Source organism: Dicentrarchus labrax, unplaced genomic scaffold (assembly GCF_905237075.1).
Source record: "Dicentrarchus labrax unplaced genomic scaffold, dlabrax2021, whole genome shotgun sequence".
In the NCBI taxonomy this organism is placed as follows: Eukaryota; Metazoa; Chordata; class Actinopteri; family Moronidae; genus Dicentrarchus; species Dicentrarchus labrax.
In genome coordinates this window covers 21348340-21491039 of record NW_026136720.1, presented here as the reverse complement: position 1 = coordinate 21491039, position 142700 = coordinate 21348340, and the positions used below count along the sequence as shown (strand labels likewise).

The following is a 142700-nucleotide window of genomic DNA, read 5'->3' as shown; positions in this document are numbered from 1 at the left end:
TAGAAGGGATACCCGGGGTGAGGTATATGATTGCAGTATCCAGACTGATTCCACATGGTGCTTCTCTTGTTCCACGTGATGACAATTCACAAGTGCCACCGCCAATTCTTTCTGCTTTCTATTTCTAGTGCTGTGGAATCAGACACAGGCTGCTGGGAATCACATTAATCAGCGTTTCTTCTCTTGTCCCTTGACTGGTTCCATGGCGAGAAAAAGAGGTGGTAGTAGGTTTGAGAGCAGGGACTGCGAAGAAGATGAGCTGAGAAAATGAGTTAAGGGGCTGAGCCTAAACAGCGAAGGGATGAGGTCAGGTGAGTCAAGTCTGGTGTGGTTTACACACCTGGAAATGAAGTCCCCCGCCTCCCTCAACAATGCCACAACTACTCAGCAGAGTCTCAGACGACTGCTCCAGGTGAAGTCTGACATCACAGGATACTCCTTTAATCCTGCCTCGAGCCAGTCATTTCCCCCCACGTCTGAGGTGTAATCAGGTATAACAGATGTCTTTGAGGTTAACCTTGCTGAGTTGTATCTCTTTGCCTGTTAAATCATGCGTAATATGTGTCTCCACCTCACATCTCAAAGATTTGGCTTACACTTCCATGGTTTTCAACCTCCCAGATGCAGAGCTACATCAGACAGTGTTCAAGATAAGCAGCAGATTTCCGAGACCTCTGTTTTCCAACAGTCCCTGATGCCAAATATGAGCTGTTTATGTCTTTTACATGTGCGGTGCATTCTCTCCAAAGTTCACAGGCACCACAAATCCATCTCTTCTTGACATGAGCAGGTTAAAATCCATAGCCCCTGCGTCCCTCCGCTGTGTCTAGTTTGTCTCTGAGGGAGCCGGCTCCCGCACAAGCGCTTATTTCCACAATCACAGGCTTCCCACCAGCTCTCCAGCCTCACGAAACAACAGCAGTGCACGGAGCTGAATGACTGAGCATACTCGCAGAGAGAGAAAGAGAGAGAGAGAGAGAGAGAGAGAGAGAGAGAGAGAGAGAGAGAGAGAGAGAGAGAGAGAGAGAGAGAGAGAGAGAGAGAGGAGGGAGGTGGCAGAGAGAGAAAACGAGGAAGAGGTAAACAGAGCGGCGCTACATTCCTTTTCCCGCCTCATGCTCATCTGGCAGGATATACACCGCTGAAAGGAAGAGAGTCAAAGTCTGTGTGTGTGAGTGTGTGTGTGTGAGAGTGTGTGTGTGTGTGTGTGTGTGTGTGTGTGTGTGTGTGTGTGTGTGTGTGTGTGTGAGAGAGAGAGAGAGAGTGAGAGAGAGAGTGAGTGAGTGAGTGAGTGAGTGAGTGAGTGAGTGAGTGAGTGAGTGAGCGAGTGAGTGAGTGAGTGAGAGAGAGAGAGAGAGAGAGAGAGAGAGAGAGAGAGAGAGAGAGAAGGGGACTGTGTATATGTGTGAGAGAGAGAAGGTGCATGTGTGTGTGTGAGAGAGTGAGGAAAGAGGGAGAGAATGTGACAGTGTTTACACGCAAACAAAAAAAGTGATTACAGTCTAATTTAAGACCTGTAAACACCTTCACCTTACCTTTGCCAGGGCAATTATGATTGTAGTCAATTGTGGTTGCATAATCACAGTAAACTATGTAAAGTACTCTGGTTTTGTAAACAGAAGCCAGGAAGAATATTCATTGCATTTCTTCAGGAACTATATGAGCAATCTGTGCATGTGTAGGTGCCGACGTAGAGCATGTTGTATCAGGAAAACGTAGGTCATATGATGATAATAAACTCATGTCACTACGGTTGGCTGTAGTTTTTTGATACTAGTGCCAAGGTGATACCTAACTTAATAGAGTTAGGAACCTAACCGCACATTAGATGCCAGATTTCAGTACTTGAAGTTTTAATAGCTCTGAACTATGCTGCTCTACGAAGTCGAACTGCAGTAACTACAATTTTGGTCAAAATTGAGTTATGACTGAAAATAAACTTTTAAATGTTTTATCTTGTTTCTGAGTTCAGTCTTGCTCTATCTTAGAGAAAATAATTATGTGAAAATTGCATTAACTACAAAATCCAACCAAAAAGCAGAGCTCAGAGCTGCGGCTGCAGGTACTGTGGCTTCAGTGTCTGTAAATCCTATATTCTAGACAATTTCAGGACAATGTAGGAATTAAAACAAAAGTGAATTTTCATGTCCTTCACAGGGAACTCTTACTGATTTCATCTGTGTATTATTAGCTGAGCCCAATTTAGTAGATAGTAATACTAGTTCAGATATGAATGTGCTAGTGCTAGCTAGACCGTACAAGGTACTACTGTGTAAATTAAACCTCACAAAATAAAACTTGAATTCTTAAAGACTCATATATTTCAACTACACAGTAAACAATCAGAAATACAGATTTAATGTAATAAATAAGATTTTGTCAGGAAGAAGACACTCAGACTGTAGTTAGTGCAATGTTCCTTTGCACTACCTATATATCTGTTCTCGCTAATACACAGACAGAGTGCAGTATCTGCAGTTTACGGGTCACAGGTCAAATAACTGGTCATGATTTTTAAGCCATGGATATTACTTTGAGAATACAGATTTAATAAGCACATAACTGCTGTTCTACATTAAACACCTTTGACTGGACAGTCCAAATACCTTGACAGAGAGAGAGCAGGAGCAGCCCATAGTAAGTATTGGATTGGGTTTCGGTATCGGCAGGTAATCAATAAACAACTCAGATTAAATTGGGGGCTAAAAACACTTGATTAGGACATCCCTACTAATGACTATTTCCATTATTGATTAATCTGCAAAGTATTTTCTCAATTAATCAATTGAGTGTTTTGTCTAAGCCCAAGGTAACATCTTACGTTTGCTTGATTTTGTTCAACCAACGGTACAGGTAGTCATTTTACTATCACTAAGGTAAATCCCTACAGCTGAGAGGCTGGAACAAGATAATGTTTGGCATTTTTGTGTTTATGGATTTATCAACTAATCATCTCTGCTTTATTCATAACAGTGGAAATACACATAGGCTATTATTCTTCATACATTAACCATACCCTGGTATATGTATAAAGAATACTAGAATAGAAATGGCTCAATTGCACTGTTCATCTCAATATTGTGTGTGAGAGAAGGTACAGCAAGCTAGCAGCTAACAGCAGACACAGACTGTTTTAGTGAACAGCAGGTTATTCACAGCAGGCCACAGCCTGACTCCAAACCTCCCAATCAGCACATGAAGCCTGCAGGTGAGAGGTCACCTCTGTGCAGCTAAACAGAGATGTGCTGTTTCCCCAGAGAGGTGGACTACTCCAGTGCCCTACTAAGCAGAGCACCACTGTGACCCTGCTGCAAGGACGACTCCGCTGCACCTGGGGAAAGGCTGGTGACACAGCCGCGAAGCTGGCAAACTGACAGCTTCACTCACTGCAGGTCAAAGTCCAGACATGTAATCTGAGGGAGGTAGTGGCTTGAAAAGCTACAACCATGTAGTCACTGGATTAGCTCATGAATAGTTTACTTCTTTTTGTATTAACTACAGGGGGTTTCACTTTGCAAACGTGATAATTTGATGATGAAAGCTGTGTGGCATGAACTCTTAACAGACAATAGACGGAAATGTGTAAGAGGTACTTATTCATTTATTACATCTTACACCCTGTTATGCCACTCTTACTACCATCTTGCATCACTGTCCCATGTAAAGTGAAAATCCCTCAGCCTAATGAGAGTAGGAGCTTGTTTCACAAGCCTGTGGCATTAACATTTGCAAGAGCAACAGTATCCAACCAGTCATGGAAAAACACAGCCAGGGAATGTTTGGTCATGACATTCATCATCCACTGAACAAACTTTTATGAAAAAGCATTATGCAGTGATGTTAAGTGTCCATTCCAGGCAGAATCCAACTAATAAAAAACAGATTAACTGGGGAGGTCCTGTTGCATTTGGAGCCTTCTCTTGAGATATATCACAGTAACTCGAACGGAATAGAAGCTGACGTGACAATAGCAGAATAAGCTTTTATTATGCTGATCAATTTATCAACATCACAAGCAAGAAACAATAAGGAGCAAGAAAAGTGAGTCTCCTCGCACAATGGCTTCTTATTGATGATTATCAGGATAAGAGCCAACGTTAGTCTGACTTTTCTTTAACCGTAGCTTTTTCTTGTGAACAACCGGATAGTTTTATCTCTTCTGGCCTCTGAAAATTATTCACATACTATTTCTGACATTTTTTTAATTCAACGATTAAGTGAGAAATGTATCAACAGATTAATACAATCGTGAGCTGAAGCACTAACTGCGTTGTATAAAAGGGTCATAACCAAGTCTGTTAACATCTAGCTTCTTGTTTTTACACTGTATTTGTATTATAATTATGGACATTTAATTCTGATTTGGTTCTCACTTGTAGGGTAAATGCCTGGCAACTGCACTAAATCAGACACATTTTGTGTCACACATCCCTGTCTGACCTCTGACATCATAGAGACTTGAATTTATTCATACAGCCCGAAGGAACATCATCATCTGTGGCGTAATTGGCTGGTTACATCTGGCCTCTTTGCTGTGGCAAGAGCTTAGAAAGAGAGAAAAAAGGTAGGAAAAGAGGATGGTGGCTGAGAAGCAGAAGCAGGGAGGGGCAGAGACAGAGAGAGGGAGGAGGTGAGGGATTGGGAGGGATGAAAAGAACAGCGGAGGTGGGAGGGAAGGAGGTGGGCCCGCCCGTCTCATGCTGTTTGTTTTTGTTGTGAAATTTAATTCCAGCACAATCTAACCAGGTTTGGGAAACACAGGGGACCCTGCTCTTTCCTTTTCTGTCTATGTCTTTACTCTCCTTGTTTGAAGAAGCAGGTGGACCCCACCTTTGCCCGCCTATCCACCCCCCCACCCCCCCACACCCCCACACCCACACACACACACACACACACACACACACACACACGTGGACAATCTTCTGCACAGCCTCACTCATGCACAGATGTAGGGTACACATAAAAAGATATAGGCACATTCATGCATATATTTACGTGCAAACAGATTGGAGACACACACACACACACACACACACACACACACACACACACACACACACACACACACACACACACACACACACACACACACACACGTACAAATATATATGGATATGGTTATACAGCGCTCATGCACACACAGCACACATACAGTGGTTGTTGTCTTGCAGACAGTTGACAGCTGTGCTGAATCATTATGTCAGTGGGTGAGATGGCAGGAGTGTGATTGGGCCTGTGGTTTGGCTTATCAGGCTTTTACAGCCAAACCCCTTCATAGCTGCTCGCTTTTAAATGCACATAACACACACACACACACACACACCTCCGCCTCCCTTTGCCTGCTGTCAAGGTCACATCTGAGCCCATATTTCTGAGAATCTTTAAAAACAACACTCAGCTGCACCCTTTCCATCCTACTCTGAGTGCAAACTACTGCCCAACAGCACAAACATAATAAACAGAGTTGCTGATCAATACCATTGATTTAGTCATAACTTGAAATTTCCAGCTTTAAAATCTAACTCTGTAGCCCATTCTCTGTTTTGGAATCAAAGCCCTCAGGACCTGACATTTTCAACTCAAGGATGGCGCTGTACATTCAGAAATCGAATCACAAAAGAACTTGTGTACCCACAGGAAGTGACTAATTAAAATACAAAACTGCATAGAGCACTCTCCCCATTAAGACACACCTGAGTAGACCTCATCCCTTCCCGTCCCTTCACCTGCAGCTCAGGTTCTGCAAACTTTATACAATTACTCCCACTACCATCTTAAAATGTTTCCAAGTGCAAGTTTACTTTGTCCTCTCCCACGCACACTTTCTCTTGTTCTGAAATGAGACACATTCTCACAATCGCCAGCGCCCTCAATTCCGCCTCCTCGCCCGAGACACCATATTAGTTTACTCAGGGGGACTTGATCAATCACACAGCTGGTCAGAACTCAGGGACAGTCACCTAACAGCACGAGCTGAATGTCTCTAGATGAAAAATGGACAAATCAGATCAAAAAAATCTGTCAAAACCAAGTCTACTTATGAGTCTCTAGAGGGACTGTGGAAACAGGAGCTCTGTATGCCCGTGTATGTGTGTATGAGGATGGGGTGCTACATGTGCTGTAACTGAGAAAGCTGAATAAACCCCTGTGGTAGATATACTATTATCTGGCTCATATAATTCAAGAATGTGCTCGTCTGTCTCAGGAGAAGCTTTGCTAGCTTGAATGACGCAATTACTTCTGTGTGTGTGTTTGTATTTGTGTGTGTTTGTATTTGTGTGTGTGTGTGTGTGTGTGTGTGTGTGTGTGTGTGTGTGTGTGTGTGTGTGTGTGTGTGTGTGTGTGTGCGTGCGTGTCAATATCCCCGGGGATCTTTTGATCCAGATTCTTCAATCTTCAGTCACACACACACACACACACACACACACACAGTCCTACTATTAATACTCTTCCTCTGAGCTTTTCCTTTTCATCATGCCTTGAGGCCTCGCATCTCTCCATCTCACCAGCTAGAATATGACACCACAATTAGAAGAAATCTTTTACATGCAGGATCAGATCCAGAGTTAAGAGGAAAGCAAAGACACTTTCTTCAAAGGATTTGAATTGACTGGATTTGATCGTCTCCCTGTATCTGATTAGCAAGGCATGCATTGGTTCTAACAACAGTGGTGAAACAGAGATTCACACACCTGAGGCACACAACTTTGCATTATCAAATCAGAAGAATATTAAGATGAATTGAGAAAACTTGTCTGTTGGCAATATTTTAGCTGCTTACCTGAAAGCCACATGTCATATATGGGACCTGGGTCAAGTAGAGCTGAATGGTTTAGGGAAAGGGAAGGCCTACAAGGGAAGGGAAAGTTTGGTCTTTGGTGCAATATAGCATTTTCAGTACTCCAGAAGTGTATTACTGATCTAAATCAGAGGTCTTAAACTGTTTTGAGAGTGGAAAGGGAGAAAATTGTCAAGGGCTGCTCTGTATAGCTGTAAATGCTTTCAATAGAATAACATAGCGATGTGTATTTTCATATACAGGGTTGAACCAGTTTGATTTGGGATTGCAATTGTGGGTGTGGAAGTAATTTTTTTTTTCTGTGACAGTGGTATTAACACTGAAGGATGAGAAATCTACTCATATAAACTGAGAGTCAATTTACTCAGCTCTCCTAATCAATCATTTGAGACAGAGAATTATCGCCAAATGCAGAAGGCAGAATAGGGAAGCATGGTCTCAACTTTGAACATGTTATAGCTAGTCTCAATATCATTTTTAATTAATAAAAAGATTTCAGTAATGTGTGTATTTTTGTATTTTTTGACACAATGGAACTCATTTGTACACTTTGTAGTAGTGTAGTGTAGTAAGTGTTATGGGGAAATGCTCTGTGGGTATCTAATGGGCTACTTGTGGTGTATACCCATCATAATCATTCATTCATCATAATCAAACAATGCAGGGGCACTTTCATGAAAGAAGATTACCAATTCAACACAATATTAGATAAGTCGCATATTCAATACTTTTCAAAAAAACAACATTCATCGCCATGGTAACGGCTGTGCATGTAGAGGCAGCGGTAGCGCCTCCTTGTTTAAATCTGTATTTGTTTCCACTTTATTGCTGAAAACATCATTGAATGATGTCTGATTGGATTTCGTTTTGAAGGGCTAAGCCAAAATTGTTGAGATGAACTGGATCAGAGGATTTTCACTGTGGCAACTTCTGAAAATTCAGATTGAGTTGAAGCGGATGCACACTGTTTCTGTCAATCTTTTTATATGAGGATGAAACCATATTTTCATCACTATCTTGTTACTTCTGTTTACATTTCCCCAGACACAAATTCAAAGAATGCTCTAAAAAGTTTATTTCCTGGGTGTATATGTGTATGTATATAAATAACTATATACTGTTTTAAGGTTTTCTACTACAAATGTAATTATCTTTTTCTGTGTGTAGCATGGAGGAACTGTAAACTTTAGAGGAGGATCAATAGGCAGAAACTGAATATAATATTTATGTTTTCATTAGTGTATCATCACTTGAATATAGGAACTGTTGGGTTTTCATTGCCTTACGACTACAGGTGCTGCTGGTCATCTCCCATGGAGGCCGCCATGTTGAATCGTCATGTTTTCACAGTAGCCCAGAACCACAGACCAAACACTGGCCACTATATTTTCTCCTACACACTTCACAGCCTGTTCTCATTCCCTGGTCACCTAATACAAACAGTGTTCGCTTAGTTGCAATCTGAAACTACTTCACTTCACCACTAGATACCCCTAAATCCTACCCACTGGCCCTTTCATTTTGTTGCACCACCCCATGTTGTATAATGATAAGGTACATTTCCTTGATCGCAGCTACATAGTTGTCCACACACAGTAACAATGGCCTGCTGGTGAAAAAGTTTTGATATCCGACTGATGACCCCAAATGATAAAGTTGACAGCTCTATACTTTCATTGTTTGAGCTAATATTAGTTTCACAGACTGACAGGTCACTTCCAAAGGAATTACAAATGCCAAAATGCCAAATGCCATCTAAAACTTTCACCAGTTTGTTAAAACACATAATTATGTGAGCTGTGATTAAAAAGCTCTTGCATTGTGAATATTTTCCTCTTTCACATTGCAATTCTAATTAAAAAATGTAATTTCTTGTTCAGCTCTAGATTAAAAAGGAAACGTATCTTAGATATTCAGCTTTTTAAAGTTTCATTGTCTCTATGATGTTATTGTCATACTATATTATTTCTTACTGGCAGAATTGACTACAGACTGGCTCTTTACTCACATACACACACTGAAATGCCCTATTAGTATGCTAAGAAGGCATGCATAATCCACAAAGACAGAATGAAACTGTAATGATCCGGTTGAGAAAACTGGGCTGTTACAGCAGTAAATTGTAATGAGATACAACATGAGAAATAGAATATAAACAGCAGCATATCAACCTGTGGGTTGTGTAAACGGTGTCAAAGGACAATTGTACCACTGACATTGCAAATGTAGGCAAGTATGTGTGAATATGTGATAAGATGTGGTTTATTAGGTATGGACAATCATAATGAGATCAGTTGCTGCCACAACTAGTAGGCTAATGTGCATCATATTTACCAGTCCAGCACACAACAAAACACATCTCTCTATGCATTAAGAATCTCATACACAAAAGGAAAGAAGCGACATGACTCTCCCTTTTTGTAAATCAAAAGACATAAGCTCATTCTCCCTCTACAAAGAGGCTCAGGTTCAAAGTCGAGTAGTTCTTAGAGCCACAGACAAACCAGACTTTTTTCAAGACAAAAAAAAAAAACTGCAAAGAATTTTTCATTACACTTAAATTATGCAGGACATCATCAATCGATGACTGAATAATCCCTTTCAGAAGTATTTGTCAGTATTTGCCACTCAAAACTTAAGCGTCTCTGCAAAAGTATGTCTTGATGGATTTTTTTTAGTTGAATGCATTTGAACAAATTTGATTCAGTAAATGGATAAAATACTGAATTAAATAAAATGCAGTCTTGATATTTTATAAATCCAAACCCCACTTACAGGGTTTGGGTGATAGTGATGTGTACTACTGTCTGTCTTTTTTTAATACTTTTTTAAAAATAATTCATTACAAATCCAAATCAAATGATTAAATTTGTAGCGATCAAAACATTGCAAGTTCATGGAGGGATTGGTCAATTACTGATTGTTAACATGGCCAACAACAAGTTAGGGAAATTGCTTAAAACATGCATTCCTTGATAAAACCCCTCTTATTTTGAAAAAAATACAACTTTCCATTGTATTTGAGGCATTGCTGCTTCCATGGAAATAAAGTGGATTTAATTAGAGATTTTTAGAGTTTAAATGCGTTGTGTAACAACAAGGGAGTGATCAATAGTGCAAGGCTAAACAAAAACCAAGAACATCCTAGTCATACAGTGTTTTCTGGTTTGGACTTGTACTATAACCCTGCAGTTCTGCTCAAAATAGTGCAGCAGAGATACTTTGTATCTTCCATCACTCTGCAATCTCAACTCTTAAAGCAATTCACGTCACCCTCTGCTTCCTAAATCACTTTCGTTTCCTCATTTCGTTCCTCTATTATACCTAATATAATCATTTTTTGAAGAAGAAAACATCCCTTCAACCACTTACTCTATTGTAGCACCTATTTATAAAAATTATTTTACCAACACTTCAGAATTCTAGTCATACTGCCAGGGCAATTCAGCTCTATGACTTAATACAACTTTAGTGAAATTACTTAAATTAACCTGAAGTTAATCTCATTCTGTTGCAATATTCTATGGTGCACTGCCCATGAGTGTCAGCTAATAACTGCAATATGAAAAATCATCCTTAACAGGAGGCATTCAAATCAGGCTTTCCAAATTATTAACACCACCGCTGCTTCTCTCAATGCTACCAATAATTGCATAATGATATTGTCTCAGTGAACCAATGGAGTCAAGTAAACAAAAAATGAAGATCCATTAGATCTCTTACAATGCTTACTGACTTTGCAGTGGTATCTAAACCCCAGGCCCTACAGTGTATTTGATCTGCTTGAGATAAGAGCATCTCAAATTGATATTATTCATAATATTAACATAACTTTGCCTCTGAACTAATACTATAAAAAGCTATTATGTTGTGTGCATCTCCTTTATTCTGGTTTCTGAACTGGATTCACTTGGATTCTGATTGAAATGGTAATGACCAGTCCCTTGCTGCTTCTCTGTGACTGAGGAATGAGGCAGCTCAACCTCCCCACCCAAAAGTGACCTCTTTCAGTTAGCCTTCAAAGGGCCTTGACAGTGAATGGCCCGACAGTCACTGCCAGGAACAGAAGAAGAGCTCACTGTCAGTCCATCACCGGTGGTGGTGACACGAAACGAAATTCAAGGTTACACTTTACTGTTTCCGATTAAGTGTGAAAACAAGTCACTGAAGAGGTCAGACAGACAGATATATGAGGGTGTCATCAGTAGAGTAATAAAACAGGACGAATGAAATAGAAACACAAAGCAGAGTGACAAATACATGAAGCAAACAGAGCGGAAGCATTCAAAAATAACTCTAAAAGTGAAAAATGTACACTCGTGTTGACAATTCAGAGATACCTGAGGCAAATGCGTTGCATGTGTCTTAGCCCTTATTTCCTGTTGATTAAAATATACCTAGCATCTGTTAATTGGTCTCATTTACCACTAAGTGTGTGCTATAATGAGCCTTTTTTTGTTTGGTGGCGGGTCTAATGAGGCATTCAAAATTACCCTACTGGAAGAGGGAGCGTAACGCATGAACAAAGGGTAGTAGGAGTGTTTTTAATGGCATTCATGTTCAGCAAAGCCTTTCACTTTGTGAAAAATGGGAAAATTTTCCACATGCTCATCTTTCTGTCATCGCCTCGCCATTGTTTGGAAGTGTCACATGATCATACAGTGAAGGTCAATAGTTAATCACAGGTAAATTGAAAGAGCAGAGCTGCTGAGTGCTGAAGTCTTGTTTCATTGCTTTACAATGTCTCCAACAGTCGCCAAAAGACCAAGAGCAACAAAAAGACATCTGTAGGCCTACTTTTTATTAAAATGCCAAGGACTGGGACAAATGCTTATCTGTAAAACACTATACGTGAATGTATTCTCCTTTTGCTGTATTCAAAGCAGGTCAAATACCTCACATAGCATATGTTAAACAGAAATTGCCAAGAATGAAGGTAAAGCATCTGCACCTTCATTCTTTATAAGCACTCATGCTGTAGGCAAAGTTAACTATGTCATATAGCCAAGGGCGTACGTTCCACTGGGAATGGGATTGTCAAACACCCCCCTCGCTTTTCAAAATCCTTTTGTGCACTTTTATTGTTTCAGGTTGATTTTATAACATTACAAAAATGTTGATATTCATCTCAGTCACCTTAAGTTATTACCATGTGATGAAAGCAATGAGCAGCAGCGAGTACTGCAGTGCAGACTTTTTTACAACATTAGTGGACAGAACCCATGGGTAACCTGCAAAAACATTGTGTAACAGGTTGAAAAACATGTTTACATAAATTCACAGGTACGGACACAGGTAAAAAAAAAAAAAAAAAAGGATTAAATGTGGGCAGAAAGCGGTGGGAACAAAAATGTCAGAAAATGCTATTTTTAGAAGCATCAAAGTCAGTGATTAATTCAGCCAAATAGATGACAGTTAATTATGACAGTTAATATCTGAATTGTGTGTTTCTACATGTTACACTTCTAACTGCGCAAGTAAAAATATGAATGTGTGTAGCACGGGTCAGGTCATAGTAACGGGTCGGGTCCAGATTTGACTTGAGATAATTGCGGGTAACAGGTTGGTTCTAGTACTGAGCTCTGCGGGGGCGGGTGGGTGCAAGTTATGCAAAACTGGACCCATGTAGGACTCACAACATCAGCTGAAAGTGAAAGAGTAAAGCAGCGCTCCCTAAAGAAAAGATGCAAATACATTATCTACATTATCAGAAATCTGAAATATTATCAGGATTCTATAAAAGAAACTAAAAATGATTCAGGTTTATTGCATTAAGCATGCATAGGTTTATATAGTATTGATTTTTTTATACTATAATTATTAAGCACAATGCAGAGAGAGAGAGACAGAAGATAGAGAGTGTATGATGATTCATACCGAAAGATATCCAAATGGCAAGTGCTCTAATGTTGCAGAGTCCAGGTCTCTTTGCATAAATTACTTGCTCACTGCTGGTGGTAAAGTTTTTTATTTCTCTACTACATTTCCAATTCACCACCTTCTGTGGATGAAGAAATGGCTGTAACAGACAAGATAGTTCAATTAAGACAAATAGAATAAAACTCCAGCAGTTCAATCAGGGAAATGGGATGTTAGCCCCAGTTTAGGGTGGAAATAAAAATAAAAAACTTTTTTTTAACTTTATTTAAAATGTCTGTGTAAGATCCACTTAAGACACCACGAACCAGCTAACCCATCTACAAACAGAAAAAAAAATTATGTTAAAAACATCTGCGTTTCCATCAACTTAATTCTTTCTTCTTACCTAATTCATGTGCACCAGTTCAAGCTATTCTGCGCAATTAAATGCTAATGAACATTTGGTCACAAAATAAAACATCTGCGTAAACAATTTGCATTTATGATTATGATTTGCATGTGTAACAGCCAGTTAGGCAGACACATTAGGTCTAGACTCAATACCAGAATAGCTGTGTGGCGATGGCTGCAGTCTTCCAAAGTAAAGAGAAAAGATACCTTGCATGAGAAAAACTGATGACTCAACAGAGTAGTCAAACAACAATCTCGTAAAACAACCTTAGATCCAACTCTGCTTTAGTGATGTGCGATACACCAATGGTTCATTATGTCCATAGTGTCCTGCTGTCCAAAATGTCCAGCTGGGGTGTGCATATGTCATCCGAATGTTAAATGACTAACAGGGTGAACTAGATTTTGTGTCATTGTGTGTCAGTGTTATATATGTGTGTCAGTGTTATATATGTTATGTTATATATGAATAACAAGTTGGATGACTAGAGGAGCAGGCATTGTACTATATGTGAGGATTCACTGCTTTCTATCATTGTGAACTGAATTATTTAGGTTCTGGACTGTTTATCAGATACAACAAGAAATGTGAATACTGTATGTCAACTTGAACTCTGCACATTTTTCTGGCATTATATAGATGAATTGATCCCCCTACATTATACACTGCATTACTTCAACTTAAAAGCTGTTGTGTATGTACTGTACATTATAACGTGCAACACAAAATATTTAACTGGTTATTCATATTGTAACATCTACTGCTTTGATAGCTCTGTGAATATACTCTTCAACACTTCCTATTATCTCTCTGAGGCGTAAAAACTATCCACAAATCAGAACTGTAAAAAAAAAAAAAAAAAAAAAAAGCAGGAGATTTTTCTATTTAACTGCCTCCTGCCACAGTGTGTGGTTTATCGATACAATACCCCAGGGGATTAGACAAAAGCAGTCCTTTTACTAATGGACTGCTTTTTACTGCTAACCTGATTCAGTCAAACACACAGTGCTTGGCGGCGACCAAACAGCCAATTCACTACCTGAATACCAAACAGGCTGGCCAATAAGTAGACAGCCTGTCAGGCAAAAACACTGACAGAAATGTGTGACTGAACGTGTCCCAGTGGCTTGGCAGACTATTTTGAACTATATACATGGATTCAATGGTCTGGGTGTTTTAGACGAGGATACCAAAAAAGTCCACCATTCTTTCTCAATACTGCAAGAATATTAAAACCTCTGCAGATTATTGACAAATATAAACAGATAAAACAGTAATCCGTTCATCTGCAAGAACATTCTCAGACACTTCAGCTAAAAAGGGACATTTTCTTATCTTTTCTTTCTTATTAATGTATGTTGTGTGGTAATAACAAAAAAAAGAAAAAGAAAATTAAATAAATGTGTGTAAATTATATCAAGAAATCTTGGAGTAACAGTGGAATCAGATCTAATCTCTAGGCTGCATAGCTTACTTATCATGATGGGCCACTGAAGCAGTGTTTTTGTTGAGTACTCTATTCAATTTCATCTTGTATTACTTTTTAATCTGATTAATTTGCCTAATTACAGTCCTGAATTTTGAATTCTGACCTTGCATTAAAATAATTCCATTTGATTCTACACAGTGGATACAGATTTTGGTACAATTGTCAGGTATCCTGAACAGAATCAGTACTGGAGAAGAAAAACATTGGTGCATCACTAATAGCACCACTCCAAAATCACAAAAAAACTTTAAAATATGGCTTCAGTTTACAATAGTATTTCTTGGTGTATGAAATAAAATGATAAACCATAATATTGAGGTTTTGTTTTCTGCCAAGTCAGATCTTAAAACATATATCAAAAATGCAGAATCAGAGGATTTGTGTCAGAGCAAGAACTATAAACATATATCCAAACTCCTATTTGTAGTAGGTTAGACTATTATGTCAATCATTTCTTAATGTAGGTCTTCCCAAAAAGCTCTCAGACAACTTCTGAGAGCTTTTCATTTGAATTCTGTTAAGAGTCATAAAAAAAACAAAAGAAGTGAACACAACAGAGCATTGACATCCATATTCCAGTTTATATCTCTGACAGTCTTCTGCCTGAACCTTCTCAGCTCAGGTCATCTAGCAGCACTCTAAAACTTGCTCCCTGAGCCAAAACCAAAACATCAAAAAGCAGCATTTATTTATGAAACACAGAGCTGCTACATCTAGAGGGAAAGACTTGATCACCTTTAACAACAGCTTTAAATATATATGTTTTTCATTAATTTTAACTCGGTCTGAGGCACTTAGACCATTACCCACCCTGTAAATAGGGTATTGGGTCCTTTATTTTATTTAGGTCTTCAAAGTCTCATGTTGTATTTATGCTGTATTTTTTATCAACCGTCTTCCATGCTGTTTGCTAATAACTTAAATGTCTTTATCTATGTTATGTGTTATATAAATACATTTGCTTTTTGTGAAATTAGAAACTAAGCTGGTGAAGTGGATCTTCCACAGGAATTTACCAGCACCCACGCATGAGACAGACTACAGTGGGGACTTTGTTCATACGCTGGAGTGAGTGCATAAACAAATCTGGCATATAAACAGGTTAAACGCTTGAGGGAGACATGGTGACAACCATTTCCCATTTCCGTCATGATTAAATCAATATTATTACTGTCTGTGAGTCAAAAGGCTTTACAAAAGGGCACCATGGGGGGGGGGGGGGAATCGAAAGGCAAGTCCTTCTCATTTTGATTCTGCGGTAATCATCAAGTGTCACATCAAGAGAGCATTAAGTAGCTAAATCTCCCTCCTGAATAACTGACTACATCTCCACATACAAAAGCAACAGCCCTCCACCCATGACAGACATTGAAGCTGACAGAATTAGACGCCTCTAGAGAGCTACTCCTACCACCGGTGCAGGAAGAAACGCACAGAGAACAAAGTGTTTCCAGTGTCAAACACGAAACCATCTTGCTCTGTGGTGTCGGCAATGGCTGTCTTGTAATACACTCAGCACCAATGATTTATACCAATATTTCTGCTTTCACAGATTTTCGCAATACAGAACAAAAGACTCCCGTACACTGTATGAGCAGTACCAGACAGATAGCTGGAGTAGGGCACAATTTTTAGCCAAAATAATATATATTTAAGTATTCAGTCTTGTGTAGTATCTCCTAGTACTCCGTCCTCTGAGTTTCTGTGGATAGGTTCTGTCAGCTGAGAGCCTAGAATGTAAATTGGGTTTGTGTGTGTTTATACAGTACAATATTAAGGCAATCAGTGAGTGTTCTTGAAACACCTGGCCAATGCCTCTCTTCTGCACCACAAGTGTGTTTCTGTATTTCAGGATTTCACTGATACAGGGTGATAAGGGTTAATGGTACATTGGTTAAAAAAAAAAAAAAAAAAAAAACAAAACACAACAGCAGGGAAAACAAAAAAAGGTAGAAAATGTATTTTGAAAAATGCAAACATTTAACAGTAGCTCATTTGTTCTGTTCAATTCTTACAGTAACTCAAATATCACACATCACATATATCTCACATAATATTGTCAATAAGAAAATGAATAACAAATAAATAACACTAATGTCAGTAATGCTCTATCCTCCATCTGTGTAGAGGGGCTGCTGCTGTAAATGACATGTTTAAAATGTTTCCACAGACACACCCGACTTCAGTTGAACAATGTCGGCATACAGTCGGACACTGATCACTATCACTGACTGACAGGCAACAACTGGTGCACTGCCAGAACTTCCCAAGTAAAATTCACGCTGTACAATTCCTGTTCCCCCCTGAGTGCGAGTAGTCGACATAAATAGGCTATTTTGACAGTAAGTGTTTGGGTCAAAGGGAGTACCAAACTAAGGCAGTTACACCCTAACTGATACATTACTTATATACAGAGGCTGAATAAAACAACAGAAACACTTAACAATGCAACAACAATACGCAGCCCTAAAATAATGCTTGATAAAAGTTCAGAATGTTCCATTTCTGTTGACTGTGTGAGAAAGATGTATGAGTGAAATGATGATGGGCTTTTGAAGACCATGCTAACAACTACAAGGTAAAGATATCTCAGTCTGTGCTGCATACATTTTCACCATGCAAGTACAATATTATTTGGCTGGATTTAGGTGTAAATTATGTCCACCTCTTATGTTAGAGTTTAGTTTTTGATAACAGTACATATAAAAATCATAGTAGTTCACAAAAGCTTATTATGCAACATTAAAAATGTGTTGGATTATTAAATGCAGATTGAACAATTGGTGTCATTTTAAGCTCTCAAATGTATTTTTAATTGGCCATTTGGTCATTTGAAAACTGCTTTTGAATAGTGACCCATCATCCACTCCACACCATGTTTTTCATACAGCGAATTTACATGAATCTACCTTTTTATATCTGGATAAAAGTAATACATTTTTTCTCTCTCTACCACACTTTCATTTCCAGCTACTGTGTTTGATTAAGAATAAATAAACCTTACACTCAAGATGGGTCATCAAGCCGGCTGGCATATTTAGCCTCTCGCATAGCCTGCATATTTACCGTACTCAGCTCTCTAAATGTAAAATAGTGGTACTTGGGTTTGTTGCAAATCCCCACACAGGTGTTTTGAAATTCAAATTGTTTCTGGGGGCACATGTGGATATTCAGATATTCAGATTCCATCTGGCCCACGCATTTTACCTACATTGTAGAGCAAATAAAGCATCTATTTCTAAGAAAAGCTTCCATTTGGACATCCAAGCATTGAAAACAGTGCAGTTTAGCTGATGCTTGGGTTTGTGACAAACTGATGCCAGGTTCTGTCTGGATTTAGGAATAAAGTCACAATTGTGTCTGCAAGACAATGGCAGATTAATGTAGCAAAAGTCTATAAGCCACCATGGCGGGTGTTGTGGCCGCCCCATAAGTAGAAGAAAGAGCCGGATAGGAGCCATGCCTGCCTAGCTTTGACTTGAGGCTGCTCCTGGCTAATGTCCGGTTTGGACTAAATGGGATTCAGGCTGGACAAACGACAGGAAATCTGAGACTGTTGTCCCAACATCTTTACAGAGGCTTGCTCCATCAACATCCCGGATCAGACACTCGACGGGCAGGCCGTGTTCCAAGCCTACAGAGCGCGCAGTAGGCGGATTCTGTGTTTACATCGATGATCCTTGATGTTTAAACATGGTGATGGATACTGTTTCTTTTCATGTGAAGATGAAACCATATTATAGACGCTATCTTGTTGCTGTTGTTGCCCCAAAAAATGCACTGCAGAATTATTTCCTGGGTGTATACCTGTATGTGTATATGTATATAAATGAATTGTATGTATCGGTTTACTTATTTTATTTTCTATGTTAATCTATGAATTTAATTATCCTTTTCAGAGAATAGCATGTGTAGCATGAAGGAACTGCAAACGTTCATTTAAAATACATTTCCTTGATTCCTTTGAATCCTTGATTGATTGTTTGATCATTTCTAGGACAATACGTCCTCCTCTTTTATCCTTGTTTCTTCAGCCTTGCCTGTCTCCCACAACAGGAGGCAATCCACCTTCTTTATGGTCTGACCAGTTGAGTGAGGCTAAGGAAAGTGCTGAGCATGCCTGTAAAGCTGTCATACAGCTCTTGTCTAGCTGAATTAATTTTATGTTTGCATTCAGCTGGGGATCAATGTCAGTGTGTGTGTGTGTGTGTGTGTGTGTGTGTGTGTGTTTACAGTAAAAACTTCACCCTGCCAGGCAAAGCTACAACTGGTGCTTAGTGTGTGTGTGTGTGTGTGTGTGTGTGTGTGTGTGTGTGTGTGTGTGTCTATGTTCAGTTGTATATTGGAGTCACATAACATTCGCTAACAGATACACCCACGACATCCATGTGTGTGTGTGCCCACTTTTATGTCTCTTATGTCCTGTTTCATTGCCATAAAACTGACAAACTAACCACACACAACTTGTTTTATTATGTGCCGACAGGGCGATGTACTGTACCGAAGGGAACTGTGTTTCTCCCGGAAACACAGAAGCTAACGAGCTGTAATCCACTTCATGCTCCTCAGGCAAAACAGAGAAAACTCCCACCACCATAAAGACTCGTGGGATATGGGATCAAACTGACATTACGACAGTTAGCAGTGTCAAGATATAGTATTTCATGACGGGCTTACCTTGTGTCACACGTCAGATCCCATGTGGAAAATTCATGATTATCAAGGTTAGTGACCACCTTGGTTGTCTCCGGCCAGGTGGAGTGTCGTTTGATGGGTACCAGCTCGTGACCGGTCTCCCGTGTGGGGTCACGGCTGCAGCAGGTACCCATCCTTCCACAACAAAGGACCTCTTTGCTGAATGATGAGAGACTTTATCTCTCTGAAACCTCACTTGTAGCTGCTGCTCTTGATTTAGCTTCCCTTTGACCAGAGTTTCATCTCCTGTGAATTGAATTCTACTAAAGTATTACCTTCAACCTTTCACTGCTGTCCCTCTCACCACTCTTTTGTCCATCCTCTCAAATAAACATAATCTTTTTGCTTCTTGCTCTTTTCCCAGTCCATTGCTTTCCACTGTCCCAACCAGTGTCACCCCTTCTTCCCCTGTCCTCTCTGTCTCCGACCTCCCCAATGCTCCTCACATGATTTCTCTCTCTCCGAGCTGCATTGCTAATGTTTTGGTGGCCTGGCTCTGGCAGCCTTTCCCTCCTCCTTACGCTAACAGAAGTGTTACTGTCTCCCACGACCAGCCAGACTTTAAGAGCCACAACATTGTATTAACCATCTTGTTTTTTTCTCTCACTCACTATTTGCATCTGTGTCCTTCAATCCTTCCTTTGTATCTGTCCTTCTTTGCTCAGTGTTGGATACAGATGGAACCCACCCCCCCTGCACTTTCCACTCAACCAAGTGTTTCTTTTGGGCCACAGACAACAGTCATGAAGAGAAGAGCGAGGAAGGCTGGTTCTACACTGTGGATATGAGTGGGCTTGTCATGTGGAGAAATTCAACAAGTGTAGCAAGCTTTTGGTGCATGGTTTCATTTGCATATGGAGAATATAGGGATATCGTACACTATTTCACACATCTCAAATAAAAACAGCCTTTTTGCAAATATGGAATTTTAAAGGAAATTTCTGATCTTGAGTTGTATATACAATTTCAAAATGATGTGCTTTTTAAATAGTTTGCATTTGCTTCAAAGCTTTACTTTACTGCAAATTGCTGGTCTTAAGAACTAACGACACTGTGCTGTTTCTTGAAGTGGATTTTTTATTCATTCGTCTTTGATTGCACATATCTTGTTGATTTGTTTACTGCCACACTTCCTTCATGAACTGTGAGCCAGTCTCTTGCTCATTGCTCATAGTGTGACTTGTATTCACAGTGCACAACTGCTATTTTGAGAACAAGACAGGAAAAATTGAACCAGGGAAAAATCAAAGAACAGAGGAAAAACAAAATACAAGGGAGCAGTCAATGGTGTCCTTTAGATAGGTACTAAGTGATTGAGAGGTTGCAACAATTGTTTAAGACCACAGGAAGTAAAACTGAACAGACAGAGGGCACTTGGCTGGAGGAAAAAAACGTGCATATCATAAAATACAGGTAGTCAAAGGATTCTGTGTTTCCTCTATGCTGATTTTGGAGCGGCGGCCCGCCTCTGTTAAATTTCTGCCACCACGGTATCAGAAATGGGGCAGACGCACAATGTAGTCACGGTTGCCTTTTAAATGATCCTGCCGACATAATGCACCCCCGTTGGCTGCCGCTCACATTGCAATTTAACAACAAGTAGAACTATTCAGAGGTTATTGGGGCTGTCCAGTTTAACTCCACATACTGTGTTCGGACGGGCCTGCCTCCACTGCAAAAAAAAATCCTAGAGGAAACACTGGGATTCGCCATTTTTTCCAAATGTACTCCACAGGTAACAGGAACACTGTACACTGGCGTACTCTGAAGCTGATGTACTATACCCTCAAGCAAATCATTTGATCAAAGATGACCCAACCCGAGACCGTGGGCTATATTCTTGTTATTTCTTCTTCAAAGAAACTAATCTGACAAAGCCAATAGACCAACACAGAATATGGCATGGTAGCCCACCAGCACAAAACATATAACTTCTACTAGCTGATAAGCCACAGTTTTAGTGGCAATGGCAGGTAACTACCAACATATAACACTATAGCATATCCAAATAATAGGTTCTGTGCTCCTGTCTTGGTTAGTAGATCAACTTTGCCTTTTCCCAATATCGGCCAGATGAATGCAGCTGGTAAAATCAAAACTTCTTTCCCAGCTGAACTTGACAACAGTCAGAACACAACTTTGTTTAGGTGCAATCATGATGTGTTTAAAGAGGAGGTGTTGTGAAGGAAGACAATCACATCCACAGTAGATAATTATAGTGCTGTCCTGCTAGCCATCATGTGGTTTTGGTTAGTTTTATTTTGTTTCTGTCAAGTTTGAATGAAATGTTTTACAATGAGTTTACAGGGAAACCTCTCAATTCTGCTAGCTCCCTCCCTCTTAGCAAATTAAAAAATGCATCAGAGACCTGGAAAGGACAGTGACTTTAGTGGGCATGGCCATGACACTGTCCAGAGTGAGCAACAGACTGTCCACAGCAGTGTAGCAGGAACAGCAAGCCGGTAGTCAGAGCTAACCAGCCACTCTCTTTGTCCATGCTAGAAACAGAGTTTTTACAGTCACTAGAAGCACATTTATAAAAGTGTGCGTGGGATCGAGGTAAAGATTTCCATCCGGTGGTGCTTCCACAGGTGTCACAGGTTCCAATCATCGTACTAAGTAAATGGTTAGCAAAAACTGGCAGAAATTACTGTAAATGTTGGGTCTTAATCAGCATGTATATGAACATGAACACAGCAGTTTCTCCCACTCAAGACTCCCACTCAAAGCGGAGGCTGTCAGAGGTGGGCTGCCCTCCTCTGATTAAAAAATATATAAATGTCCTGACATAAAGTCCCAAACAGTCGACTCTGTGTCAGCACTGACATTGCTAGAATCAGGGTGATTTACGACAGTAGATGGCGTGTTGAGTGGTTTTCAAACCATGAAGTGCAGATTTTCATGAATTTTGCAAGAATGCCAATATTAACACCAACGTTAAACATATTTAATGGTGTAGTACTTCTTTCAGCCGGACTTAGGTCAGTAAAAGGTAAACTTGAATTCAGAAGGTGTACAGTTGGATTTTTCTGTTTAATAGGGAAAATACGTGTAAAATTATGACATTTTGAAACTTTATTTAGTTTATTTATCATAATGTAGCAAACTCGCTGCTCGCACACATCTCCCAGCTTAAACGCCTGTCTCACAGTGTTGACAACCCATGCATTATTCAACCTCTCTTTGGTCGTAGCCTTTTCTGCTTGTCTTTTTTTTCTTTGTTACTACTTGCTTTGTACAAGCTGTTGTAGGTATACGTGGAACTGGAACTGGAATTTTTGCTGCTCCATCTTTCCCACTGTTGTGCCACTAGCTCAGTAGCTTTAGCAATATCTGCCTAGCCGGTGCGAACAAAGTTATTGGCTGGACTCATTACAGGCCTGTGACTGCTACAGATACTGGATTATTTTCTTTTTTTCAGAGCATGTGATTTATCAGTATTGCTGAACCGCTGGTTATAAAGAGAATTTTAACCAGTATAAGCTTAAAAAATCTTCTTATGCTTCTGTATTGCAGTGAATTTTCATCTGTGAATATCATCTGTTGATATCTGTCTATGTTTGATGTTTCTGTACGCTGTTGCAGTGGGCTTACCCACCATGTTGTACCAAAAGAAAATTCCACCAACTTTGGTTGTGTAGTCATTAATAAATTAATAAATTATTGATTGATTCTGAAATACATTACCTACCGTAGCTTTAAGAAGCTCCCCTTTTGCAAGTGTTTGCTTTATTTCATCCATTATTGACGGCTAGCTCCCCAAGCTAATGCAACTCATTGGCTAATGGCTACACTCTGTCTCTTCCCACTTCCAAGAGGGCATTTCACATTTACTTGTAACATGTCCCATGCATCGACGCAGATGATGGGGGGTGAAATAGAGAGAGAGAGAGAGAGAGAGAGAGAGAGAGAGAGAGAGAATTGTGTCATTACGTTACATTTGAAAAATAATCCAACCCGACCCCGAAGCTTTATGCAATAAAAACGTCCCAAATCCAACCCAACAACAACACCAGGTCAGGTAGACTCATCAGGACTAGACAACAGACAGGTCAGGTTGCTGAGTTCTAATCTGGGTGAGTATGGTTAGTGGACAGAGAAACCAACTTAGTCCAAAATTGTATGAACTGACTTTCCTTCATATCATATTCTTCTTCTGGATGTCAAATTGGTGTTGCACCTACACCTTGATGTATGTGTTGATGTCAGTGTGCTAACTTCTCATCACTGTCTTTTGGACTCTTGTTGAACTTCACGTCCTGTCAGCCCATTATTATCATCATGGTGATTTTGTACACCCTCAAGTGACCAAATGTGTCAGAGATGATGTTGAAGGGAAAGATTATATGCTGTTGGTGTTCAGGTGGGTGTAACCATAGCAACCAAACAGGCAGTAGGGCAGGTATATAGATGGTGGGCAAAACCTGTAAAAAAGAAAAAAAAACTCCATCCTTTCATCCCTGTAGATATTGTGCTCATGAACATAGTAATACGCCTGCTTTTAGTATAAAACTGTACTGTCACAACCATTTTTTTAAATTTTAGATAAAAGATTAAGACTGAGAGTGTGCATGCAGGAAGCAGTGAGTGGTTAATGTTCTCTGAAATGTAAAATTACTGTTGATACAGTAAAAGTACAGTGAGGGAAAATAACATATCCATAACATTACTATGATTTCTCCCTTAACATGCAGGAAACCTGCTGCTATTAAAGAGAAATCTGCATTTTCTTTATGATGTGGTTGACATTTTAATATATGGTATACGTCAGTGAGAAACCTCTTTGTATGAATGTGTAGGAGTGACAGCACAATTTCTCTCGGAAACGTTCAAATATTTAAGTGGTCTACCTTTTTCAATTTTTGATTTAAATGAGAGAAAGGAGCCACTCAGCTTGTGAAATCTGCATACTAATTACACACAGTATGACAAAGAAAAGAAGGACGGGAGAAAGGAGCAAGTGTGTTCAGAACAAGAAAAATATTACTTTATGATGATCATACAGGACGATATCAGTGATCAGACTAGAAGTTCTGCCACATGGCTAAACAAAGGTTCAAAGACTAATATTATGGTATTAATCATTTTACAGTGGTAGGTGTTTCTTGAATTTGTGAATCCTTTTATGTTTCTTTTCAATAATGCATTCATGAGCTCTTGGATGAGGCTGGAAGGCTCTTAATTATTTTCTTATTAGCTTGTGGGATGCGAGTGGCTCTGTGTGTTATACTGAACCTCTTCCTCTGTTCCTTTATTTGTTCATTAAAATAAACAGATAACCACACAGCACTTTCACATGCAGTCTGTCACCTTTCATTGTCTATACTTCTGATCCTTCATATTCCCACAGAGCATCCTGATAAACCCCATATCAGCCTGACAGATCTGTGTTGTACTAAGATCCTCTGTGAGAGTCTGGGGATTAATACTGCAGCCTCAGGGCAAGGTTAAATATTCAAGACATCCATTTTCAGACTAACTTCAAAGATGATATTAAACACACACACACACACACACACACACACACACACACACACGCGGCATACTAAAATGACCCCTAAGAGTAATCTTTGCATCTATAACGGTGTGAGGAGAGAAAGAGGAAGAGCAAGACAAGAGGGAGAGAAAACTCCAAAAATAATGCCTCAGTTTGAAGCAACTAGAAGAACACAGCAATGTGTGATAAAATATCAGAGGTGCTGAGATACTTCTATATCAGCATTCAACATTTCCACTTCCACCACAAACAAAACTGAATCTGCAAACATTAAATAGAAGCATCTGCAACCTACATTGACCACGAATAAACCGAATAATAATACCTAATAATAACACCTATGAGAACTAACTTGAGCTGTCCTACATACAATAACATATGGTTGATTGGGTGGCTGATTAAACCTATATCAGTGTCTGATTAATGCTTTCAATTGGCAGGGTAATCAGTAGTCAAGTGGTTAGATTTCAGGGCTCAAAATGATGAAGAAAATTGTGTTAAACTCTGAGCTTGTTTGACATGTGGCTTAGTAGATCTTAGACATGTTAAAATGTTCCACATCTTTCATACATTATGAGTTTTATTGAACTTTTATACACACATACAGCATTCATATTGCATTTTCTACAGGAAATGCATTTTCTTGTTTTATTTGTTAAATCCTTCAAAAAACAGAAGGGTAAAAAGCATAAGTTGTGGCTTTACAAGAGTAAAATGCTGTAACTATTTCCTGCTTCCACTCTTTAAGCTAAGCTTAGCTAACTGGCTCCCTATAAATGGTTCTGTTGGCAGGAAAGCAGATAAGTGTATTGCCCAAAATATCTAGGTCAAAAACCTATTTCTATTGCATTACAGTGAGTCAGGGGAAAAACATTATTATTTACTTTTTATAACAACATAAATATTACAGTTATGACCCCAAGTAAGTGAAAAACTGAATTCTTCACCTTCAGCTGTATTTCTCCATGAAAACTGATTCCATTCCAGTGTCAGAGTGAGGAGGGTTTAAGAAAAGAGAAATGGGAATCTTGGTGGTTCAAACCACCAGTGACTAAAACACCAGACTGAAGATGAAAGCTTTCACCAAACCAGCTGTCACTAACTACGCTATTAGGCCACAGTCTGGCCATGTGTATCTGCCTATAGCTGTCTCTCTGCAGCACAAGAGAGAGATAAGATATGAGGAGAAACCAGAGGACTTTGTCATTAGGGATGACAAACAATCACACAATTTACTTGATTCCAGACTGATTACTTGCACATGGAAAAAAAATCAATACATTTTGGGGATTCGTCACCATTGGTTGTATATAAGAGCTATGCATGCATGTCAACGCCATTTTTCCATCATAAGGCTTTAATGCTTAGCCTATTGTAAACGAGTAAAAATAGCATCCAATTTGATACAGAGGAATTCATTCTTGTCATTTCTGAGAAACTAGCACAAAATGTGCAGCATTCGGGCTGGTGGTCATAGCAATCTACTATTAAGTTTGATGTGTTTTGCCTTTGATTTTCACTCGTCTACTTTTTTAACAGATTCTTATAGTTTTGTCATCATCACATTTATCGAAAGCATCAACATACTTCAGACCAAATCCCTGTTTATAAAAAAGGTTAAATTTCTTGAATGTTGAAAATGTGAGTCAACATCTGGTAAAATTATGAGTGATTTTGAATTTTGGATAATTGTTGAATAAATAATATTTTTTTAATAAAGCATGGTGTACTTAAGAAGTGTTTTCGTTTTGATGGATTAGCAGCAAATACTCAATTGAAAAGTTGGAACTAGAGAATGTGGGCTTGACTTTAATGATTCAATTGCTGGTAATTTTCTGTTGAATGACTAATCAAGTAATTGTTTCAGCACTAATATCAATACTTTTATTCTTAAATGTTGAAACTGTAATCATGAAAAACAGAGATATGAATTAAAACCTTAGTCATGGCTTTCAGAACAGATTGGACTCTCCAACTGTCTCACTCTGACCTCTCAGAGAGAAACTGAAAAATAAATGAGAGAGTGGAGGTTGGGAGGTGAAGGTGCTGCAAGAGACATAAAACAACAGAGGAAGATTGAAGGAACATTATGGACCGACATCAGGCATCGAGAGAGAGAGAGAGAGAGAGAGAGAGAGAGAGAGAGAGAGAGAGAGAGAGAGAGAAGCAGAGCATGGAGAAAGGAGAGTGTGAAGAGGAGGGAACGTGTACAAGAGAGTAAGTGAGAGAGACGCTGCCTCAGCAGATGCTATCTCTTGGGAAGGTTCCTGGATTTGATGAAAATGTACTCATCGTATTTCCAAAGTCTTTCACCACAAAAAATGTCCTTGTCTTCCAAAAACTTCTACTTTCTCTCACCTTCTGAGGCGAACAAACATGAGCCGGCATTCCTGCAGTGGGTGTTTATTCTTTTGGCTTTATGCAATGTGATGAAACTATTAAACCAGCCAAACCACCAATCTAATCTATAATAGCATCAATACAAAAAAATGTCTGAAGTTTGTTACAATCAGGGATGGGCAAGTTACAGAACAATAGTAATTAGTTACATTAAATAGTTACTTCTTACCAATAACTGCATGTAAAAGTAATGAATTACTAGGGAAATTAAAACTCCCGACCTCCAGCTGAGGTCGAGTGATGTTGTATCATAAACTGAAACATTTGGGGGATACGCACAGATGTATTTAGTTTCTCTAAGTGGGGCTGTATGAGGTGCTCAGGAGTCCCGGCACAGAAGCTAGGCAACGCACTGCTGTGGACAGGGACCACATAAAAAAGGGCCACCTATATAAATCTATACCAGTATACAAGCTACATTTAAAATATTTTCACCAATTTTCAGAATAAAATACAGCAGGCATCGAATTTAATGCTACCTCTGCACTGTAGCACCAGGCCAGAAGTCAATCAATCAGAAGCCAGTCAGAGGTGACTTGAGTAAGAGAAACACACCAAGTAAACAACATTGGGCACGATCTGAAGATGGTTCATTTCTGAAACACTCTTGGTGGGATTTGAAGACGTGCGGATCGCAGAGTCAAACCAACGTCATAAAGTACTGCCTAGTGGAATTTCTATGGTTGAGAAAATGTCGAGCCAAAGAACAGGGCTGTCTGACATCAAGCATTAGCGATGAAAATATTCTAAATGTAGCGTAGACTTTATATTGATTTTTTTTTTTTTTTAAATGCATTTTTCTGCTTAGCCTGTATTCAGCAGTGCATTACTCTGCTTCCCTGCCTGGACTCCGAAGTGGAAGCGCGCTGACCTCCAAAAACTGTAGTCAATACAACGACTTACTCAAGTACCTCATACAACCCCACTTCAAAAATCTGAACTATCCCTTCTACATGATATTTTCAACAATGCAGGTGACACTTTAAACCAAGGTCTATCAAGTTACATTCGATCAGCATACCGTCAAGAATGAAGCTCGCGAAATGAAGCCAGAACAGAGTGGGGAAATTATTTACGTCTGACACCTCTGGAAGTTACTAATTTACCCTCATAATCTAAAGTCTACTGAATGTCAATGAAGCAACAGCATGCTTAAAAAAACTAATATAATCCTGACATGTTGTGGTGAAGGTGAAGTGAGCCTTTTGTAGAAAAGCAGGTGTTGGAAGCAAATATCTGGAGGCCACATCATTAAGTATGGAATACAACTAGTGAAGACAAAATTGGATATGAACGCTGTCCTTGGGCTGACATTTACAAGAAATAATCTTTAACTTTCCTGCTGTTCTGAAAGCAAACACAGAAACTGGTTAGCACCTCCAACCAAAGAAAACAATAGAAAAGCTATTGTTGACAGAGCTTTCTCTTCCAGCCTTTATTTGTCTGCCAGGGAACTGTTGGTTCTTTGGTTTAGCCATGGCTCCACGGCTAAACAAAGCCTCTTTTTCATTTGAGGACAAAGAGCGTTAGACAGCAAGCACAAACCAACGCTATGTTCTTACGCCTTTAGTATGATCCATCTGTTTTATTAGCAGGTTCAAAAAGATTTTATACCCAGATGGAAAACAACTGCTTTTCCAGGGACATTTTTCATTCATGCTGGGCAGTCTGAAAGACTGGATGGTCTCACCGTGAACCTACACTTAACCTGCTCAAAAACATTTCATGGTCTAAAAATTCAAAAAAAGAAAACCCCAGTGGTCTTGGTGGTATCTACAGTCAGTGTAGATCCTTAAACAGTTTAAGTCTTGAACGGCCATACTCCTGACATTATTGTAAGCTGCTTTGAGATAAGCCTCTTTGTCACGGCTTCATGATACTATCATTGTGCTTACGCTGCCAATCATGCAGTGCTCAAATCACTGCACAATCAATGTCGGGTTTCTGCCAAAAGCATCACCTCTGCAAAAGTGCAAAACCTCTTAGTCACTGTGTCACTGTCATTCATTAAAAGCTAATACCAGTTGTATGACTTCTACATTTAAATTTTAATTAAGGCAAGCCAATCTATAGTAGTCTTTTTTTTCCTTTTTTTTTTTTTTTAAACAGTGTTATTTTACCAATTTTACATCATCTTACATCTTCTGTGATCCTTGTTTATTCCATCCATGTTTTAGAAAATTAAATTCACACCCATCATATTTTTTGTAATCTCTAGGTTTTCATATTCTTACACATATATATATACATATATATATATATATATATATATATATATATATATATATATATATATATATATATATATATATATGTGTATATGTGCTCTGACAAACTGTCTTCTGCTACTAACAGGCATCACTGACATCTCTCATTCTTAGGCTGACTCTCTCACTTTGTGCATGCATGCGTGTGTGTGTGTGTGTGTGTGTGTGTGTGTGTGTGTGTGTGTGTGTGTGTGTGTGTGTGTGTGTGTGTGTGTGTGTGTGTCTTTCATTCTCCCTCTCCCTCCTGCCTGCCTTAAATCCCCTTCAGTGAAGCCAGTCATGCAGACGTTCTTGCAGGGGGTTTATCCCTCCTTGGATCTGATCGGCTCTGCTCCCGACCTCCCTGTACCAGGAGCCCCCTGCTGGGAGTGAAGGATAGGGAGGAGGAAGATCCATCTGGAGGCCCCTCAGAGGTAAGAGAGGATGACACATCATGTCTGTTTGCGCAGGTATGAGTGTGAGCATACACAAGACGGAGACAATTCAGAACACTCTTAAACAAACAGACGTCTTACGCACACTAAGAAAGAAAGAAAGAGGTATGTGAAGGTGGGTTTAGCCCGTGGAGGTGGAAGTCATCAAACAAACCAAACTCATACTTACGTACCACTTGTCCACTGGGGGACATAAAGGGGGGGGGTTATTAAAGCAAGCCCAGACAAAGAACATCTCAGTACGAACATTGGGGACGGATAGGAACGAAGTAAGAAAACAGCCAAAGGCAAACAAACAATCCGACTGCTGCTGCTACGTCTACAGTGAGCTCATCTCCAGTTCTGGGAGTCACAGCCACAGAGGTGTACTGAAGTCAATCTCTGTTTTGAGTCTCTGGGCCGAAACTAAACAACACAATTTTTATGCTGTGATTCCCAAATGATAATCACATGGTATTTTAAAGACACCAGTTTATCACGTGCAATGTTTAAGGTTAAAGTGCCCTTAGGATGTACTGATGATTCAACCGTTCAAATCACCTCAGAGGCTTTACCCTATATAGTATATAGTGCAGAAACTAATTGAACAGAAAATTTATCGACCACAATTTTGATAATCGATTAACCATTTAAGTCATTTATTATGTAAAATGTCAAACAAGATGACATAATTAAAAGAGGGCCAATCAAATGTCAAACTGTGGAAAACCATGTGGAAACCATGATGGCAATATTGCATTTATGTTTGTTTCATGTATTAATTTTAATTAAATCTTCCTCATCAAATATTTAAAAAAATTGCAATCCTTGGAAGACAATTAACATGTGCACCATTAAGTGGTCAGCATGTCATCACTTTAAAGATCCAGTGTGTAATATTTAGAAGGATCTATTGGCAGAAATGGAATATATTTATAGGTATGTTTTCATTAGTTTATAATCACCTAAAAATAAGAATCATTGTGTTTTTGTTAGCTTAGAATGAGTATTTTTTTTATCCACGGAGGTCCTCTTCTACGGAGACCGCCATGTTAAACCACCATATTTCTACAGCAGCCCAGAACGGACAAACCAAACACTGACTATACAAAGGGCCTTTCACATTTTCGCAAGTTTCGCCGCCACCATAGTTTCTCCTGCACACTTTGAAATGAAAGGTGAGGCGAGGGCATTGTAATCTACAACTACACCAGTAGATTCCACAACTTCCTGCACAATGGATCATTAACATCATTAAAAACATCTGAGACACCAGCTCCATTCCAATGTAAAATACATCATCATTAACAGACGTTTTAAGAGGTAGGAGAGAAACTGGGCTTCTTTTCTCAGAATAAGCTGATATCAAGAACTCTGTGAGCATACGAAGACAATGAAACACATGCAGAGACACAGAGGGAGCCCTGTTGTTCTTTTTGCTAGTAATAAAAACATGAAAAACATTTTTCGGTCAGAAGAGGCTCCAGAACAGACAGTGGTGGAGTCCTGGGGGGCTGTTATATAAACATGGCCTCTAGATAAATATCCCCCCATCCAATGTGAATAGGATATTGGATTTCAAGGTTGTTATTACTTCACCTTGTTATTTCTGTTCAAGAAATACCATCCATAAGCCAATTAAAAGTTTGGAGAGGGAGACAAAACAGAAGAGTTTTTTGAGTTATTTTTTCACTTCATCAAATAACCTTTTAAACACCTTTAAGCAAATATAATGCCTTAAAAGACAGACACAAGGTGATGTCTTTGAATCGATGGTTTTGTCTTTCCAACAGTTCAAACCAGAGCTACAACAATTAGTCAATTCATTTATTATGTTAATTGTCACCCCCTTAGACTGTGGGAAGTAGGTATTTTTCACGGTTATTACTATTGTCTGACATGTTATAGACAAAACAAGTAATTGGTTAATTTGTTACTTATTAATTGTTATTATTAATTGCCAGATTAATCAACGAGGAAACTAAACATTTGTTGCAATTGAAAGATATTTGATTTCCAGATATATAAAACAGACAAAAGCAGGAAATCATCACATCTGAGGAGCTCAAACCAGTAAATGTTTGGCATTTTTCCTTGATAAATTATTAATCGTCATCAAATCTGGTGACATTCAACTTTCTATCGACTGACAGATCAATTCCTTATTTAAACAGGATTTATGTATTTCATGCTATTACTGGGGTCAGGAATATTAAAGTGGAAAGTGGATTAACAGGATGAACAAATACAATACATTGTATGACATGAGCTTATTGCCAGCGGTTGTTCTACTTTTGAAGCATCAAGGCCAAATATTAGCATACTTTAGGATGAATACAGAAATGCTCCACAGCTTTTGAGGCAAACACAACATTAATTCTGGCAAACAAACAACTGCCTGCTAACAGCTTGATAATTTAACCACTGAATACGTTTGAGTTACATGTAGACACTAAGCAAGATGAAGTGTGGCATAGATGAAAGGTTTTATTTAAAAGGTCCAGTGTGTAGGATTTAGTGGTATCTAGTGTTGTAGTTGCAGACTGCAGCTCCCTCACTTCAAACTATTGTGGCCATGAAAAACATGAACACTGCTCTCTATCTTCCACCAGGAATTCAAAAACACATTAACATTCAGTTTCATGTATTTTTCAATGATTCCATTCAGGATTATTTTTAGAGAGTAGCAGCAAAAAGACACACACACACACACACACACACACACACACACACACACACACACACACACACACACACACACACACACACACACACACACACACACACACACACACTCTGAGTCAGACATCATCGCAAAACACAACAGCATCAGGAGTGATTCAGATGAATTTTAATTAACAACGTCTAACACAACAAGATATTTTGCAATGAAGCTGATTTCCGGCAGCAGTGATTGAAAATCTAAAAAGGCTTTCAACTAAAAATTAAAAAACCCTGCATGTACTGAGTGATTACCATCAACACCAACATGACCTTTGCCCTCGGTTATCTGCAATGACACTTTAATCTCGGTCAGCACAATATCTCAGCACAGAGAAGTCATAAAACATTAAATCCCACAGAGATTGTTTACAGGCAGCTGATTTTGACAAACTGAGTCAACAAATCTAACAGTGAAAATGCAGAACTAATCTGTATATGAATATTCAACAACCGGAGAGACAAACCCACACAGTGAAAAAACATGAAGGCCAAAATGGTATGTCAACACAGTTTGTCCTGAAAAATATTGAAGTGTTTCCTCTATGTTATGAGACATTTCAGTAACATACAGATCATAATTTATGGTTATTTGTTAATATTACCCTAAATATTGATCGAAGAGTGATTTGGCAACCCACATGACGTCTAGCTCCCTGAGTTTTTGGTATAATGCCTCTAGTGGCACATGATAAATACTTATATCATGTTACAGTTTCCAGAAAAAAAAAAAATCTATCCAAAAACATTTGTTCGCAAGTCACAAGTCAGTCACACGTTTTGGGTATGAAGTCCAGAGTTAAGTCTTAAATCAAGATTACTAATTCAAACTAATTTCTCAAGTTCCTGCTCACCATGTTCACACTTCTGCCTATTGCTGTTTGGTGAACAGCAAATGGACCGATTTTACATTTTCAACACACTTAATAAGCACTCTTGTTCTTTGTGCCACTTTTCTCTCCATCCGTACACACTCAGTCTGTTCAGTACACCTCGATATAACCAATGCAATCTGATACAACAACCATACCTCTCAGTATAAGGCAGTACAAATCGACAGCACCACAAACTACAGTGTCCAAAATGACAATTCCCTCAAGATCTCTCTAAAACACTTGAACTGCTATGCCTTATACATTTTGAAATTACACAGTTAGACATAATTAAAAGGTAAAAAAAACAATATTTGAGGCCTGTTGACGTTACATTTGACTATTCTAGGCCAAGACATATGAATAAATCCATAAATAAATACAACAACTACACAGTTACCGCTACTGGCAGAGTGGAAAATAATCTTAGAAAGATGATTTAAGTGCATCATGTTGTTTTAATATGAAAGAGAATGGAAAATATTAAGATTAAGAGAAAGTTTTTTATATCTGGTGATGGAAGAGCTGCACTTATGACCTCAGGATTTCTAAAATACTGTGTATTGTAATGACCACTAAATCATAGGCCGATATCATGAGCCAATATTAGCTAAGCAGGTACAGTACATCAGTATCAGCAGAAACAGGCAGGTGACAAATTAAAGGGAAAACCTGAATAAATGTGTGGAGAAACATTATGTGCAAATGCTTCCACACAAGTGCACTCCATCGCGCAATTAAGCAATTAACATCCAATCATGCTCTGTGGCATGTAGAAAAATTCATGGCATTTATCAAAAGGGGTTCATTGTTGGGGCAGGGACGGAAGGAGCTTCAGTCACAAAGACTGCTCAACTGGAGATTGTTTCAATAGTAACAGTGACTAAAGGGACATCTGCATTTAGATCTATGGGAAAGACACAGAATCAGATAGTGTGGTCGACAGCACACATTTGATGACTGATGCTCGTGCATTAGAGCGATATGTAAGGAAAAACAGAAGAGCTACTCTTTCTCGGGTGACTGAGAATGTCAGTGCAGGATGTGATCAGACTGTCATTGCAGATCAATACAAAGTTGTTTTGAATGATCACCTTTATCCTGTAATGAAACATCTCCATCCTGATGGGTGGGGTCTCTTCCAGGATGACAAGGCCCCCATCCATAGGGCACTGACTGGTTTGATGAGAATGTAAATGAACTATATGCTACAGCCTTTGCCGTCTCCAGATCTCAACCCAACTGAACACCTATGGGAGATTTTGGACCGACGTGTTAAACAGCTCTCTCCACTACCATTATTATGATGTTCATCCGTCCAGTAGATTTCCAGAGCCTCGTATAATCAATGCCACGGCGCACTGAAGTTGTTCTGACAGCATACCTCACTAACACACTTGTATTTTCTTTTGTCACCCATCTATATGTCGGCTGATAGGACACAACAAATTGCCACAAAGAAATATCAGTATCTTTTAAAGTAATCCACCAGAACAAGTTTGCTCACCAGAATAAGCTTGTTTGTGTTTATGTGACGAATAAAGATAATTAATATCAGCACATGTTGTTATCTGATTATTGTTACTGTTGTAAATTATCAAAACAACAGTATCACAAGTAGTAAGGGAGGTGTCATTTTATTTTACTACCATCATTATTATTATTTTATTTTCTATTTAATTGTTTTTATTTATTTAGACGGTTCTGTCATTTTATTTTGATACCACCAATGTGCCTATTACTTGGTTTCCTAATAACTCCAATGCCACATGCACAACTGTAAGGACTATGCAAGTGAGCACTTAAAGTAAAAATGTAATGTATGTGAGACATATCTACTCAATAAACAAGATGTAAACAACAGTAACACCCTGGTACATAAGTATATAAACACAGACTATGGCTGAATGAAACACATTTTTCAAAGTAGTTCAGGGATGTGGAGAAAATAATTAGATAAAAGGTAGAAAGCGAGTTGGGGCAAAGTAGCAACCACATAAACATAAACATACTCAGTATCATTCATATAGTAACTGCTGCATGTAAGAGCACCCAAACAATTAGCGTCAATGCAAGACAACTCACACACATGTGTAGCCTAAATACCAAAAGGCAGAACACGATGTGAGACATATATATACAGCCCACACCTGCATCTCATACACTGCAGCAAATAAAAGCGGTGGGGTCAGGGGAGGGTCAGCAGGTTAGTCCCAGTCACACCCCGGTTAAATCCACACAGCCATGCGGTAATTAGTGGTGCTGGCAGCGGGCAGAGACAGGAGCCATATTAAGCTGCACGGTAACTTTAAGTAATGCGCAGGTGACTGCAGGAATAACGCAGACAGCAGCGGTACTGGTGAGGAAGGCTACTTACTTTATGAAGAAACTGGCCCCTTCGTCTGTAAACCCTTCCTCCCACCCCCGAGGTAGGTCTGAAATAAAATTAAAAAAAACAACATACTTGTTCGTGATACCTGAAAGTTTTCTCCCCCCCCTCGGGCTGGGCCCAGTATGCACACTGAAGTTGGAGGCGAAGAGGAGCGCAGTGAAGTAAACATAAGGACAACATTAACCCAGGTCCAACAACATAACAATGTATAACATAGCTAGCTACCTGAGCGGATCATGTGTCCGGAGTTTACGGGTTCACCGGAGCGGGGATGGAGCCAGGTAGTAGCCTGCGTCTGGTCGCTGCCACACAGAGAGAGAGAGGGAGAGAGAGGGAGAGAGAGAGAGGGGAGAAAAACACCTGTTACACCACACGGGAAGGAAACACCAGCAGACCGCGCCAACTCCCGTAAAACCGGGAAATACGGTGCGATAAGGCGCTCATTATCCAACTCACTTGATGAAGAAGACCCTGCCGTCCCCGCAGACACCGTAAGACCAGTGTTCAGGTAAGGTGTCCCGCCCGAGAGGCGCCGCCATGATCCGGTCTGAAGTCCTATTTCATCTCATTCCCTCTCCATGGAGTCTCCCGGGAGCTCAATGATCACCGCCAGGGCCAGCGCTGCCTTCAGGGACTCCTCTGAAGCACGTACATCCGAGCACCTGATTCTAATATTTTATTGTTTTTAGTCATAGAAAAAATTTAATTATATTTATATATATTATATCAGAATTACACAGGCTCCCTTGTACCAGACTATAATGTTGCAAGATAATATTTACATATATATTTATTTTTAATACTCTAATATTATTATAATATTTTAATACTTTAATATTTTTCCAGTTTGGTTGTGACTTCTCAGTCATTCCTTACAGAGATCAGGTTCTGCTTGGAGAAGTTAGACTTGTGGCTTCAGTATTTTTTAAATCCTGGCAAAAGCCCTACTTATCTGAGGCAAACTTGAATAAGAAGCAATCACATTTGGCAGTACAGGTGCACTGTTGGCCATGTAGCTGTAACTTCCGCAGTTCAAGTCCAGCCAAGGATCTTTGTTCAAGTCATCCCAGTTCTTCACCATCCAGTAAATAATAATTAAAAACACAAAACTGACAAATCAGGTTATATCAGCTCTTATACAGCAGAATTGGAGGGATGGATGGAGTGCAACACAAGGAAACATTGATGCCTACTTGGCTGTGTCTTGTTATACCATTATGTCAGTACAAGGAGTGCCCAAAAGCTACATTTTAATCAAGAACTTTCCTGATATTTAATCAGTTAAAGTAAGTGTCTATGCACATGGAGCAGTAATTTGATAATATGCTCATATTTACCACCAAACCTTCACAAATTGGGGGAAACTCAGGTGGATGAGTAACTTGGCCATCAATAGGGTTGGTAGTTCGACTGCACACTCTTTATGTGCTCAGCTTGTCACACCTGCCTTACCTGTTTTGGACATTTGCATAAGTTGGCATTTTTAGTTAAATTATTTGATGATTGATTTTAAACATAGTTTAAATTTGTTTTTACACACAGTTACATTATAGTAAAATGTACCACCTTATCTTCACTTCTCTGCAACTGGAGACTCCCAGCTATCACACAGGCTTTGTAAATGTGAGTCGGCCATATTTACGACATTTCCTTCAGTACTTGAAGGCATCACACAGCCGGCTTCTACAGTGAGAGGAGGAGTAGAGGAGCTGCTCTGACGGCAGTTATTGGGAAGAGTGAATGAACAATGTGCTAAATTTGGGGCTCTTCAAAGTGTGTGCCACCTTAGTATTTAGGTGATTTAACTGGGAAGGGGCTGAATGTGAGACTAAATACTTCTTTTAACTAATTAGGATCTCATTAAGAAAGGCTTTGATTTTAATTATCCTACAAATACGGTAATTCTCATCCAAATCGGCCTGCATTGTGTTGGGCACTTTAATTAATTGCATTAGTAGTAAGTCCATGCATGCGTGTGTATATCTCACTTTATATATATATATATATAATATAAGAGAGAGAGAGAGAGAGAGAGAGAGAGAAAGAGAGAGAAAGAAAAAGGAGAGAGAGTGTCCAAAGTACATAAAAATGCAGACATACACAAAACTTTTCTAAGACGTTTCCTTGAAAGATACTAATTGCAATCAAAGTGGAGACTTTATAAGCGGATGGTGATTTCTGGAGGAATTTGCCTTAACAGAACTCCATTTTAACCCAAGTAAATATTTATTCATCATTTTTTTATAACTGGAAACTTCTTCAGCTATGAATAATTGTTTATGCTTATTTATTTATAATTATGTTTGGTTTTGCCTGTATAGACAAATAAAGCATGATGGCATGGTACACTGACTTTGGGCATTTCATTGAAATTAATGATTTGGGAGTTTAGCATAACAATATTTTCCCTATAATAGGAGCCCACTCACATAGGCTGGTTCTTTCCAGGAAACATCCTGGGACTTTAAGAGGAAATTACAGACCTGTGAAATAAAGTGTGACCAAAACATTCAAGTACTGTAGTTTCTACTTGAAAACATAAACGGCAATACTAATATGTGTGTGATCAGCCAATATCAAATCATAATATTGGCCTGCTGGTATGTCAGTCAGGCTCTAATGTTTATACACGGCAAACATGTTATTGTTGGTTCTCCTCAGTGGCTCATTAAGGTAAATAAGAGCCTCTGACAGTTTGTCCCGAGTCACTCGTCAGGAACTCTGAGCTCATTGGAATTTCATTTTCCAGTATCCAGGAGACAGGAGACGTGTGGTGGCGTGCTTATGGCAACATCCTGACACGTTTTTTGGTGCAGCCCTATTATTTTGAAATCCCCACTCGGAACAAAAACAGTTACTCTGTGTGTGTGTGTGTGTGTGTGTGTGTGTGTGTGTGTGTGTGTGTGTGTGTGTGTTGGGGAAGGGGTAGCTGACAGTCAGCAGGAATTTCCTCACAAAAACAGTAATTTTCAAAAGGTTGGAACACTATGATATCGATGAGATACATCACACTGTTCTTCAAATACCACTACACCACTGAGCATGGCACTTTAATAAGACACACAAATATGCATTTTTGCCATTCACTTCTTTTGTAATTTCCTCGTTATGTAATCATTTATAATTTCTCAATTTCAGCTCCTGTTTCCAGCAGGCAGGACGGCCAGATTTCCCAACAATCTCGTCATTGGGCTTAATTGGACAATTTGTCCAAAACACTTACCAGAGGTGAGCTTTAGTGTGCATGTGTTTGATTTCCTCTCCCCCTTGTCTGGTTTCAGTTGGCAGCACTTACTTTGGAGGCACCTCAAGGTAAACAAAAGAAAGTCCTGACAAGGCAGAAGGAGCTGAAGGGCAGGTAGAGGTCGGCACACGGCCTCGCCACTGAAAGCCCAGGGGATTTTTCTACCATTTGGAGTGTATTTGTGTGAAAAGATAAAGTGTTCACATAGTGTAATGAACAATGAAAGACTTTCCAGCCAAGTCATGATATCACTGGCTAACACATCAGTAAATCAAAGCTAATAATGTGTGTGTGTGTGTGTGTGTGTGTGTGTGTGTGTGTGTGTGTGTGTGTGTGTGTGTGTGTGTGTGTGTGTGTGTGTGTGTGTGTGTGTGTGTGTGTGTGTGTGTGTGTGTGTGTGTGTGTGTGTGTGTGTGTGTGTGTGTGTGTGTGTTCAGGTGGCGGCTGTCCTAATGCTGAACTTACACACATGCTGCAGATCAAAGAGCAAATCAAAACACACACACACACACACTCACACAAAAATCCATATGTGATTTTCACAATAAAAGACACAACCTTTGATCTAAATTTAAATAGTGACTTAACACAAGACTGAAAAGCAAAAGTTTTAAGGCCGTTTGAGCTCTGACCACACCCAGCATCATTGTTGGTTGTGGTCAGAAATGTTCTCTTTTGCATCTGTAACCACACCCAATCATGATGTCACAGGGTCCTGGAGTACACCTATACATCACCCATTAGATTGTGAAGTTAAACCACTGGCAGTCCGCCAAGACTAGATTTTCAGTTAAGTTACTCTCAAATAGAGGAGTCACCCAGAATTTTGAACCCAGCACTGAAGCTATGACTCTTAACTGACTTAAAATACAGCTAAACATAACATGCATTTTTTATCTTGTTTGTTTCCTTTTTCAGTTTATTGTCAATTATTCAGTTATTACAACTGATAGTGTGAACAAAACAGAAACAAACTGGAAACACGACATTGACATATTATCACCCTATAAAGTTATGGGGTTATTACACGTTGGCTAACAAGTGAGAAAAATAATTACCTATTCACACATCCTCCAGACACAGAGCAACATTATCATCTCATTGGTGTCATATTTGTGTCCATCTGATGAATTTAAGTCCAATATTCACTCCCCTTTAAGCTCTGTTTTGATTTCTACCAACTCCTGAAATATCTTCAGCTGCTGAATGGTCCCCTGTACTCACATGCTTGTCTCTGACTTTGTCTGTTTTATGTTTGGTGCTGGACATGTAGCTTACAGTAGGTTTATTGGGGCTTTTTCACAGAAAACAGCTGCCTGCTGCATCTGGAAACAATGAGAGCAGTGAGAGTGAACCAAAACAAAAAAGATGTGTACTGGAAAACTAAAACAGGGAGCTGAGAGATGCTAAAACGCTCCATAGACCTGAGAAGAAATGCAAAGTTAGGTGTTTTTTCTGAGCTCACCCCAGATCTCACTTACATACAAAGTTATTGGTATAATTACACAGTCAGATATTTTTGAAAGATCGTGATTTTGGTTTATTTGAAACTTACTTCCAAGACCCACTTAAGGCAGTATTGTTCCAGGATGGTATGGTTACGTTGAAGACTGTCTCTGGTTGGACAGAATAAGGTCATCTGCATAAAGCAGGTATCTAATCCCTGTGTCTAAGAGGGTGAGGCCTGTAGCTGCTGAACGGTCCAACAATATTCAGTACTTTTATTGTTCATTTTCACAGCACACTGGTTATGTCTGTACATTTAATAAGATCATATACTATATAAAGAGACAAGCAAATATTTTCCTTCCCTTTTTTTGGAGAACCTGTTTGTTAATTAAAGTGTGTAAAGTGTATATATGGTTGGATGTTCAATATTTTGGAAGAAAGCCAATTTGACATTTACTGAGTCTATTTTTGTTCTTGGATAAAGGCGAATATCCTAGATTTTAGGATACTACAGAATATTTTCCGAAGGCTGCGGCTGACACAGATCCCTCTGTAGTTATTAGGGTCTGATTTGTTGCCATTTTTATAGATTGGGGTGACCATCCCCAGGAAAGCAGCCAGCAGTCAGAACTATGTTGAACAGTGTTTCTCTCTGTTAACTCTCCCTCTCTTTTCAACATAAGAGCACACAATCCCTAATACACAAAGATACAAAAAGTACAGTCTCTAACTGATTACCACACTCACTTCCCCTATGACTCAATTTACCTGATTAGGAATATCTCAGTTATGTTGAACTTTCTTTGTCATTTCATGCATTTTATTGTACTTTGTACGTATTGACATTTCAGCTGTGTTTGTCCTTGTCTTCTTGTGTTCAGTTAGTCAGTATAATTTCTTGTTACTGAACTCTAAAGCATACCAGAAACAGCAGTTTGATTCCAACGTGAAGAATATTTATGGAAGACTGATTTATCTTAGGATAGTCTGGTTTCAGTATTGTTGTCAATCTCTGAGCACAGGCATTGTAGGATAGTTTAAACTGATTTGTATTTGATATACACAGTTCAAACATTTGGAGGGACAAGGCATCCACATGAGGCCAGCCAGCGTCTTTGTTCTCAGAGGGTTTGCCACAGGTGAGCTGGCCGCCTACAAAGACTTTTAGACGCCGTCCATCCATGAAGCATCGAGGCAGGTAGAGGAAGGTTAGAGATTTTCCACATTACGGGTTCTGGCTGAGGCAAACAGTGTTCCACACTATATAGCTGGAGAACTTAAGAAGAAGATATTTGACAAAGCAGAATATCTTCAGTTGTGCGTGTGTGGAGCTGCTTAAAGACACAAAAGAAAACAAAGAGAAAGCAAACACAGAAAAACAGAGATGAGGAACAGGATTCACTTGGAGGATGTAGCCCCCTCATCCACCCATTCTGCAAACACTGTGGGGCCTTTTTTTTTACACAGAACTAACAGACATAGATGTAGGTGTTTGTAAAGGGACCTTAAACAATTTCTATTTCCTGCTTTATGGACTGGTTTTGGCATGAGAAAAATCTGGCTTTTTAACACTCATTGCAGAGACATTCTGGGGTCTCTCTATCTCACAGTGGCAAACGTTATTGTATAAACATATATTTGTTTCATCAAAAAGTTTTTAAAATTTGATAAAAGGAACTGCAGGGCGCCCAGTTAGCTCAGTGGGTAGAGCTGGCGACCCATGTACCGAGGCTGAGTCCTTGCTGCAGTGGCCCAGGGTTCAAATCCGACCTGCAGCCCTTTGCTGCGTGTCATCCTCTCTCTCTTTACCCCCCTTTCCTGTCTATCTTTGGCTGTCCCTATCAGATAAAGGCAATAAAAAGACCCCCCCCAAAAAAAAGGAACTGCAATCTGAAAGCAGACTGCAGAGGCAAATTAAAGTGAGTTTTTCACCCAGAAATTATGCAATGTCACCGCAAAAAAAAAAAAAAAAAAGAAATAGAAAATAATGCTAAAGTTTATCAGCCCAGCTTGTCTTTTATTCTTTTCATGAACAAGGACACATGGGAGCACCTGATGCCAAGCTCAACCAATGTCATTCAGTTGTACAACTTAATTTTGTTTTGGGTAAACAAGGTTAATGTGCAAGGTTTCAGTCAGTGTGGGGATGTTTTCCTATAATTTGTATTTTTATTTAGATGTGCTTTTTACATTTAAATATGCCCAGAGGGCCATGGCTTCATTTCTCATATTATTTATTCTACCATAATTTTTCATTTATTTTTTATGAAGAAATATGATATCTGCATATGTATAACACCGTCAGATCTTCGTCAACAGTGTCAGACGTATGTTTTTGTTAATTTTTTGGGGGAAAAAAATTCTTCCTTCAGTTTATGTTGTTTTTGTAATAAAGGACCATCTGATCTATATCCTCTTGTGTCTTATTTATTTAAGGAATTTGTTTTTACGATATTGATATTAAAAACAAAGTTTGAAAATGCTAATATTTAGAAATCTGGGTTTTCAGAATAGTGTGAAATCACAACTTAAGTTTATATATTGTATTTTATTACATATCAGAGTAACTAAATACTATTACAACATACTTCAGAACTTTAGATTCTTGTTGGATTGGAAGAATTAAAATTGTATACTTTTTAGTGTGTCTGATGGAGTTGACACAAATCCAGTTCTGAAGGGAAACATGTTTATTTGTTAAAAATGTGTTTTTATTCAGAACCTGTTCCTTTACATGGTTAAATAGCTAAGACCTTTATCTGCAGAAACATATAACTCTAATTAATATAGTGTGCATTTAAAAAAAAAGTTTTTTATAACGCGTTTTGTCCCGACTCTCAAGAATCAGTAATACATATATCAGCCATAACATTATGAGCACCTGGGCACCCTGGTGGTCTTAATGTCCTGCAGCCCACTACCAACAAACTGTGATGCACTGTGTGTTCTGACACCTTTCTATCAGAACCAGCATGAACTGTTTCAGCAGTTTGAGCTACAGTAGCTCGTCTTTTGGATCGGACCTCACGGGCCAGCCAATGTAACCAATGTTATGGTTGATTGGTGTAAGTTGGATTTGAAAAATGTATCGTTGAATGACTTTAAACATTCACTTTAAAGGACCAGTGTGTAGAAGAAACTACAGTGACAGTGAAACATAGGGCCTATCTAGAGCCAGTGTTTGGTTTGTTAATTCTGGGCTACTGTAGAAACATAGCTGTTCAACAAACAAACAACACAATGATTCTTATTTGCAGGTAATTATACAATAAAAACATACTCTACTTATGAATACTATATTACATTTCTGACAAAAGTCTACTAACATTGTATTTTAATCTAATTTTGATTAATCTGAGCACCAGATGTCTGTCATTAACCATATGGCCACTGTCAGCTATTATTAAGTTATTACACAAACTCCACCCATCCAACCAAGCAGCACAAAACAATAATTATTTGAAATGATTATTTGCATGTACCATGTATTGTAGGTCTGCTCTGCGCTGAGCAATGTTTCTGTTGAAAGCAGACTGCAAGGCAGTTTACCATTTCTGGTGATATAGTTAAAATGAGTACAAGACAATAACGCTAATAGCAGGACTTTCATCCAGATTCTTGCCAATTCACCAAAAGGGAAGCAATGATTGCAATATATAAATCTTTTTAATCGTTTTGTTGGAGCACCATATTACCCAGAACTATTTCATCATGGTGAAGGAATTCTGAAGTAATTCATGGCTAATCCAACCTGCGTTTATTTAACAATACCACAAAGCCTGTTTTGGCTTCAAGCCCTCAGCAAACAAAGCCTTCAAAAAGAGAGAGAGGTAAAAACAGACAAATGTGCACAGAAACAATATAACTATTGATCCGGCAGTCTTTCTCTCTCTCTCTCTCTCTCTCTCTCTCTCTCTCTCTCTCTCTCTCTCTCTCTCTCTCTCTCTCTCTCGTTGTAATGGGTAACCAAGGCTTTCAAGGATTCAATAAGGAGTTTGAGGGTCTTTGCCCTCGTCCATATTGCGTCAACATCAGTTGGCAGAGCAGCAGAAACCTCAGGTGGCAAAGAAATTCAGAGAAACGCTCCCACACTGTACACTAAATATGCACACACAGCTCAGCCGTACACATTTCTGGCACTGTTCGCCCCATTGTGTCTTATGTAAATGTGGGGTGAATAATGCATGGCTCGGCTCCATACGAGAGATTGCGACTTGTGTAACAGCCGGCAGGCCTGGCGGACCTTGGCCCCTCCTGCTCAGACTTCCTAAATTTAAAAGCTAAATTTATCACCTGAGGGAGCCTGGTGGATTCAGAGCCTAACCTTTAGACTCCAAACAAAAATCAGAGAAACAAAAACACTCTAGTTGATTTTTTTTTTTTGTTCTGTGAGTAATTTAAACTCAGATGGTTAGCTCAATCTCAACCTGTCCAGTCACTTGCAACACCTGGCAACGTGGAAATAGTTTTTACATGACATACATGAGTCATAATATACAAGTATATCAACCTTGTGATATAAACATTAAAAGAAATGGGAGTATAGAGCCAAGCATCAAAGTAGAGTGTTCATTCTTGACCTTGAAACCACATCTGTGGTAGAGTATTATAAACAAGGTTCACTTACTTTTCATACCTTTCTGCCATTTTGTTAGTCCACAACCAAATGTTTGTATAGATCACCTGAGCATGTTATATCGTTATTGACATAGCTCCAGAAAAAGCTTGTTTGACTTAAGTTTAATAATTTTCTATCACAAATGTCAGTGTTTCACTACCAAAATAATACTGACAGGGTTTACTGTATCCAGCAGCTTTGAGTAAACGGCAAACTGTGTCTTAAATGATGTAATTTTAAGTTCCTATTGTACATTTATAAATGAATATACAGAGAGATCATCAAGTTGAGCCTCTTCAGAAGACTCCAGAAAACTTACAAAACCATCTGCAATATTTTCTGTATCACTCTGTCTCCCTCTGGTGGAATTCAGATGTCAAATCTACGGTTCTGGTAGTATACTGATTCATTTTATTTAAATATCTCATAAATCCAATGACATGTCAACAGTATATTGAAAGGCAACACATCTTGAAGAACTTTTCTGATGGGAATCATTATAAAAATTTCCAGCACTTTTGTTGCATCAGATTTCAGTCCAGCTGTTCACCACGGGACAAAAACATCAACGGACCAGGAGACAGAATTCATGAATCACATTGTAAACAAATTATCTAAGAACTACCTTTGCACATCTGCCAACTGTCAATGTCTGAACAGAAAACTCCCTCAAAACCAGGTCTGTGAATTACTAAGAGCATCTGTGCTATTGAGCATTAATCAAGTGTACTGAGCTGAGTCACAGCCAATATCTTCCAGCATTGGCAAATCACAGCACAGACTGCCCTCTGCACTGTGCTTTTGGGTGAACCATTTGGAAAGATGAGATCTGGAGCACACCAGAGCGTTTAATAAGGTGCAGAAGCAATTTTGTCTCCATGTTCAATTGACAAAAAAATAAGATGTGGTTTAAAGGTCAGTCATGAATTCTCATTTCACATCTGTATGGTTCATACAAGAGGTTTCATTCACAGCTGCTGGTAGTAAATCTAATGTAATGAGTGAGGACTGAACAGCTGTCTGCTGGACCTTCAGCTTTCCCATTTACCCCTATGGCATGAGTGCAGCTAACTTTAGCATCAGCAGCCCCACTGACAGTGGAAACTCTGACCAGTCTGAGGGTTGTGCGCCATCGCATCAATCTTTGTTTATTCACGCTGTCTGACAGGTGATGATGATGATGTCACATTGATAACTTTTATTTTGTTTATGAGAAACTTCATCAATGATCATTTTGTCTGATGAAATACTTGAACAACCCCACCAGATAAGGTCCTGAATTAGCCTGTATCACAAATCATCTTCCTTAGTTCCTGAAAATAAACAAGGATTTTGACAAAAAAAAAACAACTGCAGCAGGTTTAATGTCCTGCTGTCCTTTCCCAGATCATCCCAGGAAGTTTATAAACTTAAATGTAAGGCTTTGTGACCATAAGCTCAGTTCTTCACTCAGACAACCGTCGCTGCTGGACAGTCAGAAGCTCTTCCATCAGCCAGATCAGAGCGGGGAATCCCCAAAAAGCAGCTTAGTGGATTGGATTATAGTGTAATTGTTGTTCTGTTTCAATCCGCTGAACTAACATGATTTCCCTGTTTACATGATTCTTATTTGAATATGTTTTTTTTTCCCCTTTTCAGTACAGTAATCTTGCACAAAGAGGAGATCAGTTGCTTTGACACAGAGGCGGGCAGCGTTTACGTCATTACATTTGATGCTTATCATAATATACCCAACACTTCTCAACTGCCTCCACATCACCAGTACAGTCGATCTATGAGTCCTGAAGCCACTGTGCAATTTGTAAAATTATTTAAATTTAAATGTTTTGGGGGAAAATATTAAAATATATTTCTTATATTGAGTCAAAGTCAATTTCTACCCTGTTTATTCTTATTATAGCTGTCTACATATTCAACTGGCTCTAACACATACAGGAGACACAGTTACACCTGATAAATGATCTGCAGGATAAAATGTTTTCCCTGAGCTTCTATCTTTTTTACTATAAAGGTCTGAATTTAAGATAAATGAACTGAAAACCTTTTCTTTCGGCCTTGATGTTATCAGTCTTCCCACATGAGGGCAGCAGAGTTACATAGTTATTGTCTGAGGCACAGACACTGTGTGTCCAAATATGGCAGTCTGAGTATGAAAGGAAGCTCCAAATATGGCACATGCAGTCAAGGGGTATTTTAATGTCATGGTGACTAAACCCAAAGACCTTTCCTTTTTCAAAAGTGACTACAGTCCCAACAAATGTAATTAACCTATTTATATATTTTTGAATGATAGGCTCAGGAGTGGAGTCATGGTGCATTCAAGGGGAATCAGCTCAGTCAGGGTTAGGGCACCATACCACATTTTGTCCACTGGTGGGGCATCTCACAGTGTACTTCATCTTGGTTTTATCTGCCATAGAGGCATCCAACAGGGCACTTGCAGGTTTTTTTTTAGCACTGGGGCGGAGGGTTTGCTGAGTGCATCTGGTGTATCACTGATATCATTGAAATAAAGCGTAAAAGTTATTTCACAACAGTTATTTTGGACGTAACTGCTTGAATGTTAGACAGTGATACCTCTTACTTACATTTCAATTAATATACAATATATCTGACTCAAATACAATCCCCTGCAGTTTGATGGGAAAAAGGCTGACATGTGATCATTGCTCTTTTGTGGCTTCCCCTTGCTGTCATTCCTGAGTAAACATTGTGTGTGTTGTGTCACGTACCAGATAAGAGGTTTGGCCCCCCTAGTGGCTCAAAGGAAACACTACACCCATTCTGCACTGACAAAAAATCCACTGACAGTAAGGGCTCTGTGTGTGGCCTGGGTGGGTGTTGGTCAGACACACTAATCCTCATGACCATGTGTTGGAATAGATAAGTGTTTACCACGTACGTGTGCATGTCTCGCTGTCACATACTAGTCTCACTGTCTCTCTCATAATGAGTGAGTTGGATATATGTGGACATAATAATGTTCAGCATGGTAATGATAGTGTTTATTCTCTTAATGGCTGTTTTCATTATTTCTCTTATAGTGACTGTAAGTCAGTCCTTATTCTGCTGAGGACTTCTGGAGCCTCTGAGCCAGACCAGATGCATATATGTGAAAGTATAAATCCCCTGAGGAGCCTGACTGTGAAATGTACATAAGCATTGGCTATAAGTTAATGTAATTCATAAAGTAAAGTAAAAGTGTTACTGAAATGTTTAAAAAAGAATGTGTTAAAGAAAGAAACAAAATAACACACATAAAAAGACAGATGAGGTGTTGGTTCTGCAGAAGTTTCAGGGGTTTATCCCTGGTATTTCAATGTTGTCTCTACTGTAAAATACACAGGAAGATTAGCTTTGTTGCCTTTTGCATTTCGTGCAGTCTGTCTGTATGAGTCGGTGTGAGAAACAATAGCTGCTGGTAGATTGCATCATCAGCTAATTGTGACCCAGGAGATACCCTTCTCAGGCAGGCGAGTGAGAGGGGCAACCACGTGTGTGTGTGTGTGTGTGTGTGTGTGTGTGTGTGTGTGTGTGTGTGTGTGTGTGTGTGTGTGTGTCTGTGTCTGTGTGTCTGTGTGTGTGTCTGTGTGTGTGTGCAGCTGAAAACCCACTGCCTCTGCTGCTGCTGCCGATTCTACCGCTGCTGCAATCACCTGCAATCCTTTCAACGCCTCGCCACTCCTGCCGGTTGCCTGGAGACGGGGTCGCCTAGGCCACAGAGCTAATGATACTGGAAGAGGATGAGGAGGAAAAAGATGGAGACAAAGATACAAAGAGAGGGGAGTGGGAGCCATAATGGAGGAGCAGGTGGTATATTAATCCTGTAATGAGGGATCACACATTCAGTTGCTTCTGGCAGACATTCTGCGTCCTGCTGAAGTGCCCTTGAGCTGGATACCAAGTCCTCTGCTCTGGATAAAAGCACCTTGTGGTGTTTTCACTAACAGCTAAATCTGAAACATGGATGGCATGCACAGGGAGATCAGACATACAAATGGGACCACCCATTGCCTTGTCCTCACACACAAATATAAAAACAGATATTAGAGTTTGTTTTTTACTTCTAAACTCACAGTTAATGTCATAAGGTCAGCTTCACAAACCCCAGGAACAAAGGCACAGTGTCTAGATAATATACACTCTTGACTAAAATGGTTCATCAGGCTTGCATCATGGAAAAAACCCCTGTTGTGATGGCTGTAAGCAGATTCAAGGTCCATTTACCTCAAAGTGCTTTACAAACTGTACAACATATCACTCTCTCTTCGGGCATCTTTTTAACAATAAATATAATAATACATAATACATAATAATAAAATAATACATTGTTGTGTTTCTTTTAGACACATAACTTTTTATATTCTGGACTGCACTCTGAGCTGATTGGTTTGTTGAATGTCTGGTCAGATGTTGTTGCATCTTGTAAGCTATCCTCAGTCACACTTTTAAATGATTAAAGGCAACTCCTTGAAAATGGTTTCCTTGCTTCATACCCGAGCATCTTCCTGGTGCGGTGAAAAACTGACTAAAGGGTCATCATAGACCCTCCACGATGCTGTGAAATGTATAAAATGCTTCAGGTAATTATTAGTATGAACTCTTTTAACATATTTTAAACAATTAAAGGGATGTTTGAGGTTTTTTTGGCTCAAATTCAAACCACTAATGCGAACAAAGAACCATAATTTGTATGTGTGCAACACCAGCAGGAGATCAATTTACATACACAATATGTGGGAGGGAGGACGGGGGACATCATCAGCAAAAAGACCCACCGCTGGGTTGACACAGCAACAGTGTCAGCGATTGCTCACCTTTGCACCATCTCTGTGTATGTGTGTATGAGTGAGTGTGTGTACAGGAGGTGTGTGGGGAGAGCGTCTGAGACCTGCTAATTGATTTCATCTCTCTGGAAAGTCATTTCATCATCCTTGGTGTTTTTAACCCTTGTCTTACGACAGCCTTACAGCAGTCAGTCTGCACGGAGACTCACAGCCCTCAGGGAAATTATATGCTACTGAGTGTGTGTGTGTGTGTGTGTGTGTGTGTGTGTGTGTGTGGTGAGGAGAGAAAGAGAGAGAGACAAGGCACATGAAAAGGAAGCAATGAGGGAGCCCTAGAAAGAGGCAGGGGTTAGGATGGATGAAGGAAGCAAAAACCCACGTACAGAGTGTGTTTCTACACTGCAGACATTTAACTGGACCTTAAATGCTTCAGGCACAGTAATGAGGAGCAATACACTGCAGACATACTGCACAAGCCAGTGAAGTGAAATAAGTCTAGACCTTTAGTTTAAAACTGGGCTAGGTTATATATAACTGTTGTTTCAATGACTACACTTCAGTGTCCAAAGTACAGGCTGAGCCACTGAAATAATGCTTATATGAGACAAAGACAAAAACTTTTTTGTTTTAACGTAGGACTCCTCATGTCTTTTAACTTGAAAAGCACCAAATCATTGTAGACCATGGAAGGTGCAGCACAGTGTATATAATGCAATAACAAAGGTTATGCACTTACCTTATTGTCACTGCAGGTGGAAGTCGCGAACAGGTGCATACCCTCACACCCCAGGCTGAATGCACTGGGTGTGTCCCAACTGGGTGAGAGGTCAAACTAATTTGTTTGGCCACGGTGAGGCTGAAGGTGCTGCCTATGTTGTGTCACTTCAAATATCCAGACTTTGTCCTGCTTTCCTGTATTCACAGCTGAAACTGCAGACTGTGGATGTGTTTGTGACTGAGGTGTGCAGTATTTTAATCCTCTGAACATCTGAATTGATTTTATCTCACCTTTTCACCTTTTCTGGACATTTTCCAAGCAGAACGTGTCCTTACAAAAGGCTGACACAGCTGATATGTGCACTATTGCATGCATGTTTACTTAAAAAACTAAACAACCCCCTGAGATATTTGACTTAGCATGTGTGTGTGTGTGTGTGTGTGTGTGTTTACGTATTTCTGGGACCTTTTGTACAGTCTCAAGGCAGGAACTGGCAGACTGTCACGTAATTCAAAGTAAGCTGTGTGTTGTTTGCTTTTCTCTTTTAGTTAAATCTATGTTACAGCTTGTGTGCCTCTTGCAACTGAAAAACAAAGAACAATGACAGTGTAACAAATTTTATTGATTTGACAAAGCATTTAATAACAAATTTGCTACAGATGATTTTGATATATTTTTGGCTACAGGATGTTACCATAAGAAGCGGAGTGAGTTACATAGGACAAAGTGTTTAAATCTTTATCTTTCCCGTCAATATAACAAAGATATCTATTTCCACACTGCTATTATGTGCCATCTAATAAGAAAACACAAGACAACAACTAAAATAATTTAACAATAAGACAAAAACTGCACCAGAACTTTATATGTATACATCATGCTTAAACAAAACTCAAAACTCAAAGACACTTTGCACTGTGAAGCTCTGCTTTCTTATGATATCATCATCTACTTTTAACTTCTAGATTTCACTGTGGTTTGTTCACACATATAAAAACACATAAAAACAGTAAAAAATAAAATAAATGACAAGCTCCATAGGGCATAAATAAGTTACATTACTAGGTCATCGGTATATAAGGCATACAAAAACATTCCACACATTAATGCTGAGGTTAATATGAGAAAGTGTCAGTCAGTGCAACAGTCCCACAATGTATAAAACCTTTTGAGGTACAAGGTTGTTCAACTTGACACCAAACATTAAAAGTTGGCCTAACAACAAATTTCTAATTGGCCTAAATCAAAATCACTGTTGCATTGCAACCAATCACAAGTTCTCATCCGAAAAGGAAATAAAACATTCAGTATTCAGGATTTCTATTCAGTTCAAGGCACCGTCCAGATACGCCCGGATCCTCTCTCTGTGGGTCTGGGTGAAGCAGTGGCCAATGGCCTGCTCTGTTTCCCGGATCCGCCTCCTGAAGCGGTCCCGGTCTCGCACCATTTCTTCCCAGTGTCCTTTACGAGATGCCTGTCGAGCAAATGGCCAGGTCCGCATGACATGGACTTGGACTAGAGGAGAAAATCGCACCTGAAATCCAGAAGAGATTAAGACAAAGAGTCAATATATTTTGTCAAAACCATACTGATGGTTAAATGATATGTACTGTGTGTGTGCTGCTATTGGGTTTATTAAGGGATGTATATAAACTTCAAATAAAAGTCACTGAATAGATGATCGTTACCACTCAGAGCTTTATGTCCATAAAATAGAAAATACCCTACAAATAAAAAAAACTACACAGAGAAGACCACGTACTTTCCCCAACAACAGTGACGGGGGTACACAGTGTGTAATCAGAATCAGTCTGATGTAACAGGGCTTTAACTGACACGGTATTCAAAATGGCTGTGCCACTTCATTAAGTCTATGTGGAAGTGAAACTCTCTGCTGATTCATATAAATCACATGACTGGCTTAGTCATGACGACCAGTGGGGTTGCTAACCGACAACAAACAACAACTCAGCTTAACACGTTGTTCAGTACAGTTTGTGTCTACTGAAGCAGGAACTAACCCTGATCCTAGATATTCTGGTTCACAAGAGGTTGTAAAAGCGAGCAGAAGACACTCCTTTGTAATTAAAACATTAACTTAATCACATGCTCTTCTGTATCTACTTGGGCCAATAAGCCTGAGGGGGAAAAACAGTCATCTACCATAAAGCAATGCTGTATTACTCAGCTCTGAATACTCTGACATTTTGAAAGGAATCTGGTTTTCACTTGACATCCGAATACATGTTTATGACACTGGTTATATGACTTCCAATTTAAGCTATTTAGTCTACCATGAAATAAAGTTACGTTTCCTTAACCACTTGTGTTGCTGGCCTATTTCAGTGCTCTGTAGTATTTACAGAGTAGACTATTTTTATTTCAAGCCCCACAGGGGTCTCATTTAATGCATCATCTAATCCTGTCTGCCAGTGTAACTATGAATTGTTATTAGATAATGACCTTTTTCTGGGTGGTGCCGGCCTTGCTTTCCTTCTCCTCTGGCAGTGACTGAGGCGTTTGTCTGGGCTTTTTCCAGGGCACCAGTGTTTTGTCTGGATGGGAGTGATGCTTTAAATGTCTTTCAGGCAGGGAGGGCTTAGCGGCTCTTGGTTTTCGGGGTGTTTTTGCCTCTTCTTCACATTTCTTGCCCTTTGGGGGTACACTTTTTGTGTGGTGGACTTCAAGGGCACCAGAATCTTCTCCAGACTGTAGCGTTGATGTTGTTGTTGTAGTTGTTGGGGAGCTCTGGAGGCAGGCCTGAAAGTTGAGAGGGTGGTACGGGTCGTCCTTTGAGCAGAGAGATTTCCACAGCTGCTCTTCTTCGTCATCCTCAGATGAAGGAGGGAAGCTGCTCTCCCTCTCCTCAGTGTCTGTGTCTGACTTGGAGGGAGGTGCGGGAAGTGCGGCCTGTTGTTTAGAGACTGTGGTGGTGGTTTGAGGCGTTGTACTGCTTACTGTGCATGCAGTGAAACACATGGGATTGTAAGGGTCAGGACTGCTGAAAAACTCCAAGAGCCTCTCGCTCTCCTCGTCGATGTCGGGGCTCGAACCATCAGAACTGGCCCAACTGCTCCAACTGCTCTCGCTGTCAGAGCGACTGACCCAGATATTGAGGCCTCGAGGCCCCAACATCTCCTCGCTGGCCTTGCTCACTGACATGAGGTCAGTATCACTGCTGCCCCTCGCTTCACTTTTACTCTTCCCCATGTTTGTGTTTGTTGAAATGCACGCAGAGAAAAAGAAGGGGTTGTAGGGATCACTAGATTTTGACAGGGACTCCCAAAGAGCCTTACTCTCCTCACTGTCAAATTCTACTACGTTCTGGTCTTCCTCGCTACTCCAGTGACAACTTCTCTCCTCTTCTGAAGTGTCCTGTTTGAAAACGTTCTCCTTTGAAATATCCTGTTTGAAAACTTTCTCACTACTTTTATGGCAGGTGTCGCTTGAACTAGAGCTGTCGCTGCTCGATACAAAGATGTTCCAGTCGCCGGGGAAGCCCATTTTCCAGCTGGATTGGTGTCCTAGAAAGATGCCGTCTTCTTTGCCAGTTGTTCTGGACACAAAATCGTCCACTAGTCCGCAGCACAGGTCGTCAGCTCGCAGACTGGACAGCAGGGCCTCAGCAGTGGATTTCCCAGTGAACGGGTCGCCTACGTCAGCACAGAAGTTAGAGAGGGGATTGGAACCTCCAACCATCACTCCGTTGTCTCCGTCAAACAAGGAGGAGAAGAGGAAGGATTCAGTTGGGTTTGTTGCCGTGCTCATGTGCTGGATGTGCTGACCTGTCTCGTCTGTGATTCTCACGTGAACCTCAAACCTGAACATCTGGAAAACTGGGAAAAAAAACAAAACAGGAGGACAATGTTATGAGTGGATTGAAATTCAAATCACCTTTAGGTCATCATGAAAATCACAATTATTATTGGTCACTGCTTATTTTATATAGGCAAATCATAAACTATAATAAAACATGAGGAAACAGATATTTAAATTACTTTGATATAAATCTAAAAACAGAAGTGTGCTTCATGACAGGGACTTTACAGGAAATATTGTAATAACATTGGAAGTACCATTAAGTGATAATTAATAACTTGATTAGGGTGTAAACACGACATGAAAACTAGCTTATGTTTCTGCCAATGGATAACTGGACATAACAAACACTTAGTTTGGCCGTATATGGTATTCATAAGGGTTGTTACAATGTTGCATTGCTGTTACAGTATTAATAAAACAGTACTCGCGACAGTAAAGAGGGGCGTTAAAGGAAATAATACATTAAAAAACCCATTATTAAACCAACTTTTAATTTTACTTTTGTCTTACCCGATATGAAGGTGTAGTATATGACCTGAACAAGCAGCCGAAGCTGTTCCCACAACACGGTGAGCATCTGTTTGGTCCAAGGCAGAAGCGCCATTCCTCCGCTACCGAACCTCTCCATCGCCGTCCGTTCAGAACCCTTCTCGGGACCAACTATCGTAGCCATTTTTTTTTTTTAGCTCTGTCCTCTCCTCAGATTGTGGCGGTGATGTTGAAAAAAAATCCTCACGTATTCTGGTATTCCTCGTCGAAAACCAAGAGATTTCGCGTATTTGTCAGTGACAGATATGCGTCGATGTGCTGTCGCTTCATTTTCCGGCAAGTCTGTGCCATTTTCTTTAATCTCCTTCGTCAAATGCGCTCATGTATTTTCTCCATGTTTATCAGTTGTGTGTTGTCTTCGTTGAGGTGAATGTCTCGATATTGCAACACGATCTCTTAAAAGAAACAAGCCTGACGTCAGGCGCCGCTGATTGGACAGAACGGGGTTCACTTACCGAACCTCCCGCCTCCTACGTAATAAACACCGCCCACAGGTTACGTAACGTCTGACGCATAGAAAGTGCCCGTAATTTCCTCGGCCACCAGGAAAGCCCTTTCTATTGCCCCTTTACATTCATAACATGATTTAAAACGAAATTAGGTAATTCAGGAAAGGTAAGAAGGACTCCTAGCAAACTTTCCTTTAAATAAGGGTGCAGTTTCACTTTCCCACAAGTATTTATTTTAAGTTTATGTTCCTATATACACACACACACACACAATGTCTGTTAATGAGCTGCTATTACACCAAAAGCAATGTTTTATTATTAAAGCACACATTTTTTACTGGATTCCAGAGTGTAAATACATAATCTGCAAAATACAAGACAACACAAGACAATTTCCAATTTAAATTCTTTTATTAACCCAAAAAGTGTTGTTTATGCCACCAGAGCAGAAGCTGTAGAAGACTCGCTGTAAACAGAAAGAGAAGACAAACCATTAGAGGGAGCTCTCTGCTAAATTACCATCCCAGTATGTAGTGTCAGTTTCTGTAGTCTATGCTATTATAATCAATGTGACCAATAACAATCCTTACATTTAGTTCCAAGTATAATTACCAAAAAACATTTACTCTGAAATAACAGTTAGTCCAATGTCTAAAATGTAATTTAATACAGGAGGAGAGCATCTAACAAAATGCGTAATTTCACTGTGTGAAGGGGACTGGCAGAAGTGGCACCAAGTAGCCACTCTGCTAATTTACCTCCAACTTTTTTCTAGCACAGAAGAAATATCACTACTCTCAATAAGAGGAAGAGCAGGACAATGAATTGTGCATCATTCCATGTATTTATGTAAACGAGGAATAGCTCATTTCTATAGACATGAGTTTAACTTAATACCACCACCAACACCATAATTCATATCAAAAAAATAATCCACTTTTTATGTTTGCCAAATACATACATTTTATCAGCAAGTTCAGGATTAGAAAAGGAGCATCTGACTGATCATACTGTCCGCAGAAAAGAACCTGGCAGGTGGAAAACCACCCAGCCACATACAAAACTGACCAACATTTGACTGGTGACAGATGTTCTTTTTCCAACCTAATTATAAGGAAAGCTTCCCAAAGCAGAACTAATACGTACTACTTCCAGTTGGGGGCCAGTACTCTCTTGGTCTTGTAGTAACGGGCCAGCCTGTGGATCCTGCTTTCGATGAGAATCAGGCGGAACTTGGCATCCTTGTCCTGCAAGTATAGTAACAAAATGTTATTGGGTATCAAGTAATTCAATCAAATACTTTCTGAATATGTGCATCCACCCATGTAATCCTCAATAACTGCCTGTACCTAAGGTATATTCACCATTACCATGGTTTCCTTTGTATCTTCTTTATTAAGTGTGATTTTAATGTAAGGTTTAAAAACAAAGTACATTAAACTGATGCCATATTTCGAAAAAAACAATGAATTTCAGCTGAAACCCATTTTGTAATTGTCATCTCAATTTTAATAAACTCCGAACAGCTTGCTTATCCAAGTCCACATGAAAACTACTGGGTGAGACTTTGTTAATTAAGGGTTTTTATACCTTTCTGTTTCTCTCCAGATGCTTCCTGACTGCCACAGCCTTCTTAATGAGGTGGTAAAGATCCTCGGGCAGGTCAGGGGCCAGACCCTTGGACTTGAGGATCCTCAGGATCTTGTTGCCAGTGACGAAGCGTACCTGGGCCACACCATGGGAGTCCCTCAGAATCACACCTAAACATGGTGACAAACAGGCTTGAATCTTGGGACAATGAATGTTGCTCACAAATAAGTTTCATGCTTCTGTAATGTCAATTTTCTTATGACCAAGGATCAATTTAACGTTCATAAAATGAAAGATAAAATCAGAGTCAACAGCTAAACTTTGAGTATTATGTACTTCCCCCGTCTGAACTAACCCAACTGATGCAGTGTTTCAAAAGCAAAAGGGAAATCCAGTTTGTAGAAAATACCATTGACACCAAATATGAAAACATTAACAGCTTATGTCAATGATGCTGAGTTAGTGCCAAGAAGTTTCTTCAAAACTACAAACAGATGCAAAAAGCTTTGAGCAAAGTATCAATACAGTTGGGAAATTTAAGACATTACATGAATTAATTTTTGTATATCAAAAAGCTTTAGGCTCAATGATTAACATTATCTTGTCCTAAAGCATAAACAGTATGTAGTGTATGCCATTATAATCAATGTGACCAATAACAATCCTTACATTTTGTATGTTTGTCCAATGTCTAAAATTAAATTTGATAGAGGAAAGCTTCACTGTGTGAAGGGGACTGGCAGAGGTGGCACCAAGTAGCCACTCTGCTAATTTACCTCCAACTTTTCTAGCACAAAAGAAATATCACTACTCTCAATAAGAAGAGCAGGACAATGAATTGTGCATCGTTCCATGCACGTATGCTAATGAGGAACAGCTTGTTTTTAATGGACATGAGTTTGTCATAATTTTTCATAACAAAAAATTATTTTATTTTTAAAATGTTAGCCAAATTACATTTTATCATTTTATTTTCTGGATTAGAAAAGGAGCATCCGACTGATCATACTGTCTCCAGAAAAGTACATTGGCAGGTGGAAAACCAGCCAGCCACATACAAAACTGACGAACATTTGACTGGTGACAGAGGTTCTTTTTCCAACTTAAACATAATTTTACTCTTTACTTGACAATATATACTGCAATACATTTGTATAAAATTACAATAATAAAAAGGTTAAAAAAGTAGTCTTCATGAACCCACTTACATTATTACAAGAGAAAATCATTAGACACCCCAAAATTCCACCCTGCACTTTGTTTTAATGCAAGACCAGTGTTGTGTCTAAACTGTGCTTTGTTCTGGCCTGTGATGGTTAACATCCCAGTGGAGCAAGTTCACAAAGCTTACTTGGCAGCTGATGTGCCATTTAGTATTACAGAAAGTAGCATTTCCCTGTGTTAGTTTAATGCAATAGCAAGCAAGCTAGATACCAAAAAATATAATACATATATCTCACTACATGCCCTATCAGATATGGATATACACTGTCTTTAAGTGGTGAATGTTAGTAAGATGTAAAATTATTCAATTTGTATTCATTGAACAATTTGACAGTGTTCACATCTGATCTACCCCTGAGAAGCTACAAACCAGTTTTAAAATGTCTGACTTTTAAAAAAAAAATCTGCCTCGTATCCAGTTTGGTAAAAGCTTTAAAAAAAACTATTAAATGCCACAATTTGGGTAATCTAGAAGAAAACAGTGTAACTATAATGTTGTTGCTAATAAAACAGTTATATTCACACTGTATGATAAAGATATCTAATATGCTAGTTCTGCTACCACACACTTACCAGGCCAATGCTACACAAAATGAAATCTACTTCAAAACAACTGTATGAACTATTAAACTGCTATATAGTTCCTATTCACACTGTCAGTGAGCACGATCACCATTTTGCATACACATACAACTATTAGTCAATTTCTCGTCCTCTAATCTCTCGCAGAAGCACTTACCAATCTGAGAAGGGGTCAGACCCTTTTTGGCCAGCTTGAAGATCTGCTCTTTGACATCATCAGATGTGAGCTTCAGCCACTGCAAGTGATATTTAAAATGATTACCACACGAACGAGACGACCAAGAAATAATGTACTAATGTAACTGTACGAGACTAGACCACACTTATATACACTCACAGTGGGAACACTGCGCCTGTAAGGCAGAGCTGACTGGGACAAGCCCTTTCTGTAAAAAAGACAGACATGGTACTGGTTAAACACTATGGCAGTAAACAGAAAACAACACATTTAAGTTCAACAGCAACGAAGGAAACCAATTTCTAGATGGGCCAGCTAACGCTAGCTTACAAATCATGCCAGTGATAGATATTGTAAACCTTCTCAAGTTCTTGCGTTACAAGGGTTTAATTTCTTAGTCAACAACATGTACAAATCTTGCATTTGGGATGTAATTGTTTAATATATAACTGTCTAACTTTAAAGCCAAAGTCGTGAGGAAAAAATGGTGTTGAGCCGCCAGTGTGGTCGGCTAATGCTAGCTAGCTGGAGATGGATGTCGATCTAAGGGAGCGTGTATTTAAGTGATTTTCTCCTTTCTGGGTCCCAATAAATGGCTCAATTTGGTCCTCGGCCACTCATAACATGTTTAGAAACCATATCGTGCCATCAGAACCGGTCAAACGATATAAAATATTAACTTTAAACGATAAAAAGAGACCTCACCCGGGAGCGTGCATGCGACCCATGATGGCGGTAGAGGAAGAGAGGCCGCACACGCGACAGAAAATGGTATTTTGCGCCTGCGTCGGAAATGACGCAATGACGTAAAGAGTAGCGTTATTGACGCTGCCAACGCACTCAAGACGTAGACCTTGTTATGAACTCAGACCGCTTCTATTACATTACTATTTGTGTTAAATGTTAAAGTGATTTTTTAATATTGAATCCACCGCTCCTAGAGTTATATTTTATTTTTCTTGTCTTTCGGTCTTTTTTTATTCATTCTTTTCTTTTACATATGTCCTTTTGTGTTCCTTTTAGTACACATTCTCATGTTTTATACTTGATTTGTTGTTGTATTATAAGAAATAAAGAGAAAACTAAATCAGGTCTCTTGTAGCGTGTTAAAAAAGACATAAATGATAATATTAGTAATTGCATTATGTCATGTAGGATCAACTGGGTGACATCTAAGTATTAGGAAGTAAACAGCTTTTCTGTTACAAATTTTAGCTATTTGAAATTATTATGAATTTAGTGAAACCTTAGTTCTGATTCTACAGTAACAAAATTATTAGGCAATTATTTCATTGTTATTGCTGAAATTAAGGCTAGATTACTGACTAAACAACGCAGGTTGTAAGGCTATGGGACCCCAAGTTTATTGTGTATAAAAAGTTTTTGTTTGCAGATTTAACATTTTACAATATTGCAATATTGTTTAAGTACAATAATAACTTAAATTGCATGGGTTTTAAGAGTGGCCCTTTGTTTGGTCTTTAAGCAGGATGTGTCAAAATCTATTGTTAAAGTTGTGTTCAAGTGTAAGACTGCTGGATGGCGCCTTTGGCTCTCAGGAAAAAATATACTTTAGGTATTGTCTTAACTGAGTTAGTTCCACATATCAGACAAATGACTTACAATAGCATTGTTTTAATTTCCTGCATGGATGGAGGTGGCTGTTGCTCAGGTGGTAGAGATAGGTTGGTGTTTCAATTTCCCAACTCCACCTGTCCACATGTTGAAATGTCTTTGGGGAAATCACTGAACCCCAAATTGCTCCCAATATGCACAGATAGGAAAAAAATGGAAGTTGCTTTGAACAAAAGTGTCAAATAAATGTACTGTAATGGATGGAAGTGAGTGGTGGGTATCTAGATATGTGTCCCGAGGCCCTGGAGTCATGCTTGAAACTTAATCTGAAATCAACTTTATAAATACACAAACTAAATGCAACAGTAAAAAAAAAAATTCATACTGAAATGATGAAATTGGCTTGTGACTGCAGTGCCATCGAGTTGGTACTAGCTAAATACAGATGGGGAATACAATCAAGGTAAAAAAAGAAACTCACACTTGCATTAATGGAGGTAGTCATCAGCCAGCTGTAGTTATACCATGTAACTGGTTTGATTGAACTATACATTATATTATATGTTACACACTGTTATTCTTTATTTATATTTATCCAAAAAGAGACAATGTATGACATCCAGCGCTGTGTGCCTGTACATGCAATAAAAACAAACATAATGTCACGTCATTTGTTCCAAAAACATTTAATATGCTTTAGGAAAGAAGGATTACAGTACACACTGATCCATCTGGGTTACAGGTCACCAATTAAGAATAAATAACTGGCCATGTTAATACAAACTCTGCTTGTTTTCTTTGTACAGTCACTAAAAGAGTGGATCAAGTCACTAATATTCATAGTGTGAGTGTTGCTCTTAGATCACAAATGTCTTGTAGATTTTCTCTTAAAAAAATTCATAATTAAACATTAACAACAATTTATAGTTAGCGAGTGGAGAGGAAAGCAGCTAATCTCTTGCTCATGATCTTGTTCCCTTTTTGTGAAGATGTTTAAAGATAAAGTCGCCTTTTCAGTGCTGATCTATGTTCAGTCTGTGTGACAGTCCCTCAACATTCAGAATGTTTTCTTACTTAAATATCATAAAACCTGTCTGGATCTAGACTTCACTGGCAGTTTAAGTTATTGATAACCCTTTACCCAGTTACTCATCACGGCGTCATTACACCACTATTAGGCACCAGGAGTGGTTGTGGTATTGCTGCCTGAACTGAAAAAGCCTCACGTCCAGACTCCAGTTTTAACTCGTCCCTAATCTGCATTTTGAAACCTCTAAAATGTGGTTTTAAACCACCTGAAGAAAACACTGAACTGACATTATCAGCGTGGGCAACCACAGTCTCTTCATCCAGAGCACAAACAAGAGTGTGCTCCAAAGCTTATGATACAAAATTCCCCTTTAAGGTGTGCTGTGTGAAATAGTCAAGTAATCAAGAAAGACCTGGTAGTGTGCACTTAGTGGGAGAGTCCACTGTTACAAAAAACCTTAGTGGTGCCGGTCTGGCACCAGACCTGCTCTGGAAGAACTACTGATATAGCTTTACAGAATATAGATTTTTCTTTAATAAGGACATATCAGATTGTTAATAAAATATATGTAGCAATAAGGCCAAGTTGAGCACTGAAGAGATTGTAAGCACAAACAAAGGCACCCTGTTCAGCTCCCTACTCGGGAGAGTGGTTTGATTTGCCATTCATCTCTTTAATTTTGGCACATTCTTGGGGAATCATAAGGTCACTGTTGATTTCCTGGAATCTGGTGCATTGGACTACTCTACCCAGAAGTGTCGGCTGCAAAGCAGGAAACCCTGATGCCTTTTATTTGTCTATATAGAAAATAAACAAGGAAAATGTAAAAATCAGCCTATTCCTTCCTTTCTATTCCTTAAAAAATAAATGTGTCAATCTATATATACTCTTCTGAAAGTAAGCCGTTTTGGTCCTCTAATATCAAAATGTACAAAACATTACAGCTCTTCGTTATAGTTTAGGAAAAAGAGAGGAATAAGTGGCGATTGTTTGTCACAGAAACAATCTTGATTAGTTAAGAGAAAAATAGCGAAGAACAGAGAGCAGGCTCCTCTTTGAGGGTTTTTGAATCAGCCTGTTCAGTTGCCCTTTGAGGGTGCGTCAAAGGAGTTTTTAAGTCTGCATTCATGTCATATGGGAATAACCACAGAAGCAACATGATCATTATTATAAACAAAGAATTGGAGGTGTTCAACCTTGTTTGATGCTGCAAGGATACCATGATGAAATTCTGTACAATCGGGTCGTTACTGATCAGCTGTTCAAAACATTTGCATTTCAGCAACAGGCACAGCTTTATCCTGCCATGACTTCTTAAGAATACTAATTAAAAACACATGAAAGAAATGGTCATCCAAACCAAATGTGGTTCGTTAGATTTGAAATGAAAATATCGCTGGAAATTAAATGGAAATATCACTCATTATACTTTCAATTTGATGATGTCAGAAATCCTCTAAAGAATGAGTCTCCAGAACCTCCCATGTTCTGAAGTATTATGTCAGAAGTAAATAACTGAGGTGACCAAAATTTTCAAGTAAGGCCGCATCTGCTGCCTTTCCCATATGATGTGAATGGAGCTGTTGTCTGGACAGGGGGCGTCGCTCCCAGCTTCAGGAGAGGCAGGTTGGGGTTAGAAGTAGGGGACGGCCGTAAGTTTGTACCACTTGACCGTCTCCTTGCTGAGGTCAAAGTCTTTGAGTCTGAGTGTGATGCCGCCCAGAAAGTAGTTCTCACGCAGCGACTCAGCACTGAGCACGCTCAGTTGAAGCTCCCGCAGGCCCAGGGTTTCCTTGCTGTAGCCACTGTACACCAACTGTGGAGGAAGAGGAGGGACAAGTGGATAAAGTGTCTGTTCTGTTAACAGAATTTATTTATCAAAAAAACAAAAAGAAATTATGTTTATAAAACCAAAACCATGGTTCCTGAGTCCAGGAATACATATATGATATATATAAATGTGGGAAATTATTTTTTAGTATTTGCTAACCATCTCATTGAAAGTAGGGTTCCTGGTTTTCCTCGAGATCTTTGTCTTTCGTTTGGAAGTCTTGTGTGGATCTGGAAGCAGGTAGGTTTTCACATACGGGTTGGGATCTGTTCCATCTTCAGAAACCTGAAAGGGAGCAGATGTATTATTAGCATGAGTGCAGATGCATAAAGAAAATAATAAACAGCATAACTGTCCGTCAAATAAACGTTTCAGGTATTAAATGTGTATTAAATCCTTGCTGTGTTTACCAGATCTCTGATGTGCATGACCATGATGAAGAGTGTGCTGTTCCTGTAGGAGATTGAGAGCTTCACTTCTCCTTCCACTCGACCAGAAGTGGGACTTAGTGGAGGCTCTGCAACAATCAGATACCACACATTACATTCATGAAATTGTTAGCATAAGGATACACACATTCTTAAATGAAACCTCTTGGGTAGACAGTCTTACATACCCAGTAAATAACTACTTAAATAATTACCAACATTAAAGCTTAATTGTTTCCGTAATAGTCTCTCTGTGTCATACTCACTACATCTTGTCATACAGCAAGTATCACAAATACTTGAAGAATGTGATTAAAAAATGCAGGTATTTACCTGGTGCTTTGGGTGTGGCATCTAAACCTTCAGTCTTGTCATCCCGTGCAATCGGATGAAAGAAGGTGTAGATCAGGTCACACTAGAAACAGGGAACATGAGGTTACTTAACTGACAGGTACAGAATACTAAACTTGTCCCACTGATTTCACTGATTACTGACTGTGTGTTTTGTATGTGTGTATGTACCTGCGTGACCTCGGTGGAGCTCCTCATCAGGTTGTGGACGTAGTTGTTCAGCTCCAGCTTCCTCTTGGCTGCCACTTCTTTAATGTGGGTGCGACCAAGCACCATCTTGTTAGGGAAACTAGAGATAAAGAGGAAGATGAGTTAATGTATTATTCCACAGAATCTGATGAACTTTCCTCAGTGTTACTGTACTGAGGTAGAGTGTGCATAGCAACCTCACAAGATCACAGAAGCAAAGTTAAATGGGCCATAGATTAATATCACTGTACTACAAAACACTAAAATTTGAAGGTGGGACACATCAAGTGCTGAATCTTGATGTGTCAATAAAGAAAAGTACCGTATCACATTTTTCTATTAAGGAATTCAGATTAATAATTGAGACATGAAGAGTCTGAGGGTCACAGTGGAGGTGATGCCTTACCCTGGCAGCTTCCAGAGGGGGAACAGGATGGTGAGTTTGTTGTGGAGCTCCTGAAACTCATCAAAAGTGCGGAAAACAAACTGGGGCTCATTCTGACCTTCCCTCAGGATCCTCACCACGTACGTCTGCTCAGAGAGGACAGGGAGAGACACAGACATGCAATCAGGCGTCAGTGCTTTCACATGTTAAATCCAGAGATGTGATGGAACATGGAATAGTAGACATGACACAATGAAACTCACATAGTGCTTGTCGGGATTGTATCTCTTCTGGAAGGAGAAGATGGAGGCGTGGAGGATGCGGCCCTCCTGTTTCAGAGTGTAAGTCTTGGGGGAGAAAGACAGGATGGGCTCGTCGTTGGCTGGTAAACCAGAGAATCGTAGCTGGGCAAGGTTGTGGATGAAGAAGTTGAACTTGGTGGCCACACTGCCCAGACTGGACTCTATCAGCCTGGAGAGGAACAGAAATATAAGGGAGAAAAATGTGAATGTGAAACAATTGTCAATATTCTGTTTCCTCTTTGACATATAGCTGTTACATAAACCTAGTTAAAATGTAACCTTTACAAAAACAAGGTCCACCTGATACTATTTCTAGTGTGTCAGGAGTTCTTGTTGCTGTAATCTGAGACAGCTGTTAATCTGTTATATATGCCTATATCGCCACCTGGTGGAGTTTGAGTTTATAGCAGCAGAATGACAAAAAACAATTTCCCTTCAACTCAAAATAACTGGTCTGGCCAAAGTATCAGTTGTGCACACAGGAAGACTTCAGAAGAGAAGAAAAAACCTCAGAAGAGTGCTTGATTCTCCCTTTCTTGTGATGTTTCCCATTCTGAGGTTGTGTGAGTGTTGGCCAAATTACATTTAACGCTTTGCTAAAGCTGCCAATTTATGTTTATTTTACTAAAACAGGAGTGGAGACAGATTAGTTTAGATCAGCGCTGGGAAAATAGAAGTTAATGTGTTTACCTTGTAAAGAAGATAGTTGCCTCAGCATCTGTGTTGTGAGGCTGCAGGGCATCAAACACATACTTTAGATCCTGCGAGCCGGTCAGCTCTGGGAGGCCTGAGGATGTCATCTACAACACATAGACAGGAAAACAGAAAAGAATACGTTTTTTGGGTTCTTCACTTCCAGACCATTTTTATTACCAATCATTTTGTAGATTATTACGTAAAATCTGTAAATGTAACAATTAGGATTTAATATTTTAAATAGCGTACATCCATATTAAAGAATACTGAAGTGAATTGATTGCACAAACAAGAGCATAACAATACCATAAAAGTGCTGTAATTTCTTTTTTTTAGTTTTTGGGAATTATTATTCCTTTTGTAAAGCCCTCTAAATTGCCTTTGTGTTTGAAAAGTAGTACTAATAAACTTTTAGAAATACAATACACAGCAGCAATCGTTTTGAGAAAGCCATATACTACAATATATACTACAACATATTCTATAAACAGACATTTCCAGGACAACAGTGAAGCACTGATTTATTAAGAAGGCATAACTGCTTTGCTTGCTCTTGTAATTCTGGCTCTTGCAGGTGCTTAAGACAACAGTTAAGCCGCACAAAGAGGACGCTTTAAAAAGGAGGCCAAAACAACTAAAAAGAAAGAAAAAGCAGCTGAAGGTCAAAAGATGCATGAACAAGAATCTGGAGCAACTGCACTACATAAAGCAATTAGTTGATTGATTGAATATCTCTGGGTTTTGTGTGTGCGTGTGTGCGTGTTCTGTCTCACCAGTGACAACAGGTTGAGGAAAAGCCCGGAGTGTTTGCGGATGAGATTGTAGGCCTGGCAACACAAGTCTACAAACAGCTGAAAACGGCTGGTGGGACGCTCGCCTCCGTTGATGACGTACGCCATGTCAGAGGTCAGAACGAATGGAGCTCGGTCCCTGATGGGAAAGATAGAATGACTTAGTAAATAGACTTATTATTGTTATTATTTACACGGCACTTTTCCGGTCAACAGACCACTCAAAGATTTACAACACTTGTCACATTCACATAAGATTCACACAATGATGGCAGAGGCTGCAATGCAAGGTGCCAACCTGCTTATCAGAAGCAATTAAGCGCTTCCTATCCACAGTGCTGATGACACTAAGGTTCAGTGTCTCACTTGGACTGTACTGGGAATCAAACCAGAAACCCTGCCAGACAACCTGTTCTACCATCTGAGCCACAGCCGCCTGAGAGAAGACTTAAATTTAGCTTCTGAAGAAGGTTAGCCTTTATAAGAAGTTATAAAAATGACTTGTGGATCAAAGGTCTCTGGTTTAAATCCTTGGGAACATCTGGATCAGGAAAGTGAATGCACCTACTTCCCTGCAACACTAAAGTACCACAGGGGCACCCTTAAGCAAGTTACTACAAAGCCTCTAAATACTTCAGTGGAGATGCTTAGAAGCCAAAAATAGAAGACAGTTGTGGGGCATCCCACCTGGACACATCCCAGCTGGGATGAGTGCTGTGTGTGCGCCATGAACCAGGTCATGTTTGAAAACATACATTAATCTTACTGTGAACAAATACAGCTACTCCTTCAACTGAATTTCTTAAGACACTGGCCCGCCTCAACTGTCCTTATCATGAGAACAAATTATGACTTTGAATCGTTTTGTTTTATTTGACTGATTTTCTCTGGTAATCAACTGGGACACATTGCTTTTCTATCCCAGAGACCAATATTCTAACAACTTGATGTATTCCTTTACAATTCTGTGAGCATTCCCCACTGAAATCAGCTCGTTCCCGACCTTTCATCTATTATCTGGTAATAAAAACAGAAAGTGAAAGATAAACATCCTGATACACCCACATTGAAAAACCTTTCAACCCTGATAGTGCACCAAAGCACATAAACACACCCTAAACAGAAAATCTGACGTTCACCTTTTGAAGCTGCCAAACATCTGGGCGTGGCCCAGGAACTTGCCAAAGTCGATGTGGAACATGTGACCAGTGGAGCGGAGCATAATGTTGTCATTATGGCGATCACAGATGCCCAGTACGTAGGTTGCCACACAGCATCCTGCACATGAGTAGATGAAGTTCTCTGATGCCTAAAAACAGGAAGAGAATAGAAGGGAAGAACAAATATGAATACTTGGTGTGAAGCACAGGCTTTAGGTATTGTGTTGCTGGCTACAAAGCAAGTACTGCCATGAATTAGTGCAATATTGGTTGATTTTGGTAGGGAGGACAAAAACTTAAATGCTTGAGAGGGAAGTGAAGTTTCTGACCAGTGAGACAAAGGGGCAAACCCATAAATTATAAAATTGTTTTGCAGAAATAAGAACACAGTGTAGTCAGCAGCCTCAGAGCTCCATGTAAGCATATATCTGATGACATGTTTATCCTGTGTCCTGTTGAGGTTTAGGGTCAAACTTGGTGCAGTAGATATTTAGGGTTACAGATTGGCAGATGGGAGTAATGTTTCACATTTATAGGTGTCAAAGGTCATAAAGTTCTACAGCTACTATAAATTTCAAGAGTACATCAACTGTGTGTTTTTAACTCCTACAAACCCAAGTCACTGTGTCAAAGGAAAATTATGGTTTTAATATTTTAGCAACCTACCCAACTAGTTCAAATCATAAGACATTAAAAAGCAGCTCAGTGCATTTTTTATTTTACTTTGTGCAACACATGTCAACAGTTGCTGTGTTGTTGGAGTCAGTTTCCCAGCTGTTTGCCTTTAAATGTGAATGCGCACACATACACTTTGTGTGTTTTTACCTTTTCATACTCATCCTCAGCAGGGTTGTACTTGCGCAGCCACTCTGCCAGCGGTTTGTCCTTGAAGGATCCGGTGACGCCGTATTCCACCTGGATCTTTCTCAGGGTGTCGGAGGACGGCACCAGCTCCACCATGCCTAAACAACACATCACAACTTCTATTAACACAACGCAAGCACACAACAGTACGACTTTTTAAATGGTACTGTATTGCCATGAATGGGCAGATTATGTCTAGTAATCATAACCTGTACTGACAATGTCTTTGTATAGATGGCTGCTTGTGAATTATAATCAAAAGTTAAAGTCAGTTTTGATTACCAGTTCATGACATGACACGACTGACATGATGCAATTATCATTCAGCAACTGAACTTGAACCTGAAGAACTTCCTTTTAAAATTGACACATAAATAAAGATCTTAAAGTATCTGTTCTTTTTTCAGACAAACAAATTTCAGACAGATTTCCTTTCTTAACAGTGCAGTTTGAAAATGACTGATTACTGCATTCAACAGTAAAACAGTTATATTTACTTATATTTACTTCTGGCCCATTTGTCCTATGAAGTTTGTATGTAGACTGTTTCTACTGTATGTTTGTCCTTTGGTCAAAGATGGCACAAATAAAAGTTGACCAAGTCAAGTCATGCATCTTCGGCAGGTCAGATGGTGTCAGAGGTGTTACTATGTAAGTTAGCGCTCTGTGGAAATAGCCACTCATTGTCAGATTTTCTTAATACATCCAAGGTCTGTATCCTTTGTCTTTGTGGTAAGCTAAAATCTTACTAAAATTATGATCTGTGTAGGTGAGGGAGAATTGATTTCTATGGGTCATCAGCTTGAGTTAGAGCCTGTGAAGATGATAAACTCTAGTATCGCCCACAGTTCATAAGTAAGATTCATTCATGTATGTTTCCGTTAGGTTGTAGATAGAAACTGTTATTGAAGTAACTGGACCACTAAAGTGCCCACGATTTTCATCTTCTGGCATCTTTGGCAGTTATCAAAAGGCATCAGGTGTATTATCACATCCTTCTGGACTGGAGGAGGACAGACTATGATTTGCAATCAGACTGCAATCAGATTTGTGGTCTGGCTGACAAAGGCGCATACACATGGCTCAGTGTAAATGAAAGTGTTGCAATTTTCTTCTTCTTCTTGATTTTAGGGACTCTTGAAATGACAAGTGTAAATGGGGCCTCAGTCTGTGTTTGACTGTTACCTTTGTCCTTGCCGGTGGAGATGCACTTGAAGTTGACAATGCGGAGGTCCAGCCCCTCCTGCAGCCAGATGCGGTCCATGATGCGGATCATCTGAAGAGCCAACATGTCCTGCCTCAGGTCTTCTCCGACCTGAAAAACACACAGACAAACAAAGAGACAAATTACACACATTGCACTTTTGAAATTACTGGTTGGATTTCACTTCAGCCACCAGGGGGTGCAGTGCACAGATGAGAAGCATGCAAACAACAGTTGGTTACAACAAGTCTTGACATTTCTGATGACAACTTCCCAGTTTAAAGTAATTTTGGGTGTGAAAGATCAGAAACAAGAACCAGTTTTCAGGTTTTATTTTAAATACTGAAGGCTGTTCATGAGGTTCGTTTTGAACATTTTCTCAGCGAGTCCATTGTCAGCGTTTTCCTCACACAGTTCAAGGTACTGTGTGTGGGTACAGTACCTTGAACATAACATTGATCTCTTCTCCCAGTGGGTCGGCGTTGACCAGGGCCAGCTTGAGGGGAACTGCGTTGGAGTTGAAGAAGGAGCAAGCCTACACACACAAACACACAATATTATTTTCTTTTCTTGTATATTATGCGGTTATGTTGTTTGTTGTTTTTAATAACCAGATTTAGAACTGGATCTACAACAGGATCTAACCACATCTTTCTTCATTGTTTTCTTTGTATCTCTGATTTATCTGAAGATTTCTAAGCCACTTGTTGTTTCGTCTCACCTACCCAGAGGCCACAAACTGTATGTCATCATTAAGCTTCTCCAAGAAAGTCAGCATTCAATAACTGAAAACTGTTTTGATTTTATATATAGTATATTTTTATTTGAGACAGGTTGATTCACAAGAGGAAGTTCTGATTAGAAGCACCTTTAGAGTATGTGCAGATACTCGGAAAGTGACAACAAAAATGTCTATATTTGTGATCTGCATGAGATATTTCAGAATTAATGCATGCATGTGTTTTATATTTTGGTGAAACTGTAGCTTAATGATCTGCACACTGTAGTAATAGCTCAGCTCAGGCGCCCAGCTCCTTGTAATTTTAACAGACTTTTTTCACAGCAGCCATTTTGACAGTAGGGTAAACACAGGTGTTACCAATGGTACTAATTAAGGTTCCATTCCATTTAGGGTAGCAGAGCCTTTTCAGTGAGCCAACATGAATAATAATTATGCAGCACGCTGAGTCTGTTTGACCTGAATGAAACCTTAATGTGAGAAAGGTCTGTTGAGAAACATTTCAATCCAACAGAAATCTTCATCAGGCATTTGCTTTTTGATCTAGCACCTATAGAAGTTTTGAGACCCTACAGCCTGTTTGTGTTTGTGTGTGTGTTACCTTGAAGTTTAGTTCCTTGGCCACCAGACTAGGGCTGAGGGGCAGTCGGCAGCTGTTCCTCTGGAAAAAGTTCTGAACATTTTCAAGGCCCTCCTGCAACGCCACCTGAACAAAAAATACAAAAGCACAAATAGAGATGTTATAACATGCACACATAATATAGTAACATACAATATTACAGTCAATCACACACACACACTAACCTGTCGAGTAGACCCCCCAGCCTGTCTGACCCTCTCCGCCACGGCTCCCAGCAGCGTGACCAGGTGAGTCTGTTTCTCCAGCTCCGCCCTCAGCTTGGCTCCACACAGACACAGCAGGGCACCCAGCACCCGCTCATAGCGCCGTCCCCAGGCAGGATCCTGCACAGCATCCTTGAGTAGCCTGTGGCCATTACACACATAACAACAGACACAATTTAAGCGACATTATCATCCTGGACACCATCTTTCCCAGCCTGTTTTTATGTGATCAACATCAAAGTGCTCCTTGTGTGGTACCCAAATGTTTATTACTACATTCTCTACTGCCTCATCACTGAGATCATTTTTAAATTAAAAAGATTATTAATTACACAAGAACTCTTTGGTGTACAAGTAACTTAAAGGACTCTCTTAATGGAAGAATAAAAGCAAACTAACATATGCAGTATGACCCTTGTGGTTAGATTGAACTACGAACATAAGTCCCAGGTTTGACAAATAATGTGATAAACAGCAATGTAACAATTTCCTTCTTTGACAACACACAGCAGGGTGCAGATCCAAAGCATGCTGCACATAAATAGCATACAGTATGTAAACATATCACTTAAATAATAATTTTTTTTGGTGACCATGTGCTGATCGCATTATTTAAAATAACAATTTTTCTGATGGATGCTTTTCCCCCCGATTTTCTGGGATCCTGTTTATTCACTTATGCACCTATCACACTCATATTTTGCAACATTCCTTTTCCGATGTTTGTTTGGAAAAAGCCACGTCAACTGTTTGGTGTTTCCGTGCTGCTGTGAACTCACCAGTAGAGGTAGTGGGCAATGTTGATGTTGCCTTGTGCTCTGGACAACAGGAACATGATGAGGGCATTCTTGAGGTGACACTCAAACTTTAATGCCTGGAAAGAGGCGAAATAGAAAAGCGACTTAGAGAGGGAGCTGGCTTAGGAACTGGAGGGTGGCCCCTTTTTACAGTGACTCAATAAAATGGGAAAATTATATATTTTAAAAGTGCATATAATGTATCTGTGTGTGTATTTTCAGCTGTACCTGTACTAGCTGTGGCAGGTAGTCAGCCAGCTCATCATCACTACTCTTCTCAATCCAACTAACAGCCACACTTCTCACTTCTGTATCTGCAAACCTACACACAGACACAGACAAAAAACACACACACACACAACAGACACACACACACACACACACACACACACACACACACACACACACACACACACACACACACACACACACACAGTTAAGACATACAACAAACAAACATCTACATTAATTACAAACTAACAGCATCAGTTTGGATATTTTTCACTACAATGACAAACAATGGTACATTTAACAATAAGAAATAAAAAGTTTTAATGTAAAGACAAATTGAGTTGGGATATTTTTAGAAAATGACCAAAAGAGAACAAAAAAACTAATTGTAGTAACTACATTGCATCATACAGTAATGGAAGACCATTATCACCATTGTTAGCACAGTAAAATATTCTTCAGATAAAATTATTATTTATTAACTATTTTTATATTTAAATGATTTAAAATTTCTCAAGGACCTGACACAGACCAAATGTGTGTATAAGCGTGTACAGTGCATACTTTGAGTCAAGCATCTCCAGCGCAGTGACGGGGGGCAGAGTGGGCCAGTGGTGCAGCAGGGAGTGGATATGAGCTATGCTGGCCCAGTCCCAGCTGGGCACACTGGCCAGCACCTTGGGGAGGCTGCTGGGGTGGTCCTTCCGACAGTGGAGCCGATGGTCCCACAGGAGCTGGTGATCTGCCCGCTTCAGCCTGGAGATGGAGCAAAAATAGATGGAGAAGGAAGATGGATGAGATGGTAAATGTATTTATTTATTTTAAACAAATAAAGATGTAAATAAATATTGTATTGTCGATATAACCGACTCAAATTTGTCATATTTTATCTTTCAGTGTTTAAAAACTACTACTAGGCTTCAACACTGTGAAAATAAACTAAAAGAAAGTATTAAGGGACTCCAAATGAGGAGTCTACTGGGAAGATAGACAATAATGGTTAAAGCAGACAACAGAGAAGGAGCACAAATGACAAAAATGTAATTGTAAGGTTACAACTGCACAGGGTAAGTGAGCAAAACATTCTCTTCAGTTAAGAACTACAGCTCGATGTACAACCACCAATACAACACCCATTGAAAGGACTTCCACCATTTTCAGTGGAAATCCTCAGTGGTCAACGGTGTTAGATTAGCTATTCAGGATACCTGGAAAGTGTGTGTGTGTGTGTGCGATTTTGTAAATGTAAACATTGAAAACAAAAAAATAACTCACATGTTCAGATGTCAAATGAAGGTTTAATAACACAATCATGATCTTGATCTTGACAAACTAAGTCAGTTTTTGGCTGGTACCCTGTCCCTAAATGCTGTCAAAGTGTGTAGTGTGTCTCTAGGTCTGTGGTATGTCACATGAGGGGCCCACCACTTTTTGAAGCAGTGCTTTAACAAAAAAAAACTTGGTTAAATTCCTCTGTCAGCTAGCATTTGCCTTTTTGAAGTTGCCAGAGTTGTTAGTCTGCACCTGACCTCCACGTATTAATAAATAATTAAAATGTCTCCCTCAGGGATTGATGGAAAATCACACACGCTGAAACAACACACGCAAGATCAGTGAGACTGCAGCTCCACAAGTCTAATGCCTGCAAAGGCTAGAGAGATGAATGGGCAGGACAGAAAGCAGGCGGTGAGAGCCCAGTGAGAGAGCGCTCTGTGTTAAAGTGCCGGTTGAGTCTCATGGATGTTGGCAGCATGGAGGAGATTTGGCTGGCATTAGGCATAACCGAGCATTTAGCTGGGCCTGGAGCAGCTGGAAGAGAACAGACACACTGGAGCAGACAACATACAGGCGTTTATGGGGAACTGTTGCTGGCAAAGTCAGTGGCATCTTTCAAAATCTCTTCTTAAATCTATTAAGTCCAACGGATTTTGGGTGGTCTGAGAGACTGCCAAAAAGCTGTCTGCTGAAGGGGAAAAAAATTTAACAAGAAATACTGCTTCTGTGTACGTTTTTGAAACTGTACTGTACTGTAAGTTTACAAAAATCCCAACCAGCAGTCAATTGGACTACAATTATAACTTGGAAGCCCATACAATCAACATTAAAAGTCTACACATCTTTCAAAAGTGTGGTCACAAAATAAACAACACAAAATAAAGCAAGGACCAGCACAACACACTCATTTTCTACATGGTCTTACATTGTTAAGAAATATTCAGTATCATGTTTTGTTGCATTTTTGACTCATGCAGATCACAATTTAAAAAGTTATTACACTATCCAGTTGCTTCAGGCCTCTTGTGTTTGTATAAGAAGCACGTCTGTTTTGCACATCAAGCAGAGCAACATTAAGACCACCTCTCTAGTGGCATTCACTGAAGAAGTGATTTTTATTTGAAAACATTCCTGCAAAACAAATTTCAGCCCTTACAAACTCTCAGAACTTGAGTGACGGAAACAGAGTAAAAAGCCTGCCACATTAATTGTTACATTCTGTTCACACTGCCTACCTGAGCAGAGCGTGACGGCTCCCTCGCTCAACTGCTGTAGCTCGCGTGCCTGAGGTGACCGCACTGTGAGTGTTTCTGCTGCTGCCAGCCCCATCTTTCTATACTAAGTTTCTGTAGTATATAAATATACAATAATAAATACATAAATAAAAGCCCTGTTAACATATAAATGGATTCTGTCCACAGAAATGCGAGAGAGCTTTTAATCTCAAACAGATGCAGGAGGTGCTGAGTTTAACAGTGTCTGTGACATATTCTACAGATACATAGACACTGAAAGTGCAGTGAAAGTCTATTTATGCTGGAAACCACATGTGGATCATAGAAAAAAAAAAAAATAGGAGAGACTTCAACTCTTTAGTGAAGTATCACTGCAGCCGAGACGCACAACTCACGCGGTCAGTGTGGCTGCTCTAATCTGATAACATGGGGCTCCGAAATAAAACGCCACGCACTGCAGAAGCAGGCAGTGTTGACCGGGGGCAATGTTTATCATATCTACTCTAACATTGCAATCCCCCCTTTATAGTTGTGAAAACATTGGCGAGATTCTCCTACCCAAAATTGGAAGCTCGGCTGCAGATTTTCTCCAGTTTGCGCCGCAGATCAGGGTCCAGCTCTTCCTGTGTGTGGGGCTCTGGGCTCGGGGCTTCCTTGGGTCCCATGTATAAAACATCCACCACTGAGTTGGGGAAGTCCACCTGATGGTAACAAAAATACCGCAGTTGGGATCAGGTTATTCATCTGAAGTAACTAATTGCTTTTCTTATTTACTTTATTAGGTCCAAAATGAAACTACAAGGTTGTCGATATTACAGTTACAAGTACTGCTACTTCTACTAGCACCAGCAGATGCTTTTGGTGTAGTACAGTAGTACATATGTTAATAGTTGTAGCAGTCATAGTGCATTGGTAGTGATCAGGGAAATGTAAGTAGTGCAGTGGTAGTACTGTAATAGTCAGTCCCTCCAGAAAAACGCAATTATGCGATTGCATAATTCAATGCATAATCAGCCAAAGTCTGCATATTTATGTGGGGGCCACATTTTTTCAATTACGCCGCACTTTCGCCACATAAATTGCCGATTTCTGCGCAAAATACGCGAGGCTTGCATGATTTCATAATCCCCGCATTTTTGTTGCAAAAAAGTCAAATATATCTTAGCAGAAAGTTGAAAAATGTTGCGTTTACTTCACACAAGAGCAGCCATTTTCCACTGCTGCCATGGGAACGTTATGAAGTGACATAATTACGCGATGTGAACGTCATCGAAAAGCTGCAAACCGCACGATGAAGCCGCAGTTTTTGCAAGTTCCCGCAATTTCATAGCATAAAATTGCATAAATATCCTGCATATTCCATCGCATTTTTTGAGAAAACGTGCCGCATAATCAAGGATTTTTGCCCACAACCATCACAGATTTTTCTGGAAGGATTGAATAGTGTTGATAAAAGGCAGACAGATCCTATGAGCAGCATCACCAACCTGTAGTACTATTCTCTCTGCGGGCACCCTCTTGCGGTTGCCTGTAGTGCCGGCAGCAGCAGCGGCTCCCTGGGCAGATGTCCACAAACACAACAACCTGCTGCCCCTGGCAAGCACCCTGCAAAACACAGCCAGCAATAAACAACAACAACAAACCCTAAAACAATTTGGCTAAGCATTTATTTAAACAGCATTCCTCAAACTGTGGATGAATTTGGATCTTTCAATGAATGTATTGCTCAAGGTCCATTGAATGACACATATGTATAGAACTTAATTCCTGCTGATTGACCACTGTGTAAAATGAGTTTATATGAATAAATATATGTCATATTCTGGGGCAGTAACTGTGAATACATCTTTCATGACATGCAGAAGTCCAGCCACCACCAGCTGTTCCTCTCTCCTCACCGTCTAAAGTCAAAGAGCGGCATAGAGACTTTTCCCAGCAGCTCTGGAGCTTTCCTCTGTTTGTTGGAGTCTGGGGAGCCGCTGGCATTCTGGTTCAGCACCCCAAACAGAGACAGGCTCAATATGGACTCCAGTGGGAGAACAGCTACAGCTATGGGGAAGTTGATCCTGGGAGAGACAAGGACAGTGTTAGCAGCATGGAGGGGCACTACAAACAGCTTTGTGTTGCTGTTGTTGTTGTTGTTGTTGATTTTCAAATAGCAAATAACTGTAAGAGAGGAGAAGAGAGGAAAAGAAAGAGGCCAAGGCAAGCACTCACAGTTCGTCCCATTTGATGTGGTAGAAGAAGCTTTTGTATGTGCCCACTCTCTTGGACTGGACTGGTTTAAACAGGTTCTTGCCATTGTGGGTGAGGGAACACATCAGGAAGTACTTCTCATAACTGTAACAAAACAACAGAAAAAGTATTGCTACGGTGTGTGTTTACATAAAGACTATCGGGATCTGTCAGATACTTACACAGCCAGTGAATTGAAGAAAAAAAAACTATTCATTTTTACACCATAGAAAATTTGCTAATGCTTGTTAAGTGAATGCTCATTGGTTTCTAGGATACAGCATAAAAAGTACAGGACATTGACGCTTGCTGCAGGAGTGTCATGTTAGGACACATTCTGATTAGACCATAGTGATTCTCAGGTTGATTTTTCTAGACCCTTTTGGAACATTTATGTATCCAGGGAAGCTACTCGGTAGCTGCACACACAGGCTGAGGCACAAATTTGCAACTGAAGCTGCCTGGTACAACCACAGTCTGCTCTGCTGGTCACTGAGCAGCTCCACTGGACCATTTGCAGGTAAGGGCCTTTTCAAAGGCACCTCAGTGGTGGTAATGAGGGCAAACGCTGACTGACCGGCAACCTTCCTGTCACAAGTTAATTTCTTTATCACTGCCCCAATTTGGACAGAACCATGCATGAATCAGAGGGGGACACCATAGCCCATGTACTAATAGACCTTTCTGACAGAAAACATTTGGACATGTTATAGCAGAAAAAGTACAGGTGGATTACATTAGGGACGTTTTAGTTTACTGAAGAGTCCCACTCAGATAAGATCATGCACAATACCAGGGCACTGGAACAGGCACATTTAAAATGAATTAAGCCATTGTAATGTGATTTAATATGTCAAAATATCAGGCAACATAAGTGAAAACACCTGTGTGGGTATCCATTGCTGTGTAGAGGCTATAGAGTAATACAACTTTTTATTACCATAACTCTATATGCTTGCATGTATATACAGTACTATAACTTTAATACAAGAAAGGTGTCTAGGTAATATTAATATAGACTAATATTACTTGTTGAATCTAGTATTTCCAGATGCGCAATAAAATGCGAACAACAAATCAGTCAATCCAGAATTTAGTTCAGCTGCACCAGTCAACCACACATCCAAACATAATGTCTGTGTTTCAATTAGAGACATATGTGAGATATGTGAGTGGAGAGTGAAAACACAAACAGTTACACATTTTCACTACTACAGGCTTGATCCGCCGCTCAGTGCCATCTGTGCTGGCAGCTTCACCACTAGTCATGGTGTCTCAATATGCTGGCAATGCTGTGGCATCTACTGAGGCTCCAGATGGATGACACGCTGGCCACAACAACGCCAAACACTCAGACCTCAATAAGGGAGCATTATAGTAACACCCCAACACAGGAGATATGCCTAGCTACTTCCTCTGGGCTGGGGAAGAACTGTATTCGCTGTGTCCCTCTGGCCTCGGGTTGTGAGGAGCTAAATATTTTTGGAAGTGTCTTTGGAATGACTGTCACTGCAGCAATGTTTGGTGCTGGCTTAAAATAGCTTCTGGAAGAGGCCGTGCTGGAGTAAATAGGCCTGTTATTAAGCAGTTCCTCTCTTTATGAAGGCCTCACTGGCTGGCTATAAAATTACCATGGAAGGAGGGGACCGCAGCAATTCCTGAGACAGATTTTAAAACTGCCTCAGTCTCACATTCAGGCTCACAGTTCCTTCACAGTTTTTATTTCAAACTGCTACATTTTTAATCTGACTTTAATCCCTTGACCATACTTTGTTTTGGTTGGTGTTCTCCATGATATATACACTGACTGTGCCTCAGCAATAAAACAAGTCTATTCTTCAGTGACAATAAGATGATATGACACGAATTTGGTGACAACACTGCCTTCCCATAGACTTCCTGTGAAATTTCAGTCTTTGTACGACAAAGACTATCAAAATAGCTTTTTTTCATACGTGTCTAGACTTTTCAAACCTGTGCAATTTGGGAGAGGCTTGTTAGAAATGTACTGATCTTGGTCACTGATGCGTGACAGAGCTGGGAACGGAAAATCTGGCTCAGCTCTGTTCCAGACACACGCAGGAGATAAAGTCAGTGTGAAACTGGACACTGGCATGGAAAAATAAGACACAGGGTGCAACACAGGAGCCGTTTGTCTAGTAGAAGAAAACAAGACTATCTGCTGTGACAGCATAGCCTACGACACTTTGCTCTCCTTGGTCTTAACTGCTTACCAATACCTTTTTATCGTACAAGCAATGTCTTTTGACCATTGGTTGCTTTTGAGTTTAAGCTTATGTACTTGTATGCTAATAAAGTGACTGGCTTCCACTGCCTTCTGTCTTCATCTATGACCCCACCTTGCAGAAGTAAAATTAAGTGAAATGTGGGTGGCACTAATGATACTGAATGAGTGGGTGATTGTGCAAGAACAAATGCGTGAATAAAAGGGTTTAATTATCCTACAGCAAAGGATAAGAGTAATTCAAATATTAATTTCACAGAAGAAAACTAAATGCAAAATACAACCAACATCCTTCATGTGGTCGTACACCCTGATGTTATTATGCAATGATTTATTATTGTGAAGCAGCATCATCAGCTGCAGTCACATCCCCAGTATTGCTGAGGCTCTTATCTCTGTCACTTCACTGTTTCCTAAGACAATACAATACAATCCACCCCTATTTACAAAAGATATCAGCATACTCCACATGATCTTATCTACAATATTCTGTGGCATTTGTGCAATATAATAGTTCCATAGCTTTTATATTTATATTGGGTTACAAAGCAGTTATTCTACAGTATCAGGAAAAACAAAACAAAAAATAAAGAGTAGAGCCCTGAGTATGTTCATCCTTTGACTGTTTACCTGCTGACCCAGTTGGCCGGGATGCCGTGCAAGGCAAACAGAGTGAACTGAAGGTGGTCTGTGGTGCCGGAAGCTTCTTTGCTGCTCTGCCCTTCGACACCTTCTCCATCTGCAGCCTGGGGCAACGGAGGTGAGCTGAAGGAGGCCGATGGGGGGCAGAAGGAGCGCAAGTAGAGCTTGGCCAGGTCGTAGACAGCCTGTGTCAGTAAGGCCATGCTCTCCTCCACGGGACTGGTGTGACCTGTCGGGGTCAGGTGGGGATCAGTGTAAGGTCATAGGGATGATATGGAAATAGTTGGGAGTACAAACACAGTTATCAGAAGACCTATACTAGCAACCACATAGGGTTTTATAAGCTTTTCATCACTTCATTATTACAGAATTGTCTGTAATATATCAATAAGTCTTTCTGTGTGTAATATGTATTAACACCACAGTGACAGTGATACATACTGTACATGCTGTCACTCCCAGGCACTTAATTAGCTGTCCACTGTGGTTTTAATGGCCATTAGTTGGTGTATTTGAATTCTTCTGTTTTGTTTTTCTTTTGAGGGCAAGAAATATGGGCAAATGGTGAAACTCTTTTAAACAACAACAACAACAACTCAACTAAGGTGCAAAAAACAAAGCTTAGTTGAATAAGAGGTCGAGTGTGACTGTGTGTGTATGTACAGAACTTACCATTTGATGACTGACCAGACGATGTGGACCCCAACTACAAAGCAAAACATTTTGGTCTTAGAAAGACATTCTTACTTCTAAACAATACAATTTATGAATGTGTGAGCATGTGTTCATCCAGTATGTGTCAGGAGCCCACCTTGGGTGAGCGTGTCCTGGGTAAATTGACAGAGTGTCGCAGCCTTTTAACAGCCTCTGTAATGGCTTGGGTCTCCACCTCATCCAGAGCACAGCATAGGTTCTTCATAGTCTGCACCACCCGATCCACTGTCTTATACTGGGTACTCTGAATGCAGAGATACAGAGCAGGTTGGTATAGCATGTGTGTTACATCTTCAAACCAGTGTGCTGTAAAAGGGATATCCTCCTGATGTGTACTCCAGTTTACAGCTTGTCTTTAAACAGAAAACCCAACTGTTTAACAGGACTACCACCAACAATTCATCAAAAAGATTCTTATATAAACAGTATTTCAAACTCAAAGCAGGCATACTGTGTACATACGTTTGTACAAACAAGGCTCATATTAACCTAAAAAAAACAGGCTGAAAAACAGATGTGCCATTTCTAGAAAGCCTTCCTTCCAGGAATTTTCTACATGTGAAGTATTTGAATCGACATCAAAACCTTCAGGAGACTTGAAAACAATGTTTGGATCGTTCCATTATATATAGAAGGCAGCTACACAAAAATCCATACCTTTCTACTCAGTACAGAGCAGGCACTGTGGAAATATAACCAGTTGGTCTACACATATAAGTTACTGTTGTCATTAACTCACTAAAGGGACAGGCAGGAGTTCACAGTACAATGGCAAAAACATTAAACAATCCATTGTACCTGTCAATGGATTGTTTAATGTTTTCCAAACTTACGACCTGGAAATCATCAAAATCATTTTCCATACTTTTAATTTATTTTCCAGACCGGAGCAGAGACCACATATACCTCATTTTGTAGGCAGATGTTGACTTGATTGTGATAGCCTTCTAAATAGTCAGCCAAGCTCTGTCTGCAAGAAGACATACAAAGAGAAATAAGTGAGGAATGAGAAATTACAGGCGGACGGTTTCACTCATTATCAGTGCTAATCAAATAAGGACAACATAGAACGTTTATTTTAGTTAACTAAAAATAACTGAAGATATGTTTAGGATAATAAAAATGACAAAACAACTATCAAATTTAGAGACAGCACAGAGAAAGTAGAAGGACTTTCCCAGAGAAATCATAAAGTCAGATTATACTATAACTAACTATATACTATAACTTCCAGAAGCTTACTTATTAAGTAATTCCAAGTCAATCCAGCAAACTAAACTAAAACTACACATTGAACTCAAACTAGGAAGAGATGCAACTAAAAGAGAGCTGAAACACTAGAAATAGTAAAACTCTCTGATAGAAATCTTAAAATCTAGAACTACATGTTTTTTTGGGACATTTTGCCAACCGGTGTAGGACCCTCATACCTGGTGACATTCTCCTTGAATGGCCTGTCCACTTGGCCCAGATGTTTCTCTAAATCTATCAGAGAGTGGTCATCTTCCTCCTAAACAGAAACAGTCAAGATTTACTAACCTGATTTAGTAACAGATAAGCAGGTGCCCGAGTCTCAGTGATCATTATATAATCATCATCATTATAAAAGATTGAGATTGCATTTTCACCAAATTACACATAGTCAGTTTCCAGCAGTGGGACAAAAGTTCACAATGAATCTTAGTGGCACAACATGAAATTATGTCACAGTTCAGGAAAACACTCATACATTATGATATGAGCTTGATAGAGTGACTTACACTGCGTGCCAAGTCTCTTCTCATGGTGGAGTGAGACAGTAGCTGTAATGTGATCTCGTTCTCCCACTTCCTGCAGTTCTGGACGTACTCATGGCTGCCTAGGCTGTGTTTACTGTGGCACAGGGCAACAGAGAGGCAAGGTTAAGAAAATCACACTATACGTTGAGGATAATAATGAGCAGGTATTGGGGGAAAAAAGAAACGACACAGAGGCTAATAACTCCTTCAGTGAAGTGGATTGTGTTATTTTTAATCATTAAGAAGTTTATTATCCCTCTTATACCATGATGTAAATTCATTTTACATTTAAAATGAGTTTACTCTATATTTTGGGGGAACGTACAACAATTATGTTGGGTTTATTTTTTTTTGTTATTTTAGTCACTGATGTTGTTGTTAGAGGTGGTTATTTGAAAAATAAGGCACACCCACCACCCAATCAGAACCAAAGGTTTTCTGTACAGTGTAATGCAGCCATAGTATCCATAACCTGTCCAAAATGAGCTTTTAGGCTAACCTACCAAGACCTGATATGTCAAAAACAGCCACAATAACAGAATGCATTTTTTGTGTCCTTCTATGGAGTTATACTGTATGTCTAAGATTGCTCAAGTTTAGATGTGTTATGTAGAGTCAAGGAGTGGCTTTAAACACGGATGTATGGACAAAAAATTGTAAAGCCTTTATAAAAGGGGTTGCCTTGTTGCTACTTGTTTTAACAAGTAATCACTGGTGTTGGCTGGGGACTGTCGCTAAATAATTTCCTAAGAACAAATATTACCAACATTTGGGATTCAGCAGATGGTACATAGCTTCAGGTCCCATCCTGACAGGGCTGTGTTTACTATGATTACAGGTGAAAGTAATTATATAATCAAATCAAAGCATGATTTACAGGTCTTTATACAATAGCTCTCAGCATATATGTAGGGTTTTAACTTACAATTGTTTTTTCCTGCATTTTCGGTATAGCTAATGCAAGGTTGTAAGTATTAGTTCCAATATATGATTGCACAGTATAGATAACATGCATCTGTTCAGCAGTTATAATCACAACAGGTTACTTGTGCAACTTCGAAAATGTGGGCGTACTGGGTCTTTAAGTCCTAATGTGGGAGTAACAATTCCCATGTATCTCAGATTAGAGGGAGAAGAGAATTTCTTTGGTGGAGGAGGGAACGGGGCGAGATATAGAAAGACCCACCATTCCCCTTTGTATTTTGTGAGATTTTGAGAGGATGCCAAGAGTGATAGAGAGAAATGTAGAGAGAGGGAAGACAGTAAGAAAAAGGGGGAGAGACAGACGGAAAGAGAGAGGGCATAAGAAAATAAATGAAACCTAGTCAAATCCTATGCATACTTGACTAAATGTACAGGTTGAGCCTGGGAAAATGTGTTTCTCCCAATTCCTAAAATGTTAACATTATGATAAGATATGTGTTTTTTTTCCCCCCCTCCAACAGCAGCTATATAACTTTTCTGTTTGTGTGTACTCACTTCTGCAGCACCTCCTCCTGGCCACAGACTTTGAGCAGGTAGCTGGAGAAGTCGACCTGGTCCAGGTCGTCATGGACCCAGCAGAGAGTCTGACTGATCAACAACTCCACTGGAGAACTCACTGAGGGAAGGATAGCGAGAGAGATGGGAGGGTGGAAAGGGGCCGAGAGAGATCAGGGATATTGATGGAAAGAAAGGGAACCACGAGACCAATGTGAGGGAGGGGCAGTGAAACAGAAAAAGCCAGAAAGAAGGGAGGGATAAGTGAAGAGAATGATGGAAGCAAAACATGGAAAAGCTGTAATTAGAATGTGGGAAACAGCTTTTAAAACAACAAGGTTATAAACCTCAGTTACAGGACCCTAACAAGTTGGAAGGGAACAGGATACAAGGTGTATTAAAAAGAAATGTCTGTGCATGGTTCAAGTAAAGGAACTGATGAATCTGGAGGACCCCAAACACCATATCCCACACATGTATACATTTTATTAGAGGGATCAGTGGTCATTTCATGCTACAGCTTACCCATTTAGGACAGTCTTATTCAAAATGACAATGTAGAGTGTTTGCCTGTTGATGGGCAGACATTTGCTGCTGCAGGACCTGAACTATAGACCTTATAGTTATCAGAATTTCTCTCCAACCACAAACCATCGTGCCATGTTTTGAACAGCTTGTGTTTCACTGCAAATCAAACCTGTTCTCGAATCAAAGGAATTGCAGTGGTGTGTTGTGGAACGACATTAAGTGGGGGGGATTTGGGGTCAGCTCTAGGTGTTTGTGTATGCTCCGATATCTGATGTGTCCGGCCAAGGGAAGACTGGGTGGAGAGCGTAACCTGATACACAGCAGATTATTCCACTGTTTAGCTACTTCTACAGAGGTTTTAGCACACTCTTAACCTTGCCTATACACAAACACGGGCAAGCAAATACAAAGACAGATACAGACACTTCATACAGAGAACCATCTCAGCTCTGGACTGAGCACACACACTCAGCTTACTTAATAGTTCACATAGACACACAGGGAGGGAGACCACCCCTGGATTGGGGAATAACAGACCTCCGCCCTTCAGAGGAATGGTGCATCTTTTCTTACTTCTTGACCAGTAGCTTTAGCTTCGCGGCCCCGTATGATTGTGTAGCTGTGGTGGTGGTCGCCTAGGTTGTACATGTATTTTATAACAAAGCAATTAGGCAGGCCACGCCTCATTTTTGAAGGCGCTCTGAGGTGGTGAGGGAATTCCCAGCAGGGCATTTTAGAAGGCACCATTTAAAAGACAAGGAACATTCCTCTGTTGCTTGCCGGTAACCATTTCACACATGGTTGGGGAATGGTGCACAAAAATATGGATGGTCAGCTTGACAAAAAAACACAAGTCTAAGGGCTAGGAAGTAAGGTGGGATGTAAATTAAAACTACCACAATCATTCTCAATAACTAGTGTAATAAGTAACTTATGATGCAAGTTTTATGTCCTATCAGTGTCATGTAGGCTCCACAATGGGAGGGCTGGCGAGAGGGCGGAATAAAGCCAGAAGTCACTCAGCGCTTGTTAAATTCACAGGACTGACATATTTCATACGTAAAGGAGCAATGATCTAATCCCTACATGACTCAGAGCAAACAGAGATTTCTGCTTCTGTAACCGGTCCAACTGTCAAACACAGATTAAGAGACAAAAGGAGACACATTGAGGCAAATGAAAAACAATAATTAGAAGCAAAAGTACAATGTTACAGTATAGCAGTGTAACAGAAAAAGGGAGTTCAGCGGTCTCACTCTTCTGAACTCTCACCTAGAGTGGAAATCTCTAGCATGTCACGCACATGAATGCAGACAAATCAGCATGTTGTCCTTGACAAACAACTTAGAACCCTCTTGAGACATAATGTAACAAGACGCATCAATCCGTGAAGTCTCTTCAACACCCTCTCCGCCACAGACCGTAGACTGGGCCCAGCTTCATGCATTTTTTCATGTCATTCTAACTCCAACCATTTTATTTATTTTACAATACATGAAATGTTCAAAAAATCAGTCTAATTTTCATTTTACTCGGCACCATATCCACTTTCTTTCTTCATAAATCTCATGCTTTAATTTCACTGTCTTTATGAAGTCATGTTTTCCCCGCCATTTCTCAGATTTTTTCTCTGACTCTCTCCCTTTGTATTTCTCTCATCTCCTACTCTCCCTTCCTCCTCCTCTCTGTGTTATTTCTCTCTTTTGTATTTCTTTCTATACATTGCTTTTGCCCTCTCTCACTCATTCCATCTTCAGCCACAGTATGTTAGGAATCCCCAGAAGCCTAGTAGTTCACAGCCAAGCCCTGGAAGAATCGATTGCCTTTCTTTCTGCCTGCTCTCTAGAAAAAGAAAAAGAAAAAGGCAAACACGCAACAGAATGACACTAGGAACACGAAAAGACGGATTTCAGAACATCATAATCTCCTTTTGAGTTAAGAGAAAGTGTTTGCTTTCCAAAGCAGATAAAAGTCAGAAAGACAAAGAAAAATGGTGAGTTCAGGAGAAGAAAATTAGAGGAGAGAGGGAGAATGCAAAGTGTGAAAGAGAAAAAAGTGAGAAAGAAAAGACAGCAAAGATGCGAGCAGAGGAAGGCAAGAGAGAAAAGCCCACAAGTACAGAGAGGAGGGTGATACATTTCTCCTGTCTCCTGTTCTGAGGTGATGACAGGATCAGGAGGACAACAGAAAAATACAGAAGGAGAGAAAGAGTTGTGAGAAAATACTGCATGGAGACAAGGGTGGAGGAAAATATTGTCATGCAAGAGAAAGGAGGGGAGACAAAAAGAGGAACAGAAGAAATGAAGAGTGAGACAGTAAAAGCAAAATGGAAACAGAAAAGCAACAGAAAGAGGGCAGAACAACAAGCGAGAGGGAGACAGAAAGAAATGAAGAATGAGAAAAATACCCTTCCTGTCCTTTATCTCTCTCTATCCTTCTATCCGAGCTTTGAGCAGAACTGAGGCCTATTGTTCCAGAGGGCAGATTCGGCAGCGTCCAACCAGAGGAATCCAAACACCAGCGATGTGGGTCAACATGCTGCTGAAAACATAGGATGTCAACCAGGAAACAACGAACTAGACATCATACTAGCAAAGTAGGAAGCATATCTAGGAAGTGACACTGGCAGTGGGATTAAAGGAGTTGAACTCAGCAGAAGCAGGAAGACGAGGTAAACCAGGAGTCAGAGCAGGAAGCTAGGAAAGTACATTTAGGATATACAACGAGGAAAGTAGTAAATATACTTCCTATAGGTTGTTGCTGTTGAACTGGGATCTACAGAGCTGTGTCTGGGTCAGTAGGACAGTCTAGTTACATACGATGTATACACTAGAGAGAGTGTGGAGGATTTGCCAATCTGTAAATATACGGGTTGGCTGTCGTGCCTGAAACAATTTTCAGCGGGGTTGTCAGATATACAGACAATAAAACATACAGCAGACGGTCTAGCAGACACACTAAAATAGACTTACATCCACACACACACACACACACACACACACACACACACACACACAGTGTGTCAAAGTGGCCTACTGCAGATCCTCAAGGACCTGCACAGACAATGGTTAATTTGGTCACACAGCAACAAAAAGTCCCACTGGATTGGCCGTGTGCTTGGCTTCAAATCCCAAAAGACATGTCAATCACAGTGGTTGTAGTTCTGTGTGTGTATAACAAGGGGTTAGCCAATAACAGCTCCCCAAACACCCATGGAAGGAAACCAAAAAGCTTAGCGGGGCCTTGGAAAAAACAAAACAAAACAAAAAAAGACTCCAGTCCCTTTTGCCCAACATGGCTATTGCATGGCAAGGGGACAAACCTTTATTTGTGCGGAAAGGGAACGAAGTGTACTTCCCACGACAGAAAAAATGAAAAGCAAAATGAGGTGGGGAGGGGGTAAGAAGTTTGGCGGCTGTGAATGTCGTTTCCTCCTTCAGAGCTCTCATATCTGCAATCTGAGCTGCTCGCTCTTAAAGGCAAAGTGGGTACAAGGTTTAGCTTTTGGCTGACTTAAAGGTGATGGTGTATAGAGGATTTTATACACTTCATAACACTATTCTAGAAAAAAAAATGTTGTTCAATATCTCTGAAATACAGAAGATGAAGGCTGCTAAAATCATTTTCATGATCAACGGCCTAATTCAAATGAAATATCCAGACAGGTTTTGTGCTCAGTATGATCTTGTGAAAAAGTGTAATTTTGCTCTTTTTTTTTTTTTTTTTTAAATGTTAAGAACTGGTTCAAGGTATTGTTAGACACTGGATGCTTACCGTCACAGGTGAAGGTTACAGGCTGCTGAGATTCTGAGATTTCAATAGAAACCTTGACAGAGGAGCTATTGTCACCTCCACTGTCTCTCTGGGTAATGACAGGGCTCAGGACATAGCCAGGGTTGCTGGACATGTCGCCATGAGGGAATTTGGAGCGCAGGCTGGTAGGGAAAAAAACAAAAAAACAAAAACAGAGAAGAGTCATTACATTGTTTTCGTATTTTGGTCTACTTGGCCAGTGAAAAGACACAGAGGGCAGTCAGTGCCAACCTGGCATATGGATCAGATTGTTTGGATAGAACAGAATCAACTTTGTCACATATACAGTCAAACACAGTACAATGTACACAGAAAAATGTCCTCCGCATTTAACCCATCCCAAGTTCCAGAAGCTGTGGGCAGTCACTGTACAGATCCCGGGGGGACAAACTCCAGATCTGAGCCAGAGCCTTGATCAAGGGCACTGACTGGAGAATTAACCTAAACATACATGTTTTGATGGTGGGGGAAACCAGAGCACCTGGAGGAAACCCACACAGACACAGGGAGAACATGCAAACTGCACACAGAATGAGACTATTGGATGCACTGTAGGCAGTATAACAGGAGAACTGGATGGAGGGGAGAAAGAGCAAATCTGAATAAGAAGGTATCTTTATGCACACTGATAAGGTTATATAACATATTTTAAATGTAACATTCCAACTCTGTTCTCCCAAGTCGAAACATCATCACTCTGTCTGTAATTTCGACTCTGTGATACTGCTGACTTGGATAGTTGGGAGGGTTAAAGGGTTTTTTTTTTCCCTCATTTACACTCTTATGAGAGGTTAAGTTCCTTTTAATTAACTGTGCAGAGTGAGTGTTGACCAACATGCAGGCAGTGAAGTTGCTGGGCAGACAGGAGGCGTTGACTGTTATCGTAATGAAAGTTGATTCCCTGAGCACAGCTTCATCATCACTCCACCCAAACTAACTACTGGAGTGAGACATTTTGTACAGGCTCAGGAAACAGAGCTGCAGAACATGCATTTATGTGTAGATATAAGTATGCATTTTATGCTCATTCACAAACAAGAAAGAAAGTGATATTTTTAGCCTTGCGAGAGGCATCGCCCCCTAGCCTCGATGGCACAAACTACGAGATGGATTGCCATGAAATTTTGTACATACATTCACGGTCCGCAGAGGATGAATCCTAATGATCTTTGTGATCCCCTGACTTTACCTCTCATGATTTTTTGTAATATTTAGACACTTTTTTTAAATCCTTTTGTTATATAAAATCTGGAGTCATACACACATACAACAAATGTAACAATGTAATGTAATGATGTCTAGATAGATAAAGAAGAGTATACTTTTTGGCGTGGCTACCTTATGATTGACAAGTCATTCTCAGTATGTCCATCCAGGGCAGTGCTGATCAAATATGAATCAAGATTCTGGTACTGTGTTGCTCATTTCTCACCTAAAATGGTTTCGGAAACATATTTTTCGGTGTACTGTTTAGCTGTGTGACCATGCGATCCCCCATTGTTTCCTGCTACAAACGGCTCAATAAACAATGGGTGACGTCACGTTAGGTTTACACTTGACACAAACTGTGGCTGCAAGCCAGTTCCATAAGGTGCTTCTATAAAATGGTATAATTAAATGTCAAAATGTTACAAAGCACTCAAACAAGCAATGAAGTTCAATAATAGTCAAAGGAAGGCTTTATTTGCACGCCCACAGGAAGGATCTTACTTTGCCACGTCTTCACAGAAGGCGACAACCTCCAGGTTTTGAGCATCCTGTTCTTCCAAGGTGGCATTCTTCACCAAACCTTTTCCTTTTCCCTTGTCCTACAGAAGCAAAAGAGTCAGACACACAAACACACACAGAGTCAGGGAACTATAAAAATATCAGTAACACGGTAAAATACTTTAATCAGAAACAGGCCAGACGGAGACAGGCAGCATAGCACACATGAACTCCTTCCATCAGTTTAACAGGACTGACTGTGGATAATGAAGCTTTATGTCTTTATGGTGATTTGTGTTTGAGGATTGTAGAAGAGGCAGTTTCATTAAAAAACTATTCAGAGCTATGAATCCTAAAGCGTGAATAAACATGTCAGCAAAGGCAAGGGCTTGTCGCAGAGAAAAAAACTCTCCACACCTCCATCCATCTCTTTTAATACCTTTGTCTCTTAAATTTGTTTAACATTTAATTAAGGTTTAGTTTTTATAGCTTCGACCAGCAGATCTATAGCTGGCTCTGTCAGTTGGTCGGTCGCTTTGGCAGCCACAGTTTTCACCCTGGGAGGCTGAAATTTGGCATGGAGGTCGCGTGTTTGTGTGTGTGTTTGTGTGTGTGTTCGTGTGTGTGTGTGTGTGTGTATGTTCATGCAAATTGGCTAAAAGGGGGTGTGGCTAAAGGAGTGTCCCATTGCAAAAAATTACATAAATTCCAAATGGATTCATAGATTTTGTGGAAAGGCTGGTCATGAGCCAGCCAGCTAGCTAATCAACTGTAAGCCAATTGGAAAAAAGGGAGAGCGACAAAGTGGTCTATAACAAAAAGGCACATAATGTTTATGGATTCATGTAACATGATCAAGTTGAAGTTGTTGTAGACACTTATTCTTGGGAATCCAAGATGAAGAAAGTGACAGAGAAAGAAGAACATATGACAAATGATCCTGTGGGAAGTATCAGTTTGACTAGCAAATTAAAACGCTTCAAGACAATTATGCTGAGATATGTCCACCCTTTATCAACCACACATTTATTTTTTTATAATTTATGAGACTGAAATTTGTCATGAAGTTCAAGTGATTATGATGTGTGTGTGAATGCAGAAATGTGTGGATGGATGACTGCAGATGTCGTGAATTTGCACTTTTTAATGGTTATGTATCACCACTCTGTATCCTAGTCTACCATACACTACTTTCATTTATTACCTTGACAGAACTTGGGTCAAAGGATTTCTTGTTCACACACACACACACACACACACACACACACACACACACACACACACACACACACACACACACACACACACACACACACACACACACACACACACACACACACACACACACACACACACACACACACACACACACACACACACACACACACACACACTGTCTAGAACGTCTCCATGGAGGTAAAAGTTTAAATACACCGTACAGGGAGTGGGTCCGCTTCAGCTTTACCTCTTAAGAATTCATCATAAATACTAATACTACTTAGCTGCTTTTGGGGCTTCCCTTCATTTATGGAGGCCATGTTCCCCATTTTCTGCAGCTTATTCCTTCGGTCAGTGTTGAGATCATGTTAAAAGATAGGATGCTTCCCGCTAGGCTCTTATGCAGTTTCCAGAATCATTTGGCTCACTCAAAAAATGTTGAGCTTGCATGTCAAGTGAAAAGCTTTGCTCTTTACTGTGGAAGTAGATGTACAATGCTGTGATCGCCTCGCCTACAGACTGATTTATAAGCACTTGCTATATCGCCACTTATCCAGGGTGCGCATCAGACGGCTCGGGTCAGCTTGTAGTACTGCGGGGAGGTGATTGAACAAGTTTCAAGAGATAAAATCCCCCCTCCACGATGAAAACGGGCTAGTCAGCTGATCAGGAGAGTATGCTATTGTAGCTCTCTGCAATCCTGGTTACCGGCCCTTCAAAGTCTGGCCGAGGTACATAGATTAATATGACAGCGATCTGACCAAATTGTCTTTGCAAATAGAAAGGTCGAAATGAGACCACCAGTATTTCATAATCAAGGGTGCAGACTTTCTCCTGAATGCTGTAGCCCATCTATTGTCAACAAAGACGCACATACCACCACTGATAGACTTCTGTGATTCTGAACTGTGCCTCTCAGCCTTGATCAGTGTATAATGGGGGGGTTTGAATCAGACATTCCCTCTTTTTTAACCAGAGGTTGATTTGTCTAAAATCACTGCCAAACAAGACTATCACCATCACTTCATTCATTTTGTTGCTCAAAGAACGGACATTAGGAAGATTTATTACCAACAAGAGTCATTTGCAGCCACTCTCTCACTCCTCCTCTTGAACCTCTTTTCTTTACTTTAGTCTGTCCTCCAAGCGCCTTTCAATTCACGATTGTTGTCCAGTATGTCCAAAAAATGAAAGTCTCCTGTCTTTGCTGGAGGCCTAAGCAACAGCAGGTATTCCTGTATAGGTGAGGTGGCTGTAATTTTTTCCATAGAAACCACATCCTTCAGTAATCAGGGAGCCAAAAAGGCAGACAGCCAGCTAAAGTCTCATACTCATCATTTTCCAGCACAAATATATATGTCTGTTCACTTAAAAGTGCAAAAAAAGACTAGACAAAATTTTGGTACGTTTTATTTTGTTTCTGTCCCATTGTTTTGGTCTGATATAGTGGTGCTCTAGTGTGACATCCAGTAGCAGGTGAATTTCATATTTATAACCTTTAGGCATACATTTTGATTAATACAGTCTCTCTGGCCCACTCCGTTTAAGAAAACATAAAGAAAATGTATCCATTTCTTTCTCATTAACATTTTAAGAACTCACATTAAAGAGTTGTTCATCACACACACACACACACACACACCCCCCCCGAGATAGCTCCCTTTCCTGGAGGCTGGCCTGTTGCCGGGAACTTGCAGTAACACTCAGCCTTTTACTGCTGCCTTACTGCCAGTGGCTAAGGAATGCACTTCCTGTGGCACAGGAAATGAGAAGTGAAAGGGCCCTGCCTCTTCCTGCAACCAGGCTCTGTCTGCATAAGTGCTCTGTCATGGCTTCGAAATCCATGATTCTGACATCACTCCCAACAAGGGAGAGAGAGACAGGAGACAGGGCAGGAGAAGAAGGGAAGAATAGGGAGAGAGTAAAGGAAATGTTTGGAATGTCATAATAATAGCTTCTTCCTCCCCTCAGAGACTTCTGGGAGATTGTGAAGCCAAGAGTTATTTGATGAGCCCAGGGGACAACTACAATAACTTCCTAAAGGTTGTTTTGCCACAACTTGTTAGGTGTCAGGTCAACTTAATTTTTATAGTTCCTTTCAACCAAAACAAAAAGAAACCCTTGCCTAAGAACAGCAACATTTTATAAAATGTCACTAACATAAATGACAAAAATATACTGTCAGGTCTTACACATTCTCACTGGTGATCATCCAGTGCATATAGGGTCCAGTACAATTTGTCAAACAAGTTTTTTTCTGTCTGGTTGCAATCTGCAACTTCCCTGCTAGATGCCACTGAATGCTACACACTGGTCCTTTAATATTCTGCTGATTGATGCATATATCCATATACCCACAATCTCCCTGGTTCGATTGCAGCCAAGGATCTTTGCTGCACGTTGACCCCCCTTACTCTCTCCCCCTCGTTTCCTGCCAACTGTCACTATGTATTAAAGACGAAACTCCTAAAAAATAACATTAAAATAAAAAAATAAAAAGGTATGCCAACCCTAATTACCAAGATCACAACATCCAGCAGGTTAATCCGTTCTATCATTCAAACCATAACTGTGCAGCCCTGAGAGCAAAGACCTCCACCATGAGAGAGAAAAGTGGTGAGCTGACCTGACTTAACACTAAGAGATAGAAATCTCTAAGTCAGCATGGAGCGTGGAAAGGAGGCCAAGCCTGACACCAAACCACCTGCATCTCCCAAGGGTGAAAGGAGACTGGGTTCCTGCCTGCACAATTTCTGTCTCACATTTCAATATTTTGGCAGACATGCCTTCAAAATGTTTTGTGGTTCAAAAGGACTATTTGCACACATAATGCTCTATATTTGCTTAGCAACAACAAAAAGATCAATAAACAGAGTGAGATGACAGACAGGGAGAGAGAAAGACAGAAAACAAGAAAAAAAAGAGGGTGAGATTAAAAAACAGAAAGGTCAAAGAGGGAGAGACAAAGTAAGGATGATAAAGAAAACATTAGAAGGCAAAGGAGGAAAGAGACTAACAGAGCATACTAGCAGTGTTTATGTTTTGAGTCAGGATTGCTTCAGCAAAAACAAACATGGGCAGATAGTCCAATGAGGCTGTGTTAGCTGACTGTCACACTCACACACACACACAGACACACACAGACACAGACACACACACACAGACACACACACACACACACACACAGACACACAGACACACACACACACACACACACACACACACACACACACACACACACACACACACACACACACACACACACACACACACACACACACACACACACACACACACACACACACACACACACACACACACACCAGGCTGTACAGTGGGATAGGCCCGTCTTTGTTTCACTCTATCGATTTTGTTGGACCCGGACGGAGAGCTCCTGGTGTCTGAAGTCATGGGAATGGCTTCATATGATTCACACGTTGACTAATGCTTCATCCTTTCTCTGATTTTACTGTAACGTGTCAAGGTACAGCCTGCAATGCCAGGAACCCGCTGTAAGAAGATTATAACCCTCATGATATCTGATCTTCAGGGTCATGGAGGGTGCACTGTGGTATGTGGCCAGTAGTAGGGATGTCACACGTTCGAAAATACTTTGGGATCAAGTCGATGCCAAAATTCAGAAAAAGTACTTGTTTGTCTACAGTTTCGTAGATACCTGGGGTGAAATTCGTCCAGACCTGACGGGGGCAGCATTTATGCCTTCAAATATTCTACTCTCCGTTAAATGGCATAAGAAGAAGAAAGCCTACCTGCACATAAAAACAACACTTTGAAGATGGCGTACATTGAAGGGCAGCCGCAGCAACAGCTTTGCTTCGACTAATTGAAAAGAAGAAGAGTAAAACTGTTTTCAGATATGCAATGTCCAGAGAATTAGTTTGGGACAATTTGGCCCTTGAGACGTGTAGCACACAACAGGAGATTGTTTGTTACAGACGTTAGCGTCGTAAATCACCAGTTTCATCACCATACAATATTATATCAATTCTTTGGACAACGATACAGTATTTTGCCGATATCACAAAGTCTGTCATGATACGATTTCAATTTGATTTCGGGGCCTGCGATCAATATGACAAGACAATATCATATATGCCCATTAAAACTGTTACATTTAAATAAATTTACAAAAAGCAACTAAAATATGATTCGAAAATTGAAAATTTATTTCATCTCATAACAGTATTGTTTGCATACGGCACATGCTTTGTATATACTTCCACACAAAATAATATATGACGATATAAACTGCTGTTTTTTCGCTTTCAATATGTTCATTGATATGTATTGTATGTATCATTATATCACTATCAGACATGTACACGCCTGTTGGTTTAGGCGAAGGGTAGCGCCTACAGAGTGTGCAGGAGACTCATGATGACTGTTTTTTGCATTGATATCAATACAAACAACAGTCTCAAAACGACGACACACCACAAAACTATAACGATGGAAACGGACGGGCAGTCTGACTCCAGTCTGCCTGCCCGGTGGGAGTGACGCACAATACGCTGGGATTACAGGACTATAAGCAGGACGCACAGATTGTGTGGAAATTTTATGTTTTCAGATCACAAATGATGAAGAAAGGCATTAAAACATGATGAATAAAAAAAGCCTCATGTAAGTTGATATTGATGAGAAGATAGTCTGTATGAAAACAAAACAATTAACTGAAAAGCAGAAAGCAAACGTAAGCAGGTAAGCAGAAAAGAGTATGTTGAGTAGTTTATTTTTATTTATTACTAGAAGGCTACATGCCACTGTTGTTTTTTTGAGAAATCAAAAACAGAGATGACCAAAAGTCAGTTATGCCAGTCAGTGTGATGCCGAGGCTTTTCACAGTCTGTTAAGGTTTTAAACCCTCACTGTATACTAATTGATGCCACAGTTACCCAATTTAACAACTTATAGTTTTACACATTTTAAATGGATCCCTCTTTTCTTCCAAATCTCTGAACGATCTTTGATTCGTTTTTTCCATACTAACAGACAGGCAAGACATGGAACTTGTCAAACGTTATTTTTCCACATTTTCCAGACCTGACTGTCCTGACAAATGTCTATATTGGCAAAATTCAAGTCTGGAAAAGAGATGTTTTTGTTCTGGGTGTCCTACATCACTTAGTTGGCCACATTCTGCTCCAGAGTGAGGCATAATCAATTTGGAAACATGCAAGTCCTGCTTCTACAAAATGACACCGACATAAAACTATTCATGCTATTTTCTAGGGTTACTTAACCTCATGGTTGACTGAAAAGAACTGTTACACAACTTTTTAGATATTCTGAAAGATGCTATTAATGGAAACAACATTTTGCTGTTCTGAAAAGTTGGTTAGAGGAGAACATTAGTTCCACTACGGAGCAATATCCTCATTAGTGGATAGAGGATTAGTGGACCTGTTATGTTTGTTTTAGTGCATGCGCAAAAAGACACACATGCATGTGCATGCTGGTGACACCTAACATAGTCTTGTTGTAATATTTTACTAATTGACAGTTTGCCGAACACGCCAAGAAACGCAGCAATGATCCAGCATAACACAGGGAAGAAGGTCAACAAACTATTGCAGGTTTAACTTGCAGTTTTTCACCATTTTGCCTTGGGGGAGCAAATTCTTTCCAGTCTTAGTTAGTCACTTTGCAATGTACCAGTATAGTAGTATTAATTCAAAATATATTGAAAGCAAACGATAATACCGTAATCAGTCTTCACATAAAATTGCTTTACCCTACATCTCTCCAAGGCTTTTCATGCTTGCTGCTGATATACATGCATATAAAAAGGTCAGACGTTAAAAACGGAGCAGAAAGATTTTAGCAACAAATGTCGTGTTGTCCCTCGAGTTTAACGGACAAGAATGTGATCAGCTTGAGGAACTTCGTGGTGTCTCCCATTGGACACAGATATGCAGCGACAGAGTACAGTTGCAGAACTGAAAGGCTTAACCAACCACAGCCATGACTGGTGGCTGGTGGTAATTCCAAGCCCAACATCAGTATTGAGTTACAGTACACATGCAGACATTAGACACCTCCTTTCCTCTCTGTGCCAGACTAATGAAAATTACCTGAGACTATCCACAGGAAACCTGAACTCCTATATTAACTAGCCACTGTCAATATTTGACTAGCCTACAGGTTTTTAAAATAAAGACGCTGTATAGCAAAGGGACATTATAGATATTTCATTCTGTAATATATATTATTACAAACTGTACAATTAACACAAATAATGAACTCAGTAACTGCAAGAAGTTTATCTAAAACAAGTGATTTGGACGAATTTTGAGCAAATTATTTTTGTTTCGGGAACTTTTTATACAATTCTCTGCTTGTATTATCTATTTTTCTTAATTTTTAACAATCATACTCACTTAATAGGCGTCTTTTATTTGACACACTTCCTGTCCTTGACGCTTGGCCATTGTTCTATTAGAAAATGTAATTAACAACATTACATTTACTTTTCTTCACAGAAGTACACCGAATGCTGAGATCCAGGCCTACTGTGAATATTTTCAAGGTTTTCTAGCAGGCCTTAAAGTCAAGAAGGCATTGCTATCCCCCATGAAGCTTTGGCGACCCCTAGTGGGGGTCCCGACCCCTAGGTTGGGAACCACTGCTGTAAAGGTTTTGAGCTCTTCAGAACTTCAAGTCTCTACTAAGGAAGCAAAATGTACTACAGTTGCTTCAGTCATCATTTTACAATAAAACTTTGTGTGGGAAACACTGAGTGATGCTGCCATGCTCATCCAGCACTTACAGAAGAAGAAAATGAAGATTGATTTTAATGGGTTGTGAATAGTCAGCAACCTCAAACTGTCTAGCTAAAATGTTTTGGGCTGCATACATGAACAACTTCTGTTTGGATACAGCTTAATTGGTGAGACTTGGTGCCTGTGAGAAGTTCAGTGGTTTGCATCAGAGGAACCAGCTGCTCAGAAAACCCAAATCAACTTCTTCTTTCGATCAGGAAATGACTGATGGCTAACTAACTCACATTTCCTGTGATGAACTGACATCTATGGTTTAAACAAAAATGTGGTTCAAGTGAGAGACTGACTGTCAAACAGACACGTTGATTAGTTTGCTTTTTTGTTATTGGAGGAACTTTAAGTCATCTGGCGAGTTACAAACACTACTCTCACCAATCTTGATGCTCACTGGACTGTTTTGCTCTGAAACATTGCATAATTTGCCTAATTCCCTAAATACTAAAAGTTACGTTCATTAGTATCTGGTTTCTACCTGCTTCCACTCTCCATCTTCCACAATGAGTCTCCTGTTTTCTGCCAGTAAACAAGGTCAAAGGTTAGGAAACATAGAGCTGTTGGCCAAGTGAGTCACACCGTTAACTGGAATCCATGCCACATCCCTGTACTACACGATCCTTTAACCCTGCAATCTGTCTTCTGGAACAAAATGTAGAGAGTGTCAAGTATGCTGCAGCATCTCATACTTGGGTTTAAGGTGCAATTAGTTGATAATAAAAGAAAACGTGGCACAGTCTGGAGTGGGATGGTATGGAGGTGTGAGAGATGTAAAAGAGCTGCTGGAGAACTTTAAGTCTGTGGGGGAGGAGAATTGACGGTGTATTACATTGGGAAAATGTACAGTGAATGCTGACATACTGTAGATTTCCATTTCACACATATACTCAGTGGTTTGAATTGCAGCACATGTTCAGATAAAAATCAGCCTACAAGACATTTGAAGGAACAGCGCAAGAACAAACAGGCATAGACACAGTCGCTCAATCTGCAATGAAAGGGCATTCAAAATACTTGAGCCTGTGTTTTAACACTATTACCCAAACATTAATCTAGCTGACTGGTTTGTGTGTCTAACTATAGAAATTGTCCATTAACCCCACTCATATGGTGCATTTTCAGTACTATATTACTTAAAAACTGGTTAATGTTTAATTAAAAAGATCATTGGTCATCAGTTGGTAAAACAACAAATCTGCTTCACATTTTTTTGTACCTTTCCTCTCTTTACATAGTTAAAGACTGGATTCAGTCCAGACTACTGTATGTATGCATATATCTCACTAAAGTCCTTACCATTTCTTCTCTGGATTTGAAGATCTCTGGCACGAACCACAAAAAACAAGTTACACTGAACCAGTTCGGAACCACCACACTTCTGAAACAATTGTGAGGATAAGTAATATGAATTTGTGTTGGCCATGGTAAATGACTTTCAGTGTTGCTTTGCAAACAGTAGGAGCCAGGTCTGAACAGGCATTGGTGCTGCGAGGCGTGACGGCTGAACTGCAGATAGAGCTATTTGTTTGACTGCTGATTATCACTAACCTACAGCTCCATATCCAAATGCCACAGCAAGGGATTAGTAGACCGGCACAACAGGCAGTCAGTGAATGGAAGGAGGGAGACTGATGGTGAGGAGAAGAAATATAGACAGAAATCAGTAGAGTGACTGAGATACTGTGAAGACAGAGGAACAGACAGTAAATATAGACAGAAAGAAACGAGTGAAACTGAAAGAAAGTTTGAGACAGAGGGAATGAGAGGCAAGCAAACAACAAAGACTAAAACAGGAAGAGAATGAGACATACAGTAGAGCTGGTGTGACTGTACGGTAGATAACACCGGTTCTGTCTACGTCTCCAAGTTCAAGCTCATTTGTTCCATTTTACACCCCTCTGCCCACACTACCACATCTTACACTACACTCTTGCCAACCACAACAAGGCTTGGTAAACTTCAGGCTGACTTACAGTCATCCAACTACTCATCTTGGAAATAACAGTATTAAAAAAAAAACTTCTTCGGGCACATAATTGCAAGTGAAACAACGAGACAAAACAATTACAATCGTGCCAGGGGAATCCCTCGTGAATTCTGACTTTTGCTGATTGAGCTTGTCCACTTTTACATTTCTGTGCAGTAGGAGTTAAAACTTATGTTTGCATGTGGTTAGATCAAAGAAAAATGGTTTCTTTAAATACAAGCAACTCCTAAAAGGATTCTGGTAGGCTACATGCTAAGCCAAGTTTGACTAGTCTGACCCCATTGGCATGTGACATTACATGCGACTCGTAACAAGATTGTATCCAGAATCAATATCAATCAATATTGTCAAGGTTACGGCCAGCAGCCTAGCACCAACCTAGACTCAAATGAAAAACTGTTTTGTTTTCTTTCCAGTTAAAACGTTGTGTTCTCTGAAAAGTATAGAGATTTTTTACGTGGCTTCGACAAACGTGTCAGTTTACCCTTGCGACCACAATATGACAGGACTCAAACCAGCATTTGAGAATGTGTTGTGGGGCAGTGGAGGATTTCATTAAGCTTTCAGAACAAGGGTTAAGAAGTGTCTGATGTCTGGATCTGTTCTGTAACTCAACACCAGCCTCTCTAACTGATCAGCCTACACACAGACTGTAGAGTTATTTTTATCAGTTGTACTTTCATAAAAACAAAGGTGGGTGTTTTCTGTCCTCGCTGACATTTCCCGATAGGAAGTTGATGCAGTAAAATAATTACTCTACAATCAGCCATTATAAAAATTAAGTAGAACAACAACACAGTTTTTATAGCAGGTATCCATCAACCTGTTAGATTCACATTATCTCATGAAGGCTAATGAATGCAATGCTCTTTAGCAACTCACTCTTGTAGCTGATCTTGTATTTCTGGACAGCATTCTGCATTAATGCACCACAAATCATCAACAGACTTTTCAAATTAGTCTACATCTTTAACAACAGTACCCCACTAAAGTAACTTTGACAACAATAAAACAAGATACGTTCACTGCCAAGGTTTAACGAGATGAAGCAAGTTTCAAGTCTAGCTAAGATAGAAAACTCAATCAATCTACAACACCACTGCATGCTTTGACAAATGTTTTAGCTGCAATGTAAATGCATATGTAGACAACAGGCAAAAAAAACATGCAAAACATTGGTTTGGTCTTTTAAGGGAAGAAAGACAAAAACAGTTTTCAGGGGACTGCTATATCTGAGTCTTTCTTGGAAAGTAAGGCCAAACTGCTCTGCCCTCAACCAAGTTAGGTCATCACTATTAACTAATTCAATCATGCATGTGGTCCAAGCAGGCAAATAAAGAGAAAGCACCTTTTTAAAAAGATCATTATGTGGTTAAGTAGCTCTTGGTATTATAGTCTGTGGTTAGAAGTCTAGTTTCACTCATATGTTCCTGTTTTTAAGCCCATCTAACAGACACTAGCCTCACTGCTTTCAGATTTTTCTCTTCTGTCATGATGTTAGAGTATTAAAAACTAAAAAAAAAAATTTCAAGCTACTGATTCACATCTTTTTAGGCTTTTATTGTCAATATAGGAATTATTGTGTTTTGTGCCCTAATCACGGTTGTACAGCACTCCACAGGTATTCATACTTTATGAAAATACATCACCTTTCTTCCTTAACCCTGTGTCTAGACCACAAGCATCATGACGGCATTGTGATCACATGACAACAGCATTCACGCAACACTGAAGCAACTGTCTGGACTGGTTCCATCTTGTCCACTTATTTCAAAGTGTCAAGCAGCAAAGGAGCCGCCAAAACTTCTGTGCAGTGTGCAGTTTTCCTTTGATATATGCGAGTATTCCTGATCTATTCAAGCATTAACGATGATGCATATGCTTGACACTTGAGTTATTCATAATATTACATTGAACCTGTCCACAAATAAACTATAATTAATACAAAAAAATAATAATGATAAAATCCTAAAATCTGTAGTAAATTGTAGTAAACCCAGGAAGTGGGTTCCAACATGGGCGCCGACTGCCATGCAATAGATGGAACAAGTGGAGCGAGCAAACACACATACTATCTCTCACTAACAACATGCAGATAAAAAAAAAATCTGTGTACAGGGACGTATGTGAAGAACGCGTCAGTCTGACCAGCAAACGCAGGCTTGAACCTAGACATAACAGATAAAGGCATGTGTAAACAAATACCATTTCATCCTTTCAAAGAAACAGACATTCCTTGAAGACACAGTTGGATGTACAGACTGGACGAGTTGCCTTTGAAGAGTGGTAAAGTTTATGTCTGGACTTGAAAGACCTACTGGACCAGCACACTGAAACTGCCCTTGGCTGATCATAATCTTCCCGAACATTGTTTTCAAATTGTGTCCAATTTCTGCAACCAGGGGGAATTCTGGAAATAAAGCCCTTGTGCACTGTTTAAGTTTAATTATCACCCTGCTGTGGGAAACATACCACAGAGACTAATTGTTTGGTCATGACACAGAGAAACACAATGAACAGGAAAAGGGCGTCTTGAAAACTGCCAAAAAAACCGAGACTGTCCAACAGCATAGCCTGCACAGACCTTAAAAATACGTAATAGTAGTCATTTTCAACCACTGTTGGCCATGTAAAGGAATATCTTGATGAGAGGATTCCAGTATTATTTGTGTCTTGTACTCTACCAGAATGTGCACGGGGAGGGACATGCATGCTCAGTACAGGGGTGACTATTTACATTTCTAGGGCAATAATACATATTAACAGCCAGACGTGTGAGCTCAGACTTCCCCTGTCCAAACATGATGAAGGAGCTTTTCACTTCAGTCACAATAACTGACAAAAGCACTTCTAATGAGGGATGTAATATCTTTTAGTAATTCATTTCGAGGCAGAAGATTCACCACTTCGGCTTAATCTGACTCACAAATACTGAATAAAGAGGAAGACATATGTTCGTGTTTGGCTGGTAGGCCTCAATATGGTTGTGCTGCTGTAGACTAAAACGCTTGTCTTGTCTATACTCAGAGCTGCCGGCCAAGTGACAGATGGTTGTTTAGTTTTAGGGGGGAAAAAGATTTAGAGGCAACAATATCCCATGCCACTTGCTCACAGCACTGTGCCAAATGAATGTTCTAAATATTCATCACAAGGAATTAGATCACTCATGTCTTGCATGGCAAAATTAAATCACAGAATGTGGTTGCAAAGAAATTGTGGGGTGACAGTGGGTAGCCAACCACAGTGAAAAAAATTAATTACAGGGAGCAGAACTGAAGAGGATGTTTAGCTTGTGCTAGTGAATGAACAAGGAGTATACATGCAGTTGTAAGCCAGATGGTTGTTTTGGTTGAAGAAGAAAATCCACTGTCATCTGCTGTGATTAAACATTACTCACACACATCCACACCCACACACACACACACACACACACACACACACACACACACACACACACACTTGTGTTGCAAGAGGTGTGGTTTTATTTAGTAATTTATTCTGCAATGCATATTTGTGCCTATACTGTCAACAGTGTTCAAAGACAGATTGCTGTTGGTAAATGGACTTTTCAGGGTGGCACTGGACTAGCATGTTGAAATCCCTGCTCTGGATAGGAAGACATGGTTGGGGATGATGAATAATCAACACTGGGCAAGTAGCAAGGTAGTTAACCCACTGGTTCAGCTACACTGCTCAGTGGCTAACAGCAAGAAGTCGGTGACTGACTGGTGCAGTCAGCAGGTGTGAACAGAATGCAATGAATGAATTCAAACTTTTACTGTGATCCTACCTGGTTGTTTGGTTTGTGCGGTGAGGAGGTCCCTGGGATGTTGAGCGAGTGACTCCTAGTGACAGCCGCTCCTGTTGATGCTCTCCTATGCTGTGAGCGAACTGACTGTGGCGCTTTCGCCTCCAGTGGGGGGCTGCTTCTACTGCTGTTCCCTTCAGTCTCAAGCACTGCATCCCAAGGATCCCCTGCAGGAACTCCTGGTACTGTCTGTGCAGCTCCTCCTGATGCCAGGGATGCTTCCTCGTTCTCAGCTTTACGCTTTGTAAGTGGGTCTAGATCCAGCCAGTCAAAGCGGCTGATGCTAGAGGATTCTGTCACTGCTGGCTGCTGCGGTGGAGGGTGGGGTGCCAGAGAAGCTGTGCCCGCTTTAGAGGAATCTAGGTCAGTGCTGGCCGATTTGCCATTCTTCAAGTATTCTGAGGTGCTGGCAATCTTGTCGAACAGTTTGGCCATCTCTGGATCCACGGTTGGCTGCGGGAAGACCATGGCTGCAGCAGGCTGGATGGGAGTAAAGGCCATGAAGGATGGCTGCTGTGCCGACATGGTCATGAAGGGTGACATGGTTGGAGTGAAGCCATTCTGAAATGGTTTGGGGAATGGAGCAGAGGGGAACACAGGGGCAGGCTGATGGGTGGGAGTGGACACACTGGAGCTAGATGGGGTGGGCAGCACAGGTGTCCACTGGCTGCTCTGGAAAGGAGAGGAGCTACAGGCATGGCCTCCAGGATAGGAGGCGCTGAGGTTAAACCCCAGTAGTGACGAAGGACGGGACACTCTGCTGTTCGCCCCAAAGTTTTCATCCAGTAGGAGCTTTTCAAGTTCCTCATTCGTCAGCTTGTCCACATCAATATCCCTGAACTTGTCCTTCTCTGCCTGCTTCTTGGTCTCTGGGAAGACAATGAGGTCCTTTTCTGGTCTATTAGTAGAGGGAAAAGGTTGAGGAGCAGTAGTGGTAGATTTAGATGGTTTTGAGAAGGATGAGGATGCTGCAGAGGAAGATGAGGATGTTGAAGCTGAAAAAGTATGTCTCTTCTCCCTTTGCAATTTTGCTAAAGCCTCTTCCTCCATGCGGAGGGCTTCTTCTTTACCCACAACCCCCTTTGGCTGGGGGACATCCAGCTTGAACCCATTACCACTTGTTATCTGGGCCATTCTGTCAACTGGAAGGTGCCATGAGTGCAACAGCTTTTAAGTCAGAGTGGCCCAAAGGATTGCGTGGCAATTCTTTAAACACCTAAAAAAGGGGGAAAACATTGGGATTAATTACATCATATGGTGGTCAAACAGGTTCAAAGATATCAGTATATGATGTAGAATAACTTTGAACTGTAACTGTAATGTAATAAAATGTAAATATATCTGTATATGAGAAGGGTAAATATACTGCATTTATACAAAGCACTTCACACTGCACGACACACACGCAATGCTGAGATGGGCATCAGGAGCAAGTGTGGTTCAATGTTTTGCTATACGACCACTGCATCATGTGGACAGCAGGAGCCAAGGATTGAACCACCAACCCTTATCTGCAAGGGATGACCCGCTCTTCCTCTTGAGCCACAGCCTCCCAAGGGTCAGCATCGTTTTTTAAAAGGCAGTTCTTTATCTAAGGTTTCCCTAAGCCTTGTTGCTGTAACCAGGCTTTGATTGCTTATTGATTGGCTGCCATTTGTTATATATGCACAGCCAATAATTACTTGTGCTAGTTTTAGAGTCAAGGGCATCAATTAATTAGGTCAAATAACCAGCACGGGCTACACGCTAACCTACAGCCACGTGTAATTGATCAGCTTACTCACACCAAGTTATCCTCTACTAGTGTACCTGTAGATTGTTTACTTCTTGCACATTGTTTAACCAAACACCCTGACTGACCACATACCAAAAAATAGAATTAAACAAAGGAATTTATAATAAAAGAGGTGACATATGACTCACACCACTTATTGGCATGTAGTTAACTTACAAATCTGTGTAAGACAGGAACTGACAATTGAGGAACTAACAATGAGTTGTGATTAAAAATTAATCTGTGTAGGACAGGAACTGACAATTCAGGAACTAACAATGAGTTGTCATTAACGATTAATCTGACAATATCTGACAATCTCACATCCCGAGGTGATGTCGTCAACCTGCTTGTTTTTTCTCCAACCAACCCTCAAAAACTCAAAGTTGTTACCAAAAAAGGGCATCTTCCATTTTTGATCATCCTAATTATCTATGGTTAGCCTACAACAGGAAGGAGCCAATAGTATCCCTTGTCTATGACATGAGAAAAACATTGCTGCAAAGACTGTTTTGTGGTCCTAAAATGACACGGCGAGTTCTCAAAGCAACCATTCATCGAACAATCACAGCCCCTGGGTTGAGTGAGTTCCTTCCCTCCCCAGGCGTCACCGGCCTCTCCTGAGCTTCCCCTCCCATTGTGGTGGAGAAGGCTGGCTGTGCTGGGGCTCAGGCTAGCCTAGCACTATTGTGCAGCTGAGGAATTTGGCATGCTAAGCAGCCCGACGGGTCTCTCTCTCTCTCTCTCTCTCTCTCTCTCTCTCTCTCTGGCCCACTCTGTTAGCATTATGTTAGCACCATGGCCCAAGACTGTCTTATCAGCTGTGCTAACACCAGCGGGCAGTGACAATGTGGCGGCATTCATTAAGCATTTGACTAGGAGAGCTTAGTGCCAACTTTGCCAAGAACACAGCTTGGAGACACTAAATGCATAAAAAGAAAGGTCATCGTCTTTTGGCACCTGCTTTCACTGATGGCTCAATTCTGTGCAGAAATGTCACATGCTCTAACTGAAGTAGTTCATCTGTATATGATTGATTTTGCACGCAGTAAGAATGCATGCTCTGACAGATTGAATCTCAGTAGTTAAAGTCACTGTGGCATAGTTAACAGGTCAGAGCCCCAACTGCCAAGTGCTCAAGTTAACACACTGAGCCACAAATTACACAGCAGCTACTTCCTGGTTCTGTATGTAAACACTGGGTCAAACTGAGAAAGCATGTAATGTGATAAATGTTCATAAACATTAGTCTTGGTTGTCATTAACTGCTTTGCATTGTAGATTACTGCAAACTGGGAACATCAATATCTAATTCAAGGAAGGCTGAGAAACGGACAATGGGTTGTATGCTATTTTAACAAAGATTAAGCGGGCCTCAAGCTACACCAAGATAACCAAAACCATGGCTAAACACAAAACATCCTGAATCAAGATAGCTAGCAATATGCTTAAAATCCATATATGGCGACAGGAGAAAATAGAAAAGGAGGAAAACCCCACGTATGAAGAAAGCTGCAGCCAAGACAAATACTGCAAACTCCGTTCTACTGCACCATGACAAAGGATGGCAGAGTCCAGGTCCTGTGAGAGCATAATTCAACATTTAAGGATAATAATAGTGTTGTTAAAGTATTGAGAAGACAACAGGTACCCGAGTCATAAGCCTCCAGTGAAGTGCTCACTTGGGTGAAAAGATTTAAGGATGCAGGGATCACATAAACAAACTGGGACTCTGGGAGTATGAAGAATTCCCAGATTATTTGCTTAATGGCTTGACAAAACCACCATCATGTTTTTTTTAACCCCTAACCTACAATTTATTTTTACTGTCCTTTCAGTAGCTTTAAAGTTGTAAAATCATCTTAATCAGCTTGTTCCAGATTTTCAATGAAACTTAAAGATTTACATATTGATGTATGACAGAATCAATCCAATCAACCAATGTGAAACTTCTACATATTTTAGCATCATTTTATAAATATTTCCACCAACTCCAGACATATTTGGTATCTTCTGAAACCTTGGGATCTCCACTAAAATTTAAAAACTGTTCTGTGGGTTTGAACATACTTTGAAGAGGTTAAAGGATAGGGTTATTTTGCCCATATGAACATTCCTACAGGTTTTGCTTGCTGTAGTCGTTACTCCTGTTCATACTGACCATGAACATATCCATTCTTGATGAAGTGAAAGGGAACAAAATACAAAAAATAAAAACATTCCAAAGTATATCTGATGCTAGTACAAGGCAGGCAAATCAAGTGGATGTCTTCCAAGGTTACAGTCTTTTTAGTACAAAAAAAATCTTCTTTGTGTTACTATCAAGAAGAGAAGACTGTAACTTCGGAAGATACCTGCTTAATTTGACCAACTCAGACATAATACATTTTTGAACGAGGAAAGACATACATTTTGTCCCCTCTCTCTTCTACTGAAAGCGCATTAGGGAGGGATCTCTTAATGACCAGTATGAACAGGAAGAATGACTATAGCAAGCAAAACCTGTTTCAATGTCCATACGGGCACCTGGCAATCGTTTTAAGATAGATTCAAAAACTGTTAGCCTACCCTTTAATTTGACCTAATGGGGCCTAATGGGTGAGAGTTTGTCTTCCAATAGCTGTGCTAAAGTGCAGCTGTTAGCAGGACACTCAACCGCTGATCAAAGTACAGGACAACATCTTTAAAAAAAGGAAAATAAGTAACCAGGTCAAGTTTATAGATTTATAAGATATGTTCTGGGGTTGTTGGGAGAGGAAACAATACAGCTAAATGTAATTTTCTTTTTCTGGACTGGCTTGTCTATTGCTGAGCCTACGCAGAATATTAAGTCTATAAAAAGAAACAGAAACAAAAACAAAGACTGACAGCACCATTTAAGAGCACCGGGGGACTGAAATCCCAACCGTCCACTTGGCCAACATCCCAAACAAAAACATATAGCTGTGACACTGTGGTTTACTATAACTGTTGACTCCTTATTTTATGTACAAATTCATGCAGAGTAACAAACCTCCAAGCCAAGCCTATCCTATCCTATCCTTTGAACTGAACAGAGAATTGCACATGTGGTTATTGTCCTAAGTGGAGGAACATGCAATCACTACACACAAGCAGTTCTTCTTCACTTTGAACTGTCAATTCCCTGTATAGTGAGTTATCATCTAAAAACAGGACTTGTAATTATTCAGACTATAATGTTCATCTCTGCATTTTTAATTAGCTAAAAACTTCAACTCTTCCTCGAATGACTTGGAAAAAGAAAACTCATCCCAAAGATATTGTATAAACACGTAACATTATGGAAAACATTCAACAGGAATTCAACAGACAGAAATATGATATGTTTGTCTCAGTAACCCAGCCTATAAGCAGCTACAGCTACTAAACAGTTAATACATCGAGCAGTTTCCAGGCTGTACAACACATAACGCTATCTGTACACAACTCTGGTAGCCAGCTAACCTGTCGGCTGATGCTCACCTGACAACAAATCATGCGCTGTGAATTGTCAATAAATGGTTTCTCTCACCTTGTACGCATCACCAAAAAAAAAAATAGGACTTAAGCTGTTTGTTAACATGAGATAACGCCTATGTTCAACACATACCGTAAGTAATACAAAAAGTAATCTTGAGCTGACTAACCCGGCTGGCCCGACCTGATGTCACTTCTTCATACTTTCGTTAGTGGTTGGGACTTTTAACTTTCTGACTTTGTTGGATGCTAAGTTAGCCGCTAAACCAAAACCAACAAAAACGCGCAACAATCACACATATCGATCACAGACACGTAAACCCCGACTGAAATTTAGCCACACGAGGCTAACTTAGACGACTGCTCCGTACTTTGAGAGTCCCTGATTTAAGTTGTTAATTTAAAAGTACACAGCCGACTGCCCCTGGTCCTGCCAACTGCCCACAACAAGGAAGAAATGCAGCTTTAGTCGTACGGCAGACGGCCGGACACTGAGGATCCACAACCGCTGAATGCAGCCAACTACGAGTCTAAACTTTAACGCAGACAATTACTATAAAAAAAGGTTAATTTCTCACATTTTAGCGGTGCGGTGTTTGGAGCCATTTTTCCTGCAGCTGCATTTTTTCCATCCACTTGCACCGAAGGGACGTCAGTTCCTGTTGAGGAGGTTGGATGCAGCGTTGGTTGGATAACAGCGTTTGTGCCCGGCTGGGTCTCTGTGCTCGGGCTTTAATTGGAAAGCAGCGCCACCGTGTGGAATAATGAAGTTAGTGTCGAAATAAACGTGTTTATGTCACTCCTGAAGGGTTCGTGATGTTATAAATGGCTTTACAACACTACAACACCACTTTAAAATGACACCAATAAAAAAGAAATAGACAAATATTATATATATAACGACAGGGGTCCTTGTGTTGCATAAGGGTTAGGGTTAGTGCTTCTATTTGTGATATTTCAGGTGTGTTTTTAATATAACATATCTTATCATAATTGTTATCAAAAGTTGGAGAAAAAAAATGTATCACTGTCTAAAATGTAAAACAAATAATCAATACAAAATAATAATTTCTATGGAGATAAACACATCCTTATGCTTTGTGTACTTTTGTACACATTTAATATACATTATTAAACGATTATATGTGTATATGTTATATGTGTAAGTTTAGTAGCCTACTGTTTGATTTAATAAAACTTAGTACATGTACCTGTACCTGTAAAATGCTGCTTACACAGTAAAGTAAGTAAATGTTTGTATTCTGCTGATACTTTTAATGGATTATTTTCAAAAATGTCAGAAGATTTGGAAAAATCATTTATTTATGGATTTCTATTGCCACCTTTAGATTAGATTAGATTATATTAGATTCAATTTTATTGTCATTGCACAAAGTACAAGTACTAAGACAACAAAATGCAGTTAAGCATATAACCAGAAGTGCAAAAAGCACTAAAGTGTAGAGTATGCACAGGTATATATATATAAAAATAACTATACTAGCTGGATATATACAGTATGAACAGCTTAAACAGAATGAACGGAGTGAAGTGAATACACTAAGATATATACGGCTATTAAGTTAAGATATTTAGAGTATGAACAGATTAGCAGTAAATTATATAGTGCGGATGTTAGTACAAGTAAATAAATTGGTTGACATTATATACAGACAGCTAGATATGAATACACTATAGGTAGACATGTGCAGTATAGACAGGGGCAAGTGAATATGCGATAGATATATACAGTAGGACTTTAGATATTTCTATGAAATGCTTTACTAATGTACCACAATGATGTAAAGTTCCAATATCTTAATTTGAGGGCTTTTCAAAGCAAATATTGATAAATGGGATTGTTTGCAATTAAATCACCATTTATATTTCTTAAAGTCTCCATGCCCCCTTCTGTCTACTATAATGATGCAATAACCAAGACTAAATAGACAAAGCACACAAACTGTACATTTCTTAATATGATTGCTCTGGGTTTTTTTTTTTTTAAATTAGCTTTTGGACTGTTTTGTAATTTGTAAAACAGTCTCTGTGTTTTGCAGCATTGATACATTTTGGTACACGCACCACTTCAATTCCACTACAATCCTTAATATTTTCCATCTCCGTTCATTTAATTTGCACTGACCATATGCTGTCGTGTACAAATAGGCTATATAATGAAATATGTGTAATTCAGTTTAAACCATGAATAATGTTCCTCGCATCAAACACTAACTCCGCCCTCGTCTGGTGTTGACTGAACGCCACGTACAGTTTGGCTCAACGCACCTTAAGCCACGGGTTGGCGGGTTGATACGCTTTGACTGACAGGTGGAGCGTCCAATCAGCTCTCAACGCGACTCTTTCACAAAGAAAGTATACTTTTGCTGCCCAATGGGGGCGGCTGGGGGCGGGGCGTTGTCATGGTGATCACAACCTTTTTCCGTAGGTTGTGGTCATAGGAGGCTTGTATTGGTGGTAGGTGACAGCTGTAAACAAGCTCCAGTGAAGCTCAGGCACTTTGAGGAAAAACTGAACGGTTATAAAGCACGATAAAGAGTAAAGTAAGTGTCTGTTTACAAGTAAGTGGTTTTTTTTTAGACCAACTGTGATGCTAAAGCTTGTTTTGTAGCTTTTCTACATGTATGGGTTAATGAATTAGCTAACATCTTTACTAAACCATCATCTCTAAGCTGCCCGGTCTTTAAACGATAGCGTTAGCCCGTGTGTTTGTGTTTGTCATGAGTGAGTAGAAGCTTCACAAAACACTCTTTCAAGTTATTTGTTTGAAGTGAGCTCGCTGTGTCTTTATCCACCAACCACGTGTGTTGCACAGTCCTTTGCTTGTGTTACAGAGTTGCATCCATTGCATAATCTCATCCCATATTGTCTCCAGATTACGTTGTGGCTCATGCCAGTTTTGCAATGCTTGAGAAATTAAAGGTGTTGTCTCTTTTTTAAGGATAGAGCATCTCCACACATTACTGGTTAGACACACACAGGACACATAAGCCGAACATTTTCAGTATAGTTAAAAAGCTCTGTGAGAGACGTATCATATTCATGTAACATGACCAAGTTATAATTATTTACACAATTAACTCCTTTCTTTTTCTCTAAGTACCTAACCAGATGGTGAGAGGTAAAACCTTAGCCCATTGTGGGCTGGTTCTGCTGAGTTTGTGGGTGTGTATCCAGTCAGTGCCTATCAGTGTGGACAAGACCAAAGAAAAGCCTCAAGAGGAACTGCAGCCACCACAGAGTGCTGTGAGTCAGATGGACTGTTGTATACAGGGATCTAAATCTTGGTCTTATAACTAATTGCACCAAATACCTCTCAGTCATTCAAAGGAGGGGATCATTTGGGCTTAAAGTGTCTAAGACAGGGTTGTTGCACATGAAAGTACACTTGCTTTGGGTAAAGGGTTGATGGGAGTATTGCTCCAAACAAACAAACAGTATTAGGTTAAATTATATGCTACCATTCTTTTTGAAGATTTAAGCGACACAAGAGTTTTCCGTAATGGCCCTAAGTCAAGTTAAATGTACATTTTATTCCAACAAACACTGATGTGTGCTTTGGTTTGCGCTTCAGGACACTGGGCTGCACTACGACCGCTACCTCAGGGAAGTCATTGAGTTCCTTGAGAAAGATCCCCATTTCAAAGAAAAGCTAAAAAATGCAAACATAGATGACATCAAGGTTCGTCTGCATACTCACTAAACATTCCATTATTTTGTAAGCTGTTTGTTGACATGAACAGTTTGTATTGAACTGGGCCGTGTTGATTTTCTGCTTGCAGCATGGCAAACTTTCCAAAGAGCTGGACTTTGTCCACCACAACTTTCGGACTAAGCTTGACGAGCTGAAGAGGGAGGAGATGAACAGGCTGCGGATGCTCATCAAAGCCAAACATGACATCCAGGAGGGTAATGGTAAGTGTCCTGTGTATCTTGTTTATGTGTCTCTGACAAATTTGTGCTTATTGAAGTTGCACAAGAAGTTTTGTAATACACAGTTGGGTCATCGTCAAATATAGGATGTGGCTACTCGACACAGGAACATGATGTAATACTGCACCTACCTCAGCTAACAGTGGTTAACAAATGTTCTATGAAATTAGATTAAGAATATGATTGTTAAAGAACATAAATACAGGTGGAAGTCATAACACATCACCGTTTTAAAAACATATTGGTTGGAGACATTATGCAAGATGGTGCAAGTTGTAGAAAGATTTAGAGGTGGTGTCATATTAAGTACAAACACAGGAATCCCTAGCCATCGTGCTAAATTCACACTTACTTTCCCTTTTCCAGTGTAAATTTGAGCTGAGCTTCAGTAAACAAACTGGGTTTGTGTGTTGAATGATGCAATCTCTCAGTTTTTTGTGTGAAAAATCAGTTACTTTCTAGTGCAGGTGAGAGAGAGAAACAATATTTTTTTTAAATCTGATTGTCTACACTTTAATATGTTTGCAGACAAGAGGCATTAGCAGCAGCTTGAAAGGCAGTCTCTCCTAGATACATTTACTGTAACCAAAACAACAGGAATCTCATGATTTTCCTCTGTTTATTATTAAACCTTTCTCTGCCTACTTTCTACCCACACATTGTTCTTTTCTTGTCCTTTGTATGTCACATCGTGTCATATGTCCATTTCATGATCCTACTCCTCAAAGACCTCCACACATATATTCCTTTGTGGTACGGATACACTTAAACAAGATGAGGTTTCAGGAAGCAAACAGCTTAAACATGGTTATACATGGTGGATATATAAGACACTTCTATTCATTAAGCATAAAGCGTGTGAACAACAGTAGAATCATGTTTGCAAGTCATCTTATATTAGCAAGAAGGAAAGGAAACTCTTGATTATGAAAGCATTTCCCTCACAGATGAAAGCAGTCTAAAATAAGCAAAATATCTGTTTCATCTTTTTATGTTCCAACAACTGCAAAACACTTCACAAAACAGTTAAATAAAATGTTTCATTAATACCTTCTCGAAGGCCGGACAGCAAGCCACCAGGCCCTGCTGAAACAGTTTGAGCACCTCAACCACCTGAATCCAGACACTTTCGAGGTGGAGGACCTGGACCGCCTCATCAAATCGGTATGGTTGGTCATGAAAAAACACCTGGATAATGTTCATTAAGTAGATCATTACTGTAGTAGAGCTGGCCTCTTTACCCAGCAGTTGTAGTGTGTAGTAGTTGTGGGTGCTCACTCACATAAAAGTTGACTAAGAAGGCAAAAATTCATCAGCTAAGGTTCCTGCTTTTCAGAGAAAGTATATTCAGTAATACATGTATTTTATTAATAACATGACATAGTGTATACAAATAGGAACCTGCTTCTGTATGCAGTGTGAGCATCAAACACAGCTAAAATAAATAAATGACTCATTTAAAAGAGGAAAACCTGTCATAGACTCATATTGACTGTTCAAGTAGCACAAATAGCTGAAAATGTGTTCTAAGACAATCATTAGTGTAAGTACTATTAGATTATCTTTAGATACAGATTTCTACATTTTGTTAGAGTTAGCGATTTTCTTTCCTATTTTTCTATCTTAGACCCTTGAATGGATAAGACCAGCACTCAAAATTAAGAGATCAGACTGACTGTGATCACACACGCAGGGTGATTTCATTGTTAGGTCTGAGGCAGTTGAAAGTAGACTTCGGGACAGTTGAAACACACTGAAGAGAAAAGTTAATTTCGAGCTCTGGATAAAACTTTCAAGCTTCTACTGAACATGTTCCTATACACTGTTTGTGTGTACTATAGTGCTGCTGCTTATATGTAACTGCTTCACAGTCATACGCATAGTAAACAACAGCCTGCCTCATGTTATCACTGTAATTAGGATGGATGAGCCTACAGAGAATTACAGGTTTCAAACAACTCTTCTCTGCTAGCTCACATGTCAGCTCTACTAATCAGTCCGGTCTTTTTTGACATATTTATGTCTTTTGCTGGAGGGAAGTCACTGGGTTCGGCATATCTCTGTGGTTATACAGTGGAGTTAACAATCAAATACATGCAAATCCAAATGTTTTGTGCAGTTGTAGGTTTGTGTCACGTCATTTTTTTTCACTTATGCCTTGGGACTGCTTGGTCAAAACCATACTGATACAGGTTTGCTCTGTTTGTGAGACTTTTATTTGACACTAAAAGCCCCTGTTGACAGAAGCGGTAATGTTTCTTCCGCCACAGTTCATCTGATTTCGAGGGGTATCTGACTGAATCTGACCTGGTGGCAGGCATTAAGAAAAACTATACAGAAATATAGAAATAGCCAATATTCTTGCTAAAGGTTTTGTTTGTTTATCTTGGTCATATAGCGGCATCAGTATTGAATTGAGACCCTTTTATAACCAGTTAAAAACTCCTTATAGTACGTTTAACAATCAATGACCATAACATTTCCTTGTTGAAACTGCTCTTTAAGAATTTTTTGACATTTTAGGGCAATCCGATAATCAGCAATTGCATCACTTGTGTGGGAATCAATTCATGAAATGTGTAGTGTACCAGTATGAGCTGCACAATGCAGGTGTGAATTTCCTCTTCTCAACTTTTTGTTTTCATTTGTAGGCGACCAAAGACCTGGAGAACTTTGACAAGGGCCGCCACGATGAGTTCAAGAGGTACGAAATGATGAAGGAGCATGAGAGGAGGGAACGTCTGAAAGCCCTGAATGAGGAAGAGCGCAAGAGGGAGGAGCAGCACTACGAGGAGATGAAAAAGAAACATGCAGAACATCCAAAAGTTAACCACCCTGTAAGAGACTTGCTTTAGGGAAGTTAACTGATGCAAGTAGAGATTACAACTCATTTAGTGACATAGTATTAAGTGTCCTCATTTATTAGTTATTATGAGATATTAGTTGGTAGAATTATTAGAATTTTAGGGACTATGCAGAACAACATTATTTGTAACATATTGTAATTTTGAGTACCATCAAAAAGTCATGTTTTATTTTTCTTTTTAAAGTGTAAAAAAGAAATCCTGAAGTAAACTACGGTGATATGTTTGAAGATAAACTGACATCTACTGTGTGTGTGTGTGTGTGTGTGTGTGTGTGTGTGTGTGTGTGTGTGTGTGTGTGTGTGTGTGTGTGTGTGTGTGTGTGTGTGTGTGTGTGTGTGTGTGTGTGTGTGTGTGTGTGTGTGTGCAGGGCAGTGAAGACCAGCTGAAGGAGGTGTGGCAGGAGGCAGATGGTTTGGATCCAGAAGACTTTGATCCCAAGACCTTTTTCAAAATGCACGGTAACCAGAGACTGTATCTGTGTCTACAGAACGACTAATGACTACTTTCTGCTCTCTTAAATAAATGACCAGTCAAATCGACCTTTGAATTCTACAATCTAGTGACAAACATCTTCTGCCAAATGTGTTGTGTGTAGACTAGTGATCCACTAAGCAAGATAAAGCCGAACACACTGTTGACATAGTATTAATCTGAGTAAATTTATTTGTATAGATGAAATTATCTTTTAAAAACAGCCGTTTGGTTTTGCGTTGCAGACACCAATGGAGATGGCTTCTTTGATGAGAGCGAACTTGAAGCTCTCTTCACTAAAGAGGTATTTATGTTGATGTATGTATGACAAACTGCCCTGATGTTCTGCACTTTTTAGAATAATGTAATATATATAAATAAAGAAGCCTTAAAGGTGAACTTTGTATCCGTATGTGTCTTCAAGCTGGAGAAGGTGTACAACCCTGAAAATGTAGAAGACGACATGGTTGAGATGGAGGAAGAGAGACTGCGAATGAGAGAGCATGTTATGAATGAGGTGAGCCCCACAATAACAAAACAGATATGGAAGCTATCTCATGTGTATTATTGCTACAGTAATGATCAGGCCCCACAAATGGACCGGGCATACTTTGAATGAAGTCAGTAAAAAGATAAAATTCAGTCAGTTTGACCATTTAACATTAACAGAGGTAGGGAGTTGAAAGGTTGAAGCTTTCTCTCCAACGATTAAATTTGAAGACTTCTTATTGGCTGTTCTTTGATGTACAGGTGGACACCAATAAAGACAGACTTGTGTCACTGAGCGAGTTCATGGCAGCCACAAAGAAGGAGGATTTCATGGAAAAAGATGAGTGGGAGGTAAGATTTTCTAGAAAAGTCTGATAATGGAGACAGAAATGGGAGGTTTCAGGGCATCCTGGTAGCTCACCTGGTAGAGGTGTAGTCGCCATGAGTTCGACTCCAACCTGTTGCCCTTTGCTGCGTGTCATCCTATTCTTTATTCAATTTATTACATCCTTTAATTTCCTGCCTCCACAGACTTTAGATCAAAACCCCCTTTACACGGAGGAGGAGCTGAGAGAGTATGAACAGCAACTGGCCCACGAGGAGAATGACATCAACAAAAAGTCGGCCGAGCTGCAGAAACAGAGGGAGGAGCTTGAAAGGAAAGAGGAAGAACTCAATGCTCAGAAGTTGGGGCTACAGCAGGTGAATTTAGAAATGAATTATTTGCAGATGATGTACAATCAGGTATCTGGATTTCTTCCGTCTGCAGTCGCTTGACATGTGCAATAAATGTATAAAAGTAATATCCCCACTGTAACCCATAGTGCAAATGAGTTCAAATAATTTTGATGATGTGCATGATTTGTTTGCCTGTGAAACATTTAATTCCTTGTAACAACACTGGTGAGCCGCACCCAAAGGTTATTGTACAGTACTGCTTACTGTTGCCAAGTTCACGCAAATAACTTATCTATCTTATCTTATATCTTAGCAATAAATTTGTCATGGTGTAACTTAATGTGTAGTTCTGGTACTGTTGTTCTTACCAAATATTTCTGCTGATAAACTGAGCAGAGATTGCCACTTATTTTGTGATGTTCTAACGTTCTCCATTGTGTTTTCTCTGTTTAGGCAGTAGAAGAAATGGAAAGGTTAAAAGCTCAAAACTCAAATGTTGAGGTCAAACGTAAGTACTACATTGCAGTGATTGTTGTTTAAATCCAGTTTAACCAAGAAGAGTTGACACAGAACAGACTTTTACACTAAAGCACAGTTAGAGATATCAAAGAGGTACTCCTGTCATTTAGTATTCTATAAAGTTGGAGGACTCAAAATAGACATTAAAAAAGAATGATCATAAATCAGCAGAAGCCAAGATATCATGACTGTTAGTTCCTAGTATGAGTTAGCTACATACTAAATGATTGAACCTACAATTCCCATAACGCAAATTAATACATCTTTCATTAGACCCCCTCCCGTGAGGAGTCTTATTTGTAAGAACAGTAGAGGTACAGAATTTAAACATTTTCAACTTCTGCACCCCCAGTAGTAACATCCAAAAAATGCTCAGTAGAAGTTGCAAAAGAAGAAGGGACATTTGAAGCAAATAGACCCACTCCTTTAACCTAAAGGCTGTAGTCTTTCATCTTCAGCCACATGATCATGTAAATTCAACCCATCAACCTGATCCAATATGACTCTCTGTTGCAGAGCCGGGAGCTCCTGCAAGTGAATCTGCACCAGTTGTACCAGGAAACAGTCAACCACTGCCCCCCGGTCACCAGCAGCAAGGTGTACCGGTGCCAGGACACTCTTAGCAGGGCTCAATGCTCCGTGTGCTGTATGAATGCCAGTGAGCATGTGTGCGTGTTTGCCTTGTAATTATTCCAATTTTCCATTTTTGTTTAGGATTTTCAACAAAAAAAAAAAAAAACCACTTAACAAAAATCTGCCTAAATATTAAGAGCACAGGCTTGTTCAGGCTTCAGATTTAGTGCCAGTGCCCATTATGCCCGATTTGGCTGCATAAATCAGACTTGAAATGTGGAGCTGGTCCAGTTTTCTCTGTGTACAATCGACCCTTTTGTTTTTGTCATTTTGATCTTTTATCACAACAAGGACGCCCATGTTCTCCATGGGAAGTGCTTTGGGGTGAAATGGGAGGGCTTTTGGCCTGATATGTGAATGTTTTGTTTAGTGCACACTGCAGTTCATTGTCACTGATACTGTCTCTTAGAGAAAATACTTTTGAAGATTAATTTATTTATTCCATTAAAGGGAGCCAGTTCAGAAAAATGAATGTCAGAAACGTAACTTTAGAGAGTTTACGTTGTCCTGCTGGCTAATGAATGAAATGGTCCTATTTACTTTACTTGTATTTCACCACGTTAATTTTCACATTTGTTTTGTGTTTTTATTTTTAGAATGTGACAATGTATACCTAGGTCGATGTGAAAGTATGCTGTCAATCAACATTTCAAAATCACAGTTGATTTTGTCCTAATACCTCTAAACTGTTTTATATAAGTTCTTAAAAGGAGTCCGTACTGCAACAACTACCCACAATTCTCTTCAGCCATCATTTTGTTGGGAAATTCTTCGAAGCTATTTTATTTTTACAGTTTAATCTACATTCCTTCAATTGTCCTTTCCAGCTGTCGTCTCCTTTTGGACCAGATGATTGAAGGATATATTTAGTTTACAGAGTTACAGATATATTTAAATCTTTTAATTTAATCTAATTGTAATGGTGTTAGAGTGAGGGTTGTATGGATTCTGAAGTGGTTTGTTTGTGTGTGTGTGTGTGTGTGTGTTAACTGTGTTTGTGTCAGTGCTTGTGTGTGTCTGTGAATCTTTGTGATTTTTGAAGATAGAATACTACTAACTATTTTTTCTCTGCATGCTGTGAATTAAACAGCTGGTTGTATTTGACCTTGAATTGAACCATCACCTGGTGATGAGAAAACCTCAATTAAACTCCAAAAAGAGTATAATTAATATACTTAATAAATATATATATATATATATATATATATATATATATATAATTATAATTTTAGATGAATACAACAGATAAAATGACATAAACATATCATATCATCATATTTTAATGATAATATACTGGTTGATTTATTTTTACGGCCCCTTTTCAAAAAGCAGTTAAATCTGTCCACCAGCCAATGTCTGAATTCATGAAAATGTTGTAGAAGGTTTGAATGTGGACAATAAAGTGAATGAGCTTGCAGATTTGAGGTTTGTGTCTCTCCTTTTTAAAAAAATCATACACACTAATAAAAATAACTTGAACAAATAAAACATACACATTGACTCACTGATTATCTAATAAACACAATCATATTCAGAACACAATTTAAAAAATGTAAAAACATTATGGATCCAAAGTGACATATTCATCATTTTGACGAAAATAAGACTTTCCAGGCATGTCTTAAAAGCTCAGCAGGACAGCAGTCGTCTGTTGACAAAACGACAACACACTTATAATCAACAGTTGTGTATGAATGAACTGATGGGTCGAAAATTTAGTTTTTTCCATATGAGTCATTGAAGCGCTCAGTGAGGTAGGTGCCCGCTGTCACTGGAGGGTATTTGTTGGAGCCATCGCAGCAGGTGATGAGAGCCTCGTCATCCGGCTGGACAAAGAAAGCCATAGACTGACGTGTGCGAGAGTCTCCAGCAGGGGGCAATAAGACTCTGTGGAGCTGAGAGACAGGACAACTGCAATAAGAAGCTTTTACATTAAAGAAATTAGTTTTTTGGTATCACTTAATGAATTCATAGTGAACTTGAACCTACTTTTATTTTTATTTCCTATTGTATTACTATAATTCTCCTTTAATAGTTATAGTTAAGCTGAAATTGGCATTGTCCTACAATGTCTGGTACAATTACTATAGTTCAGTCAGGACCACTTTTATCAAAATAACTTTAATTAATTTCTAAAATGCAGAATTATATATCTGGCAGCATGACTCTGTTCTGGGACCTACCTGCCCTTCCATGTGCATCCCAGGGTACAGAACAGAGCAAGCATCAATGGCAACAGAAATGACATTGATTAAATCAGATACAGCATAAAAAGAGGAGCTTGGGTGGAGGGGGGTTGCAAAGTAGTTTGCAGAGGAAGCAGCAAAGGTTGGCAGGCTTAAAGCAGCTTAAATAAGGCGCCCTGAATGACATTTTCCAATTGGATGCTTGAAGGGAATCAGCTGATGTAGCTGGAATTGAGGGCTGAGCTTGACTTTGTGGCTAACAACCAAGTGGTCCATGTGTGTAAAGTCAGTGGTCTCCTATTTTGTGTACTGTAATAGTTGTGCTACAAGCCAAACAGATCTATTGATTTTTGAAATCTTATTATCTGTATTTCTCGTACTGACTGAATAGCAATTACTCATCCTTTGATATAACCTACTGTAAATGTAGACACATTACTGTAAGTTATTCAGTGGTAAAGTCAGTAATGTATCCCTTATTTTATTGTTGTGCCAAACATAATAGCTGATACGTCTTGTTAAGCCCCATGCACGTACTTGTGTCCTTTTTATAATTAACAATTCAATAAACTAAAACAAAAGACTTAAATCCACCAAAACGTTTTCATTCAAATGTGAGACGCAAAACCTCCTCTCAACTCACCACAGAGACAAGCTGATCGCTGGTCCATCGCTGCAGCAGGTCAGCGACATTGATGAGGACTGCTCCGGGGATGCTGGGAGCACAGATGAATTCACCTGAACGTCTACGCACCTGGAGGTTGACAAGTGTCAGGTGAATTACATGAATTTGTGTAGATGTAGTCCTAAGGCTTCACTTAGTTTGAACAGTTTATATTTAGTCTTGAATTCAGAGAGGAGGAGTTGTCAGTGGGTTTTACCTGCAAACCTTCAGAGCTCTGAAACAACAGGGTGATGCTGCCATAGTCTGAATGCTCTCCACATCGCAGCTGACCCTCCTTCACTTTCTCACTGTTAACTGGTGGGTAGTACAGAGACCGCAGTGTTGTGCCGTTCTGATCAGCTAAAGGAGACACAACAATGCTGTTAAACCTGCCTGGTATATTAGTATCACAGGAGTATAGAGTTTACTCTGGGCTCCAGGTTCAGTACTACTGGGAGTATTTTTGGCTGTGGTATAAGAACAAAAGGGTACTTAAAGACTTGGCTGTTGTTCCAGTAAACAGGAGCCTGTTGGATACACAGGGGGTCTTCCAAGATGATGATTTTTTTGTTGTTGTGTTGGTGACTAAACGTTGTATGTTTTTTTTCATTTTCATTTTCATCTTTAATGCTGTTGTTACTTGAATTATCTTGGATATTGTGTTATTACATTTTACATTGTTCACATTTACACACAAAAGGATCTTAAAGATCTTATTAGTAGAAAGTTGATTTTTTTTTTTAGAAAGTTCCTCTAAATATTAAGTCTAAATCAGCATAATTAATGCCTAAACTTGACTTCCTTTACTGACAATGTGGAAGTCAAACACAGTTAACTAGAGCAACGTTTGAATAAATACACCAGCTGGTAAAGTGTGTGAGGAAACTGCATGGGTAATGCTGCACTTCCTTAGTAACCATCACCTCTGTGCCCTTGAGCAAATCTCTTTTTAGCCACTCAGCAGATTACAATATTCTGACTTTTAATGTGTATGTTGCATTTTTATGTACTGCTCCGTAGTTTAATACAGCAATGCATCATATTCTATAGGACCATTGTATGTTTGTATCATCGCTGTACTATGAGAACCACGTATCTCTTAAGTCAACTTTTCTTGAGCTCAGAAAATAAGCGTAAGAAGTTTAAGAAAATATTATTAAGAAAATAAGAGTTTTCAGCTTTGTGACAATTACTTTTCCAGCTAATCCAAGAGCTTTTTAAATAATTCATTAATTACTAATTAAAGTTAATGTACTTTAAGTATAAGGAACATTTTCATTCTTCAGTTTATCAGAAAACATTGGAGATACATGGTTTTCACAGGGAGGGTATGAAAAACTGTGCTCTGAAAAGTAACAAGTAACTGAAGCTGTTGGACAAATGAAGTGGAGTAAAAAAGTATTGGCTTCTGATATTTAGTGTAGGAAAGGTATAAAGTTACCTAGAATAGAAATACTCAATTAAAGTAAAGTACTTCAAATCTCTAAGTATAGCACTTGAGTAAATGTACTTAGTTACATTCCACCACTTAATGTGAGAAGGTCCACACACACACACACACACACACACACACACACACACACACACACACACACACACACACCTCATAAGACCTCATGCAGATAAACAAAGGATCAAGTCAGAATGATCATCTGATGTGGACTCATTGTCTCTCTACATGACATCCAGCTTGAACCCAAGCAACAACAACACACTCCATAGTGAGCGCAGGGAGAGTGGTGTTTTGTACATACTTCCAATTAAACGATGTGCACCCAGGAAGACCTCGGGGTCCAGACCCAGACTGTGGGCCACCACCCTCAGCACCCGCAGGCTCAGCTCTTTACAGCGCAGGAAGAAAGACGTCTGGATCTCCTGGAACCCTGTTAGAGCACCAGAGGGCCATTTCTATAGCAGATGAGAACAGAATTAGAGCCTGAAACTGGATTTGTGCAGACAAAACTGACATTAAAAGTTCTTGTTATTCATTGTTTTAACATAAATACATAACATAAGCAAAAATCTTTTCTTAAAATTGGTTTAAAGGTTCCAAATGTTAAATTTTTGCCAATAGATTCTCCTAAATGTTACACATTTGACCTTTAAAAGAATAAAAATATGGACTGAGCAGGACACTGACCTCAGACATATATATCTATATTTCTGTACTGCATTTTCCTGGCTTCTGTTTCATGTGCAGATACTGATATATCTGTGATAAATCAACATCGGCTGCTTATATTAGCATGAAAATACTCAAGTAAAAGCATTTAAAACCTTATTTAAGTAAACGTATTATCAACCAAATTGACTTAAAGTATCAAAAGTAAAAGTACTCATTCTGCAGAAAAATGTTCCATGTGAATATTTTCTTACTACTGTTTTCAACTCTTTGATATAAAAACAAGCTTCAGCTTTGTGACAATGCTTTTTCCAGCAAATCCAGTTCAGGCAGTAGGATGATTTTCTCGGGAACACTTCATTTTCAATTTCAAAAATTGGAGATGGATTTCATTGGAGAGGAATTGTGTGAAAAATTGTAATCTGTAAAGCAACTAGTGACTAAAGCCGTCAGATAAATGTAGTGGAGTAAAAAGTGCAATATTGATCTCTGAGATGAGAAGTAGAAAGATGCATAAGAAGGAAATACTCCGTAGGCAAATTGAAAAAATTTACTTAGTTACATTCCACCCCTATCATGAGGTAGGTCTGTTGTATAAAATGAGCAAAGTCTAACTCTGACAGTGAATCATTACTATGTCAGGGTGAAGTGAAGCAGTGTTGAATGCCTCCTTTAGGTCTCCAGGTCGACGTGGATTCAACCTGAAAAGCAGTTATTCACATTTAAAACCAATAAATTGTGCAGATAAGTGTGTGTGTGTGTGTGTGTGTGTGTGTGTGTGTGTGTGTGTGTGTGTGTGTGTGTTGTGCTCATTTTCTGATCTACCTCTCAGTCTCCAGAGACACCCAGCCGTGGTTAGGATTGTTGGCAAAGCTTTTCCTGGTGAACGGTTGTTTCACTTCATCTGGCTGCAGGAAGAACCTCTTGGATATGTCCATAACACGATCCACCTATCCAGACAAACCAGGAGACATCTCACTCTGAGCACACACCAAATAACTAAACTTCATTTTATTTGCTGTTCTCACCTCCTCCTGGGTGATCCCCGTGTTCTCCAGAAAAACAAAACCAACTTCTGTGAAAGCTGTTTTCAACTCTTTGATCAAGTTGCGCATCTGCTCGTCTGTAACATCTTCCTTGCTCAGGCTGTACGCGCTAAAGTCCACCACCGGGATGCTCATTTTAAAATCAAAAAGTCTCTCTGAAAGAAGCTGAACAAAGAATTGCAGGATCTCTCACACCATGGATGATTAAAAAGCTGCTGTCCATCGGTTGCGACCTCAGGCTGTGTTGTCATGTGACCTTTTTTTCCAGCCAATAGGAAGAGAGATCATAATGGTAGAAAGAATTACATAATAATTGATTATCCTTTCACCTTTGGGTGATGTTCGCAGGTAATGTGTAGGTTGGCGGCTGGCCAACATGATCGTCCTCATTTTAATCTTACATTTCAACAAGTTGGGTTAGTTGCTGAGGTAGATTGGTACAGTCCGGACTCTTGCTGGTGGAGTCGCACCTGAGGAAAATGTTTGATTTGAAGAAAGAGTGGAGCATCTCCTTTGCAGGATGCGGGTTTATGGGGATTTATTATGTGGGTGCCACCAGCTGTATCCTCGAACGATTTCCTCGTTTAATACAAGACGCCTCTAAAATCTACGGAGCGTCTGCGGGTGCTTTGATGGCGACTGTTCTGAGTGTTGGAATCCCCCTGGGTGAGTTGTGGGTTCCCTCCACAGACCAAACTTCATTAAAAAATCTGTCATTTTAAGTTAAGCTTTAGTAATTAGCTAATCAGCTAGTTTAAATGAAGCAATATTCAATTGCATTTCAACCCCTATTTTTTATTATATAACTCGGTATAGGCCTAATGCATCAAGCAGCATTGTCCATTGATAAATCTCCAGTCAATGCCAATACCACTATCAACACCATAGGGAGTTTTTTTGTCTCAACATAAACTTTCTAGACTTTTCTTTATTTGTTTTTCCTTAATTACTGTAAGATATTGAGTTTGCAATTGCATGTCTATCTTATCAGTCTCTTCATGGCCATGTAAGAAAGCCTGTGCTGATATTCTGATATGCTCTGTGTTTGTTTGTTGCACCTAGTTCGGACATATCAGATCAGAGTTTTCTGAGATCTTAGTTAAGAGTTGGGCCTGGTTTCACAGACAAGGCTTAAGCCTAGTCCCAGACTAAAATTCCTGTTTGAGCTGTCTTAACTCAAAGCAACTTGCAGAGATTTATCTTAAAATAGTTGTAGATTTATCCCGTTCTGGATTAAACTATGATAATTGCACAATGGAGGTTACTATGACCTATCCTTCAAGGAGACTGGTTTAACTTCTGCTTAATCCTGCTTGTGACGATGTCTGTAGACTATTTGGAACATCTAACATGCACCTGCTTTCCTCCTTTTAGTCTTGCTTACTCCAGGACTCCGTTGTCTTTGACTAACTAAACCAACTTTAAGACACATTCGTGAAAGCTGATTTAATGTTCTAGTTTAACCAGTACACATTTGTTTGACAGTACAAGATGCATAGAAAACATACACAAACACCTCTGTGCAGAGAACTGCTGTGCTGATTTGATGTTCATGGCCAAAGAGGGCAGGAAGCACAAACTTGGGCCCCTGCACCCAGCTTACAACCTGCTGCAAATAGTAAAGGACTCTCTGGTGAGAGGCCTTCCAGAAGACGCCCATGTTCGAGCCACGGGGAAGCTCTGTGTGTCCCTGACCAGAGTGTCTGACAGGAAGAACGTACTAGTGTCAGAGTTTGACAGCAAAGAGGAGCTCATTCAGGTAAATGTTACAATTTGGGAGTTAAGCTGACCATTTTGTTCACAGTCTTCTGAGGCCAGGACACAGTTAAGTGTATTGATTGAGAACATGATAGTTGCCAAATAAAAGCAGTAAAACGGATTTATGATGATACTGTCATGACTTATTTTTATATTTAAGATTGTGAAAAGCTGACTAGACACATACATTTTGTAATCTGAGGGAATGCAGAAGGACTATGCGGGGGCAGTAATTGGAGTTACCCTCCTTTACCAGAACTGGAGAAGTGATTCTGCTGGTGCAAGTGTTGCAACCGTTCTTATTTTTCCAGTTTATTGTCATATCTGATGCAACCATTTTATCTTGTTTACTGTTTTGATCACCAGTCCTTCTTCCCTGGAAATAAGGCGGAAAATGCATTTAGCCCCAAAGAAAACTCTTTTTTTAGAAATCACTACACCATTGTTTGTGTTGTGTTTCTGTAACTAATATGCAGTAATATCTGCACTTTGCAGGCCCTTATATGCAGCTGCTTCGTCCCCTTCTACTGTGGTGTTATTCCACCCACTTACCGTGGAGTGGTGAGTGAACCAGTTGTTATACTTAAGCTAGGATCAGGGTTGGGAGGGTTACTATAAAAATATAATAACATTTCTGGTTCTACACACTGATCAGCATCCCCCCTTTCCACTCAGCGTTATGTGGATGGTGCCGTCAGTGACAACCTGCCACGTTGTCACCTGAGAAACACAATCACTTTCTCTGCGTATGCTGGTGAGAGTGACCTCTGCCCTCGAGGGAGCACGTTGAACTTCCACGAAGTACGCTTCAACAACGTCAGCATCCAGGTCAACTCTGAGAACATGTACAGAGTGACCAGCACCTTCTTCCCCCCAGGGCCTGAGGTGAGACACAAAAACTCAAGACAAGTAATACAAGTGGACCGTGAACACCTGTAATATTACATAGATTAAACAGATTTAGCTTGCATCCTTACCAAGGACCTTTGGATTTTACAGGGAATGGCTGAAATCTGCCACAATGGCTACATAGATGCTCTCCGCTTCCTGCAAGAGAACAGTAAGGAGATCTTCTACTGTTGAATATACATGTAAACAGAAGGTAGGGAACAAAAGTGTGGCTGATGGTGCTTCATATTGCAGAAATCATATCATCTAAATGTCCATCACAGATCTGATCAGCAATGAGTGTCCAATGAGAAGTTTGGAGACCGATGCCACCAAACCTGCTTGTTGTGAGCTGGTGAAGGAGCCGACTGAAGCTGAAGAGTCCAACAAGGACACACAACTGGATGCACTGAAACCACCTCAGGAAGAGCACGGGTGGCTGGATCCTAAGCTCATAGAGAACCTCCCAGTTAACATTAAAAAGGGTAAAAAGGCGTCTGGCATGGTTGTGATCCACAGAGAAATCCTCTTTGTTTTGTGTCTTTGTGAAAAAACACACGCAGTACAGAAAGGATTGTGATTGAAACCAATGAAACAATAATATGAGCGCTATGCCAGTACAGTAAATGAAATGCAGCAGAAGTAAATATGTAATGTTTGTTTTTCACTGTATTTGTGACAGCATTGTGTGAGGCCAGTAAAGAGAAACATACTGCTGGTGGTCTGTTGTCCCAGATGACCAAGAAGAAAGTGACTTCTTACCTGCAGATCCCTTGTATTCTGCCTGTGAAGTCAGCCTACTCTCTAGCCCAGAGGTATAGTCTACTGGCTTGTATTCAACAATACAAATTATTTCTAATATGCTAGTGTGATGTTATCTTTGTTATTATCTTGAAACTTCACCTGTCTGGTACTGTAGTCCAAACAGGTTACAACAAATATTACAGATGATTTGCTAATACTGGTACTCTTTGACATAGATGTATTAATAACTGTAAATTGATATTTGGCTGATGATAATTGTCTTAAAGTTATTTTTGTCTCTTGCAGCTACCGAACTAGACAAATTATTTTTTGGTTTCTCCAATATATTTTGCAGGGAAATACTGTACTACACTACATTTCTCTGACAGCTGTAGTTACTTTGTATATAAAGGTTTTTCATTTGACATAAAATAAGCTGATAATCATCAGCAGCATCTATTTCTTGTTGTCCCCCCCCCTCAACTTATGTGAAGGCATGAAAATCCCCAAAACTAAATATGTCTGTTGTTCACAGTGAGAACTTTTATTCTTGAGTTCATTACTAATATTTGCAGCTTTCATTCAAGTGAAAATTTTAACGATCTGTTACAGATTATTTTCCCCAATGCTGAGTTTATTTACATAAAAGTTCTGAGTACTGCTTCTACCACTGCCAGTATGTGCTAACTTGACTCTCCAATACTTTGACTGTTCTTTTTAGACTTGTGGGCTGGATCCCAGATGTCTATGGCATGGCTGGAGACATATGCCAACAAGCCTCGAAGGACAAGGTGGAGGACTATGATGGGTATGCAGTGAAATTTCTCCTGCCCAGAAAAATGTCTCTAAATGTGTTGCAATGCCTTAAAAACCCTCACGTTTGGAGGTACTTGAGCTCAGCTCAGCTTTGAGGTAAATGGTATTGTTTTCCTGAACTTAAGAGTTAATTCTGGTATGTTGGTCACACTGTCTGGATCATAAATGAAAAGTCAGGGGATCACTCTCAAGCAAAGTGGTGGACTGACACGCCAGAACTGCCAGTCCTAGAGCCACAACGCCAGCCTGACTAAAACTGAACTTTCCTTTGTCTCCACACTGTGCTTTTTCCAGAGAGACAGAACTGCGCCGGTGCACCAGCCTGCCATCAGGCCTGAACCTGTGGGATCAGACAAAAGAAGACATCAACACTCTCCCAGTGACCCCAGACACTTCTCCTTCCTCCAGTCTTACCTTCACCTGGAACACACATAGTGAGTTGGACCACATATCCTTGACCCCACCCCCTACACCCACCTTCAGCCCCACCCCTGGGTTTGGTGAAGCCACCACAGAATCACCTAAAAGCACAGGTAGAGGCTGGGCTTTGGGCAGAGCCGTGGGGTGGATCCGGAATATTGCATCCGAGCAAACTTAAAACCAAAAGAAAACAGATGATTCAATATCCTTTTCTGCATTGAAATAAATATATTTAATATTAGACTTTCAAAATGTTGAATAAAGGAATGCAAAAATGTCCTGTGTTTTATGGTGTCATTATCAAATGTGTTTTCAGTCTATGTTAAAGCTTCACTAATTCATATTTTATCTCAAATCATATTACTGTATGATTAATATAACATTAATGTGTGTAATGTAATGTATGCAGTTCCATCTGCATATCAGCTCATTGGAACTTTTTAAGCATTTAGCATCTTTCAGCTCATTATTTTGGTCCTCTGGCCTGTAACTTTACTTAACAAATAGACAAAGTTAGGGACTAGCTGGTGAACATAGTGGTACTTATCATCTAAAGAGCCAGATATTGTTCTCAGTTGGTGGGTGAATAATACCGGACTTACATTTGTCAGGCAGACGCTAAACTAATGAATGCTGACGTTCCTCTCTGTCTCTTCGATGTGTAAATGGCCAACTATTTGCTATCACTTTACATGGTGTGATAATATGTTAATGTTGTGTTGTTGGCTTGTTCCACTGTTCCAAGTGGCCAAAAATAATCGAATGCAACTTAACTAAAGTTAAATGACTACTATGAACTGGATAGTAAAATTTGACCATATGTCATTTTAAAGGTTATATATATGTATATATGAGATTTAAAACATTAATATGGCAGCAAACAACTATTTGCTGTGTAAACATATAGTGGAGTCCTGAGCTGAGAATGATGTCACAGTTACAGCCTCTCTGTGGTTGGTTTACATAGTGTAAACCCTACTCCCTCTGCACCTGAGTAGAGTAACTCCTGTTTTTCTCATCTACATTGTTGAATTAAGGATTTATTTTGACCAAACCAAAGTTGGTGATTAAATACTTTTTGGCTGAGTTTTTATTTTGAGTTTTATTTTGCTTCACTTTGAATTAAGTTGCAGTATTTTTATGGAGTCTGGTGGCCAGGGATAGCGATATTGCAGCTGTTTCTGGTCAAACGAAAGGTCTGCAGGGATCCTTTCTATAATGTTCTCACACACTTAACAATCTGAGCCTGAGTCAGTGGCAAAAACGAGCCCAAGAATTGTACCCCAAGGATTACTGCTGGCATTGTGGCACATTGTTTTCACATTGCTGATGCTAACAAAAGGTTGGGGTGTTATAATATTACTATGGTCACAAACTGACTCAGAGAATGTGACCAGGAGGGATTCAGACAATAGTTTTATTTATCCACAAGAGTAATTTATTAAAACCGAGGTTAGCACAAATGAAAAATGCAGTGTGTACAGCAATAAAAGCAATGAAAGCAGCTCTTGGATGCAGGGTTAGTGTACTATGGAGGTGTTGAAGGTGAAAACCAAAAGACAATGCAGGGAGGATGTAAATAGAAAGGGAGAGGCAGTGTGAACACATGGGCCTGTTTTATAGCCTAAGGGTCCAGTGAACTCAGCTGATGTCCCATGTCAGCCAATCGCTTGCTGAGGTGTGCCAGGACAACCTGCAGGGGCACCGAGAACAGTATGGACAGAAAACCACAGGAACATTTTACAGTGTTTCAGAAAGAAGGAAAAACAAAAATTAGTCACAGATTCAACTGGAATACAGAAAAGAAAATTGGATGTTAGCTCAAAACAGCACCAAGTTATAAATTTATTTATATGATATTTAATTATATGATATTCTGTGAGTATTCGATAGCTGGAAGGTACACGTGAAAAAGATACAGTTGTTTTCCCTCTTGTCCCCCCTCTCGTCTCCTTAGTAGTTACGTAGTGTTATTAAAGTAAGTTATGAAAACTATCACATGTCATGCAGCTGGCCTAACTCCACTTACTCTGCTACTTATGTATGTGAGTGACTCCAACCTTCTATTTTGAAACATGTGACGTTTGAGCCTAGTAAGTTGTGCAATAACTAAAGCACTGCCCATTTTACTTCTGCAAGTGGTGGAGATAAGTGGTTTTTATGTAAATTAAAAACGCAAGGGGATCCAGATGAACCAGTTGAACTCTGATAAATAAGTGAAAGGCCTACAATATTGGTGATGTGGTTTTGAGTTGATGGAAGAGACGAGATGTTTACCTGGGAAGAGGAGTGGAACATCTCTTTTGCAGGCTGTGGTTTCAGGAGTATTTACTACCTGGGAGCTTTGAGCTGTATCTTACAGCAGGTCCCACAACTGGTTCATGGAGCCTCTAAAATCTGTGGAGCTTCATCTGGTTGTCTCGTGGCTGCAGCTGTGACTGTTGGGATTCCCATCCGTGAGTTTACTGTACATGGTAGATCAGAGTTTGTCCAACTCTTCAGGCCAACTCAAATTGTCTATCATTTTAATAGGTATTTATACAAGGATCTTTTAGCTTTAACATACTGACATTTGTTCTTTGTCTCATGGTGATCACCTAATTCATGGAGGAGATACAGTTGTATTACACTACTCGATTATGTAATTAAATCTGGCATCGTCTCTCTATTATATATGTCTAAAATAAGCTAAACCTGACCATAACTTTACAAGTACATGCATTTTATGTAATGAAATCTGGTATTTTTCTCTCTTATATATGTCTAAAATAAACCCTGACCCAAATTTGCAAGTAAATAAGTTATGTAAGTTATAGTGGGTCTCATCTCTCGTTATTTCTCAGCTCTTCATTGACAGTCTGACAGTATGGATTTAGTCAATGGATTCTGATTATAATAAAAAGCAAGTTAAAGCTGTGTGTTTTAATATCTATCTATATATATATACATATGTATACAGACTGTAGTGCATGACATATGTCTGACATGTTTACTACTAGTTTCCATTTTCCTTCTGTAGTAATTAAAGCAGTTTATCATTCAGAAAGTTCAGTGATACGTTATCTCAAAGCAAGTGCTGTTATTGATACTTGGAGTAAACAGGGTACTTGGAGAGGTTCACTGCCACACACAGAATTCATGCAATAGTGAGAGCAAATTCCAGAGGTCACATGAGGGTTTAAAGCCAAGGACGGCTGAATGAGTAAAAACACCTGTCACTTGCCAACACACAACATTACACAATATTACAACAATAAAAATAAAACAACATCACAATAATAAAAAACACCATTATATTTTTATCATTTTGATCATGTATCAGCTGTAAATCCGCGGTAGAAAATTGATAAATTGACTAGCAGTAATAGAGCAACAACAAGGAAAGAACAGTGAGGTAAGAAATAAATCATCTGAAACAATATGCCTAAGAGTTACTGATTCCCTACAATATCCAGAATGCATTTCACAGCTCTAACAGAAGGAGCGCAGTGAGTCTGCAATTGAGTCACGGTTAAAACTTCTTCAATATACCAAAGAACCACAAAAAAGCTAAAGAAAATAGCTTACTTTATTAAAGGTTAACCATGTTCTCAATGCCCTTTTCACCTTTATTACTTTATAAATGCAACTGTAATTTGTGACTGATTTTGCTACATTTTCCTCCTCAGAGCAGTTATGTGTTGATGTTTTGACCATGGCGAAAGAGGCCAGAAAACACACTCTGGGAGTTTTCCACCCTACCTTCAGTCTGCTGCATATCGTACGGCACTCCCTGCTGGAGAAGCTTCCAGCAGACGCCCACCTCCGGGCCTCTGGAAAGCTCTGTGTGTCCCTCACCAGACTGGCTGATGGAAAGAACGTTTTGGTGTCAGAGTTTGACAGCAGAGAGGAGCTCATTCAGGTAGAAGAATGATGGAAATAATTTGAAGCCTGGTTTGTTTTTATTGCATCTGTTCTGATGGTATTCCAGCAAAATGCCAGCAGCTGAATGTCTGACATCTGAACTTTTGTCCTGTATCGTCTACCCATACAGGTTCTCACGTGCAGCTGCTTTTTCCCTGTTTACTGTGGTTTCACCCCACCTTCATACCGTGGAGTGGTGAGTAGAGATCCATACATTTTCTAAGTTAAGTTTTTGTAAAGAGATTAGAAGGAATGGTTATACAATATGATTGTACTGCGTTCTTTACTTTAAAGCCCCTATAATCTCACATTTTAAATCCTATAAAAAGGAGTAAAAAAAGATCTGAGGAGGGATTTCTGTTTGCCTATACTAAATGGTGCACGGGGAGAGAAAAATCTGAATACTGCAAGTCAAACTTACAGCAACATGTATAATTAGTAGTAGTAGTAGTGTAGTATTATAAAGAACAACTTTATTGTAAGACCAATGTGTTTTGACTTGTGACCTTCATCTGAGTCATCATACAATACTGCAATCTTGCTGGAGTTTAACCTCAAATAATGTCATAATCATTACATTATCAAACACTGCAAGCTGATCATTTTGAAACTTTTGTGGCCATCTGAGACATCAACACTTATTTCCTTTCTCCTTCCTCTCAGCACTATATGGACGGCGCCCTCAGCAACAACATGCCCCTGTTCGAGCAGAGAAACACCATCACTTTTGCACCGTTCTCAGGAGAGAGTGACATCTGTCCCAGAGAGGGTACATTCAACTTCTTCGAGGTGCACTACGGCAACGTAAGCATCCAGGTCAACACAGGAAATGTGCATCGGATCTGTACATCCTTCCTCCCTCCCAAACCTGAGGTGAGTCTAGTCTTTAAACATGTTTTTTAACTGAAAACGGGAAAAGGAAAATCTCTACTTCTCTCATCTGTCACACCAAGAACACAAATGTATTGAGTTAAAAGACGAGCAAACAAACCTTGTTCTTGACAGAAGCTGGCCGAGATCTGCCACAACGGCTACATGGATGCTCTTCATTTCCTGAGAGAAAGAGGTGAGCTCTTCCACCTTCATCCTCCTCACAACTGAGCCTTTGATTTTTTGTTGTTCATCACAAGCAAAACATGTTAGTAGTCAAATGTCTGTGATAGATCTGCTTGGACTCCAGCGTCTTCCCTCCAGTTTTGTGGCAGAGACCTTTAAACCTGCTCCTTATGAGCTGGTGGAGTCAGAGAAGACATCGTTGAATGGGCTGGATCTGAAAGTCGAAGAGAACCTCCCAGTTAGCTTCAAGAAAGGTAAGGAGGACAAGTGGGACTGGCTCCTAATAATCAGGCCACAGGTTTGCAAGTCAAACAAAGGGTTAAGTTAATATCAAAAAAGGCATAGGTTCAATGGCCATAGGCAGTATACACAGACTGGGATAGAGAATAATGAATGCCCTGATATTAAAGTTGGTGTCCACATTTTGTGTATGTGTGTGTGTGTGTGTGTGTCTCAGTGCTGTGTGTGGCGTGCAGGGACGATCAGGATGGTGGCAAGTTCCTTCCAGTGAAAGTGGTTATGTATCTGCTGACCCTCCTAATGCTGCCCATCGAGCTGGCTGTCTTACTCACCAAAAGGTAAAGCGGTTTGATCATGCAAGCAGAGAGGAAGGGGATGAAGCAAGAGAATAACTGTCACTTAACATCCATCCATCAACAATTGAAAAACTTTGTTTATGCTTTGATATATTGGTCTTTTCTCGTGGCAGCATAATGCATATAATATTTAATTGCAGACTTTTGACGTCGACCACAGATCTCTGCAGGCAGACATTGTGCAGCAGACACGAAGACTCCAGCAGGTAAGTGCTTTGAATAATAATTCATATTTTTTTGCCAGTAAACCGAAAACCCTACTTTTGACGATGCTCATCTTTGTATTCTCCTGTGCATTTCCAGAGCAGCGCAGCAGCGGCAGGTCCTCTAACTCAGAGAGAAAGGGGCAATAATATCAAACCTTTGACCTCAACTTTTCACTGGGACAACAACTGGACCTCTTTTCCCCCGCCTCGACACATGCAGGTCCATCCAAACATAAAACACCTGCATGGGGTAAGGTGACTTTAAACCACAGAATTAAATAGACTCTTCTTGCACCATAAACCAGGCAGAAAAAAAGACAGCAGTGACCAGCAATTTCAACCAAGACTCAATTTGGAGTTCAAGAGTTGACAAGAAAACCAGTGTTCATTTCAGTGCAAAGGGTTATCTGCTAAATGCATCAATTTCTGGTTTTCATCTAGACTGTAAGAAAACAAGTTTTAAATAAGTTTACTTAACAAAATATGTGGTGTGCCATACCTTATACTTTGTAGGATTGCAAATACGATTTTTCTTTGTTACAGTAGGATTTTCATAGGAAGTATTTTTATTCATATGAAAATCTGAATGATTTTTACATTATCTTGCTTACAAGTATGTGACATCTCAAATACTTCCAAGTGTATGGTGGTGTTTTGTTTTTAGTATAGCATGGCAGTAACAAGCCCCAATGTTTGGAGAGTTTTTTTGAGGCAGTGTGTAAAATGTTTTAAAGTATGTTGATTTCTAATGGACTTGACTTGAAATTCAAAACTGTGAATTTTTTTTTTAGAGCTTATTTATAGCAAATACATCTTTAATTCAAAGGCTTTTAAAGATATGTAAAAGTTAGCTAGTTTGGTCATGAGATAAGATGTTGTCGTTATGTCTAACATTGTCAGATATGTTCATTTACCTCTGCTGACGCATCTTGGTGCAAACCATGTTAGTGTTGCATGTCAGCCCTTCTCTTTTACATTGGGCTCCACTTTTAACTGTTGTCATTTCTTATGTAAAGGCTGGTAAATAATGATTATTTTCATTTGATTAATCTGTTGATCATTTTCTCGATTAATCGATTAGTTGTTTGGTCCATAAAATGTCACAAAATGGTGAAAAATGTTGATCACTGTTTCCCAAAGCCCAAGGTACGTTGTCAAATGTCTTGTTTTGTCCACAACCCAAAGATATTCAGTTTACGGTCATACAGAAGACTAAAGAAGGCAGAAAATATTCACATTTGAGAAGCTGAAATCAGAATTCAAACAATCAAAATAGTTAGCAATTAATATAATAGTGGATTACTAATCGATTAATCCACCAATCATTGCAGCTCTACAAATAACACCTTGTTATCCTCACTGTACTCGGTTTACCCACAACACTGTGCTGTATGACACCTAAAATGAATGAAAGTTAATCGAATAATATAGAAAAAGCATCATCAGGACATTTTAATGGACAAATGTTTCATAAAATTCCTTGTGAATGACATTTTCATAAACATACAAAACATAATTCTAAAAATCCTAAAGCAAAAAAGTGATAATAGCAAAGATTAAAATAAAACCTCATTGAGTGTTGTAACGTTATATTGAAAGGCTCGTCAGAAATTCCTTGTGTGGAATTTCCAACTTCCATGTTGAGTCTGGTTTCACCAAGTGATCACATTGCATTGTGGTCAGTTCATAGCACCATGAATGTAAAACATTAATGCTAGCTGAATCCTCACTTCACACAGAGGATCCTATAGGCTCACACTGATCAGTCAAGCTCATAAAATAACCATCTGGAGTTTTATCTACTGTCAAAACAGTAGACGTGAATGTTTACAATTACTACATCTTGTGCAGTATGGTACAGTACAGTACAAAGGCAAAACAAACATTTAAATACATGACCTTCTCCAAGGACAGTCAAGCATCATTGTCAAGTCCCTGATTTCACATATTTAAAAAGACTGTCCTGAAGCTTATCATACATGTATACAAGACCACAAACAAAATAAAAAGAAAAAAAATATTTCCAAAAAGTCCATCTATGTGTGTATATCCCACTCGGACCCTAATAAAAAGGAAAACAATCTAAAACCTGACAAAAGAGTCTTTTCCTTATGCACTGCCACCCTTTGGTCCACCACTGATGTCTGGGATCTGATCTGCGAAGGACTGGGTCATCCACTGTCCGTCTGGGAGCTGGCCCTCTGCTGTTTGTGACGTGGCTGCCTCGGGTACTCCTTCTGTAGACAGACAACACACAGACTGAAGCCCTCTGCTGCGAATAATGTGACAAGTCTGACAAATATACAGTATATTGGTATCGGCATCAATACCATCAATTATTGGCCAAATTGTTGTTTTAAACATTGCTATTGGCCCAGAATTTACCAATCGGTGCACCCCTATTAAAAACTTGATGAGACGCATACATGGCTAAGAAATTTGGTTTATCCAGAAGTTATTTACTTTCAAATATGTGTCTGTATAAACAAAAACATGCTGCACCCTGATCGTTTACAACGACAATAACATTAGCCTAAATTTGATTTAATAAATTGTTAAGAGTGTGATACACTCTGCAGAACTAAACTGCTTCCCCTGTGTGTGTTACCTCTGTTTTCTACAGACGAGAATGTACAGTGACCGTTGGTCTGGGTTTGGGCCTGCTCCCCTTCAGGTCCTCTCTCTGCATATGCTCCACCGTAGGCATCTTCATAACCAGGGTCGTACTGCTCCTCCTTTATCGCCATCCTCTTGGCATCCTCTGATGGCGGAAAAAAAAAAGGAAGAAGAGTGAGTGCCTGAGTGACATGATCTGACTGGATCTAGAGATTTAAAACAAAACACGTTGATCCATCCATGACTGGGCTTACCCTTGGCCAAATTCAGGTCAAACGAGTATTCAACCTCCTCGATCTCAGTGCTTTTTTGGACACCCTTCAGCTTATCTCTGAGCTCCCTCAGTTTGATGTAGAAGTGAACTTTGTCCTGAGCACGAGGGAACTGAGCACAACGGGCGCTGGAGGAAGGCATCAGATACAGAGCCTGTACAGGAGAAATAAATGTCTTAACAATCCTTCAAAGATGATACCTACAGTTCTCATTTTCTAAACGGACAACTCTTGATTTATGAAAATGCTATGGGCTATAAGTCTTATACAAAACAAATATTTAAGATGTTAACAGAATTTATAAGAATTGCACCACCATTTACGACTGCTATCAAGTATTGATCTGAGCCATTCATTTCACTGAACAGATAAGACTTGACCATTTAGTCTCTGGGGTAAAATGCAGAATACATCTATTTTGAGAAGCCCATTTGGAAAATGAGGCTGGCTTTCATCAATATTTGAGGAGTCTATAATGAAATTGCAAAGCAATCAGGTGCTCACCACGTCACATTCGGGGATTGTGTGTGGCTGCAAACCAAAGTCAAGTTTCTTTGGTTTTTTTCCAAACATCTCTCTACAGAACATTTCATAGATGCCTTAGGAGGAAAAAACAGAAATATATTAGTTTGATTCACTTTAACAAATTATTTTATTGTGACCATTGCTCTGAAGTAGAAGAGTGCTTACATTTTCCATTGAAAACAGCAATAAGAGGTTTGAATTTCTTCAGTTTCTCTACAAGAATTTTGCCTCCTTCACGTAACTCTTTACTGTAGAGATGAAAACAAAAGAAAAATGGTTACAATACATCGTTACAACAAAACTCATCTCAAAGCTAACAGGAATCTCCTAACACAGTCAGTCATTATGATTCCTCTTTACCCATCCAACTTCAGAATAAACCAGGATTAGAGATGTTCCAGTACCATGTTTTCCTTCCTGATATCGATTCTGATACAAGTACACTGTATATTATTATAATTTAACACACGTATACTATTAAGCCTCTATGATTGCTATTATTGTTGTATGGCCTGGCTCAGGTTAAACCCTTTGACAGAGTCAGAGTAGGGCAAGTCATGACTTTGTTATCCCAGGAAAAAAATGCACAGACATGCAAATACCTGATACCACATTGTACGCAGTATCGGAACAACTTTACTCAGGATGCTTCCACTTTGCCCTAAATATAGATTTTATGGCTCCAGTAATATCAAAGCGATGCCACGTCTCACACTATAGGCCTACCTTGAGAGGTCTTTGCTCCCTGGTGTCGCCCTGGCCACCATGTTGGTGAAGCCCATTTTGTATTTGACAGGCAGGCTGGTGTCATGCATGTGGTTGAGTTGCTCCTCAGTAAATCCAGACAGAAACAGGCACTTCCCTGAAATTAAAACAGTACCCAGTTATTCATCTCTGTGGCTAACACAAACATGTATTTTTCTGAAACTAATTAATTGACAGCATGTGACAGCATCCTGCTTAATCTTCACTTATAACATGGGACAACTTAAAATCATTCTTGTCACACAACTTACAAAAATGATTTCCAGGACCAGGAAACCACCGTCCAATGTAAGCTGCCATCAGTCCTGGATTGATGCCAATCTGAAAGTAAAGCGGCAGATGTTTTTGAAGCTTATGATCTCACATTCATTCAAAAAAGCCACGGTTTGGTTCTGTTGTAAGACAGATGGACAAAGAACCTTACAATGACATAGTCCAGGTTGTAATCCAGCAGGTCTGGTAGAGTTTTTTTCATGACTTCCTCCTCTGACATTCCCTTGAAGCGGTCAACTTTCCTCTTCACCTTCTTGAAGCTCTCATCAATCTTTTCTTGCTTGCCATCTGCCTGAGCCTCAGTGGCCTTCTTGGGCTTAGGACCAGGTTTGGCTTTCGGTGCTTTTGGGTCCTTAGGTGGCTTCGGTGGCTTTGGGATTTTTGGTGGTTTGGGTGCCTTGGGTTCCTTGGGTTGAGCTTGTCTGCCTCGCTTTTTGGCTGGGGCTACAAGAAAAGTTCAGGGAGGTTATATTATAAGGAAGAACTGTCTGAACCGTCACCATGCCCTTGCTCTTTGTTGAACTGTTGACAGACTCTAAAGCTCATCTATATCTTACTTCATATTACTCTATTTCATTTAATTTTTGAAGTGTCTTGACGCATATCAAACTCATGCAAACCAAATAGTACTCAAAATTATTTCAGAAAGACACACATATTTGACAAAGCTTTCTCCGAAAGCATGCTGATCTATTAACAGTTAGGATATTTTATTCAAAAGAGATCATAGTACGTTTGGCCAGGTTGGCAGGTTCCTGCTGATCCATCATGGGTTCTGGATTAGCCATGTGTGCCATGGCTGTCTCTCCCGCCGGCCCCTCCGGGTAGTGGAACTGATGGTTGGGGTTGAAGCCTGAATATTGGGCCTGGAGAGCTTGAAACTGTTGTGCAGACTGAACCCTGTGGTGGAAGAATATTTCTTTCAAAAATGGGGGAAATAATAAATACAACAAGTGAAATGGTAGTGGGGTGTGCTGCAGGGTTAAAGCTGAGTTAGACCAGTGTGTTCTGTAAGCTGCGTGCTTTTTTGTTTGGTTGAACTCTTTTCTGTATTTGAGTTTTACACAGCAACGATTAGTGACTTTGTTTAATTAATTTATAAACGTAACTTATGCACTTTTTTTTTTTTTTTTTTAGATCCGAGTCGTTAGTCGCCAGTTTATTCAATGAATGAAAACTGTATTTAGTTTGCCAGGTTAGCTGAAAGTGTCTCAGAGAGGTAATTGTGGAGCTTTACGTCAATGAGAATACTAAATACTAGAAACACCTCTTTTAAAAAGATTTTAACACTGAACATTATAACCTTAACAATGGCAGAATGTGTTGGAGCACTCTTGTACAAAGTCTGTAAATTTGTTTTAGCAAGGTGGACCTAATAAACTGGCAACTGAGTTGACTGTAGATCAAAAAATGTGGAATCAGTGTAAATCAGTGTATCCGTAGTCTGTCTCTATATCCTAGTGCTTATTTTCACACCACACGGAAAACCCACACTGTTAGTTCCCAGACAACAGTGGTCAGTGAATCAAAGAGCTTCATGACATTTGCAGGGGAAAGGTCAGATATTCCACCTCCAATATGTCCTCCTTGTATTAAACCACAGTAAAAAGCCATTGAGCTACAACAAATTTATTCACGGTGCACAAACCAAATGGCATATTATGAAAACAATGACAAAACAAAAGTTAAAAGGCCAACTGGGCGCACATGCTTTCATTTAATTCCCATCACACTGCCATTCAGAGGCTTGCAGGTACAATCTGACTCCTGTGTGGCCACATTGTGGTGACGAGGAAGACTCACCACTGTTGAAGATACTCCGGGGAGACAACAGGGAATGATCCATTCAGCTTTTCTTCCATCTTTTGGGTGGTTTGACTTTATTAAATAAATCAATATGGATGTTGAGGAAACATAGCTAGGTTATGTACATGTGGTTTAGCATATTAAAGAGTCTGGCCGTGTATGAAACTGAATGCATGTGCCAGGAGTTAGCAACAAAAGATAAACCATAACATAAACAATACCAACAAAAGGATAACTTAGGTGGTGATTACACATTCAAACATCAAAAACACTCGTTTGCAGTATTTCATGAAACGTACAACTACACTAGTATCTGTACTGTAACATTAAATTCTTGGACTAAACAGCTACACCTGCTCAAATGTTTCTTCCCTCTTCAATAGCTATGCTAACTCACAAGCTAAACCCGGATGAAAAGCAGCCATCAATCTGCCTTTTAAAAGCAGATCTAAGATACACTGCTGGGCCTGGCAGGTAAAGGTACGAGTTTGTATCTATCTCATTTCAACTGTGGATGTTTCGTACTCGAAATAATTTGTTAACAGCAATTCAGTAGCAGTGCCTCAAGTGCAGCTAATGTTAGCAGGCAGCTAGCTGTTGAGCTAACTTAGCATGGATGAATGGTTTCGTTTCCACTGGGATTCCTCGGGAAGAAACAGCACTTAGTTCACCAGTATTTAAAGAGTTAAACGAACCTGTTGAGGGTACGGTTCAAATGTGTTTCTTCTGTAAAGAGAAGTGTTTATTTTCCATCTATCCCGCTCTTCTATTCACAACATACGAGACGCAACAGAGGCAACAAAGACATGACAGCACTGCCGGTGTTCCGGTCAACTTTGACACCGGAAGATCTCAAGTCTCAGTCGTAGGTGTTTAAAAAGAAAAATATATTTAAATATAAACACGAAGAATGACTATAAAGCAGCATATTTTAGATAATCGAATTGTATATCATCTTCCTCAATAAACCTGTCTGAATGTGGTGTTTGTACTGTTAAATGCACAATAAAACCGAAAACGAACAAAACGGTCCTCACCTATTTTAGCATTGGTATGAGCCGCTCGACTTTTAAACTCCGCCAGGTTTGTTTCTATTGGCTGCCTGTAATGTTTAAAGGGTTGTGTTTGTGCAGCTTGTGTGTGTGTAATTTGCCTCGTGACTATCGGGCATGCGGTTTTCCCCCCCAGTATTGAATTTAACACATGATCAATAAAAATAAAAATAACGTTAATAACAGTTCAAACACACTTTTGTGGCGTCTTACACAGTTTA

At 39.7% G+C, this 142700-nt stretch overlaps 9 protein-coding genes and 2 non-coding genes across 26 annotated transcripts in view; 3 read left to right on the top strand and 8 right to left on the bottom strand.

The window, feature by feature from the left end:
• The window catches only part of LOC127352916 (pleckstrin homology domain-containing family A member 7), a 130440-nt gene extending 93999 nt beyond the window's left edge, over positions 1-36441 (bottom strand). For 5 of the 11 annotated variants that reach the window (XM_051381778.1, XM_051381780.1, XM_051381781.1 and 2 more), the window contains exons 1-3: positions 36273-36441; positions 36042-36118; positions 35802-35859 (exon numbers count right to left, since the gene is read on the bottom strand). In XM_051381778.1, coding sequence (XP_051237738.1) covers positions 35802-35859; positions 36042-36118; positions 36273-36355 — 218 coding nt within the window. In that variant the 5' untranslated portion in view covers positions 36356-36441. Of the gene's footprint in view, positions 1114-19236; positions 19782-35801; positions 35860-36041; positions 36119-36272 lie in introns of those variants that run through there. The other 6 variants (XM_051381786.1, XM_051381779.1, XM_051381789.1 and 3 more) reach the window with 3 other exon arrangements.
• A 14792-nt stretch (positions 36442-51233) lies between these two features.
• Positions 51234-55389, bottom strand: ppp1r15b (protein phosphatase 1, regulatory subunit 15B). The gene is made up of 3 exons (XM_051380743.1): positions 54965-55389; positions 53096-54468; positions 51234-52166 (listed from the first exon to the last, which is right to left on the bottom strand). The coding sequence occupies exons 1-3, from the start codon at positions 55125-55127 to the stop codon at positions 51957-51959; spliced, it is 1746 nt and encodes a 581-aa protein (XP_051236703.1). The 5' UTR covers positions 55128-55389; the 3' UTR covers positions 51234-51956.
• Positions 55390-55844: 455 nt separating this feature from the next.
• Positions 55845-59827, bottom strand: rps13 (ribosomal protein S13). The gene is made up of 6 exons (XM_051380744.1): positions 59732-59827; positions 59186-59234; positions 59006-59084; positions 57043-57212; positions 56599-56699; positions 55845-55918 (listed from the first exon to the last, which is right to left on the bottom strand). Exons 1-6 carry the CDS (start codon positions 59752-59754, stop codon positions 55885-55887), a joined length of 456 nt encoding a protein of 151 aa, XP_051236704.1. The 5' UTR covers positions 59755-59827; the 3' UTR covers positions 55845-55884.
• LOC127354023 (small nucleolar RNA SNORA19) lies at positions 56155-56285 on the bottom strand. The gene has a single exon (XR_007881452.1). It is a non-coding gene; the product is annotated as a small nucleolar RNA SNORA19 (small nucleolar RNA).
• Positions 57763-57888, bottom strand: LOC127353971 (small nucleolar RNA SNORA19). The gene has a single exon (XR_007881407.1). It is a non-coding gene; the product is annotated as a small nucleolar RNA SNORA19 (small nucleolar RNA).
• A 1444-nt stretch (positions 59828-61271) lies between the features above and the next one.
• On the bottom strand, positions 61272-109847 carry pik3c2a (phosphatidylinositol-4-phosphate 3-kinase, catalytic subunit type 2 alpha). Of its 2 annotated transcripts, none has more exons than XM_051380739.1 (33): positions 109733-109847; positions 103886-105119; positions 90097-90194; positions 88348-88508; positions 84046-84166; positions 82549-82660; positions 82219-82298; positions 81695-81758; positions 80886-81032; positions 80747-80780; positions 80063-80303; positions 77170-77292; positions 76851-77018; positions 76440-76557; positions 75511-75653; positions 73007-73198; positions 72440-72533; positions 72194-72288; positions 71376-71556; positions 71173-71277; positions 70275-70367; positions 69814-69943; positions 68590-68726; positions 67744-67913; positions 66587-66743; positions 65808-65917; positions 65079-65286; positions 64837-64961; positions 64413-64530; positions 64224-64305; positions 63873-63979; positions 63622-63747; positions 61272-63447 (listed from the first exon to the last, which is right to left on the bottom strand). In XM_051380739.1, exons 2-33 carry the CDS (start codon positions 105035-105037, stop codon positions 63265-63267), a joined length of 5175 nt encoding a protein of 1724 aa, XP_051236699.1. In that variant the 5' UTR covers positions 105038-105119; positions 109733-109847; the 3' UTR covers positions 61272-63264. The 2 variants fall into 2 exon arrangements, with proteins under 2 accessions (XP_051236699.1, XP_051236700.1); XM_051380740.1 differs by lacking the exon at positions 109733-109847 and adding an exon at positions 109210-109353.
• Positions 109848-111583: 1736 nt separating this feature from the next.
• LOC127353177 (nucleobindin-2) lies at positions 111584-120182 on the top strand. The gene is made up of 13 exons (XM_051382231.1): positions 111584-111718; positions 112276-112421; positions 112750-112857; positions 112958-113090; positions 114169-114272; positions 115760-115945; positions 116343-116433; positions 116692-116750; positions 116871-116963; positions 117197-117286; positions 117467-117637; positions 118067-118121; positions 118649-120182. Exons 2-13 carry the CDS (start codon positions 112287-112289, stop codon positions 118753-118755), a joined length of 1332 nt encoding a protein of 443 aa, XP_051238191.1. The 5' UTR covers positions 111584-111718; positions 112276-112286; the 3' UTR covers positions 118756-120182.
• A 2-nt stretch (positions 120183-120184) lies between these two features.
• si:dkey-10o6.2 (uncharacterized protein LOC100124608 homolog) lies at positions 120185-125029 on the bottom strand. Its single transcript, XM_051382232.1, has 7 exons — positions 124766-125029; positions 124563-124687; positions 124372-124438; positions 123370-123523; positions 121833-121975; positions 121595-121705; positions 120185-120660 (listed from the first exon to the last, which is right to left on the bottom strand). Exons 1-7 carry the CDS (start codon positions 124916-124918, stop codon positions 120481-120483), a joined length of 933 nt encoding a protein of 310 aa, XP_051238192.1. The 5' UTR covers positions 124919-125029; the 3' UTR covers positions 120185-120480.
• Positions 125027-129686, top strand: LOC127353176 (patatin-like phospholipase domain-containing protein 2). Of its 2 annotated transcripts, none has more exons than XM_051382229.1 (9): positions 125027-125449; positions 126310-126542; positions 127037-127102; positions 127217-127426; positions 127541-127601; positions 127714-127914; positions 128112-128244; positions 128895-128981; positions 129284-129686. In XM_051382229.1, the coding sequence occupies exons 1-9, from the start codon at positions 125263-125265 to the stop codon at positions 129585-129587; spliced, it is 1482 nt and encodes a 493-aa protein (XP_051238189.1). In that variant the 5' UTR covers positions 125027-125262; the 3' UTR covers positions 129588-129686. The 2 variants fall into 2 exon arrangements, with proteins under 2 accessions (XP_051238189.1, XP_051238190.1); XM_051382230.1 differs by having other exon boundaries at positions 125360-125449; positions 126269-126542.
• A 1775-nt stretch (positions 129687-131461) lies between these two features.
• LOC127353031 (patatin-like phospholipase domain-containing protein 2) lies at positions 131462-136215 on the top strand. Of its 3 annotated transcripts, none has more exons than XM_051381974.1 (9): positions 131462-131865; positions 133078-133310; positions 133443-133508; positions 133976-134185; positions 134321-134378; positions 134476-134622; positions 134826-134946; positions 135105-135170; positions 135268-136215. In XM_051381974.1, exons 1-9 carry the CDS (start codon positions 131679-131681, stop codon positions 135293-135295), a joined length of 1116 nt encoding a protein of 371 aa, XP_051237934.1. In that variant the 5' UTR covers positions 131462-131678; the 3' UTR covers positions 135296-136215. The 3 variants fall into 3 exon arrangements, with proteins under 3 accessions (XP_051237934.1, XP_051237933.1, XP_051237935.1); XM_051381973.1 differs by having other exon boundaries at positions 134318-134378; XM_051381975.1 differs by having other exon boundaries at positions 131770-131865; positions 133083-133310; positions 134318-134378.
• A 381-nt stretch (positions 136216-136596) lies between these two features.
• Positions 136597-142280, bottom strand: LOC127353028 (G/T mismatch-specific thymine DNA glycosylase). 2 transcript variants are annotated; one of them, XM_051381970.1, is made up of 11 exons: positions 142123-142280; positions 141425-141499; positions 140355-140521; positions 139773-140065; positions 139600-139669; positions 139310-139445; positions 138749-138831; positions 138563-138657; positions 138041-138212; positions 137779-137931; positions 136597-137407 (listed from the first exon to the last, which is right to left on the bottom strand). In XM_051381970.1, exons 2-11 carry the CDS (start codon positions 141481-141483, stop codon positions 137280-137282), a joined length of 1356 nt encoding a protein of 451 aa, XP_051237930.1. In that variant the 5' UTR covers positions 141484-141499; positions 142123-142280; the 3' UTR covers positions 136597-137279. The 2 variants fall into 2 exon arrangements, with proteins under 2 accessions (XP_051237930.1, XP_051237931.1); XM_051381971.1 differs by lacking the exon at positions 141425-141499 and having other exon boundaries at positions 142123-142272.
• Between the last annotated feature and the right edge of the window lie 420 nt (positions 142281-142700).

What these genes read in the sequence shown, in the direction of transcription:
- ppp1r15b (XM_051380743.1), bottom strand. Translation starts at nt 55,127, where the DNA reads ATGGCTACGATAGTTGGTCCCGAGAAGGGTTCTGAACGGACGGCGATG. An exon ending in ATACTACACCTTCATATCGG is followed by an intron (nt 54,469 to 54,964) that starts GTAAGACAAAAG and finishes TTTTTTTCCCAG; the next exon opens with TTTTCCAGATGTTCAGGTTT. An exon ending in CCGGCACCACCCAGAAAAAG is followed by an intron (nt 52,167 to 53,095) that starts GTCATTATCTAA and finishes TCTGGATTTCAG; the next exon opens with GTGCGATTTTCTCCTCTAGT.
- LOC127353176 (XM_051382229.1), top strand. Translation starts at nt 125,263, where the DNA reads ATGTTTGATTTGAAGAAAGAGTGGAGCATCTCCTTTGCAGGATGCGGG. An exon ending in CCGCTTCCTGCAAGAGAACA is followed by an intron (nt 127,602 to 127,713) that starts GTAAGGAGATCT and finishes TGTCCATCACAG; the next exon opens with ATCTGATCAGCAATGAGTGT. An exon ending in GCCTACTCTCTAGCCCAGAG is followed by an intron (nt 128,245 to 128,894) that starts GTATAGTCTACT and finishes TGTTCTTTTTAG; the next exon opens with ACTTGTGGGCTGGATCCCAG.
- rps13 (XM_051380744.1), bottom strand. Translation starts at nt 59,754, where the DNA reads ATGGGTCGCATGCACGCTCCCGG. An exon ending in GGTCGCATGCACGCTCCCGG is followed by an intron (nt 59,235 to 59,731) that starts GTGAGGTCTCTT and finishes TCTTTTTTACAG; the next exon opens with AAAGGGCTTGTCCCAGTCAG. An exon ending in CTGGCCCCCAACTGGAAGTA is followed by an intron (nt 55,919 to 56,598) that starts GTACGTATTAGT and finishes TTCTGTTTACAG; the next exon opens with CGAGTCTTCTACAGCTTCTG.
- LOC127353177 (XM_051382231.1), top strand. Translation starts at nt 112,287, where the DNA reads ATGGTGAGAGGTAAAACCTTAGCCCATTGTGGGCTGGTTCTGCTGAGT. An exon ending in TGACATCCAGGAGGGTAATG is followed by an intron (nt 113,091 to 114,168) that starts GTAAGTGTCCTG and finishes ACCTTCTCGAAG; the next exon opens with GCCGGACAGCAAGCCACCAG. An exon ending in TGGACCGCCTCATCAAATCG is followed by an intron (nt 114,273 to 115,759) that starts GTATGGTTGGTC and finishes TTTCATTTGTAG; the next exon opens with GCGACCAAAGACCTGGAGAA.
- LOC127353028 (XM_051381970.1), bottom strand. Translation starts at nt 141,483, where the DNA reads ATGGAAGAAAAGCTGAATGGATCATTCCCTGTTGTCTCCCCGGAGTAT. An exon ending in TGCTGTTTTCAATGGAAAAT is followed by an intron (nt 138,658 to 138,748) that starts GTAAGCACTCTT and finishes TTTCCTCCTAAG; the next exon opens with GCATCTATGAAATGTTCTGT. An exon ending in CTCGTCTGTAGAAAACAGAG is followed by an intron (nt 137,408 to 137,778) that starts GTAACACACACA and finishes GTCTGTCTACAG; the next exon opens with AAGGAGTACCCGAGGCAGCC.
- si:dkey-10o6.2 (XM_051382232.1), bottom strand. Translation starts at nt 124,918, where the DNA reads ATGAGCATCCCGGTGGTGGACTTTAGCGCGTACAGCCTGAGCAAGGAA. An exon ending in CGGGGATCACCCAGGAGGAG is followed by an intron (nt 124,688 to 124,765) that starts GTGAGAACAGCA and finishes TTGTCTGGATAG; the next exon opens with GTGGATCGTGTTATGGACAT. An exon ending in CTTCACTTCACCCTGACATA is followed by an intron (nt 123,524 to 124,371) that starts GTAATGATTCAC and finishes CATCTGCTATAG; the next exon opens with AAATGGCCCTCTGGTGCTCT.
- pik3c2a (XM_051380739.1), bottom strand. Translation starts at nt 105,037, where the DNA reads ATGGCCCAGATAACAAGTGGTAATGGGTTCAAGCTGGATGTCCCCCAG. An exon ending in CAGAGAGAATAGTACTACAG is followed by an intron (nt 75,654 to 76,439) that starts GTTGGTGATGCT and finishes TGTTACCATCAG; the next exon opens with GTGGACTTCCCCAACTCAGT. An exon ending in TGCCACACCCAAAGCACCAG is followed by an intron (nt 63,980 to 64,223) that starts GTAAATACCTGC and finishes TGATTGTTGCAG; the next exon opens with AGCCTCCACTAAGTCCCACT.
- LOC127353031 (XM_051381973.1), top strand. Translation starts at nt 131,679, where the DNA reads ATGTTTACCTGGGAAGAGGAGTGGAACATCTCTTTTGCAGGCTGTGGT. An exon ending in GCAGAGAGGAGCTCATTCAG is followed by an intron (nt 133,311 to 133,442) that starts GTAGAAGAATGA and finishes CTACCCATACAG; the next exon opens with GTTCTCACGTGCAGCTGCTT. An exon ending in TCATTTCCTGAGAGAAAGAG is followed by an intron (nt 134,379 to 134,475) that starts GTGAGCTCTTCC and finishes TGTCTGTGATAG; the next exon opens with ATCTGCTTGGACTCCAGCGT.